This window comes from Anastrepha ludens, chromosome 3 (genome assembly GCF_028408465.1).
Source record: "Anastrepha ludens isolate Willacy chromosome 3, idAnaLude1.1, whole genome shotgun sequence".
NCBI classification, from domain to species: domain Eukaryota; kingdom Metazoa; phylum Arthropoda; class Insecta; order Diptera; family Tephritidae; genus Anastrepha; species Anastrepha ludens.
In genome coordinates, this window is record NC_071499.1 from 3,357,824 (window position 1) to 3,502,002 (window position 144,179).

The following is a 144,179-nucleotide window of genomic DNA, read 5'->3' on the forward strand; positions in this document are numbered from 1 at the left end:
CATGTTGTTTAGTGACTTAAGAAAAATTTGTGTTGGGCAACAAAATTTGTTGAGTTGATTACTTTTTTTCAGCTAGAAAGGCTCTTAGGGCGGAGGAGTCGTGAGTAGCATCTACGAGTATTATGTACTTATATAAAAACAAAAAGATTTTTCTGAACTAGTATTCAGTCTTTTACTATACTACTTAAAAAAATGTCCAAATGCTCGTGTAAATATTTTTTTTTGCCTAACTTTAACTTTCTACTGATGATTTGTTCCAATTTCGAATTTGCAATGGTAAAAAGGCTGTGTCTAATATCTAATATTCCGAAAAACCTCTTTTTAATAGCGGTCGCCCCTCAGCAGACAATGTCAAACCTCTGAGTGTATTTCTGCCATGAAAAAGCACCCTATAAAAATACCATTTGCTGTTCGCCCTAAAACTGTAGGCCCCTCTATTTGTCGAACAACATCAAGGCGCACGCCACAAATAGGGGGAGGAGTTCGGCGAAACACCCAACAGGAGTTTATTTTTGTTTTAAATACTCCGAATTTAAGAAGGTAAGCAATGGGCCAACTGACATTTTCTGTATAATAGCCGCACAAAATTCACTAAAAGCACAACAATTCCAATCAATTTCCTGCAGGTCCAGTTTTAACCATGTTTTGCATATGAACACATATGCATGTTCTGATTCATCACTAAATCAATGAATGCGATGATATTTGTACGTAGGCGAAGCGAACGGGCAGGTGATTGGAGATTGACTTCGGCACATTCATTGATCGATGGCGGGTGTGTGTGTGAACGCAGAAAATGTGTGGGCCGGGAATGTAGTGGCACCATTACTTATTAGCGGGGTAGAGGGAGTTTCTGACTTTTGTTGATTCTTAGCTTTTCGCGCAGAGTACGTTGTGTTCAGTATATCAACGATTGACGAGCATTTGAGAAGAGCGCGCATAATTCGATAGACACAATACGGCATGTAAATGGATGACGTCGTAGACGTAAACGCGACAGGCTTCTACGATTATCGTTACAAGGTCTGGTTAATCAGAAGCCCCTTATGGGCTTAATATTGTAGTTGAGTGCGTGAAGATACAAGCTGCGTTTTGTGAGATATATGGGATGGATAGCGCTGGAGATTTGTAAAATGCCCTCCATGAAGAGTAAGTAGCCTTGCGTGGATAACGCTTGTAAAAATTTACTATTTCAATATCATCCTATGAATAGTTACGTTCGGTTTTACTTTGGAAAGCGTTAATATTAAAATGGCCAGTGATAGCTAAACGAAAAATATGCGCACAGTGACATTGGTGACCATCGGTTGTGAATTTAAAATGCAAATGCAAAAGCCAAAATGTGTGGAAGAATATGAGAGCGTAAGTATGTACACACGAATTATGAATACAAATGATAATATAAAATATTTGGTGCTTTGTGCGATTTATTACCATAGCGTCCATTCCAAAGATTCGACATCTACATAAATGAATGGAACCACTGTAATGCAACACATAGTTTGCCTACAGATGTGTAAATGGATATTCCGCTCCTGATGGTTTGGAGCTGCTAAATGGTTGTGCTGCTGCTGATGACGGTTGTATGACTTTAAAAATATTTGCAAATTTTAAAAAGCTTTGAATGAGTAGCTCATGTGGACGGTATATTAGAATGTAATTTTGCTTAGAACGCCATGGCATCATACAAGGAGCTTCTTTTCGATTGGGTTGGTTTATTCCGGCAGACAAATAGCGAGCAATGGACACAAGCAGGTATGTACAATATTAAGAACCCCCGTTTAACAAATTTTCATTTGTATCTTGCAAGCATCTGCACTGACATGGTGTATATATGCATATGTTGTGAATGAATTTGATTTTTGATATGAATTTGTAGTGGAATATAAACTGGCTATTATTATTTTTACCAAAATTGTTCACTTTATCTTAGTTGCTTGAAAATAAAAGTTCTACAGAAAAGGTAAAAAGCAAACCGGTTTACGAGCGTAATTCTTTAAAGAAATATCAATAGGAATAGCAAAACTATTCAAGGGGAGCACTTTAGAGTAAAAACTGTATGTAATTTATGAACAAAATCTTGTTTTCATAGTGTAATTTTGTATATAAGTGCAATAGGTTATTAAAACTTTATTCACACTACCGTTGCTTGCAATTGACATATACATAGAGGGTGATTTAATAAGGCCGTAGATTTTCTTTTATAAATAAAACACAGAGGGTGATTCAAATAGACCGTAGATTTTCTTTTATATTAGGTGCGCAACTAAGTTCCCGCTGTTTGTCAATAGGTGCCGCCAGCACTGTGTACTAGTCGATTCTAACATAACCTAAACGTCATAAACCAAGCTTAGACATATGGTAAACAAACTGCTTCGACACATTAGTGATTTTGTTTTGGTATCACACACTTTTGGTTTTGTGAAAATGTCTAATTTTGTGCCGAATAATCGTCATTTGCGGGAAGTGTTGATTTTCCTCTTTCATTAGAAAAAAAACGGCGGCTGAAGCGCATCGAGAGCTACAAAAATTTTATGGAGCTGCTGCTTTAAGTAAAACTACGTGCCGAGATTGGTTGCGTCGCTTCAAAGACGCTGATTTTAATGTTGACGACCGTCCACGTGAAGGAAGGCCAAAAACCTTCGAAGACTCGCCAATCTATTTCCAAGCGATTGCATGCTTTGGGAATCATTCAGAAACAAGGGACTTGGGTTCCTTATAAGTTAAAACCAAGGGATGTTGAACGGCGTTTTTTCGCCTGTGAACCACTGCTCCAGCGGCAAAAAAGGAAGGGTTTTCTTCATCGCATCGTGACGGGTGATGAAAATTGGATTAATTACAGCAATCCAAAGAAAAGAAAGTCTGCCGGTCATGCATCTACGTCATCGCCTCGGTCGAATATTCACGCTGCGAAGGTTATGCTATGTATTTGGTGGGACCAAGTTGGTGTTATGCTGTGACATATACTCGAAATCTGAATATACCTGAAAAAATTATAGCAAATTAGGGAAATATTACTAAATTAAAGCTTTACAATCAAAAATACCATGAACTATAGCGTATAAAGAACTCGGTAACTAGGCACATATGGGTGCCAATCACATACATACATTACCATTATATGCTTTGTGAAAAATTCACGAGAATGGTGAAGCTACAAATAAAAATAATAAAATAACATAAAATCATTCTTGTTACATTGACCTCTTTTCAATTTTTTACTACTTCTTCAGGAAGGGGATAAACTCATGCCCTTTTTTCCCTTACTTTCAAAATGCATCAACGGATTAAGTAGCATCCGAAATCAGTTGTCAAACTTTACCAACCTTTTATTATTGAATGAAGCTAAAAAACTACACATCGAGGAAGGTGGAAATTTCTGTTTGAAAATTTTGGAAAGACATTTTTTCTAACATAAATACGATTTTTAGTAATAACTTGGCTTCAGAAATACTTTTACTGATTTTGACGATTCGAAAATTAACAATATCGGACCATAAATAAGATTTTCAGTAACAGCGTACATACATATAACTTCAACACCATTAGCTGGCAAATTTCTTCCAATCAAACCTTGTCCTTGTCACCATAAATACAATAAAGAATCATAAATACAACAAATCGGTCAATGCGTGCTAAAGTTCTAAGGTTACATATATGACACGATTTTTATTTAGAAGATTTTATTTTAATGATATTACTAATAAAATCCAAAATTAAGAAAAATTTTTGAATTCGAAACGAAAATGAAATATTCTTGTTCTAATTTTTTTAGTTAATAAGAAAACGGTTCTTTTAAGCATTTAGATTTGCCGTTTAGTAAGAAATAACTGAAGTGTGAAAGGAAAAGCAATAAAATGTAATAAGAAAAGTACGCCGCAAAGCACAGGATACATACATATAGTGGGCTACAATTTTATACCCACGCGCTTGTGCAAGTGGGTATAATAGTTTTACTCACGTAACAGCATATAAATACAAATATGTATTGGAATGATGAGAGGATTCGATTTAGACATGTCTGTCCGAAGTTTGTCGAAGGTATAGGTGGACGAAACCCGCCGATAATCACGCGATAAACGCGATCTCTCAAAGGAAGCAAAGCAAATAAATTTGGTGAACCAAATGTTGAACCAAAAAAAAAAGGAAAACACACAATCACAAATTGGATAAATTGGTGGTGCCCCGCCTACTTTTGGGTAAGTGCGTTGGTCTCGGTAACGGCCTAACAAAACTTGCCCAAACTGGGTACACGAATTGCTCCTCACCACACTTAGATCTATCATAAAAATATTGAGATCGGATAAAACCACGCCAACTCTTTATATGTTAAAACCGTTAGTTTAAGTCACTGACATGACTTTGTTTGATTGCAAAAATGAACAGCCAGCAAAAATAAAATTTTGCTAAAATGTGCGGGGGTATGTAAAGTTTGGTCCGGGTCAACTTTAGCACTTCCTTACTTGTTTTTTATCTCATTCCCTTTTGTTTGCGTTGGCAAACTGTAAATGATGCATCTATCCGTTATTATTGGTTCGATTGCATTCGAAAGAATTTTTCTCTTCAGACTGCTGACGCACACCGCGGCCTACGCGTTGCTTGTGTCCCCAAATTCTTTTTAACTAAATTTTTTTTATTTTTATATTTTTGATTTTCTATAAACTTTCAACCATTTCAAATGAAATAAACACAACTTTCAACTGAAATAAAGGAAACATGGATTCGATTATTCTTCGCTTTGACTATTTTGATATTTTAAACGAAAATGTGCACTTTATGAAGATGTTTCTCGTCGATTTGTCCGAGAAAGGTGAGTCGAACATTTATGTTTAAGTGTTGATTTTGTTGTTGTAAGTAATTTAGCAATAACTCAAATTTATTTAAAAACGTAATTAGAAATTTCTGATTTCAAAGTAAATGCAATTTGAAAGTCGTAAAAAAATAAATTCTAGGTTAGGTTAACAAAATATTTTTCGAAACTAAGCCAACTGAAACTGTGAAACATAAAATACATCTTCTTACATATACAGTGGATATAATATATATTGTACTAAGTTTATAACTGTTACATATTTTTATTAGTGGTTTGCCATGCATACATATGTACACGCTGAACTCGATTTTTAGCCTATGCGTCTTTGCGCCCCACCTTTTAAAAAATCTGACGGGTTAGAGACCCCAACCTGTACTCGAAATAAGGCTTGAATCTTGTGCTTCCAAAATAAAAATACTGTAAATAAGCGGCAGTGTTTACGATAGAAATGCAAATTATTAAATTACATTAAGCTACTCGCATAAAAAGTCCGACTCGGATGGTTTTGGGCTCGCTTACTGCAAATCCAATGACAGTTCTTAAATATTTAAAATGGCGGATTCAGGATGGCAGAGAAACCTTTAAAAATTTGAGCTAATGTTCTGAAAACTAGCGCTCTGGTTTTTTTGTGGATGGTTGTCAGGGTCTTTCATGTCCGAGTTTGCGTAAAGTGGCCGTGAAATAAAAATTTAGGGGTTTACTACTACTTTGTTTAAAAAGCTGACTAACTCAAAACGACAAATCCATCAGTTAATGATAAATTTGAAACGCTAATATTTAATTTAATTTATTGAATTGTGAAACAGAAACTTGGAACTACCGGGATATGGCACTCCATCCCTAATGCCAAAATCTCGATCGCTTTCGTCTGAGCTGCCAATCACTTTTCTGGTATAAAACGCGTACCATAATTGCAGGTACATTTATTTCTGGTTGGCATCGTTTTAAAACATACTGTTTTCCGAAGGATTAATATTAAATGTTATATGCACTTTTAGAGCAGCCTTTGCCTTTACTCCAAAAAGCTTCTGGTAGATACATAAATGAAAAGACATGCGTGATGCAAGTAAGGCTTTTCCGTTCTCGAAACGAAATATGTGTGTGCATCCATGCACATCTGAGTATTTACAGACGATTAAAATAGGAAAATGGGAAATTTGATAATAAAAAATATTTAAATTATTTTGCCGAATATTCCGTACGTGTTTTGTTTAAAATTTTATTTTAATGATATTGTTAACAAAGTCATAAATGTAGCAAAGTTTTTGAATTCAGAAGGAAAATGAAAAATTTGATGGCGGAAATTTTTTCAGGTAGTAAAGTTTTTGCCCAATTTCTGAAAGGATCAAGAAATTTTTTTAGTTAGTAGAAAAACCGTATTTTAAGCATTTATATTTACCGTTGCGTAAGAAGTAACTGCACTGGGGTAAAAAAATTAATAACTGTCATATGAAAGAAAATTACTCCGCAAAGCACGGGATACATACATATACGAGGGCTACTCTTTTATATCCACGCGCTTGAGCTCAAGTCTATAATACATAGCTTTGCTCACTTAACGGTTGTATGTAACAGCATAAGGGAATCGAAATAGATGTACAGGTATCCCTCGAATAACGCGATAGTTACGTTCCAGAAGAATTGCGCGTTATGTAATTCCGCGTTATCTAAAACATAGTTTTCATATAAATTTGAGGGTTATGTTCCAATAGGTTTTTTTTTAAATAAAATACATACAAAATAACAGATATTTCAACTCAATACTAAAGTTCAGACTTTATAATACAATTAAAAACACAAAACAAAAAATTTAAAAACAAACTAAAACAAATTAAAGGTTTATTAAAAACTTTATTGTTATTCTTCAAACTTCATATGGTAATTAATCTGTTTCACTGTCTTCAAAGATCTTTGCACGTGGGCGTTTTGGGGGAGCAATAGCTTCATCAGAAGATATTTCTTCAACATAATTTTCGCTATTGGATAAGAAACTAGTTGTGGGACCTTGTGATTCTTCTACTGGTTTTATAATTGCAAAATCTGTTATCAGTTTTTAGTGGGTGGTTTTTTTAAGCTCCTTTTCAATTTCGTAATAAGGTGCTAGATTAATATCTATTCTATCTATCTAAGGCAAAAAAGGGTAATTCCCGGTTTACATTAAAGATACATTACATATTATAAATATGTGGTACGCAAATTAGTGTTACCAGATTTTATAATTATGTATTTTCCCCTTCGCATTATATAAGCCTAAATTTCGCGTTGTACTGAAACCTAATTTTTCCAAATCGCGTTATATCGAAACCGCGTTGTATAAGACCGCGTTATACAAGGGATACCTGTACACATAGAAATATACGAAAATGAGCACAATTATGAGAGAATCGATGTAGCTATGGCTTTCCGAAAATTGGTAAAAATATTACTCCTTGTCGAAGGTAGTTTTGGAATTGAAAATGGCGGGAATTCTTCAATAACCAAGTTACTAAAATTTAGTACAAATTATGAACCCAACAAAAAAAGAAATAAATATTACGCAATCGAAATATGGATAAATGAATGGATGGTGTGACACGCCCACTTTAAAAAAACTTGCCCAAACTTAGGCCACCACTCATAGATAAATATTATTGGGATCGCATAAAAACCACGCCCACTCAGTGATTACGATAGAAGTGTAAATTATTACAATAAATTACATTAAGCTATTCGCACAAAGATTCCCACTCGGAGGTTGTGTTGTTATTGTAGCGGCATAAATATTCCCCGTACATGTAGGAGGAATGCTGCTTGAATGATAGTCTTTGGCCGGATATAAATCTAGGTTGTTCCGCAAACGTGAGAAAGTCCCACTAGGAAGTTTTTGGGCTCGCTGATTACTAATCCATTGACAGTTTTCCGAAATTTAAAATGGCTGATCCAAGATCGGATAAAAATTTAAAAATTTGAGCGAAGGTCCTGAATATACCGCGGTGTTTTTTTGTGGATGGTCAGAGTTTGCGAGTATGGGTTCTTACCACCACTTTTCTCATAACCTTCATTTGATGGCCACTTTTTGGAGCATACAAATATATCGGAACCCAGTCTCTCATCAAAAAGAAAAATCCATAAATTAATGATAAATTTAAAAGGCTAATATTGTATTTAATTTAATGCATTTCATAACATAAATTTGGTGCTACCGGGATGTGGCACTTCACCTCTAATGCAAAAATTTCAATCGCTTTCGTCTGAGCTGACAATCACTTTTCTTGTATAAAACGCGTGCGATAATTGCAGGTACATTTATTTTTGGCTGGCATCGTCCCCAGTAAAATTTCGTGAGCTTTTGATTTTTTTAACTCCAATTTACTTTTTTATTATGTTTTGATGTTCGTTTTCACTTTTCGCGGTATGTTTGTATATTTGCACTCGAATGCGCATGTAGTGTCTGCCATGACTACTTTTACTTTCCTTAACGTGATTTCCACTAACATTTGGGCCAGAATAGTTAGATTTGAGTGCGGTAAGGATACAAATACAGTGTGTTATGCATAATTCTTTAAAAATAATTTCCAAAGAGTTTTCAGGCATGCATTTTTATGAATAGTAAAAAGAATGCTCATTTTGTGTATTTACTAACTTTTTTACAGAGAAAATTTGTTAGAAAAGCATGTGTAAATTTTTAAATTGCGACTCTCGATGTGTCGTATCTGTAATAATAAAGCACTGTGCTTGTAGCCGCAATTCTCTAATCACATCTTTCACCTGCAAGTGGAGTGGTCGCGCGCCGAATGCTTATACTGTATTTGCTCCGAACTCGCAAAGAGCCACAAAACCAATTGCCGCTACGGCGGTTAGTTGTGGGGCTATGCAATTCAACAGGTGTCAGCCAGTCGCAGCGCAACATAACGCAACAAAATATGCACATACAAGCACACACACACCATTGCCAGCAGACATTGCCATCTTCTGAGCTCCTGTTGTTCAATTTGGCAGGGTTTTTGCTGGCTGACGTGCCACGTAATGAAATATTTGTTTTGACTGCAGACCAATCTAATAGAAATAACAGATAAGGTATTGGGAAATTATTTATGAGCCAATGAAAAGGCGTCAAGGGCAGCGGAGAGTAATGTACGCTCCCTAAATCACTTTCTCCAACTGTTACCGGCCACGGGGGTAGACCGGCCGGCAGGTTACTACGTATTATTGGCGCTGCGTTCCTTTGCCTTGATTGCCTTGATTGAGCAACATTTGCCAGTGTTGCAGGAAAAACTTTAGCAACTCTTCCGATTTTCGTGTAACAGCAAACTCACTGCTGTAGTCCTCGCTATGCCATGAAGTTGCATATACAATAATTTGCAATTCAATAGAAAAGTTTTACCTTTACCTCTCTGAAATAGCGTAGCATAATTTATTCAGTAACTTCACGTTGTCCACCATTGTTGCCCATGGGTTTCTTGTTGCTGCTTTTATTATTTGCCTTCCGTTTGTCTTCACGAAATTTGCGCTGCTGTTGTTACATTGCAAATTAGTTTAATTTTAAGTTTTGGATGAGAATGCAATTTAAAGGATTGGTTGCTTACACAACCTGTGTGATCTGTCGATGGGTTGGTTGGCGATAGCCAAGGGGAAGCGCATTTTATTTGCAGCAATGTGCATATTGTAACTCTTAGATGCCTTTGGATGGTCTGAAGAGTACTTTTTTCATTCAATTCGAATTTCAATTTAGATTTTTGTGGCCAGAATTATAACTATAAAATTTAAACTTTAACTAGGAAACCAACTTCTTCTTTAATTTGTGGTGTGTGTCTTAAGGTTGTCTTAGAAAATGAACAACAGCCTACTGCTTCATGTCACTTCAAAAAAATATGGTTTGGTGCCTGAGCTGCCATTGGATTAAATTTTTGCAAAACTGAAGATGGAGCGTTCCAAGCAAATGATTTGTGGGAAATTATCACTTTATTAGGACAAAGTTTTGCTTGTTGTTGTAACTAATCTAACGGTAGGCCCAGGAAACGTGCTGTTTCAGTAGTTTGGGTCTAGAGGGAGAGGAGTGTTGGTTGAGTGGGTTTAACAGGGCGTGAGAATAGGTGGTTAGTATAGTGCCGGGCACCTTCATATACCGGAAATATGTTTCGTATGCCGGGTGGTTTCTGGATAAGTACCTGCTACAATATCCAGACCATAATCGGGCCCAAAGTCTCACGAGACAGCTGAAGCTCCTCAACCGCAATGGGTATTGGTTGCTCTCCGCTAACGGCATTCGGTAGTCGGAAGTATAGGAAGGACATAGGAGCAAAGAGGGAAATGCAATTACTGATGTGTGGTGAAAAGATTTTTAGAGGTGGGCTACGTTGCAGACCGTTATTCGGTTCTGAGCGAATTTTAACAGAATCAACTTATGGGCTGACGTCACTTAGGTCACGAAGCGGTTTGTTTGCAAAAAAACTGAGCTGGTAATATAATTGAAAAAATTGTATTAGTAATATATGAAAAAAATCAACAAATGACCAGACTTCTTTTCCATCTGAACAACGACTGATTGGACGAATGTCTGAATATGTGTGAAATCATTTAATCCTCATTGTGTGAGAGTCTTCCGATGAATGGTGTTTAGTGCCTAGCTGTACGTCAGTATAGTTGAAGAGAGGTCTTCTGATTCGCCTGTGAGGTGGCCCAAACTCTAGCAAGTGCCTGCAGGAGTCATTCCTGCGGTAACAACCCAGCAGGAATTGTTTACTGAACATTTTACTGTTCTGCATAACCGGAATTATGGAAGCCTCGTTGTGAAGGTGTTACAGGGGAGACATGAGAAGGCATCCGGGGCTGTCTTGGAGCCTAGATGACACTTCTAATTCTTTATACTCTAAGACCCATCTTCGTCGATTCGATGACGTCTATTTCAGTTTAATGTACATTGCTTCCGAAGTAAAATAAACTCCGATTCTTTATACAAATATGCCACATTCAAATTTCAACAAATTGAAAATCTTGAAAATCGAAATGTCAGGCATCGGACACTTATTTAAACTGACGGTAGAATTAAATTGAAATTATTAAGCAATTGGAATAAGATTTAAAAGTTGATTCAGTTCATTCAAACCAACTTAATTCGAACTACGACAAAAGGTCAGCCTTACCGTTGTATTCCTACATTAGTTAGTAAAAAACGTAAGTAACTTAACGTCTCGAAAAATAGAAATAAGAAAACACTTAAAAAGTGCTCAAGAAAATATTTGTGTTATATTTGTTTTATTCAGTACGACGTGCTCAAGAACTTCTCTGCGCATATTACTATTTTTTCTGAAGTTTGTTTTTTAACAAAAGATCGCAAGGCAACCGAGTTTTTGAACAGAAATATATTTGTGCTTCTTATTTCTTAACCCCTTCAGACCTGAATTATTGTTAATGGATAATGAAATTATTTTTGTTTACTAATTATTAGTAAGAAGGACATCATAAAAAGAAATGTGTGACAAATCATACACATTTATTAAGTTTTCTGAATTTTTCGGCATGTGCACAATTATGCACATTAGGTCCTAAGTGTTGTCAACAAAGTAAAATAAAAGTATTATAAAGCTTTAAACATTATGTGCATAATTCTGCACATGAGGTCAGAAGGGGTTAAGCGAAATGTGACTGCATTGTTTTCTTTTTCCAATTATCAAATGCCAAAATTTCTCCGATGCTAAGTGCTATTTAACACACAAAGAATAATACTAAAATTTTTCCCTTGGAATTTTCTTCCGACGTTCGTACCAGCCTTAAAAGTGCTAGCCGTATTATAAATGTAAAATTTTTTTACATTTTGTACAAATTGCTGTTGAAACAATCCTTAAATTTTCTTTTTTTACAGAATATCGCTTTGCCTTTTATTATCATTTTATCTTAAATACATATAATCTGTATTTCACGAAGTACAATAGAAAACGGGAAACTGGAAAATGGCTTTCTTTTCATAGAAATGCAGTCGGTTCTAATTATGTACCATTTGGTATAAACAAAAATCAGCTGTTAGAGTTAATCCAAATGTGGTGGAAAGGGTTGATATTTCGAAAACTTAACTGCAACTAATTATTTATGGAAATTGGCTATAATACTCTCAGAATCGGTTTCGGTTTCCTTATCCCAATGAATTTGTAAAGTATTTATGCAAAGTAATTTTTTTCATTCCTTTACTATTCCACTATTCTTTGTGCTTATGCTTGGCCGGTCCTTTCTGAGACTGTGCCCGATTCATTGCCATTTACGACCTCTGACTCACCATTACGCAGACGATTTCCTGTGTCTTCTTCAGCTCCTCCGATAGTCGATGCTATGCTACCAAGATAGCAGAAACTTCCAACAAGCAAAGTAATAATAGTTGGAAATTTTTAAAGTTTTCAACTGCATCTTGATTTCTTCGCACACATAGAGAATACTGATCCTTCTATTCTTTATCAGGTTACTGTTCGCTTGTATTTCTTTATTTTTTGCACTTTGTTGTACGAGTATTTACTTCTTCTGTTGTTTCAACTCTACACTTTCCACTTGAATTTATTAGCAATAATTATAATAATAACAAAGTCACACAAAAAAAATAAATTAATAAAAAAATAGGCCTGAGGGTCTGACTATGTACATATACTGTATGTGTGTGAGGGTCACCAAATCCGAATCCAAGATCAATTTCATCTCAGCAAATTCAGGCTTTGGTCATAACAACAAAAAACACATACACTAAAAAATTTTACACAATACTGTTAATATGGCATCGCTCGTCAAGCCACGCACCTCACCTCTCATCATTTTCCCCTTTCGATATCGCAATGGCATGGCACATTTGGATAACTGTGAATGCTATGTTGGCGGCGGGAGTAATATTGGTGTTGGTGGCGAATACGACATTTACAAGCGCGAATACCGACGTTCCCACACTTTGCATGCCCAACTAAAATTAAAGCTGGATCACTATTGGAATTGCTTTAGCGGCTGGCATAGCCGTTGCTCTCAATGTACAGTGTTTAGGTTGTGATAAATTCATATATAGAAATGAAATATGTATAAGTACAAACATCAGTATAAAGTGACCGGTAAATGAACTTGAAAATAAGTATCAATTACCTTTACCTAGAAGAACTTATGCATGCAGATGTAAATACTTCATATAAAGTTCCAAGGTCCTATAATTTTACAAATTCTATGAGTGGAAGAGCTACGATAAGCCTTATGTGTGCTTCTGCCAGGGAGCCTTGGATTCGGTCGCTATAGGGGGCATGAAGCAAAAACAAAACGGCAAAACAATGTTTCTTAATATTACACCCCTGAGTAGGCCATAAAAAACTTTGGAGAGCTTTCTCCCTTCTGATAAATACTCTATCCTTTAAAACTGCATTGTAGGTTCCAAAAATTTGAGAAATGGATGGTTTTTTCTGGTGTATGGGTCACTGCATTATTTATTGTGATTAGTATTTATTATTTTTATTATTTTTTATTGATGCTGAAACCACTGTGAGCTGGTAACAGGTCTACCTTGTCCCAGCACTTTTCAATATGCCATGTGTGCATACGACTATAAGTAGGTATGAACATTAGGGCGGGTCATATGTTTTCTCTACTTTGTTTCGGCGACCGACTTCTACTGACAATTCTGAACAAAAAGTTGCATGAAATCAAAGCTCTGAAATGGATTTGGAGCCTCCTTATTTTTCATTTTAGTTATTAAATCTCAATCAATTTTTGTCTTTTTGGGTGGGAGAAATTCATTTGTGATATTTATTTCGCTCCAACTTCTCCGCTAAAGAGCGTTGCATCAGTTACACCTTGCAGTTTCTCACATTAATCCATCTAAGGCGCCAACATGGCAGATAAGGTCCGTGGCCCACTAGTTTTCGAATTTTCTATTGCAATGACGAACGTAAATGCAATGGTATTTTTTACTGTATTTCGAATCTACAAATTACACTCTACAAAAAAAGGGTTCAGACTGGATTGTGGCGGTGGTGACGTTTACCGACTGTTTAAAGGTTACGTCTGAATTTTATTTTAGGGAGCTCCTAGGCGATGCTACGACTACTAACACGCCGGTCAACTTCGACCATTTCTGTGATATTACTGAAATTATCTACATTTTTTTAACATCAAAAATGCCTGAACAGAATCGATGTAACCAAAATTACATGTATCGGTACCACAAACACAATTCACAATTTCAGCGGCCTGTCAAAGAAAAACTGTAAAATGTACGAAACTCCTCCTTGTTGACTTTTGCAACTAACAACTGAATTGAACAAACAAAAAACAGTAAAATAATTTTTAGTGTGAAATGTCACCTTGACAACGAGCATAAACTTTTAATTGTTTGATCGATACTTTTCGAGATATCGATCACTACAGCCATGTACCGAGAAAATTGCGGATGGAGAGTTTTGAGCAAACTAAACATCAGAAATTAATTTCTCGTGCCCTATAACCACAAACCTACGTTTTCTGCCCAAAAATTAAAAAAAAAACAAAAACAAAAATATAGGGGATTAGTAACTCAAATTATTGTAAAAATAACTAAAATTAAAAATAATGAAAATAACTTAAAAAAGAGAGTAAGAAAAATAACTAAAATTACAAAAAAAAAAATGGAGCTAAGTTTCCAGGGAATTTTTTTTCTGAATTCCCAATCGAATAATTCAGTAGTCGAAACAATGTCGGTTATATTATTTAATCTCCTCATCAAAAAATAAAAAAATCTGTCGTTCGGTGTCGCCTTAAAGCTGTAGGTCCCAATAACAAGACGCACGCCACAAATAGGAGGAGCAGCTCGCCAAACATCCAAAAAGGGGTTATATATGAGTATACAGGGTGCGCCATCTTTTTTGTCGGTATGAAAACATTGAATAACTTTGAAAAAAAACAACTGATTTGTATAAGTGAGGTATTTTAAGTTGGTTTGGTTATTCACAATTTTTATTAAAACTAGCAGTCACAAACTGCGATCTTTTTTCTTTTCGGTGTAAATTTCGGTTTCGATCCACGGTTGAAATTCTACTCAATTGACGTATCGAAAACATTCATGTTGAAGTCGATCGGTTGGTAAATGACAAAGTTATTCAGCGTTTACATACCGATATAAAAGATGGCGCACCCTGTATATATAAATATATATTTTATTTAAGAACAAATTGACCCACCCTAATGTACGTATTTTTCTCCATGTACATAGACATTTTCGCGACTCTCGAAGTCGTGGCTGACATTTCATTATGTAAAAAATGTAAACAAGTCATGGTAATGCCTTGAATAAAAAAACAAGAAATAAAGCTAAAATATTAAAAAAAAAATATTTATAAAAAAATATGCAAATTATACCCACTACTTATAGTAGGTAGGCGGGCAGATTTAATTGAAGTTAAGACAAAAATTAAACTTATTCTTATAAAGTCAGCAAATGTGTGTTAAACAATTTGCAAAAATTTGACAAATTCAAATTATTTTATTTAACCCGAAATTCATTTTGAAATCTCTAACAGTGCATATGAAACATCGCAATAATTTTTAGTAAATTTCGAAGTTTTTGGCGCATGGTATAACGAGTTTGCTTGAATGTTTTGGTAGTCGCATGTGCAATGGTCAGCGGGGGGTGGTGTGTCGCAAAAGCGCTAGCAGTCTCAAGCCATTCCATTCCGAATAAGCATTTTGCACAAAATCACTTATGCACATACATAAATACACATCCATGTGTTTGGATATGTGTGAAGGCTTGTATGCGAGTGCATACCAATGCACAGTCCCAGCCAAATATTACCGCGTCAAGTAATTGTTGCCGCTTTACATTGTGGTGACTTGGTCGGTTGAAGGTATGGCCGTAAATTGTTGGCATGTCATGGGTATGATAAAAAGGTGCACCATGCAACGTGTTTGCGTCCAGCACCAAAATGCACTCTGCTAGTGAACTTTTATTGTCGAGTTAGTTGTATTTGAATTATTTAACGCCAAGAAACCGGGTTTTTTTAATCTTTTTTTGTAATTCAACTTCTCTGCTACTTTAACTGATGCTGTGTTTTGTTTGCTGGTTTGTGACCAGTGCCAACAAATAGGCTGCTTATGATCAAGGGCATCTCTTTAATGCCCATGCAATTGAGTGTATTAATTAATGCATTGATAAAATAAACAAACACAAATCCACTTTATTGATTTCAAAAGAAAAAAATTAGTTATTCGTTAAAATTTTGCAGCAAAGCTAATTGTGCAGTTCTTGAGTATTTTGAAAGTGGAGTAAAAATTCGATTTAAAATATGTTTAATTTTATTTTTAATTTCAAATATTTGTAATTAGAAATGTTCTTAGTACGGGTAGTTTTATTTTAATTTGCAACGTTCTTACTATTTTTTTAAATCCAGTTTCGAAAATATGCCATGATTTGTTTTTACATATTTATAATGCCTTTGAAAATACTTTTCAACCTATTGGAAGCCATGAAAGGTGGTTTTGATTTATTATTAATTCTATTCAATTCAATTCAAGATAGGCTTAGAAGAAATGAAACGTATGTATGAAGGAATAGATAGTTTTGAGGTAATTATTTTTCCTGTCAAATATGTCTGTATGCATGTACAATATTTCGTATGATAGTTTAGACCGAATTGGTTCTCATGACAGTTGGTTCTACGTTACCGGAATGACTCGGACTTATAACCGGCCAAGGACTGTCACCCCAGCAGCATTGCCCGTACATTTATGAGTAATATTTATGCTGTTACAACAACAACTTGTTTTACTATTTTTCATAGCTTTTAACAATTATATTAATTTGGGGAAAAATAAATGCATTATTTTTTCGGTAGATGACTGTAGTGCTCGATATCCCGTATTGATCAAACAAGTTTATGCGCGTTGTCGAGCTGACATTTCACATTTAAAAAATTCTTTTGCTATTGTGTTGTTAGTAGTAGTCGCATCACTCAGATGCTAAAGATCGAACATAAAACAATTTTAAACCATTTGCGCAGAAGTTTTACGCAAAAATATTGGATTTATTTTTCCCTAAACTAATGTGTGAAACATCACATCATTTAAATGACCACCATGAGCTAGAGGTTGTCAAACGGGTATTAAAATTTTCAAAAACTCGCTCACACATTCACGCATTGAGTTCAGCAATGCCTTTACTTTTCAAAAAACCCGATACTGGTCTGCCAGCCATTTATCTATCCTAGACAGAACCAGTTTTTTTTTGACCTACTTACACAGAAGTATAAAGTAACCGTATAATATTTACGATTTAATGAAATTCGTTTCCCATTTCTTAGCACTTCTTGCAATCATTAAGGGGTTATATACAGTTAAAAGGCCGAAAAACCGAATTTTCCAGAATTTTTTCTGAGAAAACTTTTAAATTTATTGATCTAAAAATTTGTACACATATTATGTTGTCTGTTAACTGTATTTTAAGACTTAGTATTAGTAAAAACAGTAAAGGAGCTACAGTTGATCTCCGGGAGCTCCTCTCAAAAAAGACGTTTTGCGGTGACCACTGAAATGAATCCTTTGAAATTAAAAAACCGAACAGATTTCGTTAAAGTCATGTTAAATCTAGTATTTAATTGAATGAATAAGCAAAACAAATTTTTTTTGACAACATGACGGTTTCTGACCAAAATTTCGGCTTTAAATTGTTTATAAAAAAGAGAAAAGAAAAAATATTCGATTAATTACTAAAAATATATTTAGGAAGCTCGTTTTAAAAATTTGAGACTCATCGGTTTAGCCGTCTTCGAGTAATGTTGGTCACCGACTTTGAGAAAAACGCGTTTAAAGTTTCAAAAGCACTTTACTTTACTCTTAAATGTCTTTTAAAATTTCCGTGAAACTTCAAAAATATTCACCGGAACGATATTAAATTTTCTGTGTGTTCTTAATATACGTACCTTAAGAAAAAAAAAAAAAAAAATCGTTTTTTTTTATTCTAACTGTATATAACCCCTTAATAGCGATAATTTTCAGAAACAGTTGATATAGAAATAGAAAGTTCACCAAAGGTTTGAACAAATTTTGAATTTTTGAATTTTATAAGTTTAAGCGTCGGGTTTCCGGGGGCTTAATCCACAACTGCTAATGATCGTCCACATTCGCTTCACTGCGACAATTCAGAAGAATATAGGATTTTTACGAAGCGGTTCGCAGAGGTAGTGCAATACTGAAAAATAGGAAATTCTCAGCTTTTCGCACGCGTTGACAATCCGCTGATGTAAATAAATACAACTCTTTAGCAGCGCAGCCATTTGCATTGCATTATTTTATCAAATGTGGTCTATTGGCAGTGTGAATTTAAAAACTTACTATTTTTATATTATGCCATTCAACCATTTTGCAACCCAACAAGTGCGCGGTCAAATCGCTGGATGCGCTCGTCTTATTGGGCGAATTTTGCAAGAATCGAAAAGTGTTTTTTATTATTTATAATGCACTGACTAGTACCAGGTGGCGTAAAATTAATCAAATAAATCTAATCTACATAAATAAAAAAAAGTTTAGTGATGGAAATATTTATTTTAACCGTCACGCGCTCCATTGCTTGCTTGTTTGCATGCTGTCGCTGTCTAGTTCACTATTGGCAAATTACAAAAATTATAAATCTTCTGAGAGGGTGATTAATTTTGCGCCACCTATTAGCTGCTCCACATTATTTGAAGATGAGTTTAATCCTATTTTATGCAAGCTAGCCTAAGCACCTTTCTACGGACAATAATAATCTATTGGCTTGAACGAATCCTCAGTATGAGTCGAACCCTCTGGCCACTTAAAGCTATGCAGCCGAATTTCACTTTCTGCACTTACAAATAATAAAGGAAAAACAAAGTAGTGCATCTCGAATATTTATAACGACCTATTGAACGTTATGGCAAGGCTGTAGCGTATATAATCACTTGAGTATATATATGTATGTACGAACATACATACATACATGCATATATAAACTACATTTTCATATTCTATTGTTTAAATTTCCAATACATATATACGAATATCACCATTTGTGTTTTCTCTGCCAAACGTCAATTAAGCATTTTGCTACGCTACCAGGTTGGCCTGCAGTGCTTCGAAGGCAGGTCACTTGTTGTAAATTTGAAGCATGCATTTAGGTAGCATCGAGTGGCCACCAAACGGCAGTCAATATTTACCACCATCGACGACGGCGTCACCACTTGTTGAAAGAAACTTTCCTTTTCTGGTAACGCGACATGCCACTGCCAGACAAACAGTGAAATTCCATTCTCCAAGCCACTCTGCGTTCGGCGCGATTAATTTAATTCCATTCACAAATCTGGCTGTGCCGGCTGATCGTGGGACGCTGAAATAACTGCAAGTTCAGCAAAGCGCTTCGAATTGCTGTTACTGCCTCTAGACATTTGCTACTTTTGCTTGAGCTCTGCAAATGCATGTGATGAAATACGTTTTTCTTCTTTGTGCCTAGAGTGGCAACAAAAGCAAAAAATAATCGAGAAAAAAATCTTAAACACAAACTCGTATACACAGAGTGGTATTGCTGGTAGTCATTGGGCTAAGTTTGTATTCGATCGGCAGAATTGTGGTGGATAGTTAGTTGGATTTTGATTAAATGTTGAACTATAACGAAAGCAATTAATTAGTTTGAAATGCAATCATTCAAAGACGGCGATGATTCGCTTCTAACGGCGGAGCAACAACATTCAGAAGGTAATCATATGCCTGAAAGTTATTGTAAAAGGACCAAAGGGGAGAAGGTGCGGTGTTAATGGGTCCAGTTGGTTTTTGTTTGAGGCATAATTCATTTATGTGATCAATCACAGAAAGCGCCCAAACATCGTTAAGCAAACACGTATATTAATCCCTTTGAAAATATTATGGCAAACGCATTAATGGCTGTGCTTTAAGTTTAGTGGTAGTTTGGGGTGTTACTCAAATCATAATTAGCGATGAATTAAAAATTGCTCGTCAATGTAATCAACGAAAACAGCTGTTAGGTTGATGATTTGCCCTCGCGTCAGCTCATTATAGGGACTTACGTCTGTGGCATAGGCACCGCCGGATCGATTGCTATTTCGAACGCAAATGCAACATTTTGTTGTTTACAAATTAGCTGGCACAAAGTAAGCAAGCAGATTTTTTAAATTTTTTATTTATCTTTGAATGGCTGCAATCATACAGGCTATGTTGAGCTAATGAACAGTAGTTTAGTAATTACTTAGAAAAAGAGACTTGAGATGGTCTACTAAGATGCCATACGGCCATGTAAAATCAGCACCAGAATAATTGAAAAACAAATTTAAATTCGCACATACCCTAGAAATCACTCCGTATCTCAATCATCTCGAGATGCCAATTTTCAAGTTTTCATACTATCGAAGTTTCTTATCAGGAACATTGAAATTGAATTTTACTCAAAAGGGAATGACAATCAATAGTTCCGTAATGATACGAATAATAAATGAGCAATAATGCATAATAAATGAGTCTGCTATCAATCAATAAACATGGTAAAGGTTCTGAAAAGTTTAAAAATCGGCGCGCAAAACGAAGAAAAACGTTCTCCACTCTATCAACCCGAGTAGAGACCTATTGGATACGATCTTCAATTAACAGCGGCTAACCCTAATATCGATCTGACAAAAGCACAATACAATGTTTTGAGAGTGTGTGGGTTAGTAAATGCAGAACAGTTTCGGCGTACGGATGCTAGCATCGGATATGGCCGTCTTATGACGGGCTTAACGTGGCCAGTGAAATTCAACTTAGAGCCAAAAATAACGCCCAAGACTTTAATTTCTTCAATGGATGGCAGGGGTGAGCCTGCAATACCAGTATTGGTTGATTTAGCAAATTTTATGTGAAAGCATTGTGACAAATGACTTAAATAGAGCCGATTCTGGGCATTGTGTAAACTGGATTGCAACTTTTCTGAGTCACGCGCACTGTTAATGACCGCGAATATTTTAAGATCATCAGCATACAACGAGTGCTAAGGAAATGAAAAACTTGAACCAATAACATTTATAAAGAGGGAATAGAATACTTCCTTACATTACACCAGAGGACGCAATGAATGTACGGGATGCCGCATTATCAACGCCTACCACACTGTGCACTATTGGACAAATATGGCTTGATTCACGACAAAAACTTGAATGTGTACCAAGTGACAAGCTCACGACTCTTGTCGAAGTATTCGATGCGATACTTTGTACAACGCTTCAGAGAAGTCCGTATAAATTATATCACATTAAGATCTGTTCGGGAAAGCAACGCATTTGAATAGTCATTTTTCATTTCTGAAATGGAGCTCTTTTAAATTTGTAACTAATCGTGATTAGGAGGATAATTAATGACAAATTTTCAAAATTAGTATTCAGAAGAAATTGTTGACGGACGCAAGCAATTCACTCGAAATGGAGTAGACGTTGTGGGTGAAATTAAATTGTCTGTAGCAGATAATTTATGTAAATAGTTTATAATTTCTGATTCTTGAAAAACTTCCTTTTTCAATGTAGCCGAATGGGTTGGTGCGTGATTACCATTCGGAATTAACAGAGAGAACGTTGGTTCTCCCAAAATTAAGAAAAACAGCAGGCAATGGCAAACCTCCGAGTGTATTTCTGCCATGAAAAAGCTCCTCATAAAAAAGAAAATATCGACCGTTCGGAGTCGGCTTGAAACTGTAGGTCCCTCTATTTGTGGAACAACATTAAGACGGACACCACAAATAGGAGAAGGAGCTCGGACAAACACCCAAAAAGGGAGTACGCGACAATTATATATATATAATCTTATTTACTCTCATCTTGAAGTTATTTTCTTCCTTGGAATTGTAAAGTGTAAAAGTTTTAAGATCTCGGGACGATTATACTCTTCAGCCGCTTTTCATCGACAGTTTGCTTGTTAAGGAAAACAATAACAGCGTATTAACAGTAACGCCCAAAATTTAGTGGCTTTAAACGCCACTAAGCTACATACCTACCACACCATCGATCATGGCAACCGTCTCCCACAGCGCGTTCAACAGCCTTTACACCATCGCAGATATCGCAGTTTTGTAGTTTAATTAAAACTTTTTCACCGCAGCACTTGTCATGTGCACTTCCCGCCTCCAACGGCCATAGCCATTAACGACGGCTGATGTTGAAAGTTGCTGAAACGTTTTGTAGACAGGACGCTTTTCACAAATCCATAAAATCATTCAAATGTGTGGTGTCAATGTATTGATTTACGATTTACGATTATGTCCGTTTATATATATTTGTTGCCGTCGCTGCAGTTTGTCAATGATTTAATTGTTGTTGTGGCTAGTTATGGGCAATTGTTTGCGCATGGGAGGAAAAGGCGTTGTACGTACGGAATTTTGCGGCGCACTTGAAAAATGTGTTTTCGCAAAATGTGACTTCTTATTTACCAATATTAATTAACTTATACACCGTCACACTGTCAATTTGGCATTATGAGTTTGACGGGTTTTAAATATTACCCCCTGGGAGTTAATTTATTTTAAGATATGCATATGGCTGGAAGCGAAAACAAGTGTGAACTCACTTAAGCCTTTATTTGAATGAGAAACGTAATTTTTTTTGTGAGGTGGTTTCTGCAGTGTTGGAAAAAAAGGTTTTGCGAGAAATTTGGCCGAGAGAGACCAATCCCAGCAATGCTTTTGGGATTCGTAAGGAAAAGAACAAAAAAGGTAGAGAGGATGACGACCAACAGTGGCTAATTGCATTCGTATTAATCGCTTCAAGCTACTGATGAGTATCATCTGCCGTGCGATATTTAAACCGCAGGTGTCAAAAAAGTGAGAGCCTAGATGTCTAAATCTTTGCCCTACGGGAGCAGAACAGCTGAGAAGAAGGAGCTGAGATAATTTCACCTCGTCCTCCAGACAGCTTCTGCAGAAAGCACTTGAAAGCAATCCCATGTTTCACCTCATGGATACCTAGCGGAAAATCTCGCGTGAGCTGCGGCTTTTGTTAGCCTTAGAAGTTACGTCGAGCGCTCCGATCTACCCGTGCTCAGAAAGATTTCGCGACTTTGCGCGTTTGCGCACTAGCTCAGCGCTCGCTGAGTTGAAGCGAGATGGTTCTTTCCAGGGGTAGACCACAGGTTCTCAAGGGAACCCCAATTCTCTCGTTTTGCGATGAGACCGTCTCCAGGGTCTCCTGTCTAGCCAGCTCATCAGCCCAGCAGTTTCCCTCAATGCCGCCGTAACTGGGAACTCATATGAGTCTAAGTATTTGGCATTCGAGAGAGAAATCAGACATTCCCCGACTAATTTCGAACGCATAAACAACGATTCCAAAGCTCGTCCTTTGCAGTAATTACATAAGTAATGGCAATGGTAATAGTTGTACGTGTTAGGCTAAAGCCTTTATGCACTGCGACCAGATTGACAAATTGTGCGCGCCTAATTACTTAATCATAATTATTTAGTATACCGAGGAATCGAACCAGCTCTTAAGGAGGGAGCAATTGTAGGTCTTCCTCCTCTAGTAGGACCGAGCCCTGGATTCTGTGTCTCCTGTGGCCTAATGCCTCACAGTTGGTGATTTAGTGTTCCATAGACTCCTTTTCATCACAGCAGAACTTGCATAATTTTGTACTAGGTAATTTTATTGTGTTAAAGTGTTTATTACAAGCAAAGTGACCTGTAAGTGCTCCACAGAGTAATCTGTGGCCCTTTTTATCTAGGGTTAGAGCAGATTTTGCTCGGTTGGCATTGAAGTTCAACAACTTTTTGGAGTGATTAAGGCCGCTTGTGCCGTTTCAGTGTCCCCTGATTATAGCTTGGATCCATTTCTTGGTTTCCTGTTTTATACTATTTTTGTTAAAACCGAAAAATGTGGTTGGCCATTTATTGGGCCCTTCTGCCCCTTTTTTGGCATAAAAGTCTGCCTTCTGGTTACATAAGTAAGCAACCAATCCACTACATCCTTAATTGCGGCTTCTTCACCAACTCTTCCGTCCAACTTCGAACCATCCATAAACATGCTTACCATGTCCTTTCTCCAAATGTTTCTCAACGCCCACTCCTCCCTTGAGGGAATATGAATGCTTGGGTTTACAATAATCCATGGAGCATGGGGATGAGCTCAAAGTGTTTAAAAATATTAGAGTGTCCGTAACTTTATTTTAGCTTATAGCCCAAACACCTCAATCTGGAAACGATAATTAGTCGCAATGAAAATGCGACTGTACTTGAATCCACTTGAAGAAAGAACGTCTTAACTCAAAAGAAAAAAAAATTAAAATAAAAATTCAAGAAATGGGTCCAGAAGGTGATAATTTCTACATATGCAATTATCTCAAACAAATTTATTGGATTATCACACTTTTGTCGCAAACTAGCGGTATGTTCATTTGAAATTTGATTTAAGAAAAATTGCCAAAAAAATGTATCTAAAAGAAGTTAAAAGCGCGATTTAAAAAATTTGTGTCGCAAAATGAAGTGAACGAGTACCGGCATTAATCCACATAATAAAATAAATAAATTTTGTTAGGTGTTTGGAAAAGGAAAAGGAGGAGCTTTTTCATGGCAAAAATACACTCGGAGGCTTACCATTGCCTGCCGAGGACGACCGCTATTAGAAAAAACTTGTTCTATCATTTTGCGGTTTCATGCACGCAGATATAAACCTACGCGCTGAAGCCACGCTCCAACCCATTCGGCCACGACTGTCGTCGCGTCCTGAAATTTAAAAGATCTTTCCATTGAGCTCTATTCATTCAAAAATATTTCCATAAATTCTTTCAAAAACCAGTATCAACAAATGCATCCACAGTAGCTTTGTTTAGTATTACAACTTATGAGAACGATTTTTCACATGTAATTCACACGGAATTTTTCCGGTTTTTATTTCTGTTGTTGTTCAAAATTTGATTCATAACCCATTCTGACTTAAAACAAATTACTCTCCGTTAGCTATGTATTTCGTATGTATGTATGTACGCCATAATCCCCTTCATACGACTGACCAATCACATAATTTTGTTACCTACTATTGCCGATACGTTCACATCAGCATCAGCAGAAGTCACCAGAAAACCACTTTTGACAATCCAAAAACAATGAACATTTGGTTATTTTGTGGCAGCATTGCCGGTTGTCACTTTCTATGTGCCACTGTTTACAAACAATAACCGGCTCGTTGAACATCTGTACGCTTCTTATTTCTGATGCGGAATCCCCGATTTCGCCGAATACGAGTACATATCGACCATCGTTTATGTGAAGATTATCATAAGTTTACAGTGCGACACTTGGCTAACTTTTTCTTACTGATATCCAATAGCTGGACAGAGCTCGTTGCATTAGTGGGTGAGTTTGCACTAAGGCTCATTAATCGTGAATATTGTCGCCATTGGTGCTGGTGCAGTTACCCCAGTTGAGGTTCGCGGTCCATCGATTTTTCGGCTAAAGTTCGCTGAAGTAGTTGCGGTGCATGTGGCATGTGGCATGTCGCATGAGACATGGCTTACACTCGTATGCTAAAGCAGCTGCCAAGTAGGAAGAGTTGGTCGAAAATCTGCTAATTTACAATACCATAACGAAGACGTAAATGCAGTCTAGGCAACAACAATAAATCTGTTGTTTATGGTTAATATTAAGTGTTTGAATGTTGGAACGAAAGCGAGACGTAAACGCTTAGCACCTTCAAACTTGGCTGACAACTTTTGCTTCCCCCTTTTTTAAATATTAACTGTCTCTTTTTCTTCACTTCACTGACTTTGGAGTGGCGTAGCGTGTATGTAGAGTATATTTCTGTCGTGAGCTACTCCGAAGTATATTGATGTTTCACGTTTTAAACTGGCTCTTATGCGCGTCCAATACAAATTCATGGAGCGAGGTATGGATATCTACTTGGCAGGAATCAGTTTACTATAACACGCCAACTACAGCTTTTAGCCCTCCAGGCGGTGGTGAATAATCAATATATTTATGTAGGGCCACAGAAATTCACTCCATGAAACTTGCACTCGCAGCTGTTCGTTTTGCATGTATGTACGTAGTTGTGTGCCCACATAAGTGTGTGTGAATATTCATGTCTTGAAAAGGTCTGTGCTAATGCAGCCGTTTTCGCTTCGATTAAAGACGTGCAGTTGCCGGGCACGAGTCTAGCAAATGCACCCTCATTTCTGCGCAGGCGCGCTTCTGCAAAACTTTTGCGGGGCTTTGGCAGCACTACTAAGCGAATAGTTTTGCTCTGAAGAGCAGTTAGCCGAGCAGGGCAGTTTACGAGGGTAGTTATTATACGTATGCTCTACATATTTTGTATATAAACACACCTACGTACGTACAATGAAATTTGTTTTACGCTCACAAAGTTTGCATATTACCGTGGGGAATAGCTCGCATAAAACGGCAAAACTTAAGTTCGATAAAGTAGACATTGTCAGCTATGTCTACGTTTGCACTGAAATGCGAAATTATTTAATATTTAAGCACATTTTGTTAGAAATACACAGTTCATGATGTTTTGTAATTTGCTGTGAGAAATATTGTTGAAAAGTTTGGTTCGAGCTTGCGTCTTGGTGACCTATAAATCAAGGTCCCCGTTTTATGCCACCTCTGAAGGGCAGACTTATTTTATTTATTTCGTTTTATTTATTTATTTTAATAATCTACAGTACAAATTACCTTACAGACTAGACAAAAATGTAAAGAAAAACAAGCCAGATAGGGCAACTAAAATATTAGCAATCAAAATAAATCAATAATGAATTACAATTTTTTACAAAATTAGATCTAATATAGATAAAGCGAAATTAAGCAGGTTGGAATTGGATAATGAATTAAAGCCTCGAAGTACGCGAGCAAAGACTTTTAGTCTTACATTTCTCTCCATAAAAACGGTGAAAATTTCGGAGACTTCTTTGTGGAACATTAAAACTTAACCGCTCTAGAAGAACTGGACAGTCGGCGATGCGATTAACAACACTGAAAATAAACGAAAGCGAAAGGACTGTTCTTCTCTTTTTTAGGGACTCGAAATTTATTAGCCTTAGCTGAGAAATAAAGGAAGCAACAGGGGCTTCAAATCGTAGGGAACGTCATGATTGCTTAAGAAATCATTTTTCGTTCTATTCTATTTGAAAGTTGGTCGTAAAGTCTTAACAACAGCTCTAAATGAGAACGAAAAAAAGCGGTAAATGGTGTAGAATGTATTTAAAATGTACTGACGCCTCGAAAATATCAAATGAAAATATTTTTTATTGTTCGAAGACACTTGATGAAGATTGTTCATACTTTTAATGGCAAAAATGCACCCGCAGAAATTGACCAACGCCTGCCGGAGAATTGATAACTGCCTGTTCAGTAACTGATCTAAGCTTTTGAGATAACCCCATCTAAATCATACCCACTGTGCATGCATTCAGACACCCTTAAGCATTCTTATTGGAACTACTTTTGTGTACGCAGCGGGGTTGTAAGTTATGCTGCGCTGCAAGTGTTTTCAGGGTGGGCGTTTAGTGTTCGTATGCCACGATGCAAAGGCACGGTAGCTAAAGCTTCTCACTGGATTTGATAATACTCATTGCTGAATGATATTTTCGGCTGTGTTGTCAATACACCAACTTCTCAAATACTAAAAATAAAATATATGCATATTTAGTGAAAATAAAAGTGCAAATTTAGTAAGTGTGTAATGCGGGGCATAAGGCGATGTTGCTAATACTTATGAAGTGAAAGACAGACGAAATCAATGAAAAAGTACTGTGTTAAATATTTGGAGCAGCAGCCGAAAGAAAAAATCGAATGCAGCATCCGGCAACTGCGCTGAAAAAATCAATAAAATCTGTTTGGAAGAAAAGTGGTTGCATTGTTGCACATACAGTTACTCAACTCAATTGTGCATCCTACGCATATGTATTTGCATGATTCGCATGAGCAGCTTATGTCGCGACAGACAAATGGCATCGCATTAAATAATACGAACATCTCTCTTAATTTCTGTCCTCCCTGATGGGACATAGGGCCTCAATATGACCACAGCATTAAAATATAACATTTAAAAAAAATCTTGTGAAACTCAAAAAAAAAAAAGAAGAAACTTGCGTGTTTCGATTGCGCAAAAAACAAATACTTCGTTGACGTTTGGAAAAAATCGATATATGTATATGCACATTCGGCCGGTGGTGCTTATTCCGAGTATTTATGGTTTGCTAAAGCGCTTAACCTTGAATGGCTAATGTTTTTTTTTAAATTAATCAGGATTTCCGTTGCTCAAGAAAATATTGTTTGCTGACTTCTTACCTTTTTTTTTCGTTTAGTAGACAGTAAATTAATTGATTTATATACTCAAAGTCAAGCGATCAAAAGTATGCCTTTCCTCCATTTAATTGTCCATCGAGAAAAATTGAATTTACAAATTCAGATTTCTTTCTTCTCACAAATTATCAAAATATGGACAGTACCCAAGTAAATAACTACATATTGATTTTCAAAATTCACTTTCTGTGTGCCAAACTTGCACAGTGCACTTCGCCCACACATGCGATGGGCTGATTTTCGGCAAAATGGGCATGTGAAGAAGCGAAACTGAGATGTACTAAGTGAGAATAATCTTCATGAGATTCTCGAGACGCAATTGCACCTGAAAAAGTATACTGGTTTATAGACTGGAAGTAACACCGGTCTATATTTTTTTTTAAATTGAAGATGAACTAAGTGTTTTTGTCTGTGATGATGTCTGTAGGCAAATGATTTGTGAAACTATCACTTCGCCAATTGGCCTGTGTTCACCAAGCAATGCGTCTCCTTTAGACTACTTTTTGTGGAGTTACGTCAAGTTACTAGACTGCTAAAGAAGAAAAAACTCTGTGATCTTGTTTTTTATTTAGGAAAAGGTTCCATGTTTCCGATGTAGTTCTATGATTTCTTTATAAGGAAATGGAAGTGGCGTAGAACACAAAAAATATTCGGGCTGAAAGCTACAAAAATTTAGTCCATGTATAAGATTTCCCAAAACAAGTTTCTCTAAGGTCCTGTGGAGATTTTAACAATTTAACAATAATAATAATAGTGATAATAATACAATAATAATAATGATAATTATTACAATAAAAAATTATAATTTTTAGCCACAAGAGAGATAATAATATTGTATAATAAAATAATAATAATAGGAATTATATAAAAAATTAAAAATTCTTTGACATCGCTATTTTGTTAATTTTCGTTCAAGCTTTACAGCAAAAATAAATAACAAATAAAAATCATATTTTCGAGATAAAAGAGTTCTAATTGGGAAATTGACACTCTAGAAACTCATATCTGAGTGGTAAGCATGAACGCTGTGCATATTCTGTGTGCATCCAGTTCCGGATTTAGTCACGGATTGTCTATAAATCATTAACAATTCCCCACTTTTTGGCTGACATTTCAGATTTTTAACTAGAAGAAAAAAACTTTAAAAGGTACGCAGATTTATGGTCCATTCAATTTGGGTACAATAAAGTGCAACTTTGAAGTGGTTACAAATTCTTGTTAATGTTTAATATTTCTCACTCCTGGTGTTGCGCATTTTCTCTATACAAAAACAAAATTCCTGTGCGGGTGAGTGGAAAGACTGCATCATTGCATCTTAGAGAGATTTAAATGTGTGGTAGCATCACGTAATCGAACGACGGCAACAACAAAGCTAATAAATACTAATCAATTTTGTACATACGATAAGAAACATAGAGAAAAAACATCAACGCGCAATAATACAGACGTGTGGACTCAATTATTATGCATGTGATAAAAAGCCTTAATTTTTGAAACTGATAGTTAACTTTTTTATGAAACTTTGAAGCACGGTGTATAACTTGATATACGCTTGATAGTTGATAATCGGTATAATCGTTGATGAGTTGATATACATAAATATCCAGAGAGTTTATCCATTTTTTTTTTCAAAGTTTAAAATAGAAAAGGTTCAGAAATAAATCTCATTAAAAGAAAGTACACTCGTACATTAATTCGTATGTTCACTTTTAGTTGAGTGTTAGTAAGCGACCTTTTTTGTCGCATATACCAACACTGTTACTGTTACTGTGCAATAAGTTTCCACTACGGTTAAAAAAATCAATATTAAATGCTTCGCTTGTCTAACAAATACATTTAAATTAAAAAAATTATAAATTTTGGAGTGCTATAGTACAACCATCAAGGTGGTGTAACCGGTTTTTGCCTAGTGCAGGTCATTTACAAAAAATGTGTTGTGAATTTTCAGTGCCCATTTTACAGAATCGGCAGGTGATGGTCTCAGACAGGCACCAAGTTTGTTTAAGTGATATTTCAGGCTTTACAGTGGCCTGTGAAGTTGCAATTTAAAAGTCTTAAGTCTGCTCTGCTGAGCGAAAGTAGCTTATCAGAAATTCCTTTGTCTGGCGTTTCACTTGTCGGTGACCGATAGAATTCAGCCAATGTTCAACGAATTTATTGATCTCCCACTTTCTGAGAAAGTCGTTAGTGCGACCTTTTAGAAGTCCACAGAAAGTTCAGTTTGTTCATTTTTTAGCTAGATGATTAGCAATTTCATTTCTGTGATACCCTTCATGTCCAGGTGCCCAACTTAATAATACTGTGTTGAAGTTGCCTATTATGAGAGAAAAAGCTTCAGGCAGTCATTTCGCATTTTTGAGGTGATTATAGTTGATAGAAGGGCTTTTAAAGCCGCCTGATTATCTGAAAGTATGTAAATGTGGGTTTCTCTTATTTTCCTACAGGGATATTCCCGAACATATATCTCGTTGGCTTGTATTTCTGCCTGGAAGATTGTTGGGTAAAAACCCATTTGAATAGACTTTTTTTAATTTAGGCTCATTGTTTCCCGCCCCTGTTTTACCATCTTCTAATCTAGGTTTGATGGTCAAGTGAAAATAAACAGGATAATGGAAAAAAGAAGCTCTAAAAACTCTCTAAAACTGCGTTAGCTCAACAACTGATTTTGCCAACTTCATTGAGAGCCAAGTAGCGGTACCGCGATGTTTGTAACCTTTTCTTCGTTCTCAACTGTGATACTAGCCGCTTTCGATTCGCTTGTTCTCTACTCGCTCGGCGAAAAATTTTGTAAGGGAAAGATGAAATTTAACGAATATTTGAGACTGTCTGGAATACATTTAACATGTGTTCAATTACACTTGAAGCTTTCTGAAATGCATTATTAGAGTAATTTTTAACGTTCTGAATACGTACCATTGCAAAAGTTATAAAATTTCTACGTAGTGGGCAGCGCACTACTTTGGAACTAGGTCGTTTCCTCATGGTACATATGTACATAGATTAATAAAATAATAAAAATAAATATATGCAAATACATGCCAAACCCACTTACGGGTCTTCGATAACCTGTACGGATGTGTGTATACACATATGAAGGTACTTACAGTCGAAACGCGCCGGGTTCATTGGAATTGCGCATAAATAATCGAATGTAGGTACTTCCATTTGTACTAAACAGCGATTGTAAAAACATGGTTTGGCCATTTCAAATTAAGCTTTACAGTAATAAATGTGCTCATAACTTGAATCACTTACGCACTTTTAAGCTCGCTGTGCTAATTTGCATACAAAAGTATGTATGTTTTAGTGTAGTAGAATCGGATGACTCAAAGATAGGCTTTTTTTATGCTGCCACTGAAGTCTATTCTGTGTCAAAAAAAAATTATTATTTTAATTTTTTTTTATTTAACACTTACCAATGCTACTAACGCTTTGAAAATTGCCAGTGGACTCCCAACGGAAAATGCACGGAACGTAAATTTGATATAAAATGTTTACAGATCGATATTGTTTATGTTCCTCTTGCGATTTGTCTTCACAAATGTCTAAAAAAATATACTTGACCATTTATTATAAAAAAAAATGTTTGATTAAAAAAAATTTGATTTTCAGAAAAAAATATAATATAGTTTGATTAAAAAAATGTGAAAAAAATGTAGGTAAATATGCATGTCGTGATATTATTATTTCCTTTACTTCTTGTTCTACTTAAAAGGGCCATATCAGAGGACTCAAAAATTCTCACATTTTTTATTTTAATTTTCGTTTTCCGCTTTTGAGCTTGCACCTGTCAACTGCGTATTTTTGAGTATTACCGCGAAGCTATGTGGGTCACTATCTACATATATTTTTAAATTGCAAGTAAAAGTGTAGTTAGGTGCGTAACGACTTTGGCCATTGGTTTCGTCATAAAATCTTCTTCTTCTCTTATAGCATTACAACGCGGAGTGCTTCAAAGCTTCCTTCAAAATGCTCCTCCAGAGCGGTCGCTATTGAGCTGTTGCTTCGTAGTTACGTATTCCCAACTTCTTAAGATCGTGTTCCACTGCGTCTATCCAACGGTTCCTCCGTCTGCCTTTGGCCTTCACGCCCATTAGCTTTCCTGTCAAGGCTTTCTTCACGGTACACTCAGCAGACATACGGATCACATGACCTAGCCATCTTATGCGCTGCGCCTTGCTAAAACATTCAGCTGTCTCGTTCTGAATTAGATCATTCAGCTCAGAGTTCAATCGAATTCTGTAGGTACCGTCATCCATTATTATTGGGCCAAAGATCTTTCTTAAAATCTTCAATCTGCGCGCAGTCATAAAACACTGCATTATAATTTAAAAGTGCCCTGTTGTGCTCTCAATGGAGCCCTCATAACTTGACAAGGCTCAAATAGATGCTCGTCTCCAGTGGCTTAAAATACGCAGGAGGAAATTTGGATTGTTTCAAAAGATGTCGTGGCAAATGGGCCAATGAATAACCTGTGGGCTGTTTTTAATTAGACTCACAATATAATTGCCCCTCCACATACATGTACATGCACATATATGCATACAAATACGTATTCTTCGCCGAAACCAATACGAAAAATGCATTACTTCAAAGTATTATAAAAAAAAATGTTATTGTTTTGTTTTGTTGGCAACGCCGGCTTGGATTGCATACATTTTTAAGTTACGTTCAACTGTGAGAGTGTTGTTGTTGTAAGTGTTGCCTATTGGCACCGTGTGCAATTGCTGTTGTTGGCGTGCTCGTTCTGCTGCTACCGCAGCTGCCCTTTTCTGTTAGTTGTTTTGCTAGTTGTAATGCAATATGCGAAACGGCCGCAACATAACTGTCTAGAACGTTGCCAACAAGTATCTACTAACAGCAAACATACGCTAGCAACTAACAACTACAACAATAGCGCACAAATAGACAGCAGATGCAAATGCCATAATACATACTCGTACATACCAATCAAATTCATGCTAAGTAGCCTGACGTTTTGCTTTGTTATTTTAACGAGTGCTAATGCATTGCTGTGTTGTTGTATCACAATACAGTAAATGTTGCTAAAAGCTTGAAAGTGCCCTCAAAGGGCATAGCAACGCACAATGCGCTTGCGCTTAGCTCAGTATTCCACCAACAGCTGCGACAGTCAAACAATATCTGCGACAAGTGGCCACTAGGACTGTGGTGATAACTGCGGAAGGGACTGAGCGTATCCCCAACGTAAGATAACTTGTGCAAAATTAAGTCATGCGTGTTCGTGTGTGTGCATGTGGCTTTGTGTAGTCAGTGAAGCGCTTAACTGCGGGCAGCTGAGCGTTCAATAGAAGCATTATTCACCTGACGCCTTGTGAGCGTGATAAGAGCGCTGCCATTCGCGTTCTCTCTCTATATATATACACATATATGAGTAACTATATACTTAGCTGTATAGGTACTACAAACATTTGCTGTGTTTGCAAGTACTCACTCATATGTGCTCGATTACTGTTAAAATCATTCGCTAACTGAATATTCGCTATTAATATCGGTCGCAGACGCAGGGCTGTTACCCTATTTTGTTGTGTTACGGCAGGGCAAACTTTTCCCCACCATTTATATATATGTAAATGCGATCGGATTATTGTGCCAATTGGCTACTATGTCGTCTTTGTTATCAACAGCTTATATGTAGAAATGTGTGTAAATGTTTTGCATTTTGTGTGCCGTGGGTGTTTTGCGAATGCGCTGGCAGGCAACTGTAGTCGTAATGCGTGCTTTTCTTAGTCTTTCGGTGCCCGTTAGGTGCAAAGCTTAACGATAAGCTGTTGCTGACGCCACTAAAGCCACGATTCTTACAGCTGTGTCTGTGCGCGTCCGCATTCCTCAATGCCATGCAGCAAAAGTAGCAGTCAAAAAAACAAAAAAGCACAACAAAAAAAAAAAAAATAAGTCGCGCATATGTACACGTGTTTTGCGTGAATATATGAATATACGATATATGTATGTACACATATCTACACTTTGAACTTTTCTATCTTATCAAAATCAGCTGTTTATAAATTAACGAACGAACAAATTTGATGGTGAATTGTTAAAAAAATTTCTATTTTATTAATTGAAAATTCGCTGCAATAACGGCAAGTGTTGAAAGTTATGTCATGTAATAGCTGTGCAGAGACTAATCGTGCGTGCCCCACATATGTATATTTACACAGCGTTCACCAAATCAGAGTTCGAAGAAGGGCAACATATGTATGTACATACGAGTACAATTTTCAGCGCCAGTGCGAAGAAACTGTGTTGGAGAGTAAAGAAAACTGCATTGAGTGCAAAGTGTTTAAATGGAAAGTGCGTAGAAAAAAATAAATATATTGAGAGTTATTAATGCAAGAATTTTATGAAAAACGGTTACTATTGCAAGTGAAACAGCACTGAACGCGGCCAAAGTTCAGTTCAGTAAAGCTGAATACACAAGCAAACATATGCATGTAAATGCGTGTCTACACACTTCTGTTTACTATTTTATTAATGACTATCATAACCCTGAACTTGTGATGAACTTGTTTGTCGCCTCCGCGCGCTTTGCCCCATGCTTGGTTTTTTGCTTTCGTTGCTGTTATTTATTTTCGCTAAAAGCCGCATTGTAAAGGGTCTTTCAAAAGTGACGCTTAGATGTTAGTGGATAATTATTTCTAGACGCTACCTTTTTTAATGACGTTTTTGGCATTTGGCAAATAATTGAAAATTGTTGAAACTTCTGATGAAAATGTCGATCTTAAGACAACATATCGCAAAATTTGTGATTTTTTTGATGGAAATAATTATCCGAATGAGTCGATATCGATTTCAAGAAAATATTTGTGTTGAGGATATATAAAGAGCTGGCAGACCAAAAACTGGACTAACGATATCTCGACATTCCCAACAATTGGGTATTCATGGACGTAGACATTTAAATTACGTCATTTTTCGCATAATACAAACTATTTTTTCACACATACTATTTTGTTTGGAATAAAAAAGTGAATTCCGAATGAATCCAAATTTTTACATGTTTTCTTTTAAAACAACATCTAGGCGCGTCTTTTGAACGACCCTTTATGTACATATGTATGCTTGTTTGCTTGTTAGTGCATATAGGCGGTTTAATTGCAGCCAAAAATTAAACACGAACAACAAAAACAAAAAAAACTACACTTATAGCAATAAAGTAATTTCATAAAATTGGAATTATTTTGCTATTACTGTTCTTTGTAAAAAAAAGTGTTCGATTCAGCCTTTTTTTAGATAAGCTGTTGAAGGTGAACATTAAAAATCATATCGTGTTTTCCATGTACAGTTGATTTGTTTTCGTAATTTGTGCCACTTCGCGTTTTTGCTTATACACATGTACATATGTATTCGGAAAGCACAACAAGAATATAAAGAAAAGCAAAGAAACTTGAATTCGTCAATTGCTTCTTTACAACTTACGCATTGCAAAGTGCACGACGGGTTCTAATATTTAATATGCCAAAGTAATTGGACCTCAACACATTGAACTGTTCAGTTCATTCGAAACAGGTTTTCATGGTCAAGAGGGGGAGGACCCATCAGCCAAATCGACTAGTTCGCTTATTTTGCATTTAAAATCTGGAAACTGCTGATTTTACATGCAATGGCTAGTACTAGGCTGGGTTAGGTTAGGCATATCTGGCTGATCTAAATATATCTCACATAGATCACAAGGGTTCGTAGTAATACCAGTGTTGTTGGAGTCGTGTTAAACATAGTTCTATGTCTTGGCGAATTTTAATAAACCGTTGAAACTTTTGTCAGCAATATCCTTCAGAGAAGCAAAGTATTCCGATCCCACGCAGTAGTAAAGAGTTCTGCTTAGAGCAGACCATTAACCATTAACCATTGCCACTGCCCTGCTCTAAGCAGAACTCTTTACAACTGCGTGGGATCGGAATACTTTGCTTCTCTGAAGGATATTGCTGACAAAAGTTTCAACGGTTTATTAAAATTCGCCAAGACATAGAACTATGTTTAACACGACTCCAACAACACTGGTATTACTACGAACCCTTGTGATCTATGTGATAAAATGGTCTATGATATAAAATGGGTACCGTCTAGGAATTACTCACTTCTGACATCTAGGCGTCCCTTTTGAAAGACCAAGAGTTCAGTAAAAGATTTTTTAAATAGCGAAACAACTTCAGTGCTTGAAACAGTGAAATGGAGAAGAGTTGGTCTTCTCGACTTTTTGGATCTATTACGCTAATTGGCTGCAAAAGCGTTTGGTGCGCATTTAAAAATTTAACAAATTTTAAACTCGAAAAATTTTTATAAATGTAAGTTAAAATATGTCTATTCCGGCTACTAAAGGTGCCAGGAGGAAAATGTAGGAAAAGCAAAAATTGAGAAACCTGTTATTCTTCTGCGTAAGCCATAGCCGTTTGGGTTTGTGGGTGACTGCCTACATGGGTTCGAAACTTACTGTGGATACGAAACACCAAAATGATTAAAAAGATTGCTTCTAATAGCGGTTGTCCCTCGGCAGGAAAAAGCTCCTCATAAAAGAACCATTTGCGACATAAAATTTTAGGCCCCTCTCATTTTGTGGAGCAACATCGAGACGCTCGCCAGAAATAGAAAAATGAGCTCGGTCAAACATTCAACAAAGGATGTAAGCGCCAAGAGATGTTTATATGTATATATAACCTTGATCCATCTCACCTTTGTAATGGAATCTACCAGTCTTGAAAAACGATGACTGTGGTCAAAGAAAAGTTATTTTGCTGCCAGAATCTCATTAATTCTCACAGATCTCCGATTTAGATTTAAAAGATCTCAGCTTCTTTTGAGGCTTTGCTTTGCCATCTCGATAGACAATTTCGCAAATTTAAGTCGCCCTGAAGAACTCTGCTTTATCCACGGAAAATTGTTATACTATAAAATAGTATTTGTATTTATGCACCACACAATAAAACTAAAAAGATTATTTAAAAGGGGGCTTTAAATTAAATAAAAAGGAAATTTTAAATCTCTTTTAATTTTTGCTAGAGATAAGATTTGTATCATTATTTGTAGAATTTTATTTCATCACTTCGAACGATATCGGGTATTCTGAGGGTATATATTATATATAAATATCTTTTTGTTGGGTATTTTGTCGAGAAACTCATCCAACTTGAGTAGGCGAGTTGCTGCTGTTCTACAAATGGTCAGACATCCACCAGTTTTGTATCGCCTCTGAACGGTAGATGGTTTTTATGAGAAGTTTTTTCTAGGCAGAAATGCACTCCGAAGCTTGCAATTGCCTACCAAGGAGTGCCTGTTTTTTAGAACCAACTCGTTTTGCCCTTTCAAGTATTATGCCCATACCTAGTTTTGAACTTGGTTCCAATGAATTGTAGTCATGAGTAAATAGATTCAGCTTAGGCCATTTGAAAATGTTTCACTGTTACAAATTGAAAGTTTAAAGTAATTTGACAGATGCCAAATAAGTAATACGCCTTGTTTGTCTGCTCAAATTCTTAAGCTAGAACTTCACACCAAAGGTTTTGGGCTTTGGGGCCTACGGCGGTAACGTTTAAAAATTAAAATGAGGTAAATTATATGCAAACTTCTGTAGCCTGTGTGAATGTTTCAATGACTTCGAAACTGCCAGTTTTTATGTTAAATTTCTTTCCACCCTCTGAATATAACAATAATTTCTAAATTTCCTTCAGTTTTACGTATTGGGGTAGGCAAACCAGACTAGTAAATTTTTTTCGATTTAGGTGGTGGATAAAGTGCCACAATAGTTGAAGTAAGCTGTAATACCCGTTTTATTATTTTTCAAAGTATCTTAAACTGGTTTTTGTATTTATTTATAATTGCGTGAAGTTAATTCTAGAAATTGAGTGTCTTTTGAAATGACATACATTAAGATTGCAGTTTCTTAACCACATTCGTTCCCCAGTGATTTATGAAAGGGACAGACGGGTAGAAAAACCGTTTTCATTACTTGCATTTACGTAAGTCAATATTAAATACTGAATCATTTAGATTCTCGCAATATAAATAAAGCATTGCGTCTGCATATGATTAAAATCTAATCTAAATTGTTTTCTAATCTAATAAAATTGTTAGACTGTCTGTGAAATAAACGAGCGACTGAGGGATGGAGAGAAATTTCTTTACTAGCATTAGCTAGCGACTCAATACAACTATAAATATAAAATTTCAGTGCAATCGTTTTACTATCCATAAATCACTAAACTTAAATCAGTGTTACTCTGTCACTAATCATTCGTCCCACTGACTACAAATTAAAAACAAGCATATTTTTATATTTGCTTTTTTATTTCAAACAAATCAATAAACTTTGCAAAGTGAAGCATATTTGGTAAAATAAGCAAAAAGCAAATATTTCTTGGCACTCATGTGCGGTCACTCCACAGCTCTAATTCGCTCCACAGCAGTGCGATTATTTTATTCCCTCGCATTTGGGTCATATGGCGACGTTAAATTCAGTGCTCTGCTTTTGCCTTAACTGCATATTTTTCAAAGCGCTAAAGCGCCAAAAACAACAATAACAACATTTGAACAAAATTCTCATATTGGCAAAAGAGTAAATTAAGAAGTGGGGAGAGCGCAACTTAAAATGTATGGAACTGAACACAAATAACGCAACGCAAGCCGAAAACTCTTTTGGATTTTACTTCTTTCGTTTTAATCTTCACAGCCGGCTGCTGACATTGTTATTTATTAATTTTTTGTCATATACGAGGTTCGTTTATTTCCTTTCAAATAAATAGCAAATAGCTGTACATACATACATATGTGTGTAAATAACAATAAGCTAAATGCGAAGAGAATCTCGAGACAAATGCCGATCATTGATGCAGAATAACTTTTGTGTGTTTGTGTTTTTGTATGTTCGTTTGTATTATACATACATATGTGGAATAATTATCAGTCCAGTAGCCTTGGCATCGCTTTTTTATTGCTGCTTAGACTGATGACAAATATTCAAATAATTAGACTCACAGCCGTCGATGTTCGGAATAATTAAAATATTTTATAATTTGATACCTTTACACTCGCAGTTACATGTGTGAGCATTGAGAAAAGAGATGCAATAATGATGTAACGGTTAATGCGAGTTCAGTAAGTTCAGTATCACTTCGTATAATACAAGGTGGCACAAAATTAATCACCCTATCGGAAGATTTAAAATTTTTGCAAATAGCGTCGTGCGTAACTGACGCTTGTAAACTAGACAGCTGCAGTAAACAAACAGACAAGCAATGAATAAAAAAGTTACTTAAAAACAAACTCGTTTCCGTTAATTTGCATAAATTAAAATGGCAATCCGGAAGTTAAATAAAAAAAACGTATTTTTAAGGAATAATCCAATTTGTCTCCTTTTCACTTCACTTGAGACAAAATGTGTTGTACAATTTATGTTACCATGAAATTGGAAGCTCGAAAATGTGAAGTATGCACGAAAACATGAGGTTGTACGTAAATAGCACACAATTTTTATTGACTATCTAATTTATGTACAACATAAATATGTATAAACATTGACAGTCAAGCGGCAATAAGGGCAATAAACTCATGAAATTTCACCTAAAAACGTTCTTAGGATCAGGGAAGCCATAGAGAGATTAGCCGCGCACAGACGGTTACACATCTATTGGCTACTCGGACATAAGCGAATTGCAGGAAACGAAATTGTAGATGAGATTGCCAAAAGCGCTGTTTACATACAATTCGAACAAGAAAACGACATACTGAAACCTTTAAAAAACCTGCGCACATGAAAATACGGCAGGAGGTGGAATAATCTAGCCATTTGTAACTCCGCGAACATAATGTGTACATAGAATGCAGATAAATACGTCAGATTCGTGCTAGCCCTGTCTAGAAATCACAGCAGAACTATCGTAGGTATAATGGCAGGCTACAATTTGTTAGCGGCTCACGCATACAAGATGGGAATTACAACGTTCCCCCGACAGTCGTTACCGGAACGATCCGGATTTACTATATATTCGGCCAAGGAGTGTCACTTCAGCAGCACTCCCCGTACATGTATGGAGAACATATTCAAAAGAAGAAGAAATCAAGGCCGAAATCGCGGCTGGTTGACATATCTCGGGAACTTGAGCCACCGGAGCAATTTATTTTTATTTATTTATTTATGTATTATATGATGACTCCGGATTTGGATTCAATACGTCGAAAACTTTTGGAAAAGTATACTCTGGTTTTAGGCAACTGCTCATAATAATAGTTAACAGTTTGGGACAAAAAAAGTGATATTTAAAACTCAGCCGAACTATTCTGGAACCTAAAGTTTGTGGTATCGAAAAATGAAAGAAACAGAAGTTTTTAAAAGTTTCGCGCAAGTTGTGGACCCTGAAAACGACCCAATTTTTCTTTGGGTTACATAGGCGACCCTCGCAGCCGAATGGGTTGGTGCGTGACTTCCATTCGGAATTCAGAGAGAACGCTAAGAAAAAGTTTTTTCTAATAGCGGTCGCCCCTCGAAAGGCAATGGCAAGCCTCCGAGTGTATTTCTGCCATAAAAAGCTCCTCATAACAAATATCCGCCGTTCGGAATCGGCTTGAAACTGTAAGTCCTTCTAAAAGGGTGTACGCTCCAATTATATATATGCATATGTATGTAGGAGAGTAGGCAGAGAGGAGTTCACCTTAAGTTGTCGTTGTTCAACAAACGTGCCGTACCAAACCGTGGTTTACCCGACCTCTTCATCTTTTTAATTACCTATATATTTCAACTATAATACTGAATTCCGTGAATAAAGAACTAAATATATTATCTTACATTTGGGGGCTCAACCATCGCGAATAAAAGTTGATAAAAATTTGGTTAATAAGTAGAAAAAACCAATTCGGAAAATCTAATACCGTGCAGTTTTAATTTTTTTTAAAGTCGTTCTAATTGTGTTTTAAATTTGAACAAACACTTTCTGGGAAGGTTAAGTTGAAGTTGCTTAAAATCATAAAAGTTGTTAAAAGTAGCATATATATTTTGATATGAAACATAAACGGTAAAATTTATGTCTATGCAAAAAGGCGAATCCAATTTGCAAGTGACAAAACCAACAAGCCGAGAGCAGCGAGCAATAGCAAGGGCAAAATGGTCAGGAACAGAAGAGATCGATTTACTGGAAGAAAATATAAAAGAGAAGTTTGAAGTCGACGACGAAGTTTTTCTCGACGCAACCAACGACGAAATATCAGAAAATAAAATAAAAGCAGAAATGACTGAAATTGGCGACCTAATAAAACTTCTAACGTTGAAGTTTCAGAAGGAAGAAGAGCAGCAAAAAACAAAGCAAGCACCAATTTCAACAGAAAACGTTGATAGTGTAATCGGAAATTTCGATGGTCAGTCACCGGTTCGTGTGGAGAGCTGGTTCGAGAATTTTGAGAAATGTGCAGCAGCTCTGAAATGGAGCGATAAACAAAAATATGTTTTCGCTCGCAAAAAGATGACAAAGACGGCTAAACTGTTCGTGGATTCAATTTGCTGTATTGCACATACTTCCTCAAATTTATTCAACTTAAAAACATTGTTTAGTTCGCATCACAGAAATTTACTTTTCTAGCAAACATGAAAAAATCAGACGGACATCTAAAGTTAGTTCCAAGTCAGTTTTTGTTACATGGCCATATTTCGTTAGTTTCGACGTTTCCTATGTATATATATATACAGCAACAACATTATATATGTAAGGAAAATTAGTATTTTATAAATATTTCTGATTTTGAGTTGCGCCGGTCAAGCGGTTAGCGCGTGATATGTGCGGCAAACCGAGCGGAAAGGTAGTTGCTGAAAAAGTAAAAGATCCGCGCAACAAAGCGCTGGTTCGACTTGTCGTTGGGCCACAGCAAGAAACCGACAAACGCAAATATTTGCATTACAAATAATTATTACCAATAACATTAACATGTTGACGATTGATTCGAATTTCAAATTATTTTGAAAAATTGTTTGTTGAACATGTCATGAGCGTATCAGTGTGTGTGTGTGTATATACTGTGTTTGTATTCAGCACACCAAGTTAGCGTTTAGCAAAGTGGACATTCGGCTGACTGACTGCTCATCGATCCGTTTGTTTTGCTGATGTTGACTCATGAGTGTACAAATGGCAGTACATACTTGTGTATATGTATGTATGTGTACATAGCTCTGTAGGCATGTGTTGTTGTATGCAAAAGACAAATCGTATAATGGGCGAGCGACAGACGGCAGTAGAATGGGTAACAGTGCGGCAAATAAGCGCATTAACCACTGGCTGGGCGTTTTCGAACACCAGCGTACCTGCGTGCCGCAAGTAGGGTGTTTGCATGTCTGGCGTCACTCGTAGATACATACACTCGCTTAGTTAGTGGCCGTTTCTATTACTTTGGCGATATGTAGGCTTGCATGTGCGCTTGGTTGCAGCGTGCGGGCGTGTGTGAGTGGAATTGGATGTTTGTTTTGCTGTGTTGCAACTGCTAATTTAGCGACAACTACATTTTTGCTTTGTTGTCTTTTAGCTGCATTTGTTGCATTGTTGGATATTAACATACATAGAAGCTTGCGGCGGTCTTTCACCCTATCAAACCGAAGCCGGGACAACATAAGGCCTGGATACGTATGCGCGTTGGACATGGCAGGCTTTATGTGTTTTTCGCTGGCATATTTTCGTGCACTAACATGAAATAACAACAACATAAGTGCATAGCCGTAATGGCTCAGTGTGTGTGTGTGGGAGTGTGCGAGTGCAATGTACCTGTGCTCCCCAACTGATTGAGGTTCGATTGTTTGTCAAATTCTGCAGTGCGGTTTGACGTTTGTATCTTGCATTTGGTATCTAAAATTCACCTGAGCATAGGCGCATTAAAGTTCCAACATCTACTTGCTATTCAAGGTAATCGCATATTTTAATAAAAAATGTGCTTCTGCTGTGAGCGTCAGAACGTCCACCCCATTGTTCGATGCATGAATCCATAATTTATTATGCATCAGAATGCGCACTGCTCGTTGCGATACCACTACATGCGCACAATAAACTCATACACAGCCACAGAAATTGGAATAAATTCACGAACTGATCAACGGTTTTTATCCACTGGGTGGTGGCATTTCCTTTCGAAACGTTGACAAATTGCTTATGGTACTTATGGCGTTCATGTGCGCACATTCATAAGCTGTTTGAGTGTGTGCGCGAATATAAATTATTCCAAACGGCGCATTAACATATGCTATGAAGTCATTCGGGCGGAGTTTACACGTTCACAATTCAACAAGTTTTTTCGCTGCGTCGCACAAGCTGCGGTGCGCACAGCGAGTTTGCTTCCAAAGTCTTTTGTTTGCTTGCGCATTTGGCATTCAAATTTGCTTGCTTTCTCATTTATTTCCATGCACACAAGTTCTCTACTAAGTATTTACTTTTATTTGTCACTCACCGTTGCCGTTAGATTTGAAATGCGTTGGGTTTTTATTTTTTTCCTTTTTAGTTTCTATTTATTTATCTATTCTGCTCTTAACGCGCATGGCCAAATTGACTCAACAGGTATTGAATGAAAAAGAAGAAAAGGCTAAATCAGCATTTCTTGTTGCTACTACGGGTATACCTAGAAGTCAGTACAATTTTGGTGCTTCGCAGCTTTGATGAATTTCGTGTATTCATTGCAATTCAAGGTGACGCACAAATTAACGCAAAATGAAAAGTGAAAAAATTTATGAATCCAAATGAAGTAAATGAAACGAGATGAAGTAATCTCCGCAAAGTCAACTAGTTATACTATGTGAATATATTTATCGGCACAAGCGCTGCACAAACACACACAAGAATGCATAGTTTATGTTTTTAAACGTTTTAAAAATTTTAATCGAATCGTGAAATCTGCCTGGTAAAGGTAAACAAATATTGCCGCAAAGTAGTAATTATTGTAAAAATAAAAACCAAACGTAAACAGACGCAAATGGAAGCTTAAATTTATCAATGCCAGGCTGGTTGTGCGTGTCTGTAATTCACGATTTCTGAAACCAATTAACAATCGCGGGTGTTAGAGTAGTAGTGGAAGAAGTGCATACGCATGCGACCTAATAAATCGCCGCAAGACCAAACGAGTGAGAAAATCTGATTACAATTCGAAAATTAAAATCACTTAGCACTTAAAATACAAGAGAGAGTCACAATGGAAGTGTACACTGAAGAGATGCCGAAAGGCGAAGAGGATAATTCCAAATTTATGCTGGATGGTAAGAAAAATAATAATTCTTTGATATTCTAGAATAATTTACTTTCAGCTTAATTTAGTTTATATTTACTTTACATGAAATAAATATAAATATGCTAACAATTTTCTCCAATCATAAGTACGTCCAATTGATTTATTATTATAATTACTACAATGAATTATTATTATTATTTCAATTCCCGTAATTTTGAGATATAAAAAATAAAAGGATTTAAGTAAAGTTAATTTAAAGTTAAAGTAAATTTAAATTAAAAAGTTAATGGCTATACATCCTAGAACAAGCCACAGGATATGAGGAAATTCATATATGCCTGCATACTGATAAACTGTTAGAAAGCAGTTTCTTTGAATGCAGCCCACAAAATAAATGAAACGTTAAGTATTAAGAGTGGGTGCTGTCCAATATAAAACCACAGGTTTTCCTTACAGCTCTCGCCTCTCGACAGACAAAGAGGCAACTCCGCGTGCATTTCTCCCGTGGAAAATTTCTTTAAAAAAATCTGTCACTCATTTGTCGGAAAACATGACAAAGGGTGGATGAAGCTTGCCCTAAAAACTTGTAATAATACTTGAGCTATTCTATTATTATTCGATGCTAATAATCTAGTGAGCTAGTTGCTAATTTTTCACGGCTGTTATTGTTGTTGTAGTAGTTCACTAGGCCCTGTGCGGTGTACTCACCGATCGTCATCGTCTAACAGGAGAGGAGTGTGAGGTGAGTGGGTTTAAGAGGGCATGTGAATAGGAGGTTAGCATCGTGAGTGGTATCTTCATATGCCGCACATATATTGAGTATGTCGAGGTCGATTCTGGATAAGCAGGAGTTTAATCTACTACAATATCCAGATCGTAGTTGAGTCAAAGTTACACGGGTTGTTGTTACTGTATCAGCATAAACATTCCCCATAAATATACGGGGAATGCTGTCGAAGTGACAGTCATTGGCTGCATATATATCCGGGTCGTTCCGGCTACGTAGAACCGACTGTAGTGGGAACGAAAGTTACGCGGGTTTCACGAGGCAGGTTAAGCTCTTCGTTTGCAATAGGTGTTGGTTATACTCCGATAGCGGCACACGGGGGTCGGACGTTTGGAAAGTTAATGAGAGTCTCGCGGTGAATGTCGCTTAATGTCTATCTCAATACTATCCTCTCCCGTAGTTGCAGTTGTGTATTGGTCATGGATCTCGTGTATTCGAAGATATGCCTCTTGACTCGCTTGGAAGCAGGCTAGTGTTCTAACAAATGTCTACAGGGGTAATTCCTACGGAAACACCCAAACAGAAATTGCTTGCTGCGCATTTTACTGTGCTGTGAAGGTGTTGCAGGGGAGAAATCACGAGACTTTCCGTGATGGCAGTATTTTGGCAGGTCTGGAGCTTTGATCATTGCGAATCGCTGTTACCAGGCGAAAGCTGCTAATTCCTCGCAGTGAATAAGCGAGAAAGGCCGGCGATGGTCTTTGTATGCTATGCAGAATTCAGTTCATCTTGCATGAATTGAATTGAGTGAAAAACTAACCCAAACATGTGATCATTTTTTTTTGTTCAAAAAATTTTAATACTTGAGAACCTATTTTTACTAAACTTATAATAATAAAAAAGACATTTGACTATTTTTGGAGGATTATTTGGTACGAAATGTTAAGGAACAAGGAAAAATGGTAATAAAATATCTCAAAATGCTAAATTTGTTTGAAATTATCACTAGTTATTCATTTAGAATTGGTTCGCAATAAACAAATATTTTTTCACGAACTTACCTGCAAAATTATATTTCATTATTATTTGCGAAAATTGACGTTAACAGTTACTCACTTTTAACTGTTGGTATCAATTCACTTTGCGAAAACAACAACACAAGAGAGGCCAAGCGTTGCCAACTGTTGAAATGAATGTTAGGTTAGGTTAGATTATTAGAAATTGATTGGATTTAGGTTGGCGCACTGCCCCAGGCAAGAAAGGAGCGCCCAGTGACCTTAGTCGTCTAGCTACCAAATCCGGACATTTACAGAGAAAATGCTCTATAGTCTCCTTCTCTGAAAAAAAGCTAGGGTGGGGACCAGCTTCTGCAATGGGGGTTAAATGGTAACCCTAGCTTTTCCCCGTTTGTGCCGATCGTTCTGCGACCGGTAAAAACGGCTACGAGTTTGGAAATTGAATGGCGAGGAGCCCAAAGGACTTTCTGAGTCCTTCGAATATCGTATTGGGGCCAAAGGGTTTTCGAAATAGCACATGAAGAAATGGAGCTCCATCTTTTCTGGGCTCTTCTGAGAAATAATTTGTTCAGTTCTCCTTTAACAACTGTCAGAGGGATGCCGATGAGCGGGTAGGAGGTCTCTGAGGCCAGTCAGTCCCCTTCCTGGTGGGCTCATCCGCAATTTCATTTCCCTCTATGTTCCTATATCCTGGAACCCAGATCAGAGAAATGTTACCTGCACACCCAAGAGATTTGATCTGCTCCTTACAGGAGTTTACATATTTCGTTCTGCACCATGGCGTCGTCAGAGCCTTAATATAATAATCGTTAGTATATTCAATTCGAACCTGAAATTGTGTAATAAAGCTGCAGGTTCCTCACTGCTTACCTTTTGCTGGCATTCGTCTTTTACTGACTCCGGATATTACCGCTTAATTACAAATTCAATCTATTTACTCAGTACTCAGTTATTTCTAAATTCTATAAATATTTCAATGCAAAGTTCATTCCTTACAGTTGACACAACTTGCCACTTTTCTCTCTCTAGAGATAATTTGCAAGTATTTAATTTTTGTGTGTTTCTATTTGCTGTACCAATTCATTAGGCCCTGCCAGGGCGGTGTAGTCACCGATCGACATTGGCTTTTTTATATTTTATTTGTTTTTTTTGCATACTGATTTTATTTAGACGCTCGACAACACCGCTATAATTAGTCCGTTACGCCATAAATCAGCTTAGTGCAATAAAAAAAACAAATTAAAGGTCAAGTATCTAAAAGTTTTATTCGACATAGTGCAGTGCATTTACAAAGCACGCAACTGTAATTCGCACTTATCTCACCAGAGTCCACTTCCGCCCTTCATTCTGTGTTCCACGAAATAATCAAATAGCGTCAACAATTCGCTAAACGTCATATGAAAGTCAATGATGGTGACAAAGCATATTTCCGAAGAAAAACAAGTGCTGTTATGTGCATCAGTTGGAGTCTAATTGTGTTGTCTCGTAAATATCCATGACTTTTGACCCCATTCGACTAGGCTGTATTGGCCCCTCACCCATGGATGTGTACAAGCACTCGCTTGGTGCAAGTGCGATTTGTCGTGCATCGAATTTGAAGGCTTCCATTAGCGGCACCGCGAAGATGTCATCGAGCGCGGAAGAGATGTGAGCGAGCTGCTGACACTGAAGTTGCAGTTGGAACGCGCCAGGTTAACGTGACATGACCAAATTCCATTTTGACTAAGGCATTCGAGCAAATTTCCGCATAATTCGACAATTTTGAGAAATTTCGGGCAGTGAAAACACTCTTCCTCTTGGAGAGGCACACATTTGTGTCTGTATCTTTGCGCATATGTATTGGTGTGCAAATATGTGTTCACTCACTGAACTGTATTTTGTGTGAAAACCTAAATTTCGTTGGTGATTAGTGTAATAGGACTATGAATAAGTTCGTGCGGTTTTTTTCGAAATTTGAAACTTTATTGACGTAAAATGGTTACAAATTTAATATTCAAAATATTGTCCATCGCTTACTACTACTTTTTCCCATCTTTCTGGCAATTCACGGATTCCCTTTGTGAAAAATTCGGTCGGTTTTGCCGCAATCCACGAATCGATCCATTTTTTGACTTCATCGTAATTACGGAAGTGCTGGTCAGCCAGGCCATGTTGCATCGATCGGAAGAGATAGTAATCGGATGGCGCAAGGTCTGGACTATACGGCGGGTGGGGTAGGACATCCCATTTGAGCGTTTCTAAGTATGTTTTGACCACTTGTGCAACATGTGGCCGAGCATTGTCATGTTGCAAAATAACTTTGTCGTGTCTATCGGCGTATTGCGGCCGTTTTTCTCGCAGTGCTCGGCTCAAACGCATCAATTGTCGTCGGTAGACATCCCCCGTAATCGTTTCATTCGGTTTCAGTAGCTCATAATACACAACACCCAGCTGGTCCCACCAGATACACAGCATAACCTTCAGGCCATGAATATTCTGCGCCGACGTCGATGTTGAAGCATGGCCAGGGTATCCATACGTTGCCCGACGTTTTGGATTGTCGTAATGGACCCACTTTTCATCGCCAGTCACAATTCGATGCAAAAAACCCTTTCTTTTGTGCCGTTGAAGCAGTTGTTCGCATGCCATAAAACGGCGTTCAACGTCTCTTGGCTTCAATTCATACGGCACCCAATGGCCTACCTTTCGGATCATTCCCATGGCTTTTAAACGTTTGGAAATGGTTGATTGATCAACTCCCAAAGTTTTTGCAACCTCTTCTTGCGTTTGAGCCGGATCTTGATCGAGCAATTCCTCCAATTCGGTATCCATGAACTTTGGCGGCGCACCCTCGCGTTCTTCGTCTTCCAAGCCAAAATCACCACTTTTAAAGCGTGCAAACCACTTCTGGCACGTTCGCTCAGATAGAGCATGCTCACCATAAACTTCCACCAAGATACGATGACTTTCGGCTGCTTTTTTCTTCATATTAAAATAATGAAAAAGAATTCCCCGCAAAAACACATTATTTGGCACGAAATTCGACATTTTCAAGTGTGGTAAAAATATTGTTGTTTACGCTTCAAATAAAAAACTTATACTGACGTTTGTGCCTTACGACAGTAGCTCTCCAATAAATGTTTGGAAATGTGGATCGATGGAATAATAATCAAGTTACGCCATCTGTTGTAAAACCGCACGAACTTATAAATAGACCTATTAATTGTCACAGCAAAGCGGTTAAACCACCGCTTCCAATGGGCGGCGAATGTCACTGGGCTTGCGGCTAAATATAATCATAAACAAATGCAAAAAAGAAAAACAAAAAAAAAGTTTTGTACATGCAAAGTGCATTTTTCATAAAGTTTTTGCCTTTTTACTGCTGTTGCGGTTGCGACAGATACAATTACAAATTATTTGGTGATCGTGTTGATCATAAAATTGAGCTGCGCTGCGCTCGCTGCAGTATTAGTGGTGTAGCTGTTGGTTTTTCGATGCCAGCAGTTGGCGCTGTTTCGGTTGTGATCGTTGTAGAGGCGTGAGAACGATCACAATTTGCGCCCACGCATTCCATTCTCTGCTGAAGTGGCCGCCACAGCCTCGACGGCTAACCAACTCAACTCTCCGCTGGCGCTCCGTCTCAGTTGCCATTCCGCGATGGCGCATATTTTTCAACTGCGAAATGTCACAGGTTGGTAACCGAAAACATCATTAAAACAACAACAACTAAGCGGTCTGTTTTAATGTAATTGTTGTTGTGCTCTGATTGCAGTGCCCGATAGCGCAGAATTACTTGTTGGCGCGCGAATTAAGTAGGAAGGGAATTGGGAAGGGTAGGCGAGCAGATCGTTGGATGCCTGTCCGAAGTGTAATTTGTTGCAGCGCAGTAGATGTTGATGACGGTGATGCTGTTAACGATGAAGAGGGGCGGCTCAAGGTGGAAGGGAATGATGGCGCTGTGCCCAGCATACATATGCACATACATACATACACTGTACTGCTTTGTGGCTGAGATATTGTGATGCCTTGCTTTATAACATCGTTCACAGATGGATCTCGTATTATTGGCGACATTAGTTCACTGCTGGTTGTTTGCGAAATAGTGAAAGGTGTTGCGAGTTATTTGCATGACGTCCAGCGTTTCCATATTGTTGCACTGACCAACCCAAAATTGAAAGCGATATGGTGTGCGACGGACACGATCACATTTACCCATTCCAGTGCGGCATTTCATGCAACTCGATTCGCCTCTTCAAGTCAGGCGCGCTGCCACCGCAGTCACCGGCATTGTCGGCGTCCACAGCGTCAAGTGTTTCGGGAAAATTGCAACTACCACTAACAAGTGCTGAGCCGAATGACTACGTAGCGCAACCAGCTGCTCAATGGGCGCGTGGAGGGTATGTGGCGAAATAGGAATGAATGCAATCCGATCCGTTCTTCAATACGCTTGGCTAGGCCAGCGTGCAAAGGAGAGGGATTTGAATTTCAGCGTGAAGCATAGATGCAACGCTACGTACGTTGGTGGTGTTTCGTTTTGGAAATTTTGTTGTGTCGTATCATAGAGATGCAGCAACGTCGATAGATACGGAGAAAGCCTTGTTGCGCGACAGTTAGTTGAGCCGCCAGCCGCCAGCCACCACCAGAGCAGAGCGCCCTTTCCTTTCCACTCATTTCCAGACGACTGTGCAAGAGTAATTAATATGCTGACGCGAAGTATTGCCCATTAGTTTGTTGGTAAACTCGTAAATGTATTAGTTGAAAATTTTATTATTCAAGTATTTAAACGGTGTGGTGATGTTGGTGTATCATAAATTTGCTTTTAGTTTTGTGCGAATTTGTAATCTAGTACGCCAGTAAATGAGCGTTTCCGGCAACAATTAATAGGATATTTACATATGGATGTGTGTATGTTGTACGTGCATAAAAATTTGATTCCGAATTGGAGGTGTTAAAAGGTAATGGGGGGCGGTGACGTCACTAGCGCCAATGTATGCCATCTTTTACTGGGACTAAAAATACAGTCACGGGTCTTATATGGAGACTTTCCTTGTCATTTACAATTAAGGCTCACCAAATGGGCAGTAGCTCTTTAGCGTTAAACGATTTGCGGTTGTTATCTCGAATGCAGATGTCATTGGTAGGTGATGTAATGCAGAATTTTAACTTTGTTTAAAATTCGCAAATATGCCTTAAGCGAAAATCTATCGATTTATATAAAGGGTGATCAATTTAGAGGTAACGGATTTTAAATTGAAATGAAACAACGAAAATTCAAATTGATTTGTCAATCTTTATTTTTTATTTTTTGGTGTAGAACTATTCATGAGATTTATTGTTTAAAGATAATCGTTTTCGAATCTTGGCCCCAACTGCGCCGCAGCACCGTAATGCGACCATCCGTAAACACCAATTTTGAATGACTCGCTGGAGGACTTCCGTCGGTATCTGGTGAATAACTAAAATGTTGGTTTCGAAGATGGTTTATCCACAAAGCATTTAGACTTTACATACCCCCACAAATAAAAGCCCAAAGGTCTGATATCACACGATCTTGGTGGCCAATCCACTAGTCCCAGACGAGAGATAAATTGCGCACCGAAACGATGACGTAGTAAAGTCGCAAAGATTTCTTTGGTTTGGAGACGTCACACATGAGCAGTGAAAGAACGCGTAAAAAAGTTTTCGAAGTGAAACAAGAAGGAGCTAGAAGATAAGATATACAAGATATAGATATACAAAACGTAGAAGATGATGAAAATCCCACGACATAGAGCGACAGCGCAATGTAGAGATAAAGGGTAGCTATTGTACTCCGGACTATAATGCCAATATTAGTGAGTAAATTGGCGGGGTAGCTCTGGAGCTGTTTTGAAAAAGTGGTAGAATGTTGCTTTATTTTTTGTTACCCTAAAAACGTTCGGCTTAGTTCCATCATTAAAAACCCAGGTAAAATGTGCGAGTGGGCTGACCCAAAGCTTCAACGTTAATGTAAGCGTACATCAAGGTTTCGCTCTTCTCTTTAATCTGGTGATGAACTTCCTTACGCGTGAAATCCAAGGCAACTTCCCTTGAACATTGCTGTATGCTGACGATGTAGCCCTTCTCGCAACATCCTTGATTCGAATGGGCTAAGAGTAAGCCACCCAAAGACCGAAGCAATCGAGTTTCATTTTGCCGAATTGTGAGAGTTGATAGCTATAAATCCTTGGGCTCGCATATTAGCGAAGATGACACCTTCGAACGAGAAATTGCTCACCGAATTCAATGTGGATGGCAAAGCGGAGAGCAGCCTCCATGTGTCATGTGCGACAAGAAAATTTCACAAAAATTAAAAAGTTAAACCTATAAAACATAATCAGGTCGACATTGACAAATGCATCCGAGTGCTGAACTGTACCACGTAAACTAGAGCAGAATCTGTACGCGGCAGAAATGTGGATGCAGAGGTGGGCCAGCGGCGTTACACTGCTGGAAAAGTTTCAAAACACCTTTATTCTTGGTAGCAATAAAGTTTCTGCAATCAGCACTAAGCTCCAGGAAAACCACCTACGCTCGTACGGTCATGTAATGAGAACACCAGAGTTGTTGCTGATGGAGGTAGCGGAAGAAGGGCCAGGCAGACCACCAAAAAAACACCATTGAAAACAACATGCGATGTAGAATCGTTAGCGAAGAGACGACTCAGGACCGAGTGACCTGGAGACTTCGCACAAGAAAAGCCGACCCGAAATGGGATAAGGCTAGGTTAAAGAAGAGGATTGGACCGAAATTTAATTAAATTGGGCGAAGTCTGGTGCGGTTCGATTCCGGCTTCAAAAAGAGATATTCGGATATTTCTATAAAAAGTTCTAAGCAAGATCTGCTTAAAAATTGTGATCAGATTAAGTCGACTCGTAATTGACAAAGCATCAAACAACATGAAAATAAAGTTGATGTGGTTTTCAGCAGCCTCACTTATCTTACGCAGTATAGAAATCGATAAAATTCAGAAATATTTCGACATTTGCGTATGCCATCGCACATCAAAGAGTTGAATTTAAAATGACTCATATATCCCACAAATGCACAAATCGATGCGGCATAAACTAATAAAAAACATGTTTTGTATGCCCCCCAATAGGCCACAACCATTTAACTCTCAAAAATCTTGTGCATTCCGGTTCTAAACCAATTTGTCGCCTCTGCAAAATCTCACTTCTCACAATTGACCTTCTAAGAAAACATACATTTTGCTTGCACCAAATGAATCATATCTTGAACTTCTAATATATTAAAATCTCCCCATTGCTTCAAGTATTTAATGAGTGAGCCAATCACCCTTAGATAGTGTTCCAAGTAGTTTGTGCCTTTATATTGTGCCGCAATTTCACCCAATCATCTTACGTCAATATTTTCGAAGGAACTAGGACCTGAAAGCAATAAAAGAAGAGGCTACGTATTTAGATACATGCATGCATAACATCAACTACTATAAATATACCTATTCTCGGGTGGCCAGGGGGTCATTAAGGCACCTTTTTGGTCTAGAGACGTGAAAATTGAAGAAAAACAATCGGTATCAATTGAAAATCGTTTTTATTCATTATTAGATCAATTCTTTTCTTCCAAAAAAAAATTTATTTTTTATGACAATAATAAAAAAATTGCTTCCCTTGACGTAACACATGCCAAAGGCGTAACTGATTGGGCTGCTCAGGTACATCTGAAAAAAAAATTCGGTCGATTATTCATCACGACATATGTCGCAATGGTGGGTAGCAGATTTACCAAAAAAATAAATGTGTTCTAGATATTTTATCTGCTTATTGGAAAAACAAAAAAAAGAATTTTTTTCACGTTCTCGCTCTTAAAAAAAAATAGAAACATTTATATTATTATAAAATTGTAGTTTTGCTACCCGCGATAGCCAAAATTCTACTCAAGAACATATTAAAAATTGAAATCAATCGGTTCAGTGCTTTTTGAGAAATTATTAACGCCAACTCCGGCAAAATAGTTTCGAGAGACACAGGGTTAACGCACTTATATATATCTGGGCGTCGTACTCCAAATCGGTCTCGTTTTAAAGGACTGTAACATCTAAACTACAACAAATATTAATATAAAAATTTGCAAGTATATTTTTGAAAGTATAAACTATCTTAACATGAAAAAAAATCGATTTTTTCGAAGTTCTAGACCAGAAAGGTGCCATAATCAATGTATGCGGTTATACTACGATCAAAGGTTGCAATCCCGGGCAGCCCTAAATGAGATTAGTGCCATATTCAAGGGCAGCCTTATTTGGGTTCCGGAGCACATAGTCATTGAGGGAAATTGTAAAGCCGATGAAATAGACAGGAAAGGCATCACTCTTGAACTGCTCAGGGATAGAAGTACCATTGGGATACCTATGGCCACGAGAAAGTTAATAATTAAGAATAATATTATCCAAGAGGCCAATAGGGCACGGAGAGATGAAGTCACATGCATAACAGCTGGGCTACTATGGCCGCAAGTAAATCAGAAAAACACAAAGGAACTGCTTAGCCTTTCAAGAGAGGCTTGTGTAACCGGTCATTGGGTATGTGGCAGGCATTTCTTTAGAATAGGAATTTTCTCCCGTGAATATTGTAGAAGTTGTAGAGATGAGGAAGGGGAAGAAACAGTTTAGCTCTGCCTTTGCAATTGTCCAGCCTTAGCTAAACTCGGAGAAAGTTTTCTAGGTTCATATTTTTTCAATTCTCTTACGGAACTGGCTGGCGTAGAGATGGAACCAATCCTGCGCCTCATAAGAGCCACAAAATGGTTCCACGAAAGAAATAATCGCAGAGTGGCATCACAACGGACCTGTAAGGTCTAAGTGAGTTGGTCGTACAGACCGACTACCATTATAACCTTACCCGGCCTTCACCTAATCACTTTTCGTTGAATAAATACCAGAGTTTCTAAACTTAAATAAAAACATCATGAATCCTTTGAATATCATTGATTCGATCCGCCTGTAGTTAGAGCAATCGACTCTTTACTGTAAGCAGTACAGCCCAGCAGGCAGTAATGCTACATTATTTCATTTGAATTTAATTGCTTTGTGTCCAACAACTCCGCCTGCAACACCGTGGCCTCCACCGGCCATACTCGTCAACACATTCACCGTAATTGCTTACACCATAGATCCGCCATCACCACCCCGATCGTCTACAATATATAATACATACATACATACACACATCAGTCGCAGCCGCTTCGTTCAACGCTACCAGTGGAGCTGTGTGTCTTTTTATTGCTGTTGTTGTTGTTGAACTTTTTCGTATTTTTTCTGCTGCATAAATTTGCGCATTTTTAGAAAGGTAGTTTTGCGATTTTTTACGCGCTTTTACGAGATTGTCTGCATGAGTGTCTCTAAGAGGTGTCCAAATTTTTCTTTCATTTTATTTTTCATCTTGGCTTCGCTGGCGCACCGAAATAGCATTAGTTGAAACAATAAGCCGGCCGCTGTTGTTGCCTTTTATTTGCTGACTTTGTCGGCTGGTGTTGTACTCATATTGTATGGGCACATTCAAGGTGTTCACCTGTTTTGCCGTTCTTTTTGTTTTGCTGAATGCATTGCAGGTTGATGTTTTGACGGTTTTTAATTTCGAATTTATGCAAATTCGCACAAAATATGATGATTTGCACTGCGCTGCTCTCCGCTTTACTCCGCTCCATATTTTGTATGAGGTACGACTGCACCATGTTGGGTAGTGATCGAGTCCGTTGACGCTCAGGTGCGCTGTATGTAGTTGACTGGCCTTGCGGAGAGTGGGGGGTGCCAGCTTATTTGAGCTGTCATTTGGCAGTTGCTTGTTCGTTTGTTTGTTTGCGCGACTGTCGCGTAACAATTTTTTATTGTTCGATAAAAGTGACGAGCAATCGAGTTTGTTGTTGTTGTTTGCACAGCGGTACCAGCAACTTGCGTTCGCTTGTTCGGGGCAGGTGAGTGTAGGAGGCGGTGACCACCAGTAGCTGTTTTGCTAGCATCAGGCGCCCGTGCAGAAGTAGGCACATACACATATGTATGCACTCGTGTATGTGTGTATGTACGTGCGTTGTGTGCACCGCATGTTTGGTCTTTGGATGGTTGTTTTACGATGACAGCGAGTCTCTTTCACCAACTCAGTAGCAACGGTGCTCCATGGCAGTTGCCGTCATCGTGTCTATCAATGATATCCGCAGTAAATAAAGGAATCGACGATTGGGATTGTTAAGCCGTGAAACAGGCGTTGTTTTTTCGAATGCAGTTCGTGGATATGCAATTGATATTATGACTGCAAATTCAAACTTTGGAAATCACAGGAAAATTATTTAACAAAGGCCGATCGGCGGGTCACTTGTTTGCAGCAGTCGTTCTCACTTTGCTGTCTTTTTATTTCCCAATTACTGATGTCACGATATTAACCCAGCAGGTACTACCAATGCCAAACTACCCACCAACCATAAAAAACGACCAAAACCAAAACCAAAAGTTATATCAAACCAAGTGGATGTTAGTTAATGAAGTGGTAATTGCAACCGGGTCGGTGTGTGTGCGCGTATACGTGTTTGTTTGGCGGTAAGCGCATTCTTATTGCACAATTGGCCAACTAGCCAATTGCTAATCAGCCACTGACCGCCAATTACTGCAGTCAAGATCACCATCAGTCAACTACTGAACGCCCTAAATCTGCTTCAACATGCAACATTCAAAAGGTAGCAAGTTTGCGTTGTTTGTGCAACTTACTTGTCATTACAATAAATGCAATTACATTTTCAATATAAATCAAATCGCAGCAAATTGCACAATATAGATTTTTATGTTATTGTTGTAGTAAATATAATGGAGCGAAGAGTAATAGATAAAATAATTATCCTATCGGTTTTGGAAGCTCACCGCCGCTTCTAATACTCTTTCCATTTTTGGGGCAATTGGAGGTTCCAGTCTATAAGTTTGAAATTAGACCAGCTCTATATAATTTATAATAAGATGTATAAGAGATTCCCTATACAAGGAAGCCAAAATGACTTTACTACTGTTTCTTCTTCTTCTTCTTGATTGGCGCGATAACCGCGAATTCAGCCGAGTTTCACAAAGCGCGGCAGTCGTTTCTTTCTCGTGCTAACGGGTGCCAATTGGACACACCAAGTGAAATCAAGTCCTTCTCCACCTAATCTTTCCAACGCAGAGGAGACCTTCCTCTTCCTCTGCTACCACCAGCTGGTACCGCAACGAATACTTTCTATGGCGCAGCTAATTGTTCCATTGTCTGCGATACTCGCCGTCGCCAACGTGCAAAGGTCCAAAAATCTTCCGCAAAATATTTCTCTCAAATACTCCAAGTGACGTTTCATCGGATGTTGTCATAATCCAAGCTTCTGCGCCATACGTTAGGACGGGCATGATTAACGCCTTATAGACTGTTAGTTTTGTTCGTCGAGAGAGGACTTTACTACTCAATTGCCTGCTTAGTCCAAAGTAGCACTTGTTGGCCAGAGAGATCCTCCGTTGGACTGAGAAGGCTGACGTTATTATTGGTGTTAATGCTGGTTCCTAAATAAACGAAGTCTCTTACAGCCTCGAAATCATAACTGTCAACAGTGACGTAGGTGTCCGTACGCGAGTGTGCCTACTAATTGTTTGATGACAGGAGGTACTTCCTTTTGTTTCATATGCTTTGCTTCTTTATCCAGTTCGGAAAAGCCAGAACTAACAACGTGGTGTGTTTACATATATCCCATAATGTTAATATCGTCCGCTACAGCAGCTCTTATAAAGAAATTTTGCTAGTGATTCAAAATATAGAAACGCTCCCCAGGTTCACAGTGAGGTCAGTTAGCATTGGCCGTCGTGATGTAATGGTTATATACGATATTCAGGGAGGATACCCTGACATCTGCAGGCACTTCTCTATTGACAAAGGCTCTCATAAAGAAAAAAAGTGCACATGATTACTTTGTATGCATATTACTTCCTCTCGAATGTTCTTGTTCATACCTTGGGCATACCTATCTGCAGTCCTTGACTAACTTCTGCCATAACGAAGCTAGTTTTCAAAAAACTCGTCGTCTGGCAGCACTAAACTATGAAGCTTGAATTGTTTCTGCGCGTAAGAAATAGCAACACCAAACGACATAACCACTTTGCCACGCCTTATCAACATTTAATGCAAAACTCGGTGTGTCCACTGTGCGCTGGCGTGTTAATGTGCACAGCTGCACATTGCCTTATGTCGCACATCCTAAGGCTAATATGTACATGAGAATGCCATTAGGCGCCGAGCTCTGTTCAGCGAATTGTAGGTATTCACTGCGCTCAGGCAGCGATAAATTTCAAAGACCCCTAAGCTGGATTTGCCTGTTTGGCTGCTTAGCCACCTTCGCCACTGACTGTATTCGATATCTAATTGCATTGGATTTGTGTCGATTAGAGCCGTTGAATCGAGTCTACTATAAAAATTCTTAATTACTTCTAATTTATTTAGCTTCAATTGATACCCACCCAACAGCTTAAAGTGCATACGGAAGTTGTATTGAAGGGTGACTCTATGGAATTCGTATTTCATTTGGAATTCTTTTATTGCTCTTGAAGGAGTTGCAGGTATTTATTTTTATTTTATTTATATTTATTTATTTAGTCTATGAAAATAAGCTTCTTAGAGACTAATTACAACGAAAAGTAGAATAACTATTGAACACGATTTAAATATCTAATAAATAGGATATAAAGTGAACGAAAACACTTTTCGGAGAAGAATTATTAAATAAAATTAATAAAGCAATGAGCAGTCAATACTGCCATTGTTGATGTTATAAAAAATGAATGCGAGAGGACTGATCTTCTTATTCCAAAGGCTTTAGATTAATCAGAAGCAACCGAGATTTATGGTAGGAATTGGTTCAACAAAGCTCAATGACGTGAAACGAATTTAAGGATTGGTTTTTTGGATTTTATGTAGATTTTATGACTCGGTCTCCATATTCCGAATTGGATCGCACAAAAGACATATATAGAGATATAAGAGTGTAAGGGCCAGTGAATTAGGAACATTTTCGCCTCACGAATCCTAAGCCCGAGTAAACTTTCGAAATAGAGATGAGGAAAAAATCGAGTCGATACAAAACCTGCTCTGTGAATATCCTGCACTTCAAAGAAGCCGTGTCAAATATCTTGGCGATTATTTCTTTGAAGACCTGGGAAATTTCCAAAATGTCTCACTGGAGTGAATAGTTACCTTTTCAAAAAGATCTAAATGGTTTATGCAACTTAGTTAGGGAGAGAAAATCAAACGCAGGTGCCACAATGGGACTTAGGGCCACTGAGTGTTTTGACTTAGACAAGCAACCTGGCTAACCTAATCTAACCTAGGAGAAATGTTGTAAGACGTCGGCAAGACATTGTGAGTTTTCGAATATGTGGCTTTAAAGCACTTGTTGATGTTTAAAGAAAGTCAATGTCATTTTGACGTTTCAAGTGCGTCATCTGGTTTCGAAATTTTGAATCTTACTTTACGTCTTTCAAAATGTATTTATGCATCCTGCACAATTTGTTTTTCCACTGATTTTTTCGTGCATCACCAGCACAATCTCAGTTTTTGCCGATCTTTGTCGACTGTCACATCCCCTGTTACGTCAGCAATTCAGCTGATTTCTTCAAAACAGTTGGGAGCCGGTTAACGGTCTGATGTTGGTCACACTTTCTATAACCTCTCCATCGTGGTGCCACCGATAATGTGAAGAATATAAACCTGAACGTAGATAGTAGAATTAATGGTACATTGCCTGACTATAGTGACGTCAGAATGCATACACGCACAGAGTGCAGCAACAATGAAACAAGAAAACATTTAAAATGCATATCCCTGTCATCAACAAACAGCGCAGCAGCAACTCGGCGTTATAATGCAGCAGTAGATGGCAATCTGAATGCCGATTAATGTCTTAATAAAGCTTAGAGTAGGAAAAAACATCAGTCCCGAAATCCTCTAGCTGTTGCCAATAATTGCTACTTTGGACCGAGTGGAGAGAGGATAGTTAAAACACGCTTTATAAGTCACTTATTGTGGTTATAATATTGTAAGGTGCAGAAGGAAAAATGTTGATGTCAGGTTAGAAACAGCCGTCCGGAAGAATTATGAGAACCAGTGCCATCGCACGCTCTTATTACTCAACTAAAATCACTAAGGTGGTTAAAATGAAGGAAAGCACGAAGCCTAAACCAGTCGAAGCTAAATTCGCCACACTGTTATTTTTAGTTTGTTTCGCATGTGGGAAGAAGCGAAAGTGGCTAATTATAGGGTGTCGTTTGCTGCGAGCACTCAGTATAAAAAATAAAAATAAAAAAATAGCTTGATTTATTAAATTTTTTATCTTACACTTTCCCACACAATTTGAGTTAATGAGAAACTGGCAGAAATTGCTAATGCCTTGATGAAACCTGCTTGCGAGGGTTTTCCAAAACGGAAGTTCAATACTCAATTCTGCTATGCTTTAATTTTCTGTACTTCGCTTCTGTTTAAGACGTCTCGAATTTCAATCAATACACAAATAATTACCTCAACAACAAAAAACCAACTGAAAAAGTTGATAAACAAGAGCATCAAACGCAGGAAAGTGTGAAGTAAGCTTCTCATACAAGAAATACACACACACACACACCTATACGTACTTGTAAGGAACATTCATATGCACACTGCACATATGGCACTGAAAGAATAATCTTTACTTAACTTGATAATAAAAGAAAAATAGAATAAAGCCATGTTTATTTACGAGCTGAGGTGCATTCGAATTTCCGTCACCTCGCAGCAATGTCCGCTGGTAATACAAATGCAACTCAGTCTTATGTATGCTAACAATCTTCAAGGAGAAGAGTCGGCAAGAAATGATTTTGCCAGACTAACAGTCGATATTTGAAGTCGAGGCTACTGACTGAAGTGCAAACAATGTTAACACGCCGGCATATCCTATTGCAATGAATTCTTCAGTTATGTGGATCGTGAGTGGAATATGGATTTGAAGTTGGGCAAGTAATATACCATTTTCCTGTGCAGGAGCGCAGAGAGCAACAGAGTGTGCGCAGTTGTCTGCACCGCGTCGCAGTTCCCTGCTGCGCCTCGGTGCAGTTGAGAGCCGGCGCAACAAATGCACCTTCGTCGCTGATAAGACGACGCAGCCACGACTCTGCTGACGTATACAGCGCTGCTTTGACTGCGAATTAATTTTTTGGTGATTCGCTGCATTGTTGCTATCATTGCGGACAACAATTAATCGTCGGGCAAAGTTCACAGACACAGCTTCATAGTTGCATTGTGAGCATAGCAATTTGATAACCTAACAACAGTTGAGCCGACAGTCATACAGCCGACAGAATAGAATAGAATGAACGAACTATCAGCGAGAGTGATTGCTGACTACCGGTTCCATAGTGTTGTGAAGCTAGTAGAGTTCGTTCATCACTGTCAACGTAAACGAAAGCAGCAATCAACGTGGCAGCAACACGTTTGAGCCCCGGTTGCTGCTTCATTGCTCCGTGACTATGTTGCTCTGCTGCTGCTGGTTGCTGGTTGCTGGCAAGTGGTTTTGCAGTGGCTGGGTATACTCGAGTCGATCGCTGCGTCAGCTCATTCAGTCGTTGACTGGACGTGCTGCCGATTACAACGTGTCTTGATCGTGTTTCGCCGTTTTGAGTATTGAGTTTTGCTTTTTAGAGTTCTTCATTCTTTCTCAGTGTTGATTTTAAGAGTACGTCGATTGTGATTATATACCTATATGTATTTATGTACATATTTTTTTATTATTGCGCTTTTGTGAAACATACTAGCGCATTCGGCAAACCAGTTCGCCTCTACTTCAGGTGGACGGACGGATATACATTGGGAAACGAGGAGTCGGTGCAGCTGTGAGTGAATGTTTGAATCGCGAAGCGCGTCGAAAGAAAGAATTTCTGTTATGCTCGGCATTGTTGTTGTTGCTATTGTTGTTGGTGGTGGTGTTTTGCTTGAATGATGGTGTGGTTGAAATTTTGTTGTTGTGCACTTAGCATTCCTGTGCAATGAATACAAAAACAAAATCAACTATTTTAGAAGTGAATCGACAAATATGACAATTAGAACAACTGCGGAAATGAGAATAAAAAGCAAACCCAAATTAGAGTTCGAAGAATTTTTTTAGGCTATCGTAACCGTTTTGGTAGCAGGTAGAGAGATGGGTTTGTGCGGTATTTCACTATTCTTGTTGCTGTGTTGGTGTGTATTGCCTTCTTGTTCTGTGTTAAATATATATAAAAACCTGATGTAACAAGAAAGGCAAGTAAAACAGAAACTGAAACAGCAACCAACAACAAAATCAACATAGAATGCAATAAAAAGTGAACTGCAGTTGATTAAAATCCAGCTGGAAGCTGCATTGTTCTCGTTCTTGTTCTCTGTAAGTTCGTTCTCTTCCCTGCATCCGTCTAGTGGTCGCGGTGCTTTGAATAACTATCTGTTGGCTGTTGCAAGCCATTCGAGCGATTCTTTCAGCCTTCAAGGCAAACGAGCAGTGCGTTGACTTGGATCTCGCGTCTTCTATCTCGGATCTATATTGGATTCTTGTTTGCTGCAGTCGCTTTGCTGCCGTACTTTAATTCTTTACCTGTCTGCCATTTCCACATTTGCAACGCCGCAAGTACCGCATCGTCTCCTTGCCCTTGCAGTGCATTCGCGTCCTTTCTATGAATCGCAGGCAGTATTTACGCTGCAGTAAAACCAGATACACTTAAAGTGTAACTAAAATAATTTCTTGCACGCATCTTAGAGTTGATTGCCATTCACCGAAAGCAGCAGCAACAGTAACATTTTTGCTATCAAAACGTAAAGATTTTTTGAAATTTTTCTCCTAGTGTAATTTGTGATTGATATTTGAAATTAACAGCAAAATCAGTGAAGAAGGTTTACTAAACCAACGCGCGCCAATATCGGCCAAAAAAATATGAACAGTCTTTGTCTGGTTGTGCCCGTTTACATTAAGCAAAGACAAAAAAATGAGTGAATATAAATGTGTTGAGCGCGCAGCTTGTAAAGCGGCTGCGCGCATCCCCTCCAGCGATAAGCCAAGCAAACCATTTTGCTCGCTGGCCTATCTGGCCAAGTCCACTGTCGCCATAAATAGCAGCAGCGATATTAGAATTGTAAAAGGCCCCAGCCACAAAAGCTTTGTCGCCTCACCGAACTCACCGAATGTGGCGGCCACAGCGAAAGTGAATGAGCGTGGCTCGCCTGGGTTGCCGACTGGCGCTGCGACAGCAGTAAACGGCCATGAAGACAACAATGGGCAGCTTAAAGAAGCGACGTTGTCAAGTGCAGCCAGCGGACAGGCCAAGGACAACGTGCAAGTGGAGCTGAATAAGAACGAAGAACACGTACGCAGTGTAACCGATGTTTTTGGTGTAATCAACGAAGAGGACAGCAAGCCCGCCACTGATCAGGTAGATGGCGTCGATGTGCGACGTCCGTGGGAGCTTTGCGCCCATAACGGCTATGTGCGACGCATTCCCCCTGCGCTAATGACACCCGCGAATACACAAAACGGCTTTCAGCACGGCTCGAATGGCTTGCCATCACTGGCGAAATCGAGTAGCTTGGACTGCTGGGACTATACCATCGAACTGGAATGCCTTAGCGGACCAGAAGGTTAGTAGATGATCTTGAAAATGTGTATGCAACTGTATGCAATTTAGGTTGTAAGCAACCGTTTGCTTACATACATTAAAGTTATTAATAGCCTATACCGCTTATGAATTAGTCAGATCATGTCGCGCTCTTCTTTCGGCCGATTTTCACTTTGTTGTCACATGTGGATTTATATGCAGCTGACATTCGTAGTTTTTTAGCCTATGCTTTTGTATTCTTTAACGAAATTCGTTACGAATGTGGGCCTGTCTGACATGAGCCTTGTTTGTAGCGGTACAATTTATTTTTCTCTCATTGCTGCTCAATAATGTCGAAAACGCATAGAAAGTGAGCTACGCACCCACATCAACAATCTCACGTACAAAACTTGTACACTTTTCGTATTTGTTGTTTTTAGTAATTAGAAACTCCCGGCAATGGGTCGTAGTAATTACCATAAATCGTCTTCGATTCACAATGCGTTAGTAAGTGGCGTCAAGATTAAGCAACACCAATTTATTTATACCCATTTTATGAGATATAAGGCCTCTTCGATTCGCCAAGCATTAGCAAGTGGCGAACAGATAAAGTAACTGCCATAGATAAACATAAATGATGATATAGGTGGAAAGGGACTGCCAAATACATTTGTTTGGAAGCATTTAATGAGTATTAGTCATAAAACTTGTTTAAAGAGCGTCTAAAAGAGAGCTGGAAGCATTGAATATACCAATTTTATGAGTTACTCGCTTGAGCCGAATCTTTATCGATAACTTTGTGGCATAAGCAAAATTTTCTTCAAGTGACCAGAGCCCAGAGATAGCGAGCAGAGAAGTGACGAATAGAAGACGCCTATCCATACTCGTTTGAGAGGATTCTTGCTCGATAACTTTGTTGTTGCTTTCACAAATTTGCATACTTTTTGTTAAACGAACAAAGCCCAAAAATGGCGAGCAGAGAGAAATGTCAAAACGAATACGCCCTTAAATTCTGTATTTTGTAATTCGATGAAGAAGTTTTTGTGTGCATCTGTCATATTCATTGCATAAACATTTATGAGTTGTTCATCCACGGAGAACAATTCAACATGTCCGCTTGTCTTTTTTTATTTGAAAACGAAAGCATTGGGTAACATTTAAAATACAATTATGACAATACTAAAGAGCAGCAGATAGGAAGTTAAAAAAAACAATGCGGTCAGTTATGAATTGAATATGCGTATACTAATTAAGTTATTCAATGTGGGCAACTCGGGTCGAACATTGTTAACTGGTGCTCCAGTTTCTCAGGATTTTTATGAAGTGGATAGATTGACAGCTGGGAGCATGTTGCAAACACTCCACTATTTTGCCGCCATAAATATACGAGCATGAAATATTTAAATATTGGACTTTGTAATGGGAGTGGCATTATGCTTCGTTTTATTATACATTTCAACAAAATTAAGTTATTTTAATTATCATAATTAAAAACATGGGAATATTTTCATTTTGAATTATTGCCTCATTGAATTTGTTGTAGTGAACATACATCTGAATGAATTCATGAATAATTAATGTGATGTGAAGTGCAAGCATTGTGTACCCCAATCGCCCCCATCAGTGATCTGAGCGACACCTAAGCTGGATAAATAACTTTGTGGGAAGAAACGTATATGAATGTGTGTGCGATTGGCGCCCCGTCTTGCCCCATTATGGGCTGCCCGCAGATACTTCAACAACTCTACTGTACTTTTACTGCGAGAATGTTGTAATATAAGTTGCTTTTCTTTCTACTTTTTCGCTAGCAAAGTTTTAACTCTTTTAATATTTCTCACGGAAATAATTAGCGCTTGAATGGCTAGCGATTTTATGACCCCGTCAAATTTGTTCACTGACAAACCGTTCGATGTGAAAAAAGAAATATTTGCACCCTAAAATTATTATGAAATAAAAATTACTATAAGCCTTGCATTTTCTTTCTCACTGAAAAATTTTCATGCTGATCTACCAGCGCTGGAAATAATGAGTTTAACCCAGTTTTCGGATGGAGGCGCGCTGTATTTTTATCGATTTGTTTAAATGAGTCAAGAAACACAAATATTTAAATATTTTGTTATTTGTATAAGTACATATTTATGCACGTAAACGTACTTAGTTTACTTTGACAAAAAGTCTAAGCTATTTCACATACGAAGTCGTTCATTTGTTCAATATAAAAAAAAACCTAACTACGTTTGCTTATCTGTACACATATTGATTTAAGTAGTTGTTGTTTCTAATTAAGAAACTTATATTTTCGTGAAAAAATATAATATTTAATTTCGATATTTATTTAACTGAATATCAAAGCTAGAATTACGAAAGGTGATTAACCTAAATATTTAAATTAAACCCATCAACTTAGTACTTAACAGTTAAAATGTTTTAAATCGATGTAAGTTATTTTAGCAAAACTTTATAGCCTTTACGACTCCAGCCATATTTCTTAGTTATTCATAGGACTTTCGAACACTGAGCTAATTTTTTTTAACATAATTTCATGGATTTCTGCCTTCTACCAAACGAAGTGAAGAAGAAAATTGAATTATTGTATGTTTTTTTTATTTTTCTACATACCGAACGTAAAAGGTTGTTGACTTAAAAAAAATCATAGAAATATATGAAAAGAAATGCTTGATGAGTGTCCATTACCGGCAATGCCAGCACAAATGGAGACGACCATGCGAATATCTGCTTTTCTTTATGAATTTCAATTAGTAACTACAAGAACAACAGCCATTGAGCGAGCTAAGCGATTTCCTGTTAAAGATTCATAGTAACGGAAGACAAATAAAAAGACAGCACGGAAAAAATATGCATAGAACAAATTTAGCAGCTTAGACATTTATGCGAAATTTATTTATATTTGTGTCAAAGATATCATTCTTAAACTCGAAAAATTTGAATTTAACGAATTTTAAAGCAATAAAAAAATTCACGTTTAAAAGCAACGAAAAGTTGATAGAAATCTATTTTTCAGCTTACTTATTTGAAGCTCGCATATTCACTAAATAATAAATGCAAAAAGCGGATATTTAAACACTGGGAAACTGAAGATTTAGTGATAATGAAACCCTTATTTTAACTACCAATGAAAAATTATTGGTAGTACCATTTAGTGATAGTACGAGGTGCCCAAACCTGAAGCTTCCACAGAAGATTGCGCGTTATACCTATACAGCTATGGACAGAGAAAAAACGCACTTCCCCACAGGAGGAGGAAAAAGAAATCCATTATTTTTGCGTAAAGTTTATAAGGTCGTTTTATGGTAAACTGTAGCGAATTTGTTCTTTGTTGACTTCCATTGTTAACACCCTGTAACCCACAACTGAATGGAACAAATAAAAAATAGCAAAAGAGTACTTTTAGTGTGAAATGTCACCTTGACAACGAGCATAAACTTTAAATTGTTTGATCGATACTTCACGAGACAACGATCACTACAGCCAACTGCCGAAGAAGAAATTTCTGTTTCACCAAGGTAATATAGTGGTGATTATTTTAGCTGGATGACCTAGTAAAATAATTATTTTTGCACAAATCTATTCTTTTATTTCAGTACTGTCAAAAATAAAAAGTAAAATAAATAATAATTCAATATCTACAATTGTAAGGAGTTCCAAAAATTTTTGGAATTTTTCACATTTTCAATTGAACACTGAAATAGCGCATTTTTATCGATTTGCGAGGAAAGCAGAAATTTTGTTATTTCAAATTGGTTAAATTTGTTTGTGATATGCTGTTCACTAGACAGAGCTAGTTTACTGGAGCGGAAGCTCTTGGTCGGGAAAAACCCGAGTCATTCCGGTAACGTAGAACCGGTGTGTATGTGTTACCTGCTTAGTATTTTGTTGAGTATCTATTAGTTTTAAAATTGCTTCACCCTACAAGGTAGACTCTCTGCTAACTTATGGCATCTCCTCGCTTCCTGTGCTCCTTACCATCGTTAATTGGGATTTTTGATTTTTTTTCCAACCTTAACCTTGATATTGTTCCACAGATTTGCAATGGCGTTAAGGACGGGTTATGCGCTGGCCAATCCAGAACTGCATTTTTTCTTTTGAAAACCAATTTTTCACCACTTTTACTGTATGCTCGGGGACTTTATTGTGCTTGAACAACCAGTTTAGTGGCACGGACTCGAAGGAATTGTGCCTCTCCGTATTTTTGAGAACATCAAGATAAGCAAACTTATTCATATTGCTTTTTATTCTCACTATTGGTCCAAGTCCATGCTAAGAAAAAGAATCGGAAACTTTCAAGTTATCCCCACCGTGCTTTACTGCCTTTGTTGTGAACCGGGAATTCAACTCTTGGTTCTTTTTCATGATGAACAAAAGTCTCCCCTTAAGGACGAATCATATTAATCTTAGTTTCGTTTGTAAAACGTATTCTTCTGCAGAATTTTACGTCTTTGTTTCCATGAGCGATTGCGAAACACAAACGTGCCTTGATATTTTTTCAGCAGTGGGTTTTTTCTGCTACACCCCATACAATTTATTTGGACTAAGGTGTCTTAACAGAGGTCTGCTAGATACATTCAGGCTATTCCTCATTTATTTTCGTTATCGCTCGAGAGGGCGATCTGGATATTGTAGCTGGCTAAACTCCTGCTTATCCAGAATAGACCTCGATATATTCAATAATTTTCTAATTGAGCATTACTACTGAGATTTTATTCAGAAATAAATCTGAAAGCTACGAAAAAAGCTATATAGAGGTACATAGCTTCCCATCGCTTCCATCGGTCCTCAACTGTATGCACTTATGATTCGTTGATTCAGAAAAATGTTGTTTTTCGTTTGTTTTTCTTTTCACTACATAATAGTAAAAAATAATATTGATAATAATTTATTTTTGGTTGTGCCTACCGTATTTCTTGCGTTGTTAGGTCAATATGGTATATGACTAAAAAAAATATTACCGTGTTTTAAGTTTAGTGTAATTTACCTTTTTGTGTGCGTATGTTTGTACACAATTATTGGAAAATGCAACGTTCAAAGGCTTTGAACTTCATTAACTTAAATTTGTGTATTTGCGATGGACGCAAAAACAACACCACCACATATTTTACTGTTACTTTCAAAGAGAATAACGACACAAAAATAGTAAACATTTTGAATTGCATTTCCTTGTTCACAGTTTGGAATGCTCATAAACTTAATTTTATTTGCGTAAAATTAATTGTAATTGAAATTGGAATTTAAATTGAAAGTGACGCAATTTTTGCTCTGCCTTGGCATCCGCTAAGCGTTTTTGTTTATTTACTTTCTTTTATTGCCACACACAAAAAGGAGCGAAAGACGAGGGTATTTGGGGAAATGGGAATTAATTAGTTGCATTGTTTGATTTTCACTTTTAGTACAGGTTTATAAGAAATTTCTTGTTTGGCAAGTTAGAGTAAGACGATTAAGCTATTAAACGATTTAATATGTCTAAAATAAATACTCCAATTCATGACTCAGAAGAAAGACTCAGGAAATTTAACATAACTTGTTTTTTTTCATCAAACGTGATATTTATTTCTTTCTTCACGTCAAATAGCAATCAAAAACTTTTGTTTGATAGAAAGAAATCAGTAGACCTGGCGAACAACAAACAAGTATTATAGATAACAAAACGCCATAACGCCGATAAGCGCGCGGGGGGTTTGATTAAACTGAGCACCAAAGGCAGTGGAGGGAGGAGAATCATTAAAATCGAAATAAGTGAGACACGATACAGGCTCTGATCACTGCTTCAGGCGTGTGCTGTCACGCAAGTGTATAAGTCACTCGCGCTATACCACAAAAATAGCGTCAACTGTATCAGCGATAAGATATTGCGAAACTCAAGTTCAATCGCAATCGCAACGATGAAGTGACCTTCCGAATTGAAACAGTTTCAATCTGAAATGGAATGATAACCCGCAACTCGAAGAAAAAAAGGAAAATTTAATTACAATACAATAAATGGGGCCAAATGTAATATATTTTTATTATAAAACGAAACATTTCTTGGTCGCATCTCTGCTCATGTGCGCGTACTCGTTTGTCGTCGCATTTTACCAACTTTTGCTTTCACACGAATTCGTATTCAGTTGCCAGCTATGGCATGACATGTGGACTGGTGAGCACGAATTGGGTTGAGGAGCCGCTCCACGCATAAACGACATTCCAGCGAAAAGCACAGTTTTAGTTCCAATTCTTTTGGCATTTAACTGAAAAAACTGTAAAACGTTCAACAGATGCCGATCAGTAAATGGCGATAATATTTTTGGTTTGTTTGTTTTCGTAGCAAGTTTTATTTCGCTGTGAACCAATTTCGCAACTTTGCTTGGAGTGCTTGGAAGTTACAGTAAATTCGCGCATAAACACTCGCAGTTTTTTTGGATGTCAGTTTGTCTGTCGGGTAAATTTTTATATGTTTACGAATGATGGAGCATGTCGAGAGTTGCAATCGAAATGTTATACTCTTAGTGCAAATTTTTTTTTCTTTTTTTAAATATCGCTTGCGCTGAGTTCACGGACTGACGCCAAGCAATTCTTCGAGCCTTGTCTTTCATCACTTGATCTTTACAGAGCAGTAGGGATGTTTCACTTCCCCTTGATCACTAGCACGTATCGTATTTAAATGTATGTTCAGGGCTAGGGCGTTTGTTAGCCATTCCGACACCGTGAACTCATAGATCCCGCCATTCTATCACATGTGAAAATCGTTATCGTTATTGTAGATCTTCCGCTGAACCTTCCATCTGAACACTTCAAGTGACATCTTATCTAATGTTGTTAATGTCCAAGGTTCTGCGTCATAAAATAGAAAGCACACAAATATTAGTCGAAAGAGAATATTTTTTTCAATTACCTACAAAGTACAATTCAATTGTATTCGTCAGCTGTTACCTGTGCGCAGGGCTCGCGAGTTCTGCTCCTTAAAGGCGAGATAAGAAATTTAGTGATAACAGCTGCGCTAATGACATTCATATATTTTTAGGTACATACCTGCGTGCTTATAAGTTGCATGCCTAGGTATCCTTTCCCAGTAAATTACCCCGAGACGTAAAAATAAAAATCATTGTCTTTTGTAAATTTTCAAGCTGGAATGACTTTGATGTACTCACAAACCTACATTTCCATAATATATCTATACCCATTTACTAATGTATTTATAAGCTGTGAGTTTAATCAGATGCATTTATTTATTTGTTATATCCAATACAACGACCTTTGGCTATATTTCAGCACTGGATATAAATTAAAAAAATTTTTTTTTTTTCTAATACGTTAATAAATTGATTTCTGCTGTTCTATGGCTAATATTTCCTGGAATATAAAATTTCCCCTTTCTGCTGTGCTGCAAACTACGAGGTGCCAATTTATGAAGAAGCTTTGGCATTTCTCGAAACTGATTGCGTAGAAAAGCCATGAAAAAGGGCAATAAAAAGTAATAAATATTGGAAAAAGGTATAAACTGGTTTATATTTTAAATGTAGAAATATGTGCACATACAAAAGTATTTAGTTTCTTTAAACAAAAAAAAATGTTAAAAAGCAATTTTTAAAATCAGTTCATATTAAATTTAAAACCGTGAAAATTTAGAAACCATGAATCTTAAGAGCGTTCTGCTATTGAATTTTTACTCACTTCAGAAAAGCGATATCCCAAGCTGAATCCGGGAATGCTTTAAAAATATCCCAAAAACCTTAAGCAAATGTTTCTGCTAATAATAGTAATCTTAGGATGTAGTTATACTCAGATTTTACAAATTTTCGATCTTCTGTGTTCGATAAAAACTTCGAATTCAACAGGCTTCCGATCAGCTATAGACTTGAAATTTTCAGCATAGCTAAAGCTCATTCCAATATAAAATAAAAACTGATTGTATTTGCTGGATTTCCTCTCGGAAAAAATATTATTATTAGGTGCTATACAGGAAAAGAAATATAATATATCTGCATAAACTCATACGATAGATAGAAAAATTTAACTTATGGTCCAATTAGCTAAAAGATAATAAAAAGAAGCAGAAAAGTACGTGAAACAAGAGTAGTATAAATCACTTTTAAAGTAATAAAAATATTTGTGAGGAGTTTAGTAATAATAATAATTTCTTATGGGTCCTACTACATGTTTTAGAAGTAGTTAATATAAGGTAGGCCATGTAAAATTTGCTTTTTAAATCGGCTATAAAAAAAAAACTAATCAATATTTTTTCAAACTTTTTTTTTTTGAAGATTGAACATTGTCATTTATGAATAAAAAATAATATCGTTCAAATGACTGCCACGACTGGCTTTACAGTAGGCCATTCGATCAACCCAATTTTTAAGCACATTTTCGATTGTTTTGGCTCCAATTTCATGAATGGCAACTTCGATTTCGTGTTTTAAAGCATTAATCGTCTCTGGATGGTTTGCATAACATTTGTCCTTAACGGCTCCCCACAAAAAATAGTCCAATGGGCTTAAATCACAGCTCCGAGGCGGCCAATTGATATCGGAACTCAAAAACGGTAGCCAAAAGTTCGAGTGTAACTCTGGCAGTGTGACAAGTTGCACCGTCCTATTGAAACCAAATGTCGTCCATGTCATCCTCTTCAATTTTTGGAAACAGAAACTCGTTGAGCATGTCACGGTAACGCTCGCCATTTACTGTAACCGCGGAAGAAGAAGAAGACTCACCTCTTTGGAAATAGGTTTTCAATATTTCCCAATTTTGTTTAAGCGTATAGCGTCCCATTTCGTAAATGTCAAACTTTTAAGTAAATTATAAACACTTTTGGCATGTCATTTGTGTTACCATTCTCAAAAAAATAGGTGGTTCAAAAAGCAACCGCTATAAGGCCCACACTATACTAGACCTCTTGACTGGCATTACTTGAGGTTCCATTTAACCTAGACGTTCCCTTCCTCAGGCTGGGAATTGGTCGAAAGCCAAAATTGATCAGTGGACAAATTTCAGAATATCTTCAATAGGATCTTCCTTGATTTCATTCGGATCTATTTGATCTTGATTAAAGATGTGCAGTCTTGTCTTTGCCAATGCAATAAAGTTTGTGGTTTCATCAGAGTTTACATTCTGTCTCACACTCTGTCCTCAAAGTTGAGAATCGCACACTGTTGTGTTACTGGAATGGAAGGGCAATAAGATTATTGCGGATAAATGTACATAGTTCACACATCTTAGGGGAGCTGTTGGCCTTTTGAAAGCCAACATGTACAGTTACAGTTCCATTGCAGCCATACGGCCTAAGCCGATTAAAAATCTGGGTCAAAATCGGACTTAAAGAAATCATAACAACTCTTAATGTGTATACCTACAAATCTATTGCTGGGGATCGAGTTATCGGATCTTTCATATTAGTGATTTTGGTGTACGCAATAGAAACATATGTTTTCAGTCAGAATAAATCTGTCTCTGCGGAATCCATTATTCGATGTTCGTTTGCGTGTAGGCATACTCGTATATTTGCGAGATAAATATTTACATGTCTACATATTTACGCATTTACATTACCCCCTTATATAGACATGTCTTGTGCACTTGTATTTAAGTGTCTTAATGCTGTGCTCTAACAACAAAGTAAAGAAAAGGCAATTGAAGTTTGGAATTTGCGGTCCGCCCTGTTGTGGGCAGTTGCGTTTTTTTTTGTTTTATTTTGAATTTTTAATCAGCTAAGAAATTGCTGGCGTCATGCAATGAGAAGTTAAAATATAATTATTTCCTAAATATTGTTGTTACTCGGTATCTCGCTGCCGCTAATTGTTGTATTTACGAGTATTTGCTTCGAATCAAAGATTTGCTGACAAATACGTTTTGTTTTTCGCGTTGTCAGCATGCTTGGCATTTCGATCGTAATCAACTTGTAAGTGGCAACTGACCAGTACAGTTTGCATTGTATGTGAGTGCATTCGTGATTACGTGTGTGTGTTCATTGGCCGGCATAGCGCCACAGAAATATCGCTGTATCGCAACGAATTGGTGGCTTGATGGCCTTGAATTTTTCGCTTTATGAATTTTCTGCTTACTTGTTTCCCCTTTTTACTTTAACCCGACTTTGGCAATACAGTTGGCCCGTTTTGTTGCATTAAGCAAATAATTTTCACAGCAGGTACACCTCTTGGGCGTTTAGTGTTCACTTGAGAGTTTGTAGGTTATGTATCATATCTTTCATGGGAACTAAAGGCGTTCCATATAAATATGTAAATACATAAATATTATATATTTAATCCCTTACAAATTTGGATTGATATTTTTAAGACTGTGGCCCTCTTAGGGTGGACTACTTTTCACATTTCTTTATCGAGAGAGTTTCAACTGCGAATACCTCCCTAAAACATAGTGAAAGACAAGCCTTTTCGAGGCAGTTTCTGGGTTGGATATGTACGAGATTTCCCACCCACTGACTAGAGAAGTTAACGCGAGGTTCCAAGTGATCGAAAAGTTAAAAAAAGCCACATCTTTTTATCAGTTATTTACAATGATACTCAGACGGGTAAAAGTTGAATGAGGGCCGGGGACGGAGTATGCTATCAAATTCAAGGCTCCATTACTCATCTCTTCTGTTATCTCCAAAATTTCAGTTTTTCACTCAAAATTATATCAGTTACTTCATATTAATTCCGCCATAAATTAAATAAATAAAAAATATCTTACAAATTAACTCATTTCATGCGGTTGCCTAACCCATTGGAGTACAACGATGCATCGATGCTTTTCCTCAGCTGTTTGGCGCCAATAAATTTGGTTTTAGTTTACTCTACTTAAATTCGTATTTCTGTGTGTGTTAAAGTTTTTTTTTTTTATGTAACTAATTGGAACATAATTGGGTTAATGTATTCATTTAGGTATTTGAAATGATTTTGTCGCTGTCGACATTGTTGTAACAATCATTGCTCGCTTATTTGTGGCATCGACCGCTACCGAAATCTGTGTGAAAAAATTGACCTCTTGGCCAAAAATCTCTGAAAACTACGCTGGCGCGAAGTAACTGGCCTGACTGAGTGAGTTGCCGCTACCGACTGTTATTTGGGCGTGGTGTGTCAGGGTAGAGGAGAAGGCACACAATTTTCTATTTAGTCTGATACTTTGTCGAAATTTACGAGTATGCGTGCGTACGTGTGTGCTCTGTGTTTATGCGTGTTGGTCAAAAGTCATGTGTTAAACAGCTGACCTGGTGCGCTCGTGTCTGCGCATGTGCGTACACTCATACACACGTATATAGTACAACAAATATGCGCATATCTAAGCATTACAGTTATTTGATTGTTCGGTTTGCAGCTTTGGAGCGGGGTCAGCGACCACTGGCTGGGGCGATTTACAATTTGCGATTTGCGAAATGGGCGCGCATTGATTGTTCGAAAAAGTATTTCCCGCATTGCGTTTATTTGTTGGTGTTTGTTTACTAATTAACACTAAATTTAATTTTAATTTGGGAATTTCAAGTTACGGCTTGATATACATCTCTCGGCACATACACACATTCATTTGTATAAATAAAGAAACATAAATAATGCAATGGATTACAATTAAGTTTTTTGTAAAAAACAACAACACGTAGTGTGTGTGTGTTTGTACTGCCATCCGCTATAAGGAGTCCTCCATGCATATTTCGTTTGACAGTTAAGTTATTTTAAGTTATTTGCTCTGCTCATTTTCACGAGTATTCACAATTACGTAATCACGATTGAGCCAAATTCACAGCTGCTCATGCCGATTTCGGAACTGGTGGCTGTGCATCTATCGCAGGTATTTGAAATTCCAAATTTACCTAATTTATGGCGTTGAATTAATTTTCAATTCCTGAAATTATTCAACCGCATCTAAAAAGTATTCAGTGTTGCAAGCGTCGATGCAGCTGTCGATGCTGCTGATGGCGATGAGCTCCTCGGCGAAGACATCGCTGACTACAACAGCTGCGGCGGCGGCTGTTGCGTATGGAAATTACGGAATTAAAGTTTAAACAATTCGCCACACAATAATCAATGTGAAGATTGCAATTAAAAAGAAATAAAAATTAAAACTTAAATTTCGAAAATAATTGAAAAACAAAAAATAAACAAAATTTATTTAATTTAATGTTTATATTTCCTTCATGATCGCAGATACAAGGTGTTGGGTGATGGCACTTTTTCGTCGTCATTGTGTGAGGAGTTAATTAAACTGATTTGAATTGAAGGGCAAATCGTGGCGGCATTTCGTGCGATGGGATGACAAATGTTGAATTGTAAAAATCTGCAGTTGCATTGCCAGCAATCATCGAATTGGTTTCTGTAAAAATTGAAGTCAGCTATGCAACTTTGGCGTTTGTGAAATACACAAATTTACATTTCCTTAAAAAATGCTATCGAACTCAAATTCCACTGTCACGTTGTTGTGGCGCATGCAGATGAATATGTTAATTTAGAAAGCGGACTAACGGGTCACCCGCTACGTGTTTTGCAGTGTTAAACAATAAAACTTAGATTTCTCAAAAATTATTGAGCTCAAATGTCTGGAGCTAACATGACTTTCCTCTTAGGATTTTTGGCTAATTCAGATTGCAGATGAAATGAAGTAACTTTGGTAAGCAATAGCATAAGTAATAAGCAGTAAGCGCTCGCGAAAATCGAATAGGCATTTCGAAATTTTAAATAACGCAAAGTCTCTGTTTGTTTTCAAGACTGGCATCTTATAAATGCCAATTCAGATCTTTTATTGTTGTTATTGCCTAACTCATGCGGTGATTCTTAGTTAAGTTTGCAAATTGGAGTCCACGTTTTAGCGACGTTCTGTTCTCGTGCTAAGGTGAGAATAGTTCAATCGAAGTGACTGCATCTCGCCCGCACGAATTAGGTGTCGATAACATAAATTGCTCCCTTTTTACCTTATAAAAGCAAGTCGCCTCGAAAACTTAAACCACCCAAACATAAGGGCTCGCATATACTCTTACACTTTATTTAAATGCAAAATCGTTTTCACGTGAATATGCGAAATTTTAAAATTCTTTTACCCGCAAAAATTAGTTTCGCGTTAATTCATTATACTATACATATTTCCATGCAATGTTTGCTGGCGTACTGTGGCGTACTTATCATTAAGATTTCTGTCACAGTCGGCGATCTTTGGCGCTCTGAACAAAGTAAGAACTGCTGAACAAAAAGCTGTTAGCGCCTTATAACAGGGTTGAAATCGGAAACAGGTGGGGGAAAATGGCAACAAAAGAATTCATGCATGCGAGTATATAAAAATATGTTCTAAGCAGCAAACGCTACTTTGTGCTTGCGAAAACATTAATTACAAACAATTATTCATTTTATCAATCAAACGCACAACCATAAGTTATTTTACAGTGTTTGAGCTGAATTATAAAAAATGAATGAAGTGGGCAAAATAATGTATGAGTTCATTTTTAAAGCGCAATGTACCTCGAATAGTTTTGTTCTTTTGTGGTAGAGCGTTCCAAAAACGAACAGCAAAAATGTAGAACTGACGCCCAGATACAAGACAGACACTAAACAATAAGAAATACAATGAGTGAAGTTTTTAAAATTATCAACTGTTTGCTTGCTTTTGGCGACATTTTAGTTTTCCTTTGTTTATTGGAAAAAAGGGGGAAAAAGGGGTAGCAACGGAAATCGTTGCTGTGCTGCAATAAGATAAAAAAATGATTAAGAAATATTACAAACTTCAGATGTACAACAATTGCGATATGAGCGCAAGAATATAACTGAGGAATATCAAAACCGGTATCTCCAAATTACTCTTTTTGATCAGCTGTTAAAATTTCCTAATAGTAGAACTTGCTTCTGGCTGTTACTTGAGAGGCTAGTTGTTGCTGTTGCAGCCGCTCATCAAGCTCTGCTAGTACGGGCGATCGTCATCGTCTATCCCCTCTAACGGTAGGTTCAGGAACAATGTTTTTTTCGACGGCGTGGGTTCAAAGAGCGAGGAGTCTTAGGTGAATGTGTTTAAGGGGCATGTGAATAGGTGGATACTATCGTAAGGGGCACCTTCACATGTCGGGGGTACGAATGCCGTGTGTTTGCTTTAAAAAATCGATTCACCATATTTTTAATAAATTATATAAATTTTCGATATTTGCATTCAGTAAAAAGTTAAGTCTCAGATGTTTCAATTAAATGCAAATTATGCGTTTTGAAGTTAGCTGCTATCGTAACACGAAAGCTACTAAACGGGCTCTGCTCTAATTTATATGACATATTTTCATAAAAAAATTTTTACTCAGCACAAAAATTTAATTTTTAATATTTTTGTGAGGTCCGACTTCAACTTGAGTGGAAAGCAACACTGATTGAAATGCCATTTAATTTTTTGATTTTATTGTATATAATTTTCAATCTCGCTCAAGGGGCGGCCGGTTTTATGTTTCTTTTAAGATTGATAGATGCGCTGCTGTAGAGTTATACATTTGTATGCATTTGTGTGTGTACATAAATATTGAACTAGTATTATTTTAAAGTCTTTAAAATGCCTAAATAGGAATAAAGGAGTACGTGATAAATATCTTAGAGGTGTAGATTGTACCAGCTACCCAGAACAAACTCACAAAAAAATAAAAACAAGCAGTCTCCGTAAGCGATGGCTCCCTTGTCGAACTTTACAAAGCCGCTTTCGATAATAGTGGGTATTTTCTCACTATGGCTATGGAATGATAAATGAACTCTATTCCGTGAGCGAAATGATTGACCCTGCGCTATATACCATACAGGCACATGTGCTTGCAGCTGAGTTTTCTCACTGACTCAGCGACGTGCATTGAACCGCCTTGTGATTTGAGTTACGTCTCAGATTCAACTTTCATAAGGAAATCCAGTCGTAAATAGACTGCAAATTATGCGTTCACGTTGAATGCCATTTGTGTATTTTGCATGGTTTTGATGTACTCGTAGTTGCTGTTGTTGTTGTTGCCGTTGTCAAACCAAAACAACAATGCATGCAATGAAATGCGGAATGAGATATGGTAGCGATTTACATGATTGCGACATTTTTTCCGGCTATACTCGTACAGCTCCCGCTACCCAAAGCCGATTTTACTTTCCGCGCCTCTTTGTTGCTTCATTTGTCTAATTCGGCGGTGGCATATCAATTCAATTCAAATGTTTTTATTGTCGCATCCGAATACCATAAAAGTGAAAACGAGGCGTGGAGTCGCCGGAACAATGCTTAGCTACCAACAGGCGCTGTGCGGTGGCGGCTTAAATTTTCCACGCCACAATTTGTGTAGCGCTTTATGGAATGCCACATCAAATAGTATTTTAAATCGTTGGCAACTTTTCATTTCTCATTTCAGATTTGCTCGGCTTATACCACTACGTCCATATGTATGTATGTATGTATGTTTGTATGCAAGCAAATATGTTTTACTCTTCACCTGTTTTCGTTTATTTGCCATTTGCGCTCGTATTTTATAATTTACATTTTTTACACTGGACTCATTAATGTTATCTTTAGCACCTTCACTGTTGTTGTTGCTGGTGGTAGTGGTGGAAGCTTTCTTCGCTGGCGTGTGAACAGCTGTTGCGATGCGCGTTTGCAGTGGCGCAGTTCGCTTCCGACTTGAAGGCGTTGCAGTTAATGTAGGGAGGGGAGTGGAGGGGGACGTGCCCCACCTCAAACTCTCTCACTGCAGTTGCATACAACGTGAAGCAAATGCATTTTTAATTGAAATGCAACTTTTTGCTCATACCTTTTGGTCTTATTTTTATTTTATTATTAAAATGCCGCTGCATTTTGCAACTTGTCGCATTGCAGAGTCAACAAAAACAAAGAAAAAAATGCAAATCACTCAAGGAATGGAGTGGGCGAGTAAAAGTGAAACGAATGTTGGCAAAATGAGCGAAAAAGTTTGCGCTATGCGCCAAAGTATACGTTTCTATGCACGCTCGTGCCAATGTATGTGTGTTGCATGCAGCATGCAGCACGCAAGGCATTTCGAAAATTATTGCATGTAAGCCGTTTCCTCGAGCCGAGTTTTTATGCTGCCCACCTGAACAAAGTGCAGAGTAATGAAGCTGCGCTGCGACGGCGCATCACAAAAGCGCGCACGAAGTCAGAATCTCACCAACGGCACCGCCCTATTCTCCCGCAACGCCGAAACCGCGTTTCTCTGAGCATTGGTGATTGCGCGCTTTGTTGTCGGATTTATCGTTATTGCTCGCGTTGCATGTGTGATTCATATAAATGAAACGCGCTGCTTTTTGCCGCCGTCACTTGACATGGCCCCGCTCTGCAAATCAAGTGAAATGAGAACCACATAAATTCCCGTGCCAGTGCCAATAACAATGAGTTGGCAACTGGCGGCGCAGTTGCTCTGCTGTGGAGTGTAATAATTGTGGTTTGTGTTCTATGACCATCACGCATAACTTACACAAACACACACAAACACGTGCATACATGCATACTTGCCCCTTTGCTGCTATAAAAATACCTTCGTAATTAATGAAGCTTTGTCAGCGCATTTCAATTTTATCAGTTTGTAGCAGAGTTCATGTGTTTATATGCATGTGTGTGTGTGCTTGTTTGTTTGAGAATGGTTTTCAGTGTAATTTCTGTGCGACTGCAAGATTGATGATCAAGCATAATAATGCAAGGGCGGGCGTGTTCTTTAGACAACAGAGATTTAGCCGAAAGCTTGATAATCTGCGGCTATAAAAGAAAATATTTTCCAGTTAGCTGGAAATTTCGAACGCGTTAAACATTTTTTATTTATCTTCTTCATTTCAATGCATCTCGTGGATTAGATTATTGTAATAAATTATGGAAATTATGTCGAAAGCAGCAGTACGCACAGCGTTTTAACAGTTGAAAATATCCATCCGTAATTTTTGTTTTGTGTAACTTTCATCTGCCTACATTTGTAATTCTTCAACTAAATTAGTATTTAGGTGCTGCATTACAGCAAGCACAGGGTGGCCCAAGCGCAAGTTTTTAATCATGCATTGTTTGCCGATATTAGCTGTATTCTTTTTGGATCCGACTTGTAAAAGAACACTAGGAAATTCAGATATAACTGGTTGGTATTCAAAGCACAAAGGCGGCCGCCGTAGCCGAATGGGTTGGTGCGTGATCACCATTCGGAATTCACTGAGAGGTCGTTGGTTCGAATCTCGGTGAAAGCAAAATTAATAAAAACATTTTTCTAATAGCGGTCGCCCCTCGGCAGGCAATGGCAAACCTCCGAGTGTATTTCTGCCATGAAAAAGCTCCTCATAAAAATATCTGCCGTTCGGAGTCGGCTTGAAACTGTAGGTCCCTCCATTTGTGGAACAACATCAAGACGCACACCACAAATAGGAGGAGGAGCTCGGCCAAACACCTAACAGAAGTGTACGCGCCAATTATTTTTTTTTTTATTTTTATTGAAAGCACATAAAGCACCTGATTCTTACTTCTTACTGTGTCTTCCCCATGTTAATTTTCAACAGCAGGTGACAAAAATCGGTAACTAAGATACACTCTCGTATGTGTGCACAAATATGTACGGGCATGTGCTTCATTGTTTAAAATAAAAATGCGCATGATAATGAATCGAAAGCGGCGATTACTTGGAATTTTCCTCTTCCACTTCTTCAGCGCATTCGAACCCGTATATTAAACCATACGTGTCAAAATTTAAGCATCTGCTTTCGAAATCTTCTTGCCCTTTAATCTTGAATAAACTCTGCGCAATTGCAGCTAGACACTTAATGGCCCAACCCAGTTTCAACCGGACAAAAGCTCACACAGCGCAAATCTCCAAACTTGGGCGCTCCCCATTTCAGCCCAGCTCTGAAGTTGTTGGCTATGTTTGCGGAAAATGCCGCAAAGTGTCACCAAACTAGAGCGCGAAAATCAATTTGCCACCGAACTTAGTGGCGCTTAATATTAACCACTGAGTTGTAGTTTTGGGTGTGGCGCGGCAGCAAGCAGTTGTTGTCCGAGCCGGCGTGTGTTCGTAATTTATTTTAATAGCTTTCTGCCACATTGCGTAAATGTGGTGAAAATTTGTAGAAGTTGTTCGTTGCTGCAACGATTATGATTATTGTAGCTGCCACTTTGCATTAATGAAGCACCGAGAAATTAATGTGCAATGGTTATTTGGAACACGTCGCATCACTGCCAATGTACCAAATAGCGGCTGCAAGAAAAATCAAACTGAAGTCAGAAGAGCAAAAACACCTGGGTGCTGGGGAGTGATTCGTATGACGGTTGCATGGCGCCCGCTGTGCTGGCCACAGTGGCATGTTGCTGCGGCTGGCTGTGCGGTTGGTCGCAGGTGCGTCAACTGGTACGTGTTTGGCTGCTTGTTGCATGACAAGCGAAATGAAACTAACTTGTTTTGTTGCTTGTGTGGCATCTTCAGAATGGAGCCGCCACTCGTCGCACCGATATAACAACCATTTCCAATTTGTGTTTTTTAGAAAATTCATAAATTGTTTTTGCCACAAATTCAAACAGGCACATCTTTTGCTGACCTCCAATCATCGCCGTGTATGTCGAGATTTCCCCAGGCTAGGAGCTCCCTGTTTCACTAGAATCGCTAAGTGGTGTGACTGGCAGCAGGTCCACCACTTGTCCATCAGTTAGCCGAAAATGGTTACGAAGAAAGTTGAATTGACCTTTTTGGCGTTGATGGCTGAAACGCGCGGCTGTGCTCTGCCCACTGGCCGCGCTCATGTATGAACGTTTTGCGCTGTGTTGACGACAATGATGCCCAGATGCCTGCATTGTCCAAATGTGGCAGTTTAGCAAGACGAAATGCAACGAAAGTAGTGAAAAGAATATTTTGACAGTGTTTTGTTATTGTATTTTTAGTCTTGAGATAGCCATTTGATAGTGGCAACATTAAGCGTTTGGTCAGTGGTGATGTGAAAACTTTGGAAACCTGCGGGCCGGGCCAGGCCATGGAGCTAAGCTTATGCGTACGTGTCTAATCTTGTGCGCTTGGCGAAATTTTAATTTTTGCTGTGCTTAAAAGGCTAATACGCGCGATGTGAAAGTGGCAGTCTAATCCGACGTGCACATCGGAGGCGCCGCAACCTCTTTCGCATCTCTTCACATTGGTACCCATTTGACTGCGCGTTCTTCTGTGCAGGAATAGATGTGCAATGGCGCAGGTGCTTAACCTTTCACGTCTATCAGCAGAAAATATGTCTTGTGGCAATTTCACACACACATGCGTGCGGAGGCGATAACGCTCTTGCACACCTTGCGTCATGTGTGGGAAAATTTCTGAAGGTTTTTCAAATTTTGACAGACCCAAACCACTGAATGTGCGCTAAACTGTCGCTGCTGGCCTGATTGGGAAAGTGCCGCCTTTTGTTATAGGTGTGGCGCAGAGCGGAAATTTAAAGCCTTGTAGTCAATAAATAATTAAAAATTTTATTACTAATTACATACATTAAGAATACACTAAAGCTATGATATGTACAGTGAAATTAGTATCGTCAGAGCCTGCGACTACCAGCTAAACCAGCTGCTCTTCTTCTTCTTCTGCACATCTCGTTGTGCATACAGCTTGGTGAGGAAGTTTTCCACTGTCGGCTCTGGCGTGTTCGACTTGAAGCGAGTTTTGCGCTGTATCTTGCGCGTACCCTTGCGTATCTGTTTCATCAGGCGCCTAACATAGCGGTTCAGCTTCTTCATGCTTATCAAGCGCGCTTCATCCTCTTCACTCGCGGATATCATCGGATCGTTATCATTGCGATGCATGCTGGCCCTTTTCACAGCCAAGTCACCATCCAACGCTCTTTCCGCTGGTATTATGTCCAATTTGGTGTAAGTTGGCACCAGTGGCCCGTTAATGGGCGCGAAGGCGAGTATATAATAGCCGTGTGGACGCAGAGCGCGAGGCTCCACTTTGATGTTGGTAGGTTCCTGACTATCGTCGCTATTAGCCGTGTACTTGGCAGCCAATTTTGCAGCGTTGCTCTTCTTTTCACTTGCCTTTGATGGGAATGATATTAATTGGATCAATTTGCTTATATCTTCATCATTGAGGCCATCACTGCTTTCTGAGTTGCTGCCTACCAAAGCACGTGATAAACGTTCAGTATCTTGTGGTGGTGTAGAAGATGTTTGAGCGGACAAAGCCTCCTTTTCGATTTCGTCATGGAGTGCCAACAATTCATTCACTTCTTCGCCGTCCACAGGCAACTCCATGATTTCGATTTCCGGTTTTTGTGCCAATGGCTCCTTTCCGCTTTCTAGCGACGCCGCGGCGGGTTCATTAATGTGCTCTGTATTTAGCTGTTCTACTTGCTTCTGAGGCTCCAGTACTTCCACAAATGCAGGAATGCTGGTTTTGTTGCCTTGCTCATTGGCGCCAACGGAAGCAATAATAGCCACAACCAGCAGGCACGAAAAGAATTTAAAGCGCGTTGAATCCATGCGATGAGTAGTTTGTCACCTACTATTAATTGAAACGCGTTGATTTGCTTGCGAAATGTAAATAAACTAAATGCCGAACGGAAATCGCACTAACTTATATACCTTCAGGGCTGCTCTGATGGGATGGGACTGATGAGTCGTATGACCAAAAGCGAGGAGCGAATGGTGATGTAACCGCCGCTGTGTCCAGTTGGCGCACTGAATTATTTGTCAAACGCGTGAAGGTAGAAAGCCATAGCGTGGTTGTTAGTGTAAAATTTCACTTTTCGGTTATGAATTTTGGTGTTTTCGGAATATCTAAACTCTTTATTTTTGGCATTTCTTTCATTTCACACAAACGTATAAGCTGTGATGCCAATCACAGCACTTCGAATGAAAGAGCGGACAAACAGAGTTAAATGGAAGCGCGAATTTATTTGATTTGAAATCTTGTAGATAAAAAATAAAAAGTGTATTTATTAAAAGTGCGATATTTTTTCGCGACCTTGAATTTTTTTTGCCAGAAATGGTCCCATACAAATCTTCTGAGCAGAATTGTTCTTTTTACAAACTCTTTTTCCATACATAAAAAATATATATTTTTTCATAAGCTTACAAGCTCCTCTATGTAACGTTGGGTACAAAATTTGTGGCGATATCAATGAATCTATCTATATGTATTTGTAGTAAAGAGAAATTTATGCAGCCATTTCTGTCGAATCTTTTACTGTTTGAGACTTGACTTTCTTCCAGCAAAAGAGTCATATATATTTTGTCGCTCATGGAAATACGTGAGTCGTATGAAAAGTTCGTGCAAAGTCAGAGAGATGACACTACTGGCGCGTATCGAGGTTATGTTTAGTTAGCAGCAGCTCTTGGAAAAGCACACATCAAATTTCAGCCAGATCGGTCCATTTCTTTATGTTTGGCATTCGTTTGAATCGAGGAAGTCGAGTGATTTTCCTTTTCCATCACCGCAAGGCACCAGCTTACGCCTCAGCACTTGTGGTCGCAAAATGAATGGACTCGTTTCATATGCCCCCTATTCTCCAGACTTGGCTTCCTCGGATCCCTCGGAGTGCTATTTGTTCCCCAATTTGAAGACATGGCTGGCGGGAAAAAGATTTAGATTTATTCAAACGAGCAGGTGATTGCAGAAACGAATGGCTATTTTTCAGACTTGGATAAAACCTTTTATTCGAAAGGAATCAACGAACTAGAACAGTGTTGGACGAAGTGTATGAGCCTAAAAGAAAACTATATCGCAAAGTAAAAACTAAACAATTAAGTAGTTTTAATTTTTGCACACACTTTTCAAACGACCCTCGCATATTTCTCAATGTTTTTTTGTTAATTTTTCAATTAATTAGAACTTTATTAATTTTCTTAAAACTCGTCTATCCATAATGTTGAACAAAAATCGTCTGAATGTGGTTTGTGTGTCATATTTTTTTGTTTTTTATTTCTTACTGGCATAATTTGTTATAGATGACTTATGCATGAGCCAAATTTGCATTCATCTTCACTTCTGCGACGATGAGTAGAGAAAGTATGTACTCGGCTCCTTAAGCGAACAACTCCAAAGTAAAATATAAATGGAAGATTTGAATATATTAATGTTTCTGGTTCTTCAGCTTTATGAAGAAAAAAAATTTAAGACATCAATATGCAAATTTTGTGTCTAAATGGGAACTTAAGAGCGAATCAATGACCAATAAGAGAGCTCACATTTTAGTGAAATTTGCTTGTTTATCATTTGTGCTTTAAATAATCGAAAAACAGAGGGGAAACAATCCGTATTAAAAACTGGCGAATTTACTCGACACCTTGAAAGCATGCGACTATTGCATAATTGCTTTTTGCTTATGAGGCTAAGTGGAATGATTAAATTCGCATGCGTTAGAAGAGAGTCAGTGAACTTGCATGGGCACAATCGTGAGAGGAAATATTAATTGCTCATATCCACACTCACCAAGATGGAGTTTTTTAATTAATTGATTTAAATGAGTTCAAAATGATTACATCACTAATGCTTCAACTGTGGAAAAGAAAATTAATTTTAATAACAAAATAATTATGTTGAACATTTCGAAAATATAGTGACTTTCCTTACATAGCAAACATTCCATTAAGGCCGCCTATTTTGAATCGAGTTGCATTTTTGTATTGGTGGTAGAGCAATTTTTAAAACTGCCACGTGCGACTTAGGTGGAAGTGGCAGTCGATCTTTAAATTAACTCACTTAGACCGTTGCCGAACCCTTGGGAAAAATTGAGGCTTAGTCATGGGGAATTACTTAGATGCGCAACGCATAGAAAGTGTAAAAGTCCACTATTGAAATGGTAAGAGTTTTGTGAAGACGTTTTAGAAAATTATGTTATTTATGTTATCGTGAAGTGGCCACCAAGACTGCGCTGCTGAGTGCATTTGTACTGCTTTGATCGAGCTTTTTTAACAGTAATACTGATTATCTTGAACCGAAAACGGGATTCGATGCGACATCTTGCCAAATGGACCAACGAGTGCGATTGGTCGTTCGATGGCCACTTATCGGATATTTTGCTGGGGTTGGGTAGGTAAAATTTCGCCAATATTTACCCAAAACAATATGTAAATAGTAAAAAATTTACTTAAAATAAAAAATAAATAAATTAAAAATTAAAAACAAAAAAAAAAAAAAATTTTAATTAAAAGGAAATAAAAAAAAAATTTTTATAAAAAAAAAATGTTAATAAAAAGAAATAAAAAAAAAAAATTTAATAAAAAAAAAAATTTTAAAAAAATTAGAAAGAAAAAAAATTAAGAATATAGTTAAGAAAAAAATGTCGATATTGGTTCATTTTCGTTTAATAAACGTCTTTCCTGTTTGCTTCTTGGAACAAACTCTTTGTAGAAAATCATTGAAGGAGATAAATATTGGCATTGTTGTGACTTCTCCAAACTATTTTTTTTTTTGGGTTTTAACTCATTGGTGAGATGCAATTGGTAAAATGAATTGATTTTTGATAAATTCCTGCCAAGATTTGATGGAATCTGGGTAATAATGGGTGTCGGTTGTTCACCACTTTACAAGTTTACAAGCTGAGCTTAACTAGTGGGTAAATAATACTATCCTTTCTTCAAATCTCGAAATGAAAGCTTTCGAGAAAATTGTTTACCAACTTAAAATTAAAATTTAATATTAGCTCTTTATGCGAGGCTAATTTTTCTGCGGCCTTTCAACTCATGCAATAGCTGCACATCTATTTGCCACAATGAAAAGTATTTCTGAAAATCTCGTCAATGCAGGGCCTATCCTTTCGATGCGCTACGCACTTTATTATTCGATTGGACTACTGGTTACTTAGGACTGGCTAAGCTCGCCTACCTATAAAGTGATGCCAAGGCTTTGGTAAAAATTTGCAATTTCCTGTCAAGACGTAAAAACGATGAGTAACGTTAAATAATTAATTAGTTTCGTATTTTACATAATCGACTCATTTCCTTTCCATACTGGTTGGTGCAACGTAAATTTATTATTTTTGCAAATTAGTTTTTATTTCATCGAAACCTTGTAAACATAAAAAATTTGAATGGTTTCCTTTGAATTTATGTTTTATGGAAGTACTTTTTCCAAAAAGAAAATAAAATTAAATGTATATTTAATGAACTAAATTTGAATTCAAGCAGTGACGGCTTGAAAAAAAAATCGTTTTTCAATACGTTAGTTTGTATTTAAATTTAATTTTAATATTTTGTGAGCATTTACGACAGCGAACGATGTTAAACAACGAAAAATAATTAAAAACGCCATGCGCCACTTTCTTTTGCTCTTTTCGTATTGGTTTTAATAAATTGCTTATGAATAACTATCGTTTGTTTTGAAGTTTTTAATAGGCCAATTGGTTAGGAGAACAAAAAAAAAATAATTAAAAAATAAAAAATACAAATATAATATTTAATGTTGGTTTGGTAGTCAGACTACCATAATAACCATATAACTGATTTTGTTGTACTATTTAATGACTTGCACTCAACATTTGTGCTACTTGTCGTCCTGTTTGTTATGCGAACCGCTTAAAGTTACAATATTATAAAGGAAAATAACTAAAAATAACCACTACGATATTCGATTATCTGAAAACTAGTCGTACACTTGATTAATTATTTAATTCTCCTGCACATTGTTGCATTGCTCTTTTGTTACGCGAATATTCGTACAAATATATTTTATATAGGGTTTTTCGGTAAGAGCGCTTCAACTTTTGAACTTATTTGAATAAAACACAAACGGTTTGACTTTTTAAAAAATTTTTTTTTTTATTATCGAGTTTGAACATATACATTTAAGTATGAAATTCGATTTCGTTTGCATGACCACCGCGTGCAAGTTTTACGAAGTCCAATCGTTGAACCCAATTTTCGACCACTCTTTTGCATAAATCGGCCGAAATTCCAGCAATTTCGCGTTCAATATTGGCTCTGAGCTCACAAATCGTCGCCGGCTTATTACTGTAGACCAATGACTTCACATAACCCCAAAACGGGACGGCTTGTTAAATGGACCGTAAAATGGCCGTAATGCTCTTAAAGTAGCAGCAACAGAACGATTATTTTCATAAAAAATTTGCACGATTTGCAATCGTCAAGTGTGTAGCGTTCCATGATGAAATGTATACTAATGAAGTTTACAAATGACAAGCGAAAAATAAAAAATATTGCGTCGTTCGCCCTCCCTATCGGAAAAAAGTTGAAGCGCACCTATTGAACAACCCTATACTTTCTTATTTAAAATTTTTTTATTTTTTTTATTTTTCATATTTATTCTATGAAACAATAATTTCTTACGGACCATTTATCAATTCGGACCATTCATATCGGGCATCGTATTGAATTGAAATTGAATTGGCCAAAAATTATTTAAGCAAAAAAAATCAAGACCATTTTTTAAATTCGCAAATAACCCTTCCAGTGCATAATTCGTTCTAGCATCAGCTGCGTAGTAAGGCAGCGAAACATGAGGATACCTCCGCTGCGGGATCTTAGATTGAGTAGCACTAAACGTGCCGAGAAACCCAATGAACGTAAAGCAAATTTGAGAAACACTTTCTGCACGCACTCTATCCCATCAATGTGGAACTGGGGGACAGATCACAGCAGCATACCCCAGATGCGAGCGAACAAAAGAGGTTTAAAGCAGTTTTATGGTGCACGGATCGGAAAATTTAGTGCTATTATGCCGCACAAAACCAAGCGTAGCAATTGCTTTTCAAATGGCAAAATTAATATGACTGATGAATGAAAATTTAGTATAAAAAATAACGCCAAGATTTTTTAATTCTCGCAGGGATTGCGAGTTACCTCCAGGGGAACTGTACTGAGTTTCTAATGAATTGCGTGCTGTGATCTCAATCATCAAAGATTTAATTCATCTAGTTCAGATTAAGGTTAGGTTGGGTAGTGCTAGCTGATCTGTAGAAAGGTCTCAGGTAGACCTCTAGGGCCCATTGGGTGGCCAGTGCTATGTATTTGGAGTCGAAGATATTATTTTATGTATTTCTTAATGCCCGTCTTCGCGGGTTTTAGCAAGCCGTTCAGCCTTAGTCAGCGATATCCTTCAAGGATGAAAAATATGCTGGCAAATTTGTCGAGTCCTACAAAGAGCAGAGTAGTGGCGAAGTAGGTGTCCAAAGTACCCCTAGCATTCGCTTGGTTGCTTGTGATACACGCATCGCTCTGTACTAATCCCATTTTGGATGCGTGATGTGGGGTGCTACAGAGTCCCGTCGGATATTTTGTGGTATTTCCTAGACAGTGATAAATAAAGTTTGCAGCTGTCGTATTCGAAGTCCTTAGCATAATTTTGGCAGTTTTGCACGAGGCTGAGAGTACTCCTTTCGGCTGCGTTTCCAGTCGTTCCTTATTTAGTTCATTAGGTCAGGAGATATATGAAGAATGTTATCTGCGCATTTCAGAGAGACCGGATGAATGTCATGAATATCAATGCGAACGAATTTCTGGTCTAGAACGCCACAGATCAGGCTGAGAACTGAAGTCGTTGTTTGGATTATACGTTGGAAAATGTGAATTATTAGGTCAAAAGTTTTGAACATTTATTCGCTTCATGTCCACTACAAAAATCACATTCGAATTAGATCAAATATTTCAGAAGTTGCCTTTGAGGCTGATTCAATAAATTTGAATGAATTCCCGGTATTTCTTTTATACGGTGTGCATGGATAGTTAGTATGAATAATGTAACGGTGCTTAATGACCGCGGTAAATGGCTTGGGGCCAGCTTCGGCGACACCCATCAATTAAAATATTTATATGAATTTTTCCATTGATTGCCGCCGCAGCTGTCAAATAAGCGTGCTTGCCGCTGACCTCACCGGGAGAAATATGCGCGTTTGCCCGTGTGTGAAGTACCGCTAGAATTCAGCGGCAACGATTAAACTCTTCGTGACAAAGAATAAATAGCCATTTTATGGACTATTTAATGGTATTTGCGCATGCGCAACTGCACGCACAACATTCTCACAGAGCCACTCTCACGCATGCATAATTCGCTATTTATGAATTTAGTGGCAAAGCGCAATAAATGAGTGAGCGTTGTGCAGTGTACCTCGCATGTGAAATGGTTTCAACGCAAGCGGCAGAATGCCGTGGAATGTGGCATGGCAAAACTTTTTTGCACTGCTCCGTTCGTTTTTGTTTTGTTTTATGTTTCCGTTTGAAACGCATGAGAGTCGCTGTGCTTATGCAAAAATTATGTTGAGAAGTGTTATTGTTATTGTTGGGAAATTCCAGCGCGCATGAATGCAACATGTTGCAAAAAGCACACACCCACCCATGCATAAGTAGATACTTAAAGAAAAATAAATACTCGCACACCAGGGAAATGAATTTATGGAAAAAATGTATTGTTGCCTCGTTTCGCATTCGCTTTATTGTTTATGGACTGGCAACAATTGACGTTGGGCAATAAAGTGGCCGCCATGCGTGGGACGTACACGTCGGATTTGTTGCGAAATTTCGACGCGATCACCGCCACCGCTGCTGTCACTGATTTACATATAGCCGTTTAATCTGACGGGAAGTTGATGGACAGGTAGCTGGCGCGTGCGGGTGCGAGTGTCTGATGGTTTGCACAATTTCTGTTTCATTTGATTTTTTATCGAACTTCTAATGTAACTGGCTCGCTTGGGATAATAATGATAAAAATAATAATAATAATAACAATAATGTGGGTTGCAGCTACATGACGTTGGCGTGGTTCGAGCGGCTGCCACCAGCTGACAACAGTTGGTGAATGCGAAAGCTGTGAGGCGCTTAGCCTTGATATTGCATATTGGCACACAGCAAAGTGATTGTCTAGAAAATATGTTGGAAAGGTTGTTGGTGGATGTTACACTCAGCCATCACAACAACAGAGGCAATTTTTATGACAGTCAGCGCTTTCGTTCATTGCCATGCTGAACTTTCGTATTTACCATTGCAAGAGGAATCGAATGTGAGTGTTCGCAAAATTTTATGATTATTACGGCATAGTTGGTGAAAAATGATTAAAATACCTTTGGAAAGGAAGAGGAGGAAATGGTTTTGTTGCATACATCCATTTGTTTTGTTTTTTTTCATGTCGCTGTAATGAGTTGTGCGCAACTGCTCAGCGCCTATGGAAATCCTTTGCTGTTCACTGCGTTCAAATATTTCCTTAATTCGCAAACAACAACGACAACAATACGAAAAATATTACCCAGCATCTGTGCATGTGCGAAATGGCTCAGCGGCAAACACGCACCTTCAGACGCGATGATGTATACTTTCACTTTCACATGCGCGCACACATGCATGGCTACATACATAACCAACGCACATATGCCAGCGTGTGTGTTTATGTGCGAAGCGGAAGGCGCGTACTGGGTATAGGGGATAGTCACGGCTGATTCGTTTGTCAGCGCCGCGTAAACTGAATATCTCATATGCCTTCATGACAGCACAGATTACGAAATCCGCAGATTACGCACAAATGCCAGCGTCAAACGGGACTCAACGACAATTCCAATAACAGTAACTGCACATTAACGGCAGCTAAAAGAAAATGCCATAATAATTCAGTGGCGGCACGCATATGTTGCATGCATAATTGCGGCGACAAGGAAAACAAAATTTATGGCTGTCACTAGCAATGCGCGCCAATTGCTGACACTCAACGCTACCCCCTAGCGTTGCCTGCACCCCGTCAACGGACACATTTGCATCTCTGTGCGCGTCGCTCTATCTAAACAACTAAATTAACCGTTGCCATCCATCCATCTTCGGTTGCTTTGTGTATGAGCGGCACAATCGTAATTGTTTTGCATTTGATTGTTGAGTTGAAGCACAGGCAAGGCATCAGTGGCGCGTCTAGCATTGCGTGTCGTTGAAGCGTCGCCCAGATGCCGCAAATGCGAGAAAATCGCGCGAATGGAGCCGCATGAAGCGCACCGATCAAGTGCCAGGGGATTGCCGTCTAATGATGGTGCGCTATTGACCACGATTAATGCCACTGCAAAGTGCCAGTACGCCGAATGCCGCGCATGCGCTGCAGCTTGTCATTGTGCGCGTACGTGCAGGCGATGGAATGGTCAAGTGAGCACGCGCTCAATTAAGCACTCGTCCAATATGTTTGCCTTCGATTGAGATGCTCCGGGATGCGCTGTGCCTGACACGCTGAGCATTCACGCACTCACACAGCTTTCGCGTGGGACTATCCATAGTTGTTGATTGCCAAGTTTGCTGCCTAAATCTATCGTTCTGCAGCATAGAGTGCCGAGCAATTAAGAACTCAAGGCCTGCGTGTATTCAATTTTGGAGTTTTCAATCACGCTTGATTAGTGACGGGGATTGCTTTTCCAAATGCCAGCCTTACATAGTAACAAATAAGTAATACTGTGGCACGCACAACCTTGACACGTTTATGCCGAACTTCCAATCGTAGTGGAGTCTTATGCCACGTTCGAACGCGGATGATTTTAATGAGAAGCCTTTTCAGTGGTGAAATTGTAAATGAACAATTTGCCATTACCTACTTTTCTGCCATTTCGAAGTTGAATGCCTTTGGGTCTTTTGGCCTCATAGCTGATATGCCACGCACAAAGAAGCTGGTATTGGGTAAACATCAGCAGGTGGCAAAGAAATATTTCAACCACTTAAAACCGGCAGTCATGATTTTATGACAATTCTGAGCTAAAAATTAAAAGACTCGCACGCACATTATCACACATTGGATGTAATAGCATCAACAAACATAATTACAATAAAATGTTGCTGCTTTTCACATCGCCCATTAGGTGCCCGTTTAGTTGATTGACTCTATTTTGCTGCCGCTCACCTGCTTGCATATGATAATTATTTCGATACTTATTTTGTTTTCGTGTCTATTTAGATTTCTAAGCTTCGCTTTGCAAGCAGTTTTGTTGTAATTATGTATCGTTAATTTCCACAAATAAGTGGTTGCCATGTGTGCGCGCGATTAAGTGGTAACACTCGCATCGGTACCTCAGTGCTGCCGCTGATAATTGTTGTTCGCTGCTTGGGTGTCGGACAGCCGGTGGTTGAATGTCTGCTTTCGGTCATTACTTGTGGTCAACAGCAATGGAAAAAACATGTACACAATTCAGGTGCGTGTGTGTGTGTGTATACTTTGCATTGACGGGCACTCAGTCATTAGTGGCAAGTCCTGATGCACAGGTTAAAAAGTTGCAATGAAATTAAGTTGGAAGTAAATTGCCAAATTTAGTGCTAATTTTTTTGCTTGAGTTTTTTTAAGGAAGATTTACTTACTGAATCAATAAATTTCGCGTACGTGGGATGAGTTGTTAATACATTTTACGAGCGGTGGACAGACATTGCGCTGATGGGTGGGTTGAAATGAATGCGTATTTTATGACATCGATTGTAAAAAAAGTTGTGTAAAATTTTCATAAAATTTTATATACCAAATTTTAACACTTTTAGATGAATTGAACGAATAATTTTTTACTTTTTCCCATATTTCGAAATTTAGCGAGTTGTGTAACTGAGTTTACAAAAAAATCATTTACATATAACTTTGTCTATATCATCAGAAATATGACTGTTGGAATAATGTTCGAGCACTTACACACAAATACAATAGTAAAATTTCCTAATTCGCATGCTTCTCAAATGCAAAAGCGACGTGAGTCATTAAACACGTACAACAAATTGGTGCTGCATAATAAAACTGCAGCCCAGTTTAATCTAATAGCGTCTTCTTTCCTCGTAATAATATTGCATTCTGCCCTGCGTCTGGGCTGCCAGACTTTCATGCTCTTTTCTCAGCATATTCATAGGGTTGCTTGTTCTTTTCTCAAAATGTTGCTCTCTAGTGATGTAAACCTTGCACTACCTCTTACAAACTGTATACTAATCAAAAACGAGTTTTACATATAAGAATCCTTGAGAATTTATTATCCACTGATAAGCCATACGAAAGAAAGAAAGTACTTCGATTTAGTTGTTGTTGTTGTAGCAGGCCACTAGGCCCTGCTAGTCCGGTGAAGTCACTGATCATCATCGTCTAACTCATCTAACGGTAGTCGCAGAAAACATTCTCTTTCGACAGGTTGGGTATAGAGGCATGTAAATAGGTGGGGGGTACCGGATATATATTGAGTATGTCGAGGTCGATTCTGGATAATTGCTGTATGGAAGGTTAAGCCATTACCGAGATCAAAGATAAATGATACTGCCTGCAGAGTAGCTCTGTCACTTAATCGAAAAAGAGTAATCAATCGACAGCGAGACTCGTATGATGGTTTCGGGACTGAGAAATTGAGTGACTGTTGTGCGAAACGCAAAATTCTTGAACCCTCTCCACTAGATTTATTTAGAATGCATTATAAGGTCTCCAACAAAGCAATTTGGACCGAACAAATGCAGAGATTAAAATAATATCTTAAGCGTCTATGGGTCGTTAAAATGCGAAGAGTGACGTCTTACAAAAGCGAGCATGGCAATGTGTTGGAAACCGCATAATTTAGGTGCGTGATAAAATTGTGCCTTGAATCAAAGAACACCCCTAAATCTTCAATCACATCAGATGAAGCAAGATATGCATTATAATTATGATAACAGGTATTAGATGGGTTTTGAAGCATAGAAAATGCAATTTTAATTTTAATATTATTTAATATTAAGAAACAGACGTTTACAAGGCATCAGGAAAATAAATTATTCGGCTCATACTAAAGGATATCTGAATCGCTAGAATTGCTTATTTCAGCATAATAAAAATTTTTAGATCATCAGCATAGAGACGAAATTTAGCAAAGGAAAAACACGAAGAGATATCATTAATTAACAAAACAAACAACAAAGTTCTAAAATAAAAACCTGAGGCACCTTCAGAGATGGCTGGCATAAACTTTTTCGAAGAAACCCCATCGACAACTACTGTGCTACACCTCTTTATTAAATCGGATCTCATCAAATGAAGGAAAGTCGAATGACGTCCTAGAAAAACAAATTTAGTTACTAAAATCGTATGGGAGATTTTATCGAAGGCTTTAGAGTAGTCCGCGTATATCGCGCTAATTTGGTATCCATTCTGGGAGCCTGCATGGCAGTCTTAAGAAAAAAATAACAAGCTACATTCATAGACCTTGCAACTGCAAACCTAGTAACTGGCTAGTACTAATCAGACTTCTACGCTAAAATTAACTTGTCTTTAACATTACCTTCAAAGGGTGTAGAGGCAGCAGATATTTTAGTAATTGATTTGTAATTCGCAACATCGCGCGTATTGTCGCTTTTGTAAATTGAAGTGACTGAAGTCAGCTTCCAATCATCGATAAATATACCTTTTGCTAAGGATTTATTAAAAATTAGTTTTAGAGGTTGCACCATAGAGCGACAATTTTCAAGTAATACCATCGACATCTGCTTAAGAACAGTTTTTAACCTTTAACAATACCTCAATGACATTGAATGAGCAGAGCGTCCGTTTTCACTTGCTTTTACTAAAAAGCAAAAATGACTAAAAATTCGAAATTTTTATTTGTAATTTTATTGAAAGCACAATCCTAGTATATCAGCGCAAGTACTTATAGGACTGTGTCAGTGTGCCCATATAAACCAATTTTGACCATAAACTGTATTCCAATAGATTCAGATCTGGACTTGCAGACGGCTAATCTTCTGCTGTTAAGAGCCCAGAAATATTGATTTTTAGCCACTGCTGGGTGGTTGTCGCCTATGGGCTGGAGCGGAATCTTGCTGGATCTCCATTGAAGAGAGTACTGCTCAACTGGTTTACCACACCTTCGGAGACATCCTCCTGGTACACTTTTGCCTCGCTCTTAACCCCTTTTTCGCAGAAATGAAGAGATGGAACGCCTTTACTAAACACTCTCCACCAAACCATTACGGAGGTTGGATGGTGGCCCAGCTGAACCCTTGGAACAAAATTTTTGGCGTGTTTAGAAGGTTTAGCATAGATTTTGTCGTTTTGCTTAGTAAAAACCTCTTGAATAGTGAACATTTTCTCATCTGGGAAAATAATATTTTCATAGCTGTTGACCGCGTGCCACCGGAGAAGCTGCTTGCATCTATCGAGTTTAATTTTCTTCGCTTAACCGTTGGCAGAAGATGACTGGTCGGAAGGCTTTCATGTGGAAATTATCTTCAAATGTGGATGGGTCTGGTTGGTACATTCAATTCCCTGGACATGATTTTCTCGAATGGCTTTAATGGCTGCACTAGTTGGAACCACGGACATTGGGGGAAAAACGATTGATCGTGCGGTAAACAAACATTCTCGAAAAATTAAGTTTTTCAGCAATTCGTAAAACTCACTTGCACTTTTACCACACTTTAATAATTCAATCACTGCACTGCGATTTTCCTTAGCCCCCACTCCATTATAAACAAGCGAAATTTTGCCACGAAACTGAGCATAATTTATGAGTAGACAATGCATACAAACAAAAGCAAAACAACGGCACTCTTTTCTGCAAGTTTGTTCTCGCCGTACGCATTGTAAAATTTGTCACAGAATTTATGGCAAGGCATAGTAGTTCATTTCATATATATTTTAGGACTTCACTTCTGCATTGTGAATGATCGAAATAAAAAGAATTAGTTTAATTGATGTCTTTAGAATGACGAATTGATGTATTTATATTGCTGCGATTTTATCGCTCCAAACCGATGGTTTCAGATGGGAATGCAACTTTTGCTGTTTATTTGTTTTTATAAGAATTTTTTAAGTTGTTAGTTTCGAAGACAAAAAATCACACACCTCAAGGGAAAGCAACACTCTCATTTGAGAAGCTAGCAAAAGAAGTAGAGATTCTAATAAAAAAATCGACGACCGATTAGTCGAAGGAAATGATGTTTTATTTCCCAACTTTTACTATTTACCATTTGCCCAAGTAAATTAAATTTAACAAAATGTTAATATAAACATACATACTCGTACATATGTAGCCTACACATAGTTTATACTCGTACATATGTATGTATGCCTATTTGAACTGTAGTCAATGATTCACTCCCCCAGCTCATTTTATTAAAATAACACAAACTCAATTAACCCGCATATCAACCGAGAGAGTCTGTGCAGCGTTGAGTGCAAAAATAGTGGAGCCTATCTGTCTGTGGTCACATTTTTGAACTTCAACACTTCGTGAATTTGGGTCAATGGGAATTCTTGTATGAATGCATTTATAAAAACGAAAAACAAAAGTGCGCTGGGAAATGCTGCTGATATTTAGTGACTTTTTTTAAACAAACTGAAGTAGGTATGCATCAATAAGTGGGTGTGTGCGTGTGTGCGAAAATATTTTTAAAGTCGCTGCGGTGACTTTGAAGCTCGGTTGCATACAACCGCAGAATTGTATTGTGAAATAAAGACCCTGCTTGGGCTTGGCCGCGGTGGCGTTTCGAATGTCTGTGCAGGTTGTTGCTGGACTGTTTGATGCACCACTAAATTAAGCACATAAATTTCGACTTTGCTGAAATTCCGTCTTTCTGATTAGTTCCTCATTTCGCTTAGGAACTTTTGTGTTTATTTTAGAGAAACTTTGAATGTATCCATTTTTTATTATTTACATATAAGCATTTTTCGCAGGACAATTTTTACTGATTTGTGCTTCTTCTTTTTTTTACCTTTGCAGACTTACAACTGGCCGCAGAGCTGGGCAAGACGCTGCTGGAACGCAACAAGGAGCTAGAGACACTGGTCAAGGAGCTGAAGAGCACAGTTGACGAGCAGCAACAAGAAATTGTGGTAAGTTGGCGCACACAAACTGCATCTTTTTATCTTAAGTTTGTACGCAAGAATGAGCCTCATTTGCATACGCAGCATGTCGCATTGGCCATAGGCGTTCAGCAATCAAACTATTGGCCTCCAACAGGGCGCTACACTGAAATCCTATCCTGTTCGCGCAGCCACCGTCCACCTGTATTCTTGAGCGCTGGCCGCTAGTGCGTTGCCTGGCTGCAAATTGGAAGTGGTGCAAAAGATCCCGTACATATTTGTATATACAAATGGACCGGTGTACACAAGTGCACTTCTATGTATGGCTGTGTGTGCGCTATATCATTTGGCCAATTACAGCACATGTTTTGCTGTTGTTATTAGAGCATGCTAAAGGCAACACGCCAAAAGCCATGCATAGCTGTGTGTGCGCTAGTGCTTATTTCCATGTTCGAAAGCAGCAGCGGGCGCCTGGATTGTTGGCTTTGTTACTGCCTTATTGCTGTTGGCAGTTGCAAATTCTATGCATGCGCCAGTTAGTCGGTTGGTTTGTTGCTAGTCGCCAATCGCCAATCGCCAGTTGCAAATTGCACTTGGTCAACCGCATTCCAGCGCCAGCTATGAGGACTGGCAATTTCCTAGCTTTTCTTGTGGGATTTTTTCTTTTGCTTATCAGTTGTTTCTTTTGTTTTTGTTGGGACCTATTATGTGATGCAGCTATGCTATCCCGTCAAAAAAGTACTGGTTTGAATATTTGTTTTTCATAAACTCTCGTTATTCGTTAAAATACTTTCGGTAGGTAGGTAGGTGAAATGGTTGAAGTGCTGAAAGTGCCGTTTTTGTATCATTATGCTACCTCCAATAGGCAGATATCTATAGGCAGCCAGAGCTGTTGATGTAATGGAGAAGATTGGTGGGATATAGATTGACGCACTGTCACAGGCTACCGAAGAATGGAACATCCAGTGACCTTCATCGTCTGGCTGCCAAACCCATACATTTACAGAGAAAGTGCTCAACCGTCTCCTTCTCTGAATGATCTCCACAGCTTCTGCAATGGAGTCAAATGGTAAACCTAGTGTTTCCGCGTTTGTGCCGATCGCCCAATTCCCGGTAAACACAGCTACGAGTTTGGAAATTGAATGGCGAGGAGTCCAAAGGACTTTCTGAGTTTTGAGTCTAGGGCCAAATAGTTTTCGAAATAGCACATGCAGACTTGGAGCTTAATATTTTCTGCGCTTTCTTGCGAAATACATAAGGTGTACCTGCCGATGACCGATAAGGAGGTCTCTGAGACCAATTCAGTTCCATTCCTGGCAAGCTCATCCGCAATTTCATTTCGAAAAAATTTAATCTCCTTTTGACAGGAGCTTGCATCCGTACCATGGCGTCGTCAGAGCCTTGATCGTGGCTTGACTATAGGAAAAAATGTTCCTTAAGCATTTTGCAGGCCTGCAGAGTCGCAAAAACTTTTGCTTGAAAAATACTAGCAGTATTCTACAATTTTAAAACCCTTTGTAGAGTGTGTATTTTTAGAGACGATTAATCCCATATAAATTCCATATAATAACGCAACATTTTAGTAATATTCTCCTAAATTTTCATTGCAAAATATTGAAAATTGCGCAAGTGACTGTGAATCTCTGATGGTGCCTCGAAAATTAGTTGTTTTCCGGTGTATTTCCTACGTCTCAAATAATCATGTGAAACTAAAAATAAAATGCGTTTTTTAAAGAAATTGTTTCGGGAGGACTTCTTTCGATTTTTAATTTTTCGTAAACTTCGATAGCCAAAGAAGCGATTTTCCCTAAAAAAGCAACGAATTTGTTATTTTAAGATTAAAAAATAAAATACATAATTGGCGCGTAAATCCTTTTTTGGGTGTTTACCTGAGCTCCTCCTCCTATTTGTGGTGTCCGTCTTGATGTTGTTTCACAAACAAAGGGGCCTACAGTTTTAAGCCGACTCCTGAGGGGCTTTTCCATGGCAGAAATAACCTTCCATTGACTGGAGGTCTTCTTTTTTCTCTGCTACCATCAACTGTTACCGCATCGAACACTTTCAGAGCCTTTGCATCCATTCGAACGACATGATCCAGCCAACGATGCTGCTAGATCTTTACTCGCTGCGTAACGTCTATGTCGTCGTAAAGCTGATACAGCTCATTGTTGCATTGCCTGCAATATTCGTCCCGCCAACTTGCATTGGTTCAAAAATCTTCAGCAGAATCTATCCCTCAAACACTCCAAGAAGCACGTCATCGGATGTTGTCATCGTCCACGCTTCTGCGACGTTAGGACGGGCATGATTAGAGCCTTGTAGAGTGTTAGTTTTGTTCGTCAAGAGAGGATTTTACTACTCAATTGCTTACTTAGTCCAAAGTAGCACTTGCTGGCGAGAGAGATTCTCCGTTGTATTGCAAGGCTGCCATTGTTATCGGTGTTGATGCTTTAAACGATTGCTCCAGTATATTTTGAGTTAGAGCGTACCCGGACTTCAAAAATAACAAATTTCACAAAAGCGCTTTAAAGTTGAAAGCCGGTCTGGATCACCGGACGCTTAAATATTCACAACTTCGTCAATTTTACTCCGATTGAGTTGGAAATTCGACAGAATATTCTTAGGGAAAAAGTTTACAGAAATTTAATCTTCTGGCATCTTTCACTGGGCGTCGTAGAAGTTATGTTTTAATGTGAATTTCATTTAAATTTTGGCACCTAATGTCATAGGGCCCTTGCTTTTATGTTACAATCGGCGTTTTGTTTTGTAAGCCCTACACAATGTGCGCGAACAGGCAAGAGTTTGACTGTGAACTTTGTCCACTAGGGATGTCTGAAAACGTGGCTGCCCTCGTTCTGTTCGGCTGATCAATTGATTCAATGGATCAGTCTTCATTCCCTCCAAACCAAATTTCTTATCATTTAGTTGTACTACGCTATAAATTCGATAAAGACAATCCTCGTATCATTCACCCGGATGGAAAAACTATCTGTGATAGAACGACGCTAGGGAGTAAAAGGTTACGTTTGTTTAGGGAAGCAAGTAATCTTGGGGTGGTAGTTGACTGAACCCTCACTTGGAATGCTCACTTAGATGCTGGGGTCCATTTGCTAAAATGACTTACTGGTTATTTACTTTCGTTGTTGTGATTCCTTAGCCTGATGACCTAAAAAGGCGAAGAATAACAAGAACTTACTTAGATGGCACTACAACCGTACGCCGGTTTTGGTCGGATCTAGAGCAATGCGCCATCTAGCTCGGTTCGCTGACACCGAGTGCTGCCAGGTTCTGATCATCATTTGATATCCCCAAAGCAGATTGGGTGATAGTCCACCAGTGGGTTCCCTCTCGAAGGACTGCCGTGCCGGAGCACTTTCGTTCATCCGCGAGGCATGGCCAAGCCAGCGCAACCGCTGTATTTTAATACGCTTCACTATGCCCACATCTCGGTATAGTTCATACAGCTCACTGTTCCATAACATACGGAACTCATTCTCGGAAGATTTTTCGGAAAATATTTCTCTCGAACGTGTTGCTCTCTCATCAGTTGTCGTTATCGCCCAAGCTTCTGCGCCATGTATAAAGACGGGGATGATTAGGCTTCTGTAGGCTCGCATTGAAACACAGTAGCACTAAGTCCCAACAAAAACTGCAAACTAAACTCAGCCTTGCTTGATTACATGTTGGACCGGAAAAAGCCAGAACTTGTAGTTTTCTAAAATTCCGTACATTTGTATTCCTGGCATGCCTACACTCTTCTGGCTCCATTTTATCCACACGATGAAAAGCATTCGAAGCCGTGAACAGCTCGCTTATCGTTATTGAAGAAACAACAACAGCAACAGTTTGAGCGAAGCTATTTACGTACATTTAAAATTTTTGTTTTTGGAAATACATTTTTTTATTCAATAATTCCAAATCGAACCAATTATCATAAAGAGGTATTGCACATAAATACGTAGCGTAAATTTAATATAAATAAATTACCTTTAAATATTGATTCCGACCTCCAGTTTTCAATTAACTTACATTTAGGTCGGAAACCGTTATACTTTAGTGCATATTTGGAGCGCGTGGCTGCAGTGTCGCATTGCAAAGGAAATTAAAGTCTCAAAAATCTCGGCTCTGCGATGTGGCATACAAACAAATGCACAGCTGCTTACGAGTAAATGCAACTGTGTGTGCCGCTTTGCTCTGAATACGCCGTGTGAGAAGGTTGCGCTTCATTAAGCCGCCACGACACAGTTCCAGAGGCGCCAGAAGCTCAAATATTGCCAAGAAGCAGGCGTTGCAGCCGCTTCATGCTACGCCAATAATAACAAATGTTGCAACTCAATCAGGCGTAACTGCTTGCCAGCATTTCGCCGGCAGCTTAATGTTGCCACAATTGATGCATTGATACAGATGCTGGAGGTGCTGCTGCCAGCCGCTGTATTTTCGCGAATGGAAGAAATTTCACCAAAAACTATTTCGATTTTGTGTATTGATTTTTTTAAATACATCTTTGCCATTTGTGAGTATGTGGTGCTCATGTGGAAAGTAAAGTCTTTGCTTACGAATTCACAAAATATTTGCTCTTTACAGTTGCTGTGCAAATTGTTTTGCATGTACTTTTCGTTTTTTGCCTCGGTAATTGTTAGTTGTTGTTGCTCGCTGAATTTGGAATATATGCAAATGCTTTCTTGCAAAGTTTTTTTCTGCTATTTCCTTCGCCAATACAAATCGAATGCCAGAAGTAAATTTAAGCGAAACAAAGAAAAAGTGCAACTGACCCATTTAACGCACGAACGCCTGTGGCGCGCGATACGTGCCGCAGCCGCCCGCCGCAAGCCACGCCAAACGCGCGTGCATACCTTTCGATGCCACTGCTGCCGTTTCTCGTGCTGGGGATTTCCGCACTCACACGCCAAATCGCTTGGCACGGGGTGCAAAAATAGCTCAGCACCCCAATTAAATTTAAATGCTCGGAATTGATTTGTAATTGCGGCTATTTTTATTTCATCTTGCAGTACTTGAAGAAACACACAAATGCATTGCGCGAGGTCAACGATACGCGCCTCAAGGTGTACGAGCAATTGGACATTGGTATCCAGGACTTAGAACGCGCAAATCAACGTCTAACTGCTGAGAATACCAGTGACAAGAAGCACATAAAAACGTGAGTTGGCAGCTAATAATCGAAAATAGTAGCATTTACCCATCTTTAACTTATTGTTTATTTTTTAATTTCACACAGACTCGTGCAAAGCATCGAAACACTTGAGGCGCGTCAAGATGAGCTCAATAAGCAAGTCGAAGAATTGCGCCAAGGCCTCTCCGTAGAGCGCCGAAAAAACGAGCGTCTCAGCAGCGCCAATGAAAAACGCCTAGCAGCCGGTGCGGACAGCGAGACGCATCGAAATAATGGAGCACGAGATAGGAGCGCTGCCGAACAGTCGACAAACAATGACTGTGAGAGTAGCGGCGAAGTGGTAAGTGCTGTTTGTTTCATTTGTGGCGTTGCCTGGATAACGTGGCTGTTTGATTTCCCAATAGGGTTACGAATCCATTACAACTGCACCTGAGAACTGCAGTTTTGCCTTTCGATCGACGGGCCCCATGGATAGCAAAGTCAACTCGACCAGTATTGGCACCAGCCAGAGCCAGAACACGTCGATGGCGTTGAGCGACTTAGTGTGCAGTAGCGAAGACAGTGAAGAGATAATAAAGCTTGTAAATGACTTGGAAATGACGAAAAAAGCGTTCTTAGCTGAACAGCAACGCTGCACTGAGTTGGAGGAGCAATTAGTGGCCATAAGTAAGTAAAAACGTAAACATATTTGGCTTCTATCAATTTTCACTTTTCGCCAAATAGTTCAGGAGAACCAGACGTTGCAGAACCGCTTGGCGAACAATAGTCCAAACGAGGAAATGCGCTCCATGCAGGAAGAGCTGTCCATTTTGGACGAAGTGAGGTTAGTGTGAATGGAATGCCATTCACAAGGTTTTGTATTCATAAATACTTTATTCGCTTTGCAGGCAAGGAAAAATGTGCAGCCGTTGCTTACGCGTGGTCGAGGAGCGCGGCACTATCGGCGACGAGCAGTCATCGTTGGCCCCTACGGAGGAGTACCAAGATGAGGAGCACAATCTTCTTGATAACGCCAGCGAATGCTCCCAAGCGGGCTATCGCGCGGGTGTATCGATTAAGGTGAGAAATTGTTTCTATTTCAAGACTCTGCTCTTTGACGTAATGCGCGGTTTTTGACATTTGCATTAATGCATTTGATGGTGAGGCTGGCTGCACAAGCGTTTTTCAAAATTGTGTCGCGTCATTGTTCTTGTTGGCTACTTTACACAAAAGTACTTTGATTCATTTCATTTATCGAAAAGAAGCGCCGCACAACTGTCACTATTTTAACACACGCACACACACACACTTACCAACATTTGAGAAGCGCCATTTGTCCCATCCTTCGCCAAATACTCACCTCAAATGCATTTTTCCCGCCACCAACATTCGCATCACCAACGCCAACGTCCACAAAGAGTTGTGTTTTAGGGGTTCTTAAAAAAGAACACAAGAAAAACACAAAATACTAAGCAGAAAAATGCGCATTGCAAAAATCATTTAAATTTTTTAGGTAAAATTTATTGCATTTCGCATGCTCATTGTAGTGTAATCATGTTTCCTTGCCACTTGTGTAATAAAGAAAATAGTTGTTTTTGTTTTGCGCACAAGCAATTTATCGTTATTTTTGAAAACTGTGCTATTTACCACCTTGAGAAGCTACTAATGGTATTATTTTATGTACTTAATTTTAAATACTCGTTTATGAATGTGTTTACATGCATACTTAGTCTGTAGCTATGCCTTAATGTCATTAAATGGAAAACAGTTTACATTTTTATACGAATTTTATATTATATTCAATATCGAATAAGCGACTGCATCATCACTCTCTCACTATTCATCGTTTGCAGTTCACCTCATTAAAATTTTCACACACACACACATATGTATATAAAAACCAAGTGAGGCCCTAATGCTACGTTCACACTTTAATAGTTAATTAGTTATTTGAAGTACAAAATACTCTGATTCGTTTTGCATTGCCAGAGATGTAAAATATTATAGTTTAAAGTTTATTAATTTTTGCTTCAAGTAAATTTGAAAAAAAAACTACGTTTCATTGCCGTTAATGGAAATTAATAAAAAAAAATACATGGTCATGTGAAAACCCGTTGCAAAAGAAATTTTTACAACTTTTTCCATGATTTGACAAAATGAATGTTAAATCTATTTTTTGGGAGATGTAAATAATTTACAATATCCAGAATGAATAAATATCCAAGTTAATGAGGTCCACAGATAAACTATTGAAAAAATACCAGCGAAATCATTAGTCGTCATAATATGGTATTGTTTTTGTTCGTACTCTGTTCTTTTCAAAAAACTGGTAAATATCAGTTTTTTACCATACCTTGGTTTAAGCCGTTGCTGCCACCTATGATAGCGGTAACTAATTTCGGTGGCGACCATTAAGCAACAAATTCGAAAGGGATGTAAATTTTGCCAGAGTTTTTATTTGTAATTAATTTATTTTATTAACGCGGCAGAATAGATCTGCATCAAATTACAGTGAAGCCCTATATACAGGCACATCCAGATATTCATATGCCGTTAAAAGCTCAACTGGTTGTACTTCTGAAGAAAAATCATCAGAGGTGGCTATTTTTTTTTCAATAATTGGACAAAAAAAATGAAATTAACATAACAAAACGCATTTATTTAATATTACTCTTAACTTTTTTTGTCCAAAAGTGGCTAAGAAATACTCTTAAGAATTCCTAAATATTTTCATAGTTTGTTAAAGAAATTATTACAGAAGTTGAGTGAATTCCTTTTGTTGAAATGTTCCAAGTTTCGCCATTATAAAGGGTCTCTCAAAAGGCGCGCCTAGATGTTGTTCTAAAATAAGGCAAGTAAAAATTTAGATTCTTTAATCTTTTACTATTTTGCATTCAAAATACGACTCTGCACAAAAAATCACATCATTTAAATGTCCACCACGCCACGTCTACAGGCAATATCCGCCTGGCTCATGTCGATTCCTGAAGGTCTAATTGTTGAGAACGTCGAGGTAGCGATGTTGAAGGTTGTTCAGCAACACTTTGCACTACGGCAATCTTCTCAACAGAACCTGCAGTTCTTGATCTGCCCGTCCTTTTTCTATCTTCAACAGAAGCAGGTTCCGGAATGTTAGAATATTTCTTCGCCAACCTTTGAATTGTCGACTCATTCGGACGATTATTTCTAGCAGAAAAATCAGTAACTTTGCGATATGTTTATCTTAAAGATCGACCTGTTTCATAATAAGTTTCAATAACGCATTGTCTATGATTTGAAAAATCTACTTCTGTCCATTTGACAAATGTTGAATAGTGATATAAAAAAGGTACCCTCTACTAATTATACACAACTGACATCTAGGCACCACTTTTGAAAGTCCTTTTATCTGTGGAATAACTTTTTTTTTTAACTATCACCAGGTTTGTTGGTTCAAGGTTTCATTATATTTTTGATGATGCATCTTAAATAATTATTTCCCATAATAACTATGTAGAAGAAAAAGTGCATTTAATCATTTCTCGTAGAATTAAATTTGGTTTAAAGTAGAAAATTCATTTCATAAACTACATTTTAAATTTTTTATTTAAATGAGACAAAGCAAGTATTTTGTTCTCAAACTTGTGTGAACGTGGCATTACTCCGTTACTCATCATTTTCCTCTTTGGTACGTGGCTTGTTTTGTCGTTCGTCTCGTATTTTTATGTGTGTTTATGTGTCGGTGCGTGTATGTATGTATGTATGTTGTGCTAATTCGTTCATTTGTCAATCAGCCCTAACATCAGTGCTAACATTATTCGTTTGCGTGGATCCCTTAACCGTTGGAGTGTTGGCGCAAGCTATGCACTTTCTCCTTTTTGTTCCACCAGACGACAGTATTCTAACTCTTTTCCAACTAAATTATGTTTAAACAAGTGCGCGTATCTTGGCTACTCTCACCAATACATCTACATCACAATAAAAACACTGTCTTTATAATTTCTACTAGTGTTTTTTCGGCTGTTTTTTGTTGTTTTTTCTATTTTGTTTCTGTTTTCTTTAATTTTTAATTCAAGGCTGACAAAGCGACGATTTGTCCGATTTGCAGCTCAAATGCCAACAAAATGTACCTGCAAGATCAGTTATCAAACTCCCTAGAAAAAATATTTCTAAAACATTGGCAGACTATGAGAAAATCCAATATTTTATGTTGGATTACGAATTTACTGCAATGGCCTGCCTTGTTCATATACCGTCTGATTAGTTCCATACCAGATGATGAAGACTTCGCATTGAACTTTTGACAAATGCGAGACAAAGCGAGGCGTTACGAAGCTACATAGAAATCTAAACGCATACAAACAGTACATACCTACCTGCTATACATACAAACATAAGTACATACTTGCATATGCACATGTAAATATGCATCGAGAGCATATCAATTAATCTCCTATACTCGTACATACTCTTTAAATATGTATCCGAATGACATACATACTTATGTGCAACATAGAATTTGTAATTGTAATTAAGTAAATTTTATATTAGTGCGTTAGAAGGCTAGTCTAAGTGATTACTGTTAATATTTGCCAATGTTTCTTACTTGTCCGTGTTAATTACAAATTTTAATGTTTTATTCATATACAAACCTATATTTTAAAACTAAAAAGCTAAAATAATTTGAAAACAAAACCTGTAAAGTACTTACACAATCTACATTCCGTTTCTGAGAATGCGCGCAAGAGACTAAAATACAATCGCTCAAAAGACCTTCTGGAACCACCATGAACAATTTCAGCAGTGCCAAGTGTCATTTTTAGTTTAGTGGCCGACTAGTTTTAGTTGTTAAATGTAAAAAAATATATTTGTATATGTTGACATTAAATCCGCCCATATCATACTTAAAAGTATACATTTAGTTGTAAGCAAAAGAAAAACTAATATTTATATATTTATTTTTGCTGTTAATAAGTTAAAGACGGTGAGAATACAAGACCACACTTGCCTCCATGATTCCAAATATTTACATACTAGCACTAACGCATTACACTTCACATTTTATTCAAACCAACAACATTACTTCCTGTAACTAACAGCTGCTTATGCCTGCAGAGTTCTCCTTAATCTGTTAAATCTATAAAACTCTCTTGAGCAACTACTGTAAAGTGCCTGTTGCATTTGTATTTGCATTTCTTGCCGTAAGCAGACACTAACTTTTTTTATATCAACGCGCACTTGTGCACGAGACATTTATATACCAAAGAGAGGTTTTTCGATTGTAGTCATGTCTGTCCGTCCACCCGTCTCTCCGTTTTCTCGAACTAAAATTAATATATTTCAATGAAATTACTCTTTGTCCAAATTGGTGGTGCCATGCCCACTTTTGGGTAGCCTAAACGTGGTGGTAGATGCATTGCTTCCTACCTCATTTACGTACTTATAAATAAAGGGTCCTTCAAAAACGCGCCTAGATGTTGTTTTAAAATAAAGCGTGTGAAAATGTAGATTCTTTAAGGCTTTACTATTTTTATACGAAATACGACTCTTAACAATTATAAGTTAAAAATGACCTCATTTAAATGTTCACCATGAGCACGACTACAGACTGTCATACGAGATTACAATTTTCAATCACTCGCTCACACATTATCGCATTGAGTTCAACAATCTCGATTTAAATGTTGTGTTTCAGTTCTGGAACCGTTGTTGGCTTATTCGCATTGATTTGCCTTTTCGAAGAACCTCCCGTAATTATCTTATGCTTTTTGATTGGCGCGATAACTGCTTACGTAATTTTGACCGAGTTTAACAAAGCGCGCCAGTCGTTTTTTCTCATGCTAACTGGTGCCAATTGGACACACCAAGTGAAGCCAAGCCCTTCTCCACCTTATGTTTCCAATGCAGAGGAGACTTTCTTCTTCCTCTGCTACCACTAGCTGGTACCGCATCGAATACTTTCAGAGCCGCAGTGTTCGTATCCATTCCAACGAAGCCGCTGGATCTTTATTCGCTGCGTCTTGTCGTAAAGCTCATACAGCTCATCGTTCCATCGTCTGCGATACTCGCCAATGTGCAAAGGTCCAAAAATTTTACTCAAAATCTGTCTCAAAAACTCCTTGGGATGCTTCATCGGATGTTGTCATCGTGAAAGCCTTATAGACTGTTAGTTTTGCTCGCCGAGAGAGATTTTACTACTCAATTCCTGCTTATTCCAAAGTAGTATTGTACTTGTTAGCAAGACAGATTCTCCGTTGGACTGATAAGACCGAGTGACGTGCGTGTTTTTCTTATTTTTTATGATGAGGAAGCATCGAAAGCCTTACCCCATCAGTGTTGGACTTTAACCCGAACTAAACCTCCTACCGTCAAAGTACCGATCCCCCCGGTACTATCGTCAAGTATTTCGTCAGGAGGCGGCTTGAGCGTTGGACTCAACATCAGTTACTGTTCTGATGCAAAACGTCACAAGCTGCATCTGCCTATTACCGCCCACTGTTAAGTCATATCTACAGAGAGCCACCCTTGTCGGATCTATACGGCCCCTCCCCCAATGTCCCTGTTCGCTACCATAGAAAAGTTAGTTTCTAATAGTGTTATCGTCAGTTTACCGTCCGCCTTGCCTGCCCTCAGTGCCAGCTGATCGCATTGGATTTAGTTGTTTCTCATACTTCTCATTTCGTACATCTCCTGCGCTATCAAGTCGAGTGGGCATAAACCAGCTATGATGAGCGCCGCATCTTTTGAGACTGTCCTGAAGGCACAGCAGACTCTAAGAGGACACAAGCGGTACGTGGAGTTACTACTTTGTACGTATGAAGCGTGCTTGAAAGCATCACGCCGAACTGTCGCGCCATATAAAAGGATAGACCTCACTACTTCAGCCAGGACCTGTCTTGTCTGGTGTCTTGGTCCTCCAATGTTCGCCATTTTTGTAGTCAGGGCTACCGTCGCAGTGGCAGCTTTCTTGCTTTGTTTGCCAAGTGGTCTCGGAAGCTAATTCGGTAGTCTACCAAGACGCCACCAGTGACGTGGTTGCCGATACGCGAATGTGCCAACTGTTCGTTTGATGTCACCATTACGTGAAATTAATCGACCGCGAAACTTAGATCACAATAATCCAATGTTGGGTGTGTGACTTGTGGCTCCAATCTGTTCGTTGACCTGTTTCTGAATCAGTTTCTTGAATCAGTTGTCTATAGGGATGCCCATTGACAGCAACAGCTCTTTAATTTTGATCTTCGAAGAAAAACGGTGAATTATTCCACCAGCCCAATAACCACCTCAAACTGTACATGCAGGGTGAAATGAGGTCATCTCTAAAATGATTTTGGGAGAAAACCAGCATTATATTCAAAGTACCGATTCAGGGAATTTCTGCGTTACCTGTGATCTGTTGGCTTCAATTCTTGTGTTAACTCGATCTGTAAGGCTGCAAATGCAAATCCTTGTATAAAACCTGCTAAATAGCCAATTCATGAATGCCTAGTTGTTGAGAACGTCGAGGTAGCGATGTTGAAGGTTTTTCAGCTACACTTTGCGCTGCAGCAGCAATCTTCTCAACAGAACGTCCAGTTTTTGGTCTACCAGTCCTTTTTCTGTCCTCGATAAAACCAGTTTATTGAAATTTTTTCACCAACCTTTGAATTGTCGATTCATTCGGACGATTATTTTCTCCAAAAAAATCACGAAATTCGCGATTGTTGTTCTGAAAGATCGAACATTTTTATAGAAAGTTTCAATAACTTTAACGCGTTGTTCGATCGTGTAAAATGGTACATCTGCCTACCGGACAATGATGGGACCATAGGAATTATTCACTACTGACATCTAGGCGTTACTTTTGAAAGACCCTTTATTGAAGTATGACAAAGTAGCGTAAATCGAGTAGAAATTTTTCACATATTTTTTATACAAGCATGCTCCACTAAAAAATTTTTGTATTAATTTTTTTCTGTAAATTTAAATAAGAAGTAACGATAATAGAAAATTAGAAAATAATGCGAAAGGTTAAGTATTTTGAATGCTATTAAGAGAACCGTTTCATTTCCGACTTAAGCTGCTATTGCAAACCTCCACAAATGTAAATATTAACTCGAGAAAAAGTTGAAGTATTTTTGCGAAAGTGAGTTTACTCAAATTTGATAGAAATTATAAACCAAAAAATAACAAGAAATATCACGAAATCGACATTTGCGAAAACGGGTGGTGCCACGGATATTTTTGAGTGAATGCGTGGATTTCAATAACGGCTTAATAAAACTCGCATAAACTTGGTACATCTATGGCTCTCCATCTCATTTAGATCCGACATAAATATTATTGGGATCGAATAAAGCCCGAATAAAACCACGCCTTCTTTACAAGCATCCCTAATTAAATTTTACCGAAATGTGCGCGGCTGTATAAGCTCGGTCCGATCGGTAGCTTTCCTTATTTCTTGTATGTACAAATACATCGAAGGCTTCTCGATTTAAATGTCTGATGCTGTACAAGGCCGAGCAAAAGCTCTTCAGCTTTGACGATGCCATATCTAAAAATGAGCACACATTTAAAACTATTTTTATGCACACATACATACACATGTATGTAAATATATATGTAAATAGAGTAGAGATTCTGTAAAATCGATTAACAGAAAGAAACCTATTAACATTTCTGGGATTTTATTCTGCTGTAAATCTCTTTGATTTGCCAGGCGCAGCGGCAGTTCGCATTTTATTTGACAATAACATGAAGGCGAAGTTTTTATATACAGAAATGAAGCGTCAATTAACACACACACCTAAAGCAGGGCTGTTATTTCACACTCATTTTTAACATTTGACATTTTTTACACTTTTAACACTTATTTTCGGGCTTAATATTTTTGAACCTTGCATTCGCCACACAGTATGGGTCTTGTGTTCTGAACCGTCGTTTCGTTTTAAATAAATATTAATTTTTTTGTCATAAATAATAGATGTGAACTAAATACTTTATAAATCTGAAGAAACGGTTTTGTGATAATTTAATAATTAAAAAACAATTAAAAATTTATAATTTACATTGTTTAATTTATTCACACCAAAATCCTGGGGGAAACCTTAACTAAGATTAGCAGACGCTGTGCGGATTTAGCAGCCAAGCAGTTGGACAATGTCGTATTTGCCATCGTATGAAAAGTTTTTATTTATAGTATTTGTAAGCGATACTTTTCGTAAATCATGTATTGCCTTCTTATCTAAACTATTCTTGCATGAAACTTGTATTCTGTTCTATCAACTATCTATCCGTTGTTCTTGGTATTGTTTTTGTTGCTATTGTTGAGACTGTGATTCTGCATTTGCAACTATGATAGTGTTTATTCTAATTTAGTAATAGCCATCCATATCACTTTCCATAAATGCTTTCTATTTTCCCCAATATTCGATATTTTACTCACAATAAATAAATGCATTATTATTTTGCAAAAACAGAAAAAAGATAGAACCATAAAAAATTAGATTTTTTAACAGCAACCTGTAATGCCATGGCCGCCTATTAACTATTTCACAACCCAATTGTCCATCACCGTTTTTCAGGTTTCCTCACGTATTCCGGACTCTTTGGATCTGAGCGTTCCTGGGAGCCCGAATCCGTATCGCGAGCTGGTGGAAAAATATGAAGCTCTGCTCGAGGTGCAATGCTCCGCGATCGCGCGTAAGAACATCACGGCAGGTGGAGCTGACATTGGCTCCGGTGGCGGCAGCGGCAGTGGGGGTGACGCTATGTCATTAGCCGATGAGTTCCAGTCATCTGGTGAGTTTAGTCAGTCACAAAAATCTCATACACTATCGTCGATGGCCGACGAGCCAACGGCAGATGTGTGTGGGCAAATAACGAGTGCAAATATGCCAGATGGCGGGAGCTCAAATGTACAACTGCCCAATAATGATGCAACCACTAAAGTTGCCAGCAGCACGAAGAATCTGCGTGGGCGAACACCCACTGAATACTCAGAGACGGAAACATCTTCCTCTGGTTATGCCGATGAGACTAGCAATAAGTTCACGCAAACGGAGAACAGGCCTGGATCGTTTCTATGTACTATCGACGATGGTGAGGTTTGCAAGTTCAGCATTTATGATGATGCAAGCCCCATTGAATCGCATTTCCGCAACAGACCTGAGTACAAGGAACTATTCAAAGAGATTTTTGCTGTACTGAAGAAGGCGGCTACCAATAAGGAGGAGGGCGAGAAATTGCCGCTACTCGATGATACAGAGCCCATTTCTGCTAGTGCTTGTATTGCCGCCAAGGTGCCACCAGTGACGCCTGCAAATGAAGAGCTGCCTATCGACTTCGCAGATGATGCACAGAGTGTTATTTCGTCAGCAGTATCCGAACAATCGTTCGCCATGTCCGAGTGCATAACGAAGCTAGAACGAAAAACCGCGAAGAAACATATAATTGAGAAGAACCAAGAGAATCAACCACCCGTGCATGCGGGCACATCTATCACTACATTGGTTCTTTCCGGTAAGTCGCCAATCGTTGAAAATGGCCGTGTCCTGACGCCGCTGAAACGCGAGCCACTCGAATACCTTTCGGTTGGAGTGGGTATAAAGAAGAAGAACCGCCGCAAGAATCGCAACTTCAGTAATGATCGTTCCGAGTCTCCAGCCACATTGCCATCGCCACCACGCTTCTTCATCGCGAGTGGAAAGAAACGACGTGATGTGCGTCCGTATGTGCAATCGCCGCTGGCCAACACCACTGCTGAACATCCACGCTCCTCGCGCGCCAGCGGTGGTGCACGATACGAATGGAACGGCAGCTCGATGGTCATTTACAATCGCAGCCTGAATTCGCCTGCCACGCCGTCCACATCGCGTAGTCGTGAATTGGATGCAAATGGTCTTGAGTACCGACCAAGCTTTCTATCGATGGAGCTCAATCAGTTGAAAAATCTAGAGATGTCCTATGCCGAAGTGCTGCGCAGCGCAGGTAGCTGCAAGCACGGGCATTGCCAGACAGCATCGCATCACCACTATCACTATCCCTATACGCAGCAACCCCTCAATCAACAACTGCCCCAACCCAATCAAAAGTTGCCCCGACCGCAGCAGCTAGACCATCAGCCACAGCAGTCTCCTCCGTATATCAAGCAACAAAAGCCACCCAAAAACCGCAAAAATTAAGCAATAGCCCTACATTCAAACAACTTGTATTTACTATAGTGACCCATTGGAACCCATTTAACATAAACCATAGAGATGTAAGAACACACATACAATTATTCCCAATCGGACCCATTTAACGGGTAGAGACTGTAGAGACATAAGAACATACATACATATGTATAAGCGTACTGATTCTAATACTGCTAGAGTTTAAGAGCTGCAAAAAGCAAACCTTTCGCCCCACTCCACTAGCTAGGAAACATACTCTCTTCCAACAAAACATAGAAAAAATAGGCAAAAACAAAAAACAGTTATCTCAAACAAATGCAATAAATGTAATACAAAGGACATAACCGACGCTAATACAACTCAAGTGACAAATTTTAAATCCTGAAGTGCTTATCACAAAGGATAACTAAGAAAGAAAAGTTATGCGTTCCTAGCTAGTTCAAGGATGTGGAAGAGCAATAGTAAATAGTTCCGGAAAATCGTTAACAAAAGTTGTGCGGTTTTGAATACCTTTTTCTATGTAGTAGTGTTAATTTTTAGTTTTAAGTTAGGCTTAGTCCGCAAAACGTTTTTAGCTTATTGAAAATGTTTTGCTCCTCGTCTTAGCTTTAATTACTCCGTAGGCTTAGATAAACAAAGAATAATGTTCGAGTTTCCTCGTGAAACCATATTTGTACAATTCATCAAAGGTATTTGCAGTGCGCAACGTGATTTGAAGTGGGCGGAGATAGTGGTAGTGATTTACGTAAAGTCCACACCCGCCACTCCTTAATATAAGTTAATTTAGGTCCCGTTTGTTTAAATTTGTATTTGTCGTAAATCATCACCCAAAGGCCGTTTCCTGTAAATATTGCACCTTTAAATTATGAATAATTTCACTGACTAAAAAGAAAAAGGACTGAATGTTTTCCGATTTCCGTGACGTTAATATATGTACAAGTATTTTTTGTAAATCATCACCGAACGGCCTTTTCTGTAAATAGTGCACATCTAAATTTAATGTCTTCTTACTCTCTCAAAAAGGTAAACTCATTTCGCCTTTCGAATTTATTGCCATAAAATATGTGTCTCGTTAAGTGTCTATTTCACCATCTCTTTGTCTGTAAATAGTGCACTTTTGAATTAAAAGTAGGTTTAACGGAAGTATTTTTGTACTCAAAGATAATTTTAATGAAAGAAGAAAGTATTTTTGTAAAGCATCAGCTATTTTTGTAAATAGTGCACATTTAAATTAAAAGTAATTCTACCCCCTCAAAAACTCAAAATATCCTTTTTGCCTCCATAACTTAAATGTTTAAAATCTATGTGTCTAGTGTCTTTCTCAACGTCTCTTTGCCTTTCTCAACGTCTCTTTGTCTTTTTCAACGTCTCTTTGTCTTTTTCAACGTCTCTTTGTCTGTAATAGTGCACGTTTAAATTAAAAATAGGTTTAATCAAATACGAAATACGGTAGTATTTCGTAAAGCATCACCCCCATTGCCAATTATCAAGCGACCTAAATAATTAAATTCAGACTGAAACGTTTTCCGCCTTCCAAGAACTCAAAGTTTCCAAGAATTTTTCGTAAAGTATCACCCAATCACGCATCACGCATCACGCAATCACCCATCTTTGTATGAAAGTATTTTTCTTGTACTGTCATAAATGTCAAAAAGGAATAATCAAGTGTTATCTAGAATTTAAGTTTGTAAAAATAAGATAAGAAAGTCCAAATGGCCCAGTGAATAAATGAGTGCAGTGGTTGTGAATCTAACACACCAACCGTCACTTTCTAATTTTAATTAATTGTATTCCTGTTTTGTAAATAGTACGCGTTTAAATTAGCATTAATCTTCGAAATGTTCTTTATAATATTAAGCTATAAATAATTTATGGGTAAAAAATCGCACAATTTCTGGTAAACTAAAAATTCATTCTCTCATCTTCTTTTACGTTAAGGTCCACTTCGAAAATTTAACACTTTGTTAAATCGTGGAAAGCGGTGATAAGATTTTTATTACCAGCACTTTCAAATCTTCAGCACGCTTAAACTTCAAATTTTGTAAATTCAAATTTTTGTTGCAAATTAAAAACAATTGTTTTAATAGCACAGCCAATTCTAGACGCTTAATTAACATACATATGTATGCTATTCCATCTAAAACTAGTTCGGTGTTTCTCAAAAACATTTTCATTGGATGTAATGCATGTGTGCATTTGTAATTTTAAATGTTTTTTAAAATTTAACATAATGAGTGTTAAAAATAAGAAAAGCAACACCAATATTTAATACTTAATATTTAGTCGGGCCGATTGAACTGAATATTGTATAAGTAATAATAGCTCCATAACAATAATAAACCAAGCGTAGAACAAATAGCAAATAAGAGATGTTTTGATTTTAGCCATTGAAGAGTGCGGTAAGTATGCACCTACAAATATATTTATATGAGCACTTGAGTGACAAGAAGCTCCTATCTCTTGCTCTCTATTATCTGTGCGCTTTATAAGTTCGTTTGCTCCAATATGATGTGTGTCTCTCGAACGGAGCGACTTACAGCTTTTAGTCCGGTCAATTTAGACATTCGAAGCTACTAGAATTCATAACAAGCTGAAAATGGATGAAATTGTTCAAAATACTATGTATGTAAAAACAAAATTTTAAAGCTCCCAATCGATACGGAGTGACGCTCAAGACTAGCGGTAGTTCATTTAGGAGGAATTCTCACACAAAGCAGGTATACGACCGTAGCCAAGCACACAATTGAACAGCATATAAAATAAGGGACTGGGTTTCAATATACCTAATATTTTGAGAATTATACTTATGTGTATGTTTTATATTTTAAATCTCAGTTAAAATCACCGATAGAAAAGGATGTTTACTTATATTACAGCTACAAAAATGTATATGCTTTTGCATATTATTACCTACACTTGCAACTCTTTACTTCGTTATATCTTATAAACGGTGGTATTTACGAAAAAAATTATTGATACCTTTTGATTTTAAAATGTGTCGTTACCTTGCTCATATGTAGTTACCTTGCTCATTAGTGTTACCTTGCTCATATGTAGTTACCTTGCTCATATTAGTGTTACCTTGCTCTTTAGTGTTACCTTGCTCATATTAGTGTTACCTTGCTCATATTAGTGTTACCTTGCTCATATGTAGTTACCTTGCTCATTGCATTGAATGAACTGCAAGCGAAAGCGCGGAAGGAACGACAAAGCAAACAAAGCAAACGAACGGCAACGTTCGACATCTTGCTCTCCCCTACTTAAGTGAGCGTATATGTATATGTATGTAATATATATGCGCATATGTACATATATAAATTCACGTATTTGTATTTGCATATGCCTTCTTATTGATTATTATTAATTTGATTCACTTGAAGAATTTAAAATAAAACCAAGTTTGTTAATAATACCTGTTGTTTTAATGTTATTATTATTATTTTTTTATTATATATGAAGGAAAAAATGTATGGTAATATTTACCATATCTATACTAATATTATAAAGAGGAAAACTTTGTTTGTTTGGTTGTAATGAATAGGCTCAAAAACTACTGGACCGATTTTAAAAATTCTTTCACCATTCGAAAGCTACATCACGAGTAACATGGATTATATTTTATATTGGAAATAGGGCTCGAGATATAGGTCAAAACGTGGACCCGGGTAACCTTCGGATGTGTATGTACAATATGGGTATCAAATGAAAGCTGTTGATAAGTGCTTTAATACGGGGTAATTTTTATACCCATTGATGACTAGGGTCTGGAAATATATGCCAAAACGTGGACCCGCCGTGTCTTTGAACCGAATTAAACCAAACTTCCACACATTGTTAAGGAGGTATTGAAGATGGTTTCCGTATAGTTTGGATACCTATTGGTAGACAGGGTCTCGAGATATAGGTCAAAACGTGGACCCGGGTAACCTTCGGATGTGTATGTACAATATGGGTATCAAATGGAAGCTGTTGGTGAATTCTTTAGTTCAGAGTATTTCCATCCGCTCCGTGACTAGGGTCTCGAGATAGAGACCAAAACGTGGACCCTAGAATGTGTTTATACAATATGGATATCAAATGAAAGCTGTTGATAAGTGTTTTAATACGGGGTAATTTTCATACCTATTGATGACTAGGGTCTCGAAATATATGCCAAAACGTGGACCCGCCGTGTCTTTGAACCGAATTAAACCAAACTTACACACATTGTTAAGTAGGTATTGAAGATGATTTCCGTATAGTTTGAATACCTATTGGTAGATAGGGTCTTGAGATATAGGTCAAAACGTTGACCCGGGTAACCTTCGGATGTGTATGTACAATATGGGTATCAAATGAAAGCTGTTGGTGAATGCTTTAGTACAGAGTATTTCCATCCGCTCCGTGACTAGGGTCTCGAGATAGAGACCAAAACGTGGACCCTAGAATGTGTTTATACAATATGGATATCAAATGAAAGCTGCTGACAAGTGTTTTAATACGGGGTAAATTTCATACCTATTGATGACTAGGGTCTCGAAATATATGCCAAAACGTGGACCCGCCGTGTCTTTGAACCGAATTAAACCAAACTTACACACATTGTTAAGTAGGTATTGAAGATGATTTCCGTATAGTTTGAATACCTATTGGTAGATAGGGTCTTGAGATATAGGTCAAAACGTTGACCCGGGTAACCTTCGGATGTGTATGTACAATATGGGTATCAAATGAAAGCTGTTGGTGAATGCTTTAGTACAGAGTATTTTTCATGCCGCTCCGTGACTGGGGTCTCGAGATATAAATCAAAACGTGGACCCGGGTAACCTTTGGTTGTGTATGTACAATATGGGTATCAAATGAAAGCTGTTGATAAGTGCTTTAATACGTGGTAATTTGTTATGTTATGTTATGTTATGTTATGTTATGTTATGTTTTGTTATGTTATGTTATGTTATGTTATGTTATGTTATGTTATGTTATGTTATGTTATGTTATGTTATGTTATGTTATGTTATGTTATGTTATGTTAAAGTATATTATGTTATGTTAATGTTAACTCATTCTCTATATCCATACAAAATATCTATCAAACAAATAAAATTAAAATTTTCTTTTGAAAAATGCAACCATTCAATCAGTATTTTCTTATGACGTTATCACGTTAAACTATCGTCAGTAAACCGACTTTACAGACCACCTCTTTTTTGTAGATAATTTTATGATCTGCAATTTTCGTCTGAGTTAATTTTGCGACAAAACTGACCGTTTTCGAGAAATTCACGAAAACCCCATTTTTTTAACCTTTGACCTCGAGTAAATTTTTTTCCCCCCGCCGGATCGATTGGGAGCTTTAAAATTTTGTTTTACATATGTTTTGAACAATTTTATCCATTTTCAGATTTTTATGAATTTTAGTAGCTTAACCCTTACGTTTTGGCCTAATTTGACCGGAAGCTTGTGTTTACCAGAAAAAAAAACCGCGTATGCCTCCCTACTAAAAGTATGGACATATTTTTATCTGTCAATAGATATCGCCATGCATTTTTTTACCGTAAAGGAAGAGCTTGTGGCCAAATCTGCAAACTTATCTAAAATTGTTATTTGTATTAAGTAGAATGAGGAGAGTACGAGCATCTACGCAAAATTAAATTTATGAGAAAAAAAGCCATCAATTCATTGCTGGTATGTATTTTTGATTAAAGCAAGGAATATGTCAAATATTTCAAATCACACAAACTTATTTAACTTACAATGAAATAAATTTTTTTTCTTATATTAAAAAAATGTTCTAAAAAGCAGGGAAGCCATAGAGAGACTAGCCGCAGACAGACGGTTGCATATCTATTGGGTACCCGGACATAAGCGCATTGCAGGAAACGAAATTGTAGATGAGATTGCCAAAAGCGCTGTTTACAGGCAACTCGAACAAGAAAACGACATACTGAAACCTTTAAAAAACCTGCGGACATGAAAGCACGGATAGACACGAGGTGGAATAATCTAGCCATTTGTAAAACCGCGAAAATCATGTGTACACAGAGTGCAGATAAACACGTCCGATTCGTACTAGCTCTGTCTAGAAAAGAAAGCAGAACTATCGCAGGTATGCTGACAGGCCACAATTTGCTAGCGACGCACGCATACAAGATAGGAATTACAAACAACGATAGCTGCAGATTTTGCAATGAACTAGAAGAGAGGGAAACGCCAGAACACCTTCTACATTTGTTCTTGCCCTGCATTAGCTAGAACCAGATTAAACTGCTTAGGAGCTTTACAATATGAGAAGTTAGAAAACCTCTCGGAGATAGAGCTCCAAAGTTTACTTATATTCGCAAAAGACGCAGGCTTATTACAAGATGTCTACTACAAAGAAACGTAATGGTCTAGCTTCATCTGGTAAGAATAAGCATCAATAGGTCTATGTGATGGCTTTCAGTCGGCCAGACCAACCAACCTAAACTATATTAACAGATGATACAGATATTTATATAGCGTAGGGATTTGTAGGGACAAAGTGAATTTTTCTTCATCTCTCTAAAAATTGACATTCGTTAATGAAATGTTTTACTGGTGCGATTAGGGAGCGAAATGGGCAAAAGGCAACAGATGTGGATGGGCTATGTTTGTATGCCCAATCCGTAGGCCCCTAAAAATTGTTGATTGAAAAAGTGTAGTACTGCTGGGATCGGCTGTTTTTTTCTGGGTGGTGTTTATTTTTGTGCATTTGCGGTTAAGATGTAACCACCTGATGCTCTACATGCATGTGTTGATGAATGTATTTGCTCAGATCTCGCTGATTCAATGATCAAAAGTAAAAAGTATGGTAGGTGCAGCTTAAAAAAAATTAAAATTTAAATTGAAAAAATTAAAATTTAAATTTAAAAATGGGCAGTCCTGTCGGCGGGACCAGGCACTCAAAAGCAGTGCAATCTAAAAAAAACTTGTTATACTCTGTTGAAGTAAATGAGCGATATGAACCCGATGTTTCTCGAACGAAAGTCACGCACAAATATCTCGGCAATGGCGCACAGTGATTGAATTTGTAAAATCGAGTGATGAAGTTTTAAAAAGAAGTGTCTGATTAAGTAAAATCTGCATTTCTTTCCCAGAATGCATTGCCCCAGAAAAGTTTGTCAATTTTCCATGGTAAAATTATTTAGTAACTTAATTTCCGAGAATTCGTTCTTAAAAAGATATATATAATATAAAAAAGTACATGAAAGCAATCCCAGTAACAATTTGCAAGTTTTACGAGCAGCTGGTTAAAGAAAGCTGAGAAAGTCTATCTTTTAAAATTCATTGCAGTTTTGTAGACGACATGTAAATATTTGGACGTGTTTTAGTATGAGGCTGGTACCGGTACTTAAACGCGTACATATCAACACTAGCTCGTGAGACTTAAAGAGGATGTTTTTCATAGAAGTTTTGCCATCGAATTGTTTAAAAACCCAAACCTGTAATAAAAATGTAAATATATTAACATATAGTATATAGAATTAAGGCTTATATGTAATATACCAACTTGATCAAAAAGTTCCGGGAATACCTATATTCAGGAAATTCAAAATACAGTGGTGTTATCACGTTCAAAGTACTTCCCATCAACTGCAACTCACTTATGCCAGCATTTGATCCAGCGAAAATATTTCTGGAACTATATTTTCGGTATATCCATCAGAGTCGACGATTTTTCCATTACTTCCTTTTAGCTGTTAAAACGCTTTCCTCGTAATGGTTTTTGACACGATCAAACAGAAAAAATCGCAGGGAGCCATATCAGGTGAGTTCGATGGCTGTTGGATCGCACTCGTTTCGCTCGTAGTCAAAAAATTACGGATAGTGATGGCACTGTGCGACGCTGCGTTATCATGGTGTAAAATCCACTATTGGTTTTCCCAAAAAATCTTTCTTTTTCGGCGAATTGCTTCACGTAAATCTCTCACAACGTCAGTTATTAACTGTCTGACCAACTGGAAAAACCGCTGTAATCGATAAAAATCGTAAGTATTGCTTTGTGTTTTGACTATTTTTTGGTCTTAGTTCCTTCGGAGGCCTCCACTTACTGGACTGATATCTGGATTGCGTGTAGTAGTCATAACCCCACGTCTCGTCTCCAGTAATAATGCATTTCATGAATGTTGGATCGGATTCAGCTTTGGAAATCATTTCTTTGGCGATATGAACGCGGCCTCTTTTCCGCATGGAACTCAGTTCCTTTGAGACCAACTTTGCAGAAATACGACGCAAACCCCAATCATTAACTAAGATGTACTGAACGGATCCATAATCAATGTTCAAATCCTCTGCCAGCTCTTTGATGATTAGTTTGCGGTTTCTTTTACTTTTTATTTTTATTGATGTTTTATCAATTTTCGACGGTGATATGGACGGCATGCCACTACGTTCGTCATCCTCGATGGACTTACGATCTCTGCTGAAGCGTTCATGCCACTCTCAAACGGCTGTTTTCTTTAGAGTATTATTACCGAAAAAGTTCCCTAACATTGCCAAAGTTTTCGACCCTTGGATCCAAGCAAAATTTCAGAAGTGAAATCAGTTTTTTCCAATAGCGGTCTCTCCTCGGTAGGTAACGGCAAACTTCCGAGTGTATTTCTGCCATGAAAAAGCTCCTTATAAAAAACATTTACCGTTCGGAGGGAGATTAAAATTGTATGTCCCTCCGATTGTGGAACAACATCAAGACGCACGCCGCAAATAGGAGGAGAAGCTCGGCACACACCTAACAGAAGTGTATGCGCCATTTATTTATTTGTTTTTATACATTTATATAAAATTCAAAGAATTTCCCTTGGAAAATATTATAGTTTCTGGCTGAGTGCTGGAGAGGTGGCTAGGTAGTAACACCAATTTTCTTATTTTCTGTTTCGGGCACTACTAAGAAGATTTCAGTCTGTCTTTTGCATACACTCTAACTACCGCCACAAAGCGGCTTGACATACACTTCTGTCAAGAATCTATGCGCCATAATAACAAATCACTCAATTGAGAATAAGTTCACAACTATTGAGTTTGCCTAAATGTATACTTCGGTTTGTAAGAAAAGCTCTTAAGAAGAAAGTTTGTCGAATTACTCGATGTGCAATGTTGCCACATAGATATAAAGTTTAAGCGCGCAATGTATTTCATACCAGCTGATAAATTTCGATAGAGGACTCCAATAATCACTCAACTGCTTCTGATTGTATTATTTATTATTTAGATGCTCAAATATTTACATACTATATATGTATGCATATATGTGTATTACTGTAAATTCATAGTGCGACCATTACGTTCAAAGTTTAGGCGCACGGCTAACTAATTTACGTCTGAATGCAGTTTCTTTCTATAGCAGTGTTTCAGTATTTCGACGCCGTCGTGACGTTTGTGTTCAAGAGTAAATTTGAAACTGCCGTATCTATTCAGTGACACTCACTACTGCAGAAGCACCTCGCAAAGTGTTGATAATTTTGATTCAACCGTGGAGATGTCACGCATGTACAAAAACATCCATGCGATTATATGGATAAATGTATGCGTGCTGAAATTGAGAGCCGCATACGCCCTCGACCGGCCAGCTTCACAAAGTTGATGATGAATTCGGTGCGCCTGCTAGTTGGTGGTGGGCAGAGGCTGCAGCCTGTTCGTACTAACATGGTTTTTGTTGAGTCGCAAGCAGCCATGACCAAGGGCAGTAAACAGGCGACTCGAGAGAGTATCGCATTCGTCTCGTTGTCGATGAATGTTTTGAAGCTTTTTTCTAGCTGTTGGGAAGCTTTTTTTGACTTCGTTGAGAAATAAAGTTGCCGCATACTTGACTGGAAGTGACGCACGTGCGCCGTGTGACTTTGGAGAGTGGAAGAAGCAGGGCCGCTCCCCCGAATGAGGGTGGTGAAGTGGAGAGAAAAAGAGAGCAAGAGAATAATAAGTTATTTGGAATAGTCAAGCGTAAGGAGAACGAAACTTTCATTTAAAATTCTCCATTTTTTCCTTTAAATTGAGAGGTGCGTACACTCAGACGCGTGCGGTGAATCGAAAAAATATGTAAACATAAGAGGAAGATGATTTGAGCGTATGGGAGAAGGCATGGTTTGTCAAAATAGGAAACTGAAAAAACCAGTAGCTGTGGATAGGTCGGCGGTAATGAAATACTGTAGATTGACCAGCAACGCCAAACCATTACCAACGGCAACAAAACTATCTATTATCTCTCGAATACGCGTATTATTGGAGGCAGATAAGGGGGTTGGTATTAAAACTTGTTTGTGCTTTTTTTTTAAATATCCCAAGAAGATTGTGCCAAAGTTTCAAGTCTATCGGAGCAAAATTGGCAAAGTTATGAGTATTTTAGCGTCCATTGCTACAGGACGGGTTTTCATATCTGCTCGACTTTAAAGCGATTTTCTGAAACTATGTTTTTTGTATGCCATAACCCAAAATCTATTGCACTAATCGTTTTGAAAGCAGTTTTGTTCCTTTAAATAAGCATTAATCGGACTTATGCATTCCAATTCCCACGAAAAATTTAAAAATCTAAAAAAATCATTCCAGGGATACCTCGGAAAGCTTTTTCTTTAATAAATGTATTTTAATGTTTTTGCTTCCGATATTCTCTTGCAAGCTTTGATGTACACCACAAAACAACTTGATTTTGAAGGGCCTTCCGAGACTCCGGTATCGTGCATTGAGGTACGGTATTGCAGAATTGCGGATTCCAAGGAAACGAATCTATAGACTATCGGGATAGGTTATGGATAGTGATACGGCCTTCAGATATGAAGGGTAGCTGTGAATAAGTATTTAATTACAAATAAGCAGTCCCGGACAAGTACCGGGTTGGAATAGCGGGTGTGGGTGGTTTTGCCTTGGGGTATGGCAAGACATTCAAAAAACCCAAAACGCTCGATAATTCCTACTGACAAGGCAAACAAAATGGCTGAGTCATATAACAAGAATTGACGGTACGAAGGCACAGAAGAAAATTGTAGAAGCCAGGGCGTTGAAGGAAGCAAGAGGAAGACCAAGAAGGAGATGGACCGACGAAATAGAAGAGGACATCAACAAAATTGGGATAAGGAATTGAAAAACAGGGGCAAACGAATGAGATGTATGGAGATCCCAGATGCAGCAGGCCTAAGCTCACAAAGTGTAGTAGTGACCAAAATACGATGAAATGAGTTCACGTGGATTTCACGAATAAGAAAATCATATATAAGCCTGTATAGGTCGATTTGTGGGGAGGCAAAAAAATCGCCCATTGCTCTGAAAAAATCATATTCTAGGGATCAAAATAAGAAACTTTGCCGAAGGAACCATACCTCTAAAACGAATTCTGATGTCCCCCAATTTGATTTTTGAATCGACCCGCCCTACTGTATATATTCTTTCGGCGATAATGCCATATGCCAAGAATGCCTAGTATCTAAGCAGTACTTTGGATGCAAAGCTCAAATGGAAAGACTGTTGAGAATCAAAACTGCGGAACTCAATTCAAAAATGCAAAAGCTTCAATGGTTAATAGACAAAAATTCTGAGCTGTCAACTCAAAACAAGCTTCTCATTTACGACCAAGTACCAACAACTTTGTGGCAAGTACCGGAAAGACCAACGTTGATTTTATACAGCGTTTCCAAAATAAAGGTTAGATGCGCAATGAATATTAGCACAAGAGTTTAGCTATAAAATTTGTATCAGATTCTGTCAATCTCTTTGCCATGAAACATACTGAAAGGATAGAAACAGTCATTAATGATGAATGAACTGTTACAAGAATATTAAAGAGAAAAAAACCTCAAGACTTAGTTGACAATATTATATGACTGTAACCTGAATTTTATTACTTAAATTTACTTATTAGGTTTTAAGTAGGTAAACATCCTACTCTTAATTCTTCATGAAAACCCACTTTTTGACACAATAGCTGTTAAATGTTGTGTGAGGCAGGGCTGTGCTGGACACTGTGTTGCTTAAGGTAGCTAAGGAAAAGAGTGGCATTCGATGGGCCCTCTCTGAAAGGCTCGAGGATTTAGACTACGCTGATGACATCTGCCTTTCAAGCAGCGCCGCTGCCAACATGAAAAGAAAAATCTAATTGGTGGTTAATTTTTCAGCGAAAGTAGGGCTGCGGATAAATGTTGAAAAAACCGAATTTATACGAATTAAAACCGAATGCAACGAACATTTTTTCTTTTACAATAAGTCGTTGGAAAATGAAGGCCGTTTATGTTATTTAAGCTCCATCCTTAATAAACTTGGCGGCTCTTCGAGATATGTGGTTAATCGGCTTGCAAAAACTAGACAAGCTTTCGGCGCCTTAGGCCTCCGTCGTTCAAAAATAAAAATCTTCGGATCGAACGTAAAATCAACACTGTTGTATGGATGACAAAATACAAACAAAGGGCACAATTGTTTGTAAATAAGTGCCTACTCCAAATCATCAACGTCTTCTGGCCTAACCCAGTATCAATTGAAACCTGTGGCACTTGACACAACAGCACTCGAACAATACGGAAATTCTAAAACGTAAGTGGAATTGGGTTGGCCATACGCTACGCAAACCATCCGACGGAATCGCTAGACACCCTCAAGGTAGCATTCGTAGATGAAGACCAACTCATACCTAGAAATGGCAGCCGGAAATAAAATGAAGAGTCTCCAGCTTAGTTGGAACGAGATCAAAACTCATACCCAATATACATATATATATATATAATTGGCGTGTACACCTTTTTTGGGTGTTTGGTTGAGCTCCTCCTCCTATTTGTGGTGTGCGTCTTGATGTTGTTCCACAAATTGAGGGATCTACAGTTTCAAGGCGACTCCGAACGGCAAATATATTTTTATGAGGAGCTTTTTCATGGAAGAAATACACTCGGAGGATTGCCATTGCCTGCCGAAGGGCGACCGCTATTAGAAACAACTTTTTTCTTAATTTTGGTGTTTCACCGAGCTTCGAACCTATGTTCTCTCTGAATTCCGAATAGTAGTCACGTTCCAACCCATTTGGCTATGGCGGCCGCTTTAACTGGCACATACGCCCTTTGCTGGATGTTTGGCCAAGCTTTTTCTCTTATGTCTTGAGGTTGTGCCACAAATGGAGAGTCCTACTTCATTTTTATAATAATTTTTAAAAGTTTCTGTTTCTTGCCCAGAGCGGGTTTCGAATCCATATGGCTACGGCGATCGTGAAAAGAAATGGGGATATGAGACCAACAACAGACTGTTGATCGGCTCTGAGCGAATTTGACAGAATAAGCAGATAGGCTGACGTAACTGAGACTCCAGTAAGCGGTATGTTTACGAAAAACTAAGATTGATTAGTGATATATGAAAAAAATTAACACAATATCACATCATTGCCGTCTGAACAACGACTCTTTGGACAAGTGAGTGCGCCCGCCGAATGCACTCGACGTGGCAGCCGAAGTTTCCCTCACAATTTTTGTAATTTTTTTTGTAGAAGTTTTTTGTAAATCTATCATCCTTGGCTATGGCGGCCATAAAATTCGTATTTTGCTTTAAAATGACTCGGTAGCTAATGTGCCTTTAATTTTGCTTGCTGTATCTACATTTGTTTTATGCATTGGGCTAATGTGTTCACGTGAACCAATAAATTGTGAAACGCACGAGTTTTCTGTTCGCTTTTATTTGTGTACTTATTGTCAATTTAAATTTACGAGTATTCTTTACATAGTACCAGCTTAAAGACACAATGCATCTTCGCTTCTCACTTCCACTTCTACGCATCATTTTGAGTGCACTTCAATGCACACCTCCATCCTCGGTGATGTATTTTCTGTATTTGCAAATGTTCGGGTGAGTATCCCGTTGTAAATTACGGTCGTTTACACCTTAAGGTGTCATCGAGTGCTTGTACGAGCACTTCAATTGTCGCCGGCATACAGCAATCATTCAATGGCCATTGTACCCATAACAGTAGTTAATTCTCACAGAGGGAGGGGAAATTCGAAGGCAGTATGAATAAAAACGAGTGTGGGAGGGGGACTTTGTGCGAATGACACTTCATTCGGCGGGCCCCCGACGAACAAGACGATGATGATGCATTCAACTTCTCAAATGCATATTTTTTTGGGGGACTGGCCCCATTGTCAACCTGACAATGTGTCATTGAGAACAAACAACAAATAAGGCAACGTCAACTATTGTAGGCGAAAGAAGAGCAATGTTAAAACAGCAACGTCCATATGAGCCGTGAATCAAAACGAAGAAAACTTGAAAGAAGAAAAGAGTGCACAAATGAAAATGGTGGAACAAAGACAACATCAAACATCTCAAAGCAATACAACATGCTTGCAAAACAGTTGAGTTGAATGCCTGGGAAAAATTGAAAGATTGCTAAGTGGTTGCATATATGGGAAGAGACATCTCATAGGGAAATCTGTTCACGTGCGGCAATAAAATCTTTATAGCATTTGGAGAGGTGCTGCAAATTAGGAGTTCCAAAACAATGTAGAGGGTAATTCAATAGCTGCGCAATTTGTTTTTCTTCGACTTGGTAATATGTACGGTGACGGCAGCATGCCTAAGAGATGCTTTGAATTCATAGCCTGACAATCGACCACTCTTCGAATTGTCATCTCGTTCGCAATGTTCACTAAGTGATTGGCATGCCCATTGAGTTCTGCTCGTAGCAACACATCAGCCGAACTATTTTGCTTCGTAACGCGTTGTGTGTCTCAAAAGTGCATTGCGTTCTTTGTTTTCCTATGGCAGATACAACTCCCCATTTTCCTGCAACCCCTGGCAATCATCCGCCATGATGCTGTTTCAATTTAGCAAGTTCAAAGGTCGCAGAATGTCACACATACTCATATGTTCATATGCAACTTGCCAAGTGCGTACGTGATAGGTTCCTATTCCATTCCTCCATTCCATTCATTGTTTTCTTCCTAAATTCTTCTCTGCACTCACTGCAACTCTCGGCTCACCTTTACTGTTCTTTAGTGGCTTTCCTTTGCAGCAAATGTGTTTCCCTTTCTGCTTTAAGCTACAAATTCTGCCGGTGCATTTGTCTTTCTTGTTTCTCGTCCCCCTTCTAGCTGGGTGGTCAGGCATTCGAAGTGACAGATTTGAGGATTTATCGCTGCCATTAAGCGTAACAGTGGAGCCACTTCACTTTACTGCAGACCACATTCTTCCATTCCATTGCATAACACCGCATTTGCATTTTCATTACTAAAGTGCAGGGCAACATGATCGCCTGCCACTTTTATTGGTGAGGCAAAAGTTTGATTTTACGTCCTTCTCTAAAATATGGCAGTTGTAAAGCGGTAAAAAAATGGGTATTTCAGACCTGTGAAGACGACTTCCGAAGGAGTTGCTACGTGGTGGAAGGTACGGAAGAAAATGCACAAAATGGCAAAAAATTAATACTGGCTGAATGAAAGATTTAAATGTAACAGATAGCGGAAAAAATACAGATAAGCAAAGAATGTATACGCCCTCCAATTTGTGTGTATTTAAACATCTGCACATAACAAAGTTCGTGCGCGTTCGGTACCGCGAATGCTCACACCGCAGTGATGATTAGTGGGTTGTAAGGAGTTTTTGGACGAAATTTGCAACCGCATTTTGACCCTTGATAAATTCTGGATTTGTTTATGATCGGGGATCCAAGCGACAGTCTATACTGTGGATAAAAAGGGGATCTTGATGGCCACGAAGTTAAATGTGGAAATCCTGTGTCGAAAATTATGGTTACCATTAGGTGCGATAGTGCGATTCCGATATAAGAACTGATTACTTGCCAATACTGCGCCAAGTTTGTGGATCAGGGACATGAGGCAGTTGTTTAACAGATAATACATCCAAGTTGATTGGCATAGAATACATAGCAAATTAGTGCGCGGGGTTGCAGGAGTTGCCTCAGAAGTTACGGATTCACAGAAACGTATCACCCAATATTCTACTTCGGACTAGTAACTTTCTCATTTTTACAAATTTAAAAAAGGAGTTACCGGGACGCTGATCATTGGCCGATAATGAAATGCAGGCGTCCGTAGAAAACCGTTTTGTAGAGAAATATGAATAAGATTCCTTCGGTGACATAAATTCATTACACTAGAAAATAAAAAACATCAAACTATGTTTTCATTTTTAAGTACCGTAGGTCGCGAACTTATCAGCTTCGTAATTAAATTCATCTCTCAATCTTAACGCTCTCTAGCGAGGGTACAGGTATTCCTTTTTATACATACCTGAATTTGAACAAATCGATGCCATCGCCATTTAGAGGGATTTCAGATAGAGATGGTTCAATGATTTGCTTCAAAAATTTCTCTAACAGTCATTGAAAATCACGTGAGTAGTTTCGGAGGTTAGCCCGGGTAATCAGACACACATATAATTAATTTAGGTTAGGTTTTGATTACCCTCTACATTTAAAAATCAAGTTCCTTTTATCTAAGGTCAGGTATGAATTATTTTCATACTGGGAAATCAGCCCTCCCCTTTTTACTAATACTTTTAATATTTTGTCATAAAATCAAAAACGATTACCGAAGTAAGACGTGAAAAGCCCCCGGGCTAACGTAAAGGTAAGTAAAGCTGCGATTGCAAGTTTTGGTTTGTGTGGCAGTGCAGGCATGTGGAATTAACTATTATGGTTGTTGAGCACAACATCTAAAATAAAATAAAAATTTTGAGTGCTCATCGATTCGCGCACGACAAAGCTAAACTTATAAATGGTGCCCTGTGGAGGCTAGTGCCTAATATTGGCGGCCGACGATCAAGCGTACGGCAACTCCCATCAACAGTGACAACCTCCGTGATTCTGTACGCAGCGCCGATTTGGGCTCATACGAAGAAATCTATCTTAAAAATGTCCCACACCGCGATTCCGATCACAGGTGATTGATGCTTCCCCTCCCCTGCAAAACAAAAAAAAAATCAACAAAAAATAGATACGTATGTATGTATTTACTAAAAGCGCCGGAAATTTCTTCAAAAGAGTATCATTCAATAACTAGAGTGGCGATTTACGTAGAAGGTCTATAGGTCTTGGATGGTTGGTGTATAAAATTCATTTTAGCAGGGTGCTGCCCGCTATTTGTATTTGAAAGGAGAAGGGATTCATTAAGAAATAGACTAGGCTAATATTGTATTTCTATAAAAAATGTATTCCGTAAACAATTTTTTTAATAGGGTTGCCACCTGAATTCTATTGTAAAAATATCAACTTATCATATTGTAATATATTAAGATATTATTATGTAGGCATCAAATGAAAGGTGATTAAACAAGCTTTAATAAAAAAAGAAATTTCATTAGCTGGTGTTGCCATATATATGTTTGGAAATAAGTAATATTACTGAAAAAAATTGCTATCGAAATAAAATATAATATAATATATAATAATAAAAATAGCTATCGAAAAGAATAAGTCATGATCCTGCGAACGACTTGTATTAAATGTCGACTTTAATAAGGCACACAATTAAAGAAAAAGTAAGCGTGGGTGAAGTGAGGTATACTTCGATCGTTTGGAACAAAATGAATAAACTGTTTGTATGTAAACTTCAGCACAACCAAATTACATTAAAAAGTGAAGCTCCGCTAATACATTTTAGATATTTACAACCTCAACCTTTCGTAGTGGCATAGGTTTGCGAATTAGAGAACTAGAAAATAATTTTATTTCAGTAACTACTCTGATTGGTTGCACCGGACGATTAGTTTGCGTTTTTCAATGACGATTAATAAGCCACAAGGATAGATTTAAAAAAAAAACGTATTGATCTGCATACTGACTGCTTCTCCTATGGTCAAGTATACGCTATTGTTTCCGAGTAAGTAGATCAAACGATTTATACACTTTCGATACGGATATAAAATTAAAAATATTGTCTATAAGGAGACACTTCAATAAATATTTGTACTTACTTACTTACAAAAAAAAGATGTTTACCAAAAGCTCTTTTATTCCACAAATTGAATGGTGGTAAGTATTTTACTAAACTTCTTTCATTTTATACGCAAACGCAGCCAGTGGGCACTGTTTAGAATATAAAAATAAATTATTTTTCCTATATAATTTTCGCTCGAAAAAAAAAAAATTGCAGGACTGCTTCGCTGTGGATATATCCGTAAGTCGTCACACTAAATTTGCAAATGAAACTCAACATTTTAATTTGACTACCAATATTTAATTTGCTACTTTCACAGTATTCCTCACCATATTCGATATGCGTACATTTACCCAGATGTAGCAGTTCGTAAAGCGGAAAGAGGTGGGAAATATAGATAAAAGGTTTGCTTTGCAAGAGTTACAGATTAGCTGCGGACTTTTTGTCAAATGGTATTGGTGTGTTAAAGGGCATGGCCCAGTCTTAATCGTACAAAACACCGGTTCACCCAAGTAGTAATCGAGGCTGGCAGTGTGATAGCGGAACCGTGGGGATTTAATTCTTTGTATTGGTGCAGAAAGGGATACGAATTGGTGCCAAAGCTAAGACTTTAAAGCGATGTTGATGCAATGTTTCCGTAAAACGCACAATTTTTTGATAAAGCTTTCTGAGTTTATAGCCCAGGTTTGTTTGGAGGTATTTTTATAAGATTGTAGGTGATCTGTTTCTTTCCTTACTTTCTGCTGGTGCCATAGGCTGCCTTTATTATTCAGATTTCGCTATTCCAAAAAACAATTTCGCTATTCCAAAAAAAAAAAGCTTAAGAAATCACATCACTTTGTTAGAAAGTAGTCCCTCCTATTTGATTAAGCATCAAAAGTGATAAATATTAATAAAGTTACCGTGTTGTGTCGAAACAATTGTCTACAACTTATTATAAGTAAATGCTTTTGTGTTCCGTTCTCAAAATTTCATTCACCTTTCCCCACTTCCATTCTGTTAACACTTCCTACCATCTCTTTACTTTGAATAAGATCCGGCAAGGGTTTTATTTTTGACTCAAAGTTCTTATTCCACATTAATTGTACCATTGCCAAATCCCTAGGACAGCCTTCATTTGAAGCTCTTGTATACGTTCCCAGTGCGATCCAAACTTGAATATGTGGACCTCATTTGGATACAATATTTTGATTGCCATTTTAAGGTAGTCAAATACAATGGGAAAATTTGTTTGAAAAATAACACAATGGCGGACTTTTGAAAAAAAGGTATGCTTTTCGGGTTGAAATCAGACTGTAGTATGGAAAGTTAGGGCTGAAAAGAAACGAAAGTAGCACCTGTCAGAATGACAAGCCTACATAATAATAATCAGGTTAACTTTTTCGTTTCAGATGTCCCGAAGAGCCAAAACCCTGTTGACAAGCCACTTATCTTTTTTTAAGGCGCTTACTTTAGTGCCACACTACTACAAAAATATATGTCAAAAAACAAAAAAAATTGTTTTTGTATACTATTTGATGTCAATAATAACATACTAATTATAAATCAAAACGATCGCATTTTATTTTCTTAAAAACAAAATTCCTATATCTAAAAAAATGAGTATTTGACCAGACTACTACCTTAAAAGATCTGAGTGTATCCCAAACGTATTTGTTCGATTTGCCGTCTAATCTTTAAATTTTGTTGACCCAATCCCATTATTTAGTGCCAGATGTAAGCTAATCTACTTAAAATCATTAAACTGCACGAGAACTATTCTCTCCCTCTCATTTGTCTTTGGTATTCTTAATGGGGAATTCGATTGCCACTTTCTTTTAGAATGCAGTAATTTTCACATCCCTCAATGCTGTCTTCGGAATAAGGAACTTTATTTTTGAAAAAAGGCTTCAAGGTGTAGGGCCATAAGAGAATTGAAATGCTTCTCAAACTTTTTAGGTTTAATTTATTTCCGCTTAAATGAATTTTGCAACTAATTTGAAACAAGCACATAGAAATTGTAAAATTAGTTCTCTTTCTAAATTATGGAAGAATAATTTTAGTGTCACGTTAATTCTCGTAGTTTAAGCACAGAATTGTCAATAGTCTGTAAGTGAACTATGCTAACATAACACAGAATAAATAAACAAAAATAAATAATAAATTTTTCCTCACTGAGTTTACTAATATAGTTAGTTTATATATATTTTTTATTTATATTTCGTTGTAATCTGTAAAAGAATGTTACACTTTCACCGTTCCATGCGGATGCTCTCGCGTAGGCGCCTCAATATAACTGAATACTAGTTTTTATTGATCTTCTGTCCTTCTGGAACGAACACAAGCCCCCACCGCACTGTGAATATCGAACACTTGAATGCATACGTACGCTTCGTTGGTTAGATGTGTGTTAATTATGCCTACGCTTTAGGTCACATATCTACTTATATATAAATCTATACACATTTGGCGCATACGCCTATTGTTGGATGTTCCGATTCGACGCTCGATGGCCACTGCATAGTCCGCGTACCTGGAACCCACCAAATGGTATTTACGCGCAACTACTGAGCTACGGCGGCTGCTGATCTACAGGCGTATCAAATAAGCTCTCACACAGATATGAGTATGAGTATTTACATACGTACGCAGCTTATGAACACGAATAAATGCATTAGGGCATGACGACGCCCTTATTAGCTTATCAGCAAGAGCACAAGAGCTTTTTTTATTCAAATTTTAGTTCTACAAACAACAATAAATTAAGTTGGCGACTGCGTCATATCTCATACATTAAATTTGCCTTAGCTTTTGACTGTTGCTGGACGAAAACTTTGTAGTGACTCATGTCGATTATGTGTTGTTGGTGTTTTGCTTTAGTTTTGAATTAGTTGGTATTTGTTTTTTGCTTGTAAGCTTTCTGACTAATTGTATGTATTATACTCGCCGCTTTATGCAACAAGACTCCGTGGCGCAACGGTAGCGCGTCTGACTCCAGATCAGAAGGTTGCGTGTTCAAATCACGTCGGGGTCAGTGTAAAGGGTTCTCGAGCATGAGGATTGTTTTTTTTTGGACTTTCGGAAAATTTATTCTTTGATTTCTATACCATAAAGGAGGTATAAATTCACTTGCACAGCTTTTTCGTCAGAAACTCAATGTGTTGTAATACTTACAATAGATCAAGTAGTCGCAGCTTCTCACAGTAGGACAGTAGGATATGTTCTGCTGTGAACAATTCCTTTGCAATTCTCTTACAATTCCGTTACTAATTAACAAAAGTTACTCCGCAATTTATCCAAAGTTACTTACTGTAATGTAGATGAGTGCAAGCGGTCTCCTATAAACGCTCCATATAGTTAGTTGCAACAAATTAAATTTCCTCTTTACACTGAGCTTATGAGTAGGTTGCTAAGATTCCTCAGTCTTAGAGCAATCGCCACACGACGCCAATTTTCATAGTGAAAATAATTTATTAATTTTTATACCCGCGCACTTGTGCAGAAGGGTATTTTAATTTGGTTCACATAATTGTTGTATGTAACAGCATATAGGAATCTAGATGGACATATCCATAGCAAAATACTCAGAATGATGACAGGAATCGATTTAGTCATATCTGTCCAGTCATCGTCGAGCAAAAATTAATATATTTCAATGAAACTTGGACACATATTACTATTTATCCAAGACCGCGCCCATCTTCCATATAGTAATGATAATTTTCAAAAACCGAACGTATTGTCTCTATTAAAAATGAAGCACAGTTACATTTGTTCATAAATAATGCCGTCCACCTAAATTTAATCCGACATAAATTTTATTATGATCGGATAAAACCACGCCCATTCTTTATATACGAGGTGTGTTCAAAAAGTAACGCGAATTTTGAATTTTCGCAGGTTACGTATGTATATTCGAATTTCGATTTTTTTGTGATGATATGTTGGTACTCGTGTCTCTCACTCCTGCCGACGAGTTCGGCCATTTGGAATGTTCAGTTAATTGTTGACAGCTGCTTGGCTTGAACGTGTTTCGGCTCGTCTTCGATTTTTACCTATTCAAAAAGATGGATCAAAGAACCTGTATCAAATTTATTGTGAAAAACGAAATTAAGTGCGCGGATGCATTCCGAATGTTGACTGTGTCATACGGAGAGGCTACTTTGGACCAAAGTAATGTTTATCGGTGGTACAACATGTTCTCAGAAGCCCGAGAAGATGTGAACGACGAAAAGCGTGCCGGACGCCCGAGCCTTTCAACAACAGACGAAAAAATTGATGAAGTGAAGAAAATGGTATTGGCTAATCGTCGAATCACCGTTAGAGAAGTTGCTGAGGACCTAGACTTATCGAAACTGCTCAATTTCGACCAAAAGCAGCATCACATGAACATTGCTAATGAGATGTTGGACTCTGTCAGCGACGACCCAAATTTGCTCCACTGGGTCATAGCTGGAAACCAAAGCTCAATCATCTCAATGGAAGCTGCCGCACGAACCAAGACCAATTGCAGGGGCGTTGAGCATCATGAGTTCTTGCCACAGGGTAAAACGGTCAATAAGGAATATTACCTGCAAGTTATGCACAATTTGCGCGAAGCAATCCACCAGAAATGCCCGGATTTGTGGAAGAACAAAAATTGGCCATTGCGTCACGATAACGCCCCTGCTCACACATCTTTGCTTGTGCGCGACTTTTTGGCTAAAAACAACACACTAATAATGCCACAGCCACCGTATTCCCCAGACCTGGCCTCTTGTGACTTGTTCTTGTTCACGAAACTGAAGAGGCCCATGAAAAGACGGCGCTACGCTACGATTGACGAGATAAAGACGGCACCGAAGGGAGGAGCTGAAAAAGATAAAAAAAAAAATATTTTTTGAAATGCTTCGAAGATTGGAGAAAACGTTTGCACAAGTGCATAATAACTCATGGGGATTACTTTGAAGGGGACAAAATAGATATTAATGAATAAATAAATAATTTTTGAAAAAAAAAACACAAAATTCGATTCTTTTTGAACACACCTCGTATCTAGAGTAAATTGCCTCCTGTTCATCTGATGCTACAAATTACAACTCGAGAAAAAGTTCCGATATTTTAGCGAGACTCAAAAGGGCACTTTAATGGAACAGATTTTTCCATAAAATGTTAATATAATTCTTTAAGAATATGTCAAAAAAATTTTAGAACGTAAATTTAAGTATTTCTTATATTATAGATCGTCAACCGTGACGACTCTGTTCTTTTGCGTTCGAGCGCTGGGAGACCTCTCGTTACGTTGCATTCAAACTTTAGACGCGTTTTTCTCAAAACTATATTTTTCGAATTGGCGTACACGATAACTCGAAAAGTTATTGACCAATCTCCCTGAAATTTTGCTCACATCTTTTTTATGATATTACTTTCTATGTGAGTTTACAAGTTTTTGAAAATTTTTCGAAGCAAAAATAATAGGAAAATTTGCCCCAAAGCAATTTTAATCCGCGATTTTTTTCCATTCTTTTTTAATTCATATAAGGCGTTTTTCAATAGGTGCGCTTCAACTTTTTTCCGATAGGGAGGGCGAACGACGCAATATTTTTTATTTTTCGCTTGTCATTTGTAAACTTCATTAGTATACATTTCATCATGGAACGCACACACTTGAGCAACGATTGCAAATCGTGCAAATTTTTTATGAAAATAATCGTTCTGTTGCTGCTACTTTAAGAGCATTACGGCCATTTTACGGTCCATTTAACAAGCCGTCCCGTTTTGGGGTTATGTGAAGTCATTGGTCTACAGTAACAAGCCGGCGACGATTTGTGAGCTCAGAGCCAATATTGAACGCGAAATTGCTGGAATTTCGGCCGATTTATGCAAAAGAGTGGTCGAAAATTGGGTTCAACGATTGGACTTCGTAAAACTTGCACGCGGTGGTCATGCAAAAGAAATCGAATTTCATACTTAAATGTATATGTTCAAACTCGATAATAAAAGCAAAATTAGTTAAAAAAGTCAAACCGTTTGTGTTTTATTAAAAAAAAAGTTGAAGCGCTCTTACTGAAAAACGCTTTAGAAATTATGACATTAATAAACAAACAATTTTTTGGTTTTTTGTATTCAGGTCACCGACGCCGATGCTACAATGCCCGCCGATTGAGAAGCCCCGCTGCGCGACCTTCCTGGAAGAATTGAGTGTACATTTGAGTCATTTTGAGTGACTAAAAAAAAAGGTATATTATTTTAATGTACCTATAAATAAACTGTATGCCAATTTTGAAAAAAATACCTTCTGCTCAAATCTGAACGAGACTTTATCAATAAAACGGTCCGCGGATGACATATGGCAAAAATAAATTTTTTGTTGGATGGCAGGACTGTTATAAGCTTACATGGCAAATTTCAGCGTGATATGTCACATAGTTTGTCTTCTGTGCTACTGTAAACAAGTCAAGCTCGAGTGTGTTGTTCGAATTTAACGATGGAAATTCAAGTTGAACAAAGATTTCTGCTTCAGACGCCTTAAAAATGTTGCAGACAACCTATGGGGGCTCTGCTCTATCGCGTGCACGTTTTTCTAGTGGTACAAATCGTTCAAAGAGGGCCGTACATCGGTTGAAAACTTGCCTCATGAACGTCATGAAATTAAGGTTATGCTGACTGTTTTTTTCGATTACGAAGGTGTGGTGCACTCGGAGTTCCTTCCGCAAGGCCGATTGGTTAACGCTGAATATTATTTAGACGTTTTAAAGCGTTTGCGCGAGAAGGAATTGTGGGACAACAAGTCATGGTTCTTGCATCACGATAATGCACCAGCTCACACATCACGTCTTGTTCGCGATTATTTGAACAAAAATAATGTTAATATCGTTCCGCAAGCACCGTATTCGCCTGATATGGCTCCATGTGACTTTTTCCTGTTTCCCAAGCTCAAGTTGCTGCTTCGTGGAAAACATTTTGAGACAATTGAAGTCATAAAAGAGAATTCGAAGAAGGAACTGAAATCCATACCGAAATCGGCCTTCCAGAAATGCTATGATGATTGGAAAAAACGTTGGCATATGTGTATCGCCTCCAATGGTGATTACTTTGAAGGAGATAAAATAAAAATTGAACAATAATTAACCGTTTGTGTTTTATTAAATCAGTCTCGTTCATATTTGAGCAGAAGGTATATTGACTTCTTCATTTTAATGAAAATCAGTTAAAATATGGCCGTTTACAGGTAACTGCCCCCTTAATTGATAACCGTCAAGTCTATGCTCAAAATGAGCAAAATCGGTCAAAAAACAAGTCCGCAACTCTTATTGTCCATGAGTTTGCTTGACTTCAAAAATTATCAGCCAGCCCGAGCTATACTTTACCAATAAAGTATAAAGGTGCATAAAGTACAGTCCGGACCGTAGTTAGCCCTTCCTTATTTGTTCTTTTTAAATTAGATAAATACAATTTTCCTCTCACTAAAAAGCATGCATATGTTTTTTTGAACGATTGGTTTTCTCCTTGAATTCATTTATAGCGGTGCCCCTTTCGGTTCCCTGGCTGATAGCCTTTTATCTTGGTCAAGCATTTCAAACTCTGTTTTTTCTTAATGAAAAAATTTCCCGCCTTCATCTCTTCCCAATCCCAGCTTTCCGGAAAGTACCTCGAACGAAAGTATGGAAAATAAATTGCCAGCGACATATTGTATCCAAGTTTTTGATAAGCATTCAGAATCAGCCAGTTTTTAAAAGCTCTTGCTTTTCTATTTCCACATACAGACTGTTTGTATTCCGTAGGTTTGACCTTCTCCTGAATTAGTTTCAAAATTTTTGGAATCCTCTGAGGCAGTTGCTTTACGCTACAGACCAGAATGAGTAAAACTGCTTTTTGGAGTAAAATTGCCTTTAAAATTCCATTTTGTCAATCCCAAAGACATATTCTCATTCTCATATAAGGCGATAAATCTGAAAGTTAGTTGGCGTGCCCTTAGTTTCTTTCTAACTTGCCTTAAAGTGAAGAGAACTTAATTAAGGCTAACCGGCACTTAAAGCATTCAATATAATTTTTAGAATTTATTTATTATACTGATACTCGTAAACAAGAACACCAGGGGGGGAAATCGAAGAAGAGGATGTCCAAGTCGCAATTGGAGGTATTATTGATGATTTTTTCGGTATCCGCGGCATCATTTATCGTGAGTATGACTCTGTCGGACATATATGTATGGACTTTACCCTTCTATGTTGGCCTATGTTGGTCGGTTGCGAGAACTCATCATGGTGGTATAGAGATAGCCACGGAAGTTGGAAGCGTGGTGATGAACGGGTTAATTTCGGAGGATTGTATTCCATCACCGTGGCAAATATCTCTCATCTCACATATTCTCTGTACCTCTGTACTATTCCTTTCACTGTATTCACTTTGCGTCTCAAAAGTCGCTTCATTTATTTGCCAAGCTGCTGCAGGGCAAGCAAACTCTTTGTTGGCCGAGTGAAACGGAAGTGGAAATAGCTAGAAAATTTATTGCTTTCGCAGTGGAGCGAAGCGCATGAGAGTCTTCCTGCAGATGTGCTATACTGGATATTTTTTTGGACAAGACGTTGTTGATGCTGGTTTCGTGGATAATTATAACGCCGTCGTTATCTTTACAACCCTAAAGGCAACCGGAAATTCAGCGAGAGCTTGACAAAGAATTTACGCCGCGTTTGTGCGACGCAGCGCCAAGAGGTGATGAAGCTTCAATAAAGCTTCAATTTAATTTCACATGAAGTGTTGAGTGATTGCGCAGTGCAAAATGGCGCATACGAAGTATAGGGCAAACAGAGAGCAGCGTCTTGTCCGAAAAATCCGGCACTCGGCGAATCTTTCAATTTCTTATGTCACACGTTTTCAATTTTTAAACATTACATTTATTCTAGGCACAATCCGCTACACCATTGCCCTGGTTCGAGATGCTGCCATTTCATGCCAGCCGAATGCAGGCGCCGTCGACGATGTGTTAAGTGTAAATGCGTTGAGCGTTTTACAGCTCATAAAAATCTATTAAATTATTCAAATGCACATCAGACATTGAAGCTTAGTGAGGGGAAAAAACGCTGAGACAAGCGCAAATTTGCAGAAGCCGTCAGCGAAAAGAAATTGTTAGATGGGTAAGAAAGTAAACTGAGGAAAAAACAACTGTCACTGCGCCGCGTTACATTAAAGCATCCGCTGAAAGCAATGAAAGGACTGTAGCCGCACTGTATACTGCAGGACATATGCTCCAAATTGTAAAATAGACGACGTACATCCTATGCACGAATACAAACACACACACCCACACACAAGTAAATGGTAAATGCATTCGCTTGCCCAATTCTTCTTCCTTTTATATGTATGGTTGCATGTATGTATGCTATGAACTTTAGTCAGCGCGCGCTGGAAGGTATCCGTCTGAAATGGAGATGTTCGGGCATTCTGACGCATAGGACGCATAGCCATTTGTTGTACTTGCACGAGTTTCGCAGTTGCAATTCGTCCTCTAGCTATTAAAAACCACTGACAAAGGCGGCAGATTGCTCGTTGCTTACGTGTTTGGAGGAGGTTAATGGGTTAAGAGCTTGCGTGTTGCATGCACTTTCTTTATGACTTAAAGAACCCAGGTCGTGTATTCTAGTAAATGTGATTGTGTGTGTGTATAGTGGTTACTGGGTAAGTTTTGGTAATATCCATCAGTGTGGATGAGGATTTAAAGATTAAAATGTGAAAAAATGGAACGATGCCGAACTATTTTTAAGACGATGGCTTATCATTGCGTCAATCTGAAGTCGTTTTAAGGAAAAGCGGTGCTAATGTATCCAAAAATACGATTCGAGAACGTTTACATGCATAAGACCTCAAATTTCGAACTACATTGAAGAACCCGCTGCTCTCATTATTACACACTGAAGAACTACTTGAAAGGGCTAAGACAAATTCAGAACGGAATTGGACAAACGTACTCTTCACGGATGAATCTTCTTTTTGGACGAATAGTTGTATACATCGAGAGCTTTGCAATCAGTAAATAAATAACCAAGGTATAGAGTGGCAGGGGGCTGGTAAGAAATCGGATGTGACTACAGAAAATGTGTGTAATACCTGGTGTTTCGGGGATCTAAAGAATGTATGGAAGGTATTTGAGGAGAAACTCGCAAAAAAAAAGAGAACTGCTCACTGCATCACCATGCAAAGCGCCATATATTATATTTAGTTTTCTTTTAACAACTAAATATTTTATTGATCTTTCAGCTGTAGCTGACCTGTGTGCAACAGGAACTTTTTCATGTTGATGAACCAGATATTCTTTGGACGGCGCTATGAAAGCAAATTAGTGTTTATGTACTCATATTAGGACTGCAAATATTAACTGAAAAATGCGATGCCGGCGTTTCGGGATTTACCTTGTAATTTAAACTTGTCATGAATTTTAACTAATATATTTAAAATGTGAGATAAACTGATTTTAAAAATCAGATATTTAATAATACAGACAAATCTTAAAGTAATAAATTTTTTTAACTGTATTTAAAAAAACTATGTAATACAGTAATATACATATGCACGATAAAAAGTATGCAAATACAATATAAATTTCTTACAAAAGTACTAATTAACATGAAAAAACATTAAACAAAAAATGAAAATAAAAATTCCAAGAATAAAACCTTTATACATTTTTTTTCTACTCAAAAAATAAAAATTAATTATTATTACATTTAAAATTCATTGAAGGCAGACTTCAACGTATCGACCGCTTCAGAAGCTAGATTTCGCCCTCACCAAGCCAAAAATTTCGGCATCATCGTATAACAATCAGTTGAGTGGCGCTCCCCGCTTTACATGCTGTTCGTTGACTTTAAGAAGGCATTTGGCACAATTAATTGAGACTCAATACGACTGGCGCTGAGTAGAAAGGGAGTTCCCGCTTTGATAATGCGTCTCATTAGAGCCCTTTACGAGAACTCCGAACTGGCGGTACTTTACAGCGGCAACATCGGCGACGCAGGCGTAAACAAGGTTGGCCCCTATTACCACTTCTCTTCGCCATCGTCCTAGGTGAGCCAATTGATCTTACACAAAAGATGCATCGCATGGAGTTTCACCAGACTTCTTGGGGACCTGGACTTCGCCGATGACATCTGCCTCCGCTCTCACAAACTCACGGGCATGCAAGGTAAGGCGAACAGAGCAAGCCATATAATGGTTGACGGATGCCCGGTAGAATTTGTCGAAAGCTTCTGCTAGCTCGGCTGCACTATCACGACAGACGGCGGAGCAGTTGAAAATGACAACTGCAGGCTAAACAAAGCAAGGGCGGTATTCGGGCGAATGCATACAGTATGGGCCAGTTCGCAAATCTTTAGGCGCACTAAACTGCGAATATTCAGCTCGTGTGTGAAGTTAGTGTTGTTGTACGGAAGTGAAATAAAGCTGGTCTCTAACACTACACACAGAAGAAGCTACAATCTTTCGTTAACAAGTGCCTCCCCATCAACTGTAGAATATTCTGGCCGAACACCATCAGCACCGATGCGATGTGGAGATCAACGAATGAAGAGCCCATCCTACAGGGTAAAGATCACTTGGAGAAGATCGATGATGCGCGAACTATCAGATGCCGACATCACAACAGCCCAGAACCGTGTACAATGGAAGAGTCTTGTTGAGGCCCTATGCTTCCGAGCGGAGTGAATAAGGATATGAAAAAGGTAAGAGCAGCAAAACATATAAAGTGGAGTCTTCTAATCTTGGCCTGAGCCTGTTACATACAAATCTGGCTGATGAAAAATATCTTTCAGCCACAGCACTTGTCGGGGAACCCGGCCAAAGGTAGTCAGTCACAGGCCATTTGCAGGTAATGAACATTCATCCCTTTTGGATTTAGGGAAGTTTGCGCAGATTGATAAATTTTG

At 38.0% G+C, this 144,179-nt stretch overlaps 1 protein-coding gene and 1 non-coding gene across 5 annotated transcripts; both read left to right on the top strand.

The window, feature by feature from the left end:
- The first annotated feature begins 1,661 nt into the window (after positions 1-1,661).
- Positions 1,662-116,232, top strand: LOC128856873 (uncharacterized). 4 transcript variants are annotated; one of them, XM_054092291.1, is made up of 8 exons: positions 1,662-1,755; positions 98,127-98,239; positions 103,219-103,367; positions 103,446-103,680; positions 103,745-104,006; positions 104,064-104,163; positions 104,228-104,399; positions 112,862-116,232. In XM_054092291.1, exons 1-8 carry the CDS (start codon positions 1,677-1,679, stop codon positions 114,458-114,460), a joined length of 2,709 nt encoding a protein of 902 aa, XP_053948266.1. In that variant the 5' UTR covers positions 1,662-1,676; the 3' UTR covers positions 114,461-116,232. The 4 variants fall into 4 exon arrangements, with proteins under 4 accessions (XP_053948266.1, XP_053948265.1, XP_053948267.1 ...); XM_054092290.1 differs by lacking the exon at positions 1,662-1,755 and adding an exon at positions 4,558-4,810; XM_054092292.1 differs by lacking the exon at positions 1,662-1,755 and adding an exon at positions 44,193-44,283.
- Positions 116,233-135,241: 19,009 nt separating this feature from the next.
- Trnaw-cca (transfer RNA tryptophan (anticodon CCA)) lies at positions 135,242-135,313 on the top strand. Its single transcript has one exon. It is a non-coding gene; the product is annotated as a tRNA-Trp (tRNA).
- The last annotated feature ends 8,866 nt before the right edge of the window (positions 135,314-144,179 follow it).

Bases quoted from the DNA above. Each gene is read 5' to 3' on its own strand.
- LOC128856873 (XM_054092289.1), top strand. From the start codon at position 62,992: ATGAGTGAATATAAATGTGTTGAGCGCGCAGCTTGTAAAGCGGCTGCG. The intron at 103,681-103,744 runs GTAAGTGCTGTT...ATTTCCCAATAG, and splicing joins GTGAGAGTAGCGGCGAAGTG to GGTTACGAATCCATTACAAC. The intron at 104,007-104,063 runs GTAAGTAAAAAC...TTCGCCAAATAG, and splicing joins GGAGCAATTAGTGGCCATAA to TTCAGGAGAACCAGACGTTG.